The sequence below is a fragment of the Trachurus trachurus genome, assembly GCF_905171665.1.
Source record: "Trachurus trachurus genome assembly, chromosome: 16".
Taxonomy (NCBI): domain Eukaryota; kingdom Metazoa; phylum Chordata; class Actinopteri; order Carangiformes; family Carangidae; genus Trachurus; species Trachurus trachurus.
Genome location: NC_139902.1, coordinates 12,248,398 through 12,385,388, shown reverse-complemented (window position 1 = coordinate 12,385,388; position 136,991 = coordinate 12,248,398). Strand labels below are relative to the sequence as shown.

The 136,991-nt window shown below is 43.5% G+C and overlaps 10 protein-coding genes across 17 annotated transcripts; 5 read left to right on the top strand and 5 right to left on the bottom strand.

The window, feature by feature from the left end:
• The first annotated feature begins 1,954 nt into the window (after positions 1–1,954).
• crabp2a (cellular retinoic acid binding protein 2, a) lies at positions 1,955–8,375 on the top strand. The gene is made up of 4 exons (XM_083989583.1): positions 1,955–2,292; positions 5,977–6,155; positions 6,722–6,838; positions 7,975–8,375. Exons 1-4 carry the CDS (start codon positions 2,211–2,213, stop codon positions 8,023–8,025), a joined length of 429 nt encoding a protein of 142 aa, XP_083845709.1. The 5' UTR covers positions 1,955–2,210; the 3' UTR covers positions 8,026–8,375.
• Positions 8,376–20,885: 12,510 nt separating this feature from the next.
• On the top strand, positions 20,886–49,139 carry itga10 (integrin, alpha 10; the record flags this gene model as incomplete). Its single annotated transcript, XM_083989152.1, has 30 exons — positions 20,886–20,937; positions 28,237–28,348; positions 28,468–28,577; positions 28,695–28,783; positions 30,659–30,773; positions 30,883–31,010; positions 31,654–31,802; positions 38,301–38,451; positions 41,027–41,192; positions 42,248–42,321; positions 42,593–42,737; positions 44,280–44,428; positions 44,581–44,724; positions 44,895–45,101; positions 45,205–45,335; positions 45,578–45,744; positions 45,880–46,022; positions 46,124–46,234; positions 46,328–46,413; positions 46,498–46,639; positions 46,751–46,843; positions 46,957–47,033; positions 47,208–47,297; positions 47,376–47,460; positions 47,583–47,696; positions 47,780–47,887; positions 47,978–48,091; positions 48,242–48,337; positions 48,437–48,550; positions 48,887–49,139. The coding sequence occupies 30 exons, from the start codon at positions 20,886–20,888 to the stop codon at positions 48,938–48,940; spliced, it is 3,516 nt and encodes a 1,171-aa protein (XP_083845278.1). The 3' UTR covers positions 48,941–49,139.
• Positions 49,140–49,379: 240 nt separating this feature from the next.
• On the bottom strand, positions 49,380–55,756 carry polr3c (polymerase (RNA) III (DNA directed) polypeptide C). 3 transcript variants are annotated; one of them, XM_083989012.1, is made up of 13 exons: positions 55,624–55,756; positions 54,679–54,825; positions 53,976–54,240; positions 52,951–53,252; positions 52,735–52,839; positions 51,386–51,559; positions 51,231–51,282; positions 51,064–51,124; positions 50,819–50,969; positions 50,125–50,226; positions 49,974–50,023; positions 49,689–49,838; positions 49,380–49,581 (listed from the first exon to the last, which is right to left on the bottom strand). In XM_083989012.1, exons 2-13 carry the CDS (start codon positions 54,823–54,825, stop codon positions 49,500–49,502), a joined length of 1,641 nt encoding a protein of 546 aa, XP_083845138.1. In that variant the 5' UTR covers positions 55,624–55,756; the 3' UTR covers positions 49,380–49,499. The 3 variants fall into 3 exon arrangements, with proteins under 3 accessions (XP_083845138.1, XP_083845137.1, XP_083845139.1); XM_083989011.1 differs by having other exon boundaries at positions 55,603–55,738; XM_083989013.1 differs by lacking the exon at positions 50,125–50,226 and having other exon boundaries at positions 55,603–55,738.
• A 64-nt stretch (positions 55,757–55,820) lies between these two features.
• Positions 55,821–63,865, top strand: rnf115a (ring finger protein 115a). Its single transcript, XM_083989234.1, has 9 exons — positions 55,821–55,938; positions 59,227–59,285; positions 59,574–59,628; positions 59,833–60,116; positions 60,284–60,352; positions 60,449–60,521; positions 60,609–60,702; positions 61,572–61,687; positions 62,550–63,865. The coding sequence occupies exons 1-9, from the start codon at positions 55,861–55,863 to the stop codon at positions 62,667–62,669; spliced, it is 948 nt and encodes a 315-aa protein (XP_083845360.1). The 5' UTR covers positions 55,821–55,860; the 3' UTR covers positions 62,670–63,865.
• gba1 (glucosylceramidase beta 1) lies at positions 62,794–69,539 on the bottom strand. The gene is made up of 12 exons (XM_083989233.1): positions 69,392–69,539; positions 69,163–69,240; positions 68,871–69,062; positions 68,237–68,383; positions 67,349–67,482; positions 67,090–67,262; positions 66,917–67,006; positions 66,668–66,815; positions 65,322–65,546; positions 64,702–64,865; positions 64,469–64,585; positions 62,794–64,386 (listed from the first exon to the last, which is right to left on the bottom strand). The coding sequence occupies exons 2-12, from the start codon at positions 69,233–69,235 to the stop codon at positions 64,281–64,283; spliced, it is 1,569 nt and encodes a 522-aa protein (XP_083845359.1). The 5' UTR covers positions 69,236–69,240; positions 69,392–69,539; the 3' UTR covers positions 62,794–64,280.
• An 813-nt stretch (positions 69,540–70,352) lies between these two features.
• Positions 70,353–77,875, bottom strand: dap3 (death associated protein 3). Its single transcript, XM_083988850.1, has 14 exons — positions 77,823–77,875; positions 75,826–76,056; positions 75,615–75,656; positions 74,622–74,735; positions 74,425–74,526; positions 74,188–74,296; positions 73,992–74,084; positions 73,758–73,888; positions 72,957–73,037; positions 72,057–72,221; positions 71,890–71,949; positions 71,706–71,795; positions 70,694–70,811; positions 70,353–70,601 (listed from the first exon to the last, which is right to left on the bottom strand). Exons 2-14 carry the CDS (start codon positions 75,838–75,840, stop codon positions 70,516–70,518), a joined length of 1,206 nt encoding a protein of 401 aa, XP_083844976.1. The 5' UTR covers positions 75,841–76,056; positions 77,823–77,875; the 3' UTR covers positions 70,353–70,515.
• A 152-nt stretch (positions 77,876–78,027) lies between these two features.
• LOC310999074 (uncharacterized protein) lies at positions 78,028–94,052 on the top strand. Of its 5 annotated transcripts, none has more exons than XM_083989385.1 (14): positions 78,028–78,474; positions 81,466–82,359; positions 83,208–87,384; positions 88,913–89,261; positions 89,459–89,632; positions 89,718–89,812; positions 89,898–89,971; positions 90,059–90,104; positions 90,208–90,248; positions 90,353–90,423; positions 90,512–90,693; positions 91,278–91,369; positions 91,489–91,631; positions 91,724–94,052. In XM_083989385.1, exons 2-13 carry the CDS (start codon positions 81,673–81,675, stop codon positions 91,615–91,617), a joined length of 6,117 nt encoding a protein of 2,038 aa, XP_083845511.1. In that variant the 5' UTR covers positions 78,028–78,474; positions 81,466–81,672; the 3' UTR covers positions 91,618–91,631; positions 91,724–94,052. The 5 variants fall into 5 exon arrangements, 3 of the variants coding, with proteins under 3 accessions (XP_083845511.1, XP_083845513.1, XP_083845512.1); XM_083989386.1 differs by lacking the exon at positions 78,028–78,474 and adding an exon at positions 80,944–81,165; XR_014596029.1 differs by lacking the exon at positions 91,724–94,052 and having other exon boundaries at positions 90,512–90,702; positions 91,489–91,617.
• Positions 94,053–110,939: 16,887 nt separating this feature from the next.
• On the bottom strand, positions 110,940–115,068 carry fdps (farnesyl diphosphate synthase (farnesyl pyrophosphate synthetase, dimethylallyltranstransferase, geranyltranstransferase)). 2 transcript variants are annotated; one of them, XM_083989578.1, is made up of 10 exons: positions 114,933–115,068; positions 114,320–114,472; positions 114,079–114,219; positions 113,088–113,168; positions 112,880–113,002; positions 112,714–112,802; positions 112,549–112,621; positions 112,364–112,441; positions 112,150–112,284; positions 110,940–111,679 (listed from the first exon to the last, which is right to left on the bottom strand). In XM_083989578.1, exons 1-10 carry the CDS (start codon positions 114,933–114,935, stop codon positions 111,479–111,481), a joined length of 1,077 nt encoding a protein of 358 aa, XP_083845704.1. In that variant the 5' UTR covers positions 114,936–115,068; the 3' UTR covers positions 110,940–111,478. The 2 variants fall into 2 exon arrangements, with proteins under 2 accessions (XP_083845704.1, XP_083845703.1); XM_083989577.1 differs by lacking the exon at positions 114,933–115,068 and having other exon boundaries at positions 114,320–114,923.
• Positions 115,069–116,998: 1,930 nt separating this feature from the next.
• On the bottom strand, positions 116,999–129,887 carry fam189b (family with sequence similarity 189 member B). Its single transcript, XM_083990099.1, has 20 exons — positions 129,325–129,887; positions 128,533–128,593; positions 128,073–128,133; positions 127,870–127,947; positions 127,009–127,098; positions 126,623–126,688; positions 126,435–126,485; positions 122,044–122,100; positions 121,542–121,649; positions 121,262–121,378; positions 121,012–121,119; positions 120,648–120,808; positions 120,453–120,552; positions 120,289–120,361; positions 119,376–119,673; positions 118,879–119,240; positions 118,759–118,800; positions 117,883–118,058; positions 117,615–117,761; positions 116,999–117,526 (listed from the first exon to the last, which is right to left on the bottom strand). The coding sequence occupies exons 1-20, from the start codon at positions 129,446–129,448 to the stop codon at positions 117,269–117,271; spliced, it is 2,538 nt and encodes an 845-aa protein (XP_083846225.1). The 5' UTR covers positions 129,449–129,887; the 3' UTR covers positions 116,999–117,268.
• A 1,121-nt stretch (positions 129,888–131,008) lies between these two features.
• Positions 131,009–135,936, top strand: rps27.2 (ribosomal protein S27 isoform 2). Its single transcript, XM_083990142.1, has 4 exons — positions 131,009–131,064; positions 131,616–131,724; positions 132,904–133,014; positions 134,736–135,936. Exons 1-4 carry the CDS (start codon positions 131,059–131,061, stop codon positions 134,762–134,764), a joined length of 255 nt encoding a protein of 84 aa, XP_083846268.1. The 5' UTR covers positions 131,009–131,058; the 3' UTR covers positions 134,765–135,936.
• The last annotated feature ends 1,055 nt before the right edge of the window (positions 135,937–136,991 follow it).

Genomic DNA, 136,991 nt, shown 5'->3' with positions numbered 1-136,991 from the left:
GGTGCTTTGTCATCACGTGCTGACATACAGCATCACACACATTTCAGAGCTCTTTATCAAGCGCTCCCTCTGCACAGCACGCACACAAGATGGGTGAGGCTGTCAGCGTGCTATACGGATGCCTGTTTGATTCAGTGGCCTTTGATGCATTTCTTGTTATTTCATGGTATTATGCTAAAGGCCTGCAGCGAGGCCGAAGATGAATTTTCCCCCCAACACTAGACAGCTCTCTATTGTAACCTTTGTGTTTGCATCAGTCACTTTCAAACTGGGGGCATGATCAATTCCCTTCTTTCTGAACAGACCATGTTCGTCCAACCACCACAGCAGCAGTGAGTCAGCCTCATGCTGCACTTTAACATTTAGACTGAATCAGATCTGGATTCTGGACCCATCTGGTGTGTAAATTATATATTTTTTCTGTTTTAATCTGATGGATTGTTTTGTTTCTGTACCCTATACTGTCTGAGTAAACCCTTAAAGGGTTAACAGATACAAGACTGGGACAAAAAGTGACTGATGGGAAATAAAGACATAATGGGAAAAAAATTATAGCTCTGAAATGGCTGAGATCACCTCTGCTGTTTGGACCACGAAGAACTTGTGAGGACATGCTGCTGACTGTGTCACGGTGTGTGGCCAGACATGTGTGTGTTTGTGCCTGTAGGAAACAATGTGAACAAGCTTTGTTCACATCAAACAGATCCGCCCGTCGATGCAAACCGCTGGATTTGGATACAGGTATGTGCGTAAAAGCGCATATCACGTTACCATATATCAACCTGAGACCATTATCCACTTTTGTTCGTCAGTGTGTCTTTGTTATAAGCCTGACACTGAGCCGGTGTACTAGTCTGTGAGTGTGCGTGTATCCTACATGGTTTGAGGGATCCTATGCTGACCCCCCCACCCCGCCCTTCCTTCAAGTCGCCCGGGTTACCTCGCGCTAATTCGCCGTGCAGTGTAGCGGATGGGATCATCCATCAAGAGTCAATAGTTAACGTCGGCTTTGTCCCGTAACCATCCATCATCAGCGCGTGCGTGCGTGTGCGCATGCATAGAGTGCGTGAGTGAGCGTGTGTGTGTTCTTTATAGGGCTACCTCCGACCCCGCGGGCCCCTGACCCTGGCCCGTCTGACGCGCTGTCCCAAATGCCCCCGCGTCTCCCCTCTCTTCCGTCCGAGCAGCGGGAGGCCAACAGCTCTGAGGAGACGCCGCCGACCTGCGCCCAGCCCCACCTCTTATTTTAATCTCCTTCTTCTTGTCCCCCACCCCCCCGGGTGCGTGGTCTTTTTTTCCTCTGACGCAGTCCCCGTTAAATGGATAGTCCACCGGTCGAGGCCAGAAGCTGTATCCAATTACCACCGCTTTTATTTTTATGACACAGCGCGGTGGCGCACAGGAGGCTGGGGGGGTGAACTTGGCCTCTCTCTCTTCTCACAAGTGCGCGCGCACACACGCACACTCACACTACACACTATACACACACACACCGCTCTGCCATCCACTCAGTCTGCCAGTTGACCGGTTCTTCCTTCGCACCGCCCTGCCAAGACGACATGTTCTGTCAACAGACCGGCCCGGCTACATCCTCCCTCTTCTGCACAAGTAACGTTCACCGCACTGAAGTAACTCATTCAACCAAGGCATGACTGACTTTATCACAACAGCAAAACACACCACACATCTAGATATTTTACACATCCGCCCTGCAGCGGCTTCTCCAAAGCGCGCGGGACCCCCAGAGCGCGGTCACTGCCGTTGATTCAATCTACGCGCTCGGATGAGAGGGGGCAGCTCCGCGGCGCACATGCTGCCTGCAGAGGCGTGGTCAGGTCGGGGTCCGCGCCTGTAGTCTGTTGGCCACCGGGGCGTGCCCGGATCGAAAGGGGGCGTGAGCATCCATACACAAGTACCTTTGCTTTCCGTGCCATTCATTTGGAGCGCAGTCGCTTATAACGTGCACCGGCACATAGATGAGAAAAGAGCTCTGACAGTCGTCCACTCATCCCAGGACAAAGGCACAAGTAACTGGACAGACAGAGTCGGACCAACCGGAGCGCGCCCACACACACACACACACACACCCAGACCAGACGGGACAAGTGAAGCTTTTGACGCACAGACGCGCACAGGCAGCAGCAGCGCAGGGGCCAGACGTGGACCTGACAGTTCACCCACATTCATCTGAGAACTTCCCACAGCCAAACATGGAGCGCAAAATCCCCGATTTCTCCGGCACCTGGGAGATGAAGAGCTCTGAAAACTTCGAGGATCTCTTGAAAGCACTGAGTAAGTGATGGAAGTTATGATTAAGAGAAAAAAACAACAACCGTGGCCAAAATGTAGCAGCTTGACTCATTTGTTTTTGCGCAAGACTGGTTTCTTGTGAAGCTTTTATTTCTGGGCATGATGACACAGATCAGATGTGTCAGCTCAAACCGCGGCGTTCTCAGCACATTGTAGGTCAAATCTTTCTGTGTCCGTGCACCGGCCAGAATCACCCTCTGTATAGCATGGGTGGGTGGGTGGTGGAGGGGGGGGGTCTTTGTCATTCTGCACAACCCAAAACTCTGTGCTTGGCCCCTTGCCAGCCTCACCCCTCTTTTTCTCTCCTCTCCCCCGTTGGCCTCCCCACGCTCACACAATAGAGACAAACGGCGGCACATCTGTCTGTGTCACAGTCTCAGATTGTGAGTGTGTGCGTGCCTGTGTACGCCAGTGTGTGTGTGTGTGTGTGTGTGTGTGTGTGTGCGTTGAAGAGGGCCGTTATGACACGATGTGCGGGGCAGAGTCGCATCCTTATTTAAAGTGACAGTCGGGGCTAAGAACAAACACCTGCTGCTGAGATTCAGTGTTTGGTCTGCGTCTGTGCTGCATCACTGCTCCAACTGTAGTCTGGGCAGGCGTCAGGGTGTGTGTGTGTGTGTGTGTGTGTGTGTGTGTGTGTGTGTGTGTGTGTGTGTGTGTGTGTGTGTGTGTGTGTGTGTGTGTGTGTGTGTGTGTGTGTGTGTGCCTGTGCTTGTGCGTCTGTCATTAGTAGCCAATTGCCATTGGATGACTTGCCAGTGCACACCTGGAATTCATATCAATATGTCTGTCTCCGTCTCTCCCACACCCACGCAAGCAGATTTATCGGCTGCTGCATATGGAGGTTAATAAATAGCTGTCAAATGACATGGTTGTTCTGGATATAGACACATCACCGCTGAGCCAGAACAGGAATTCCAATTGTTCTGTTTGACAGATGCACCAATTAACATTTAAGGTGTCTGTCATTCTTTCTGTCCATTGCCATCTCATCTGACTCGGCTGAGACTGGAAATGAGTCAGTGAGTGTGCATGTGTCTGTGAGGTTTGTGTGTGTGTGTGTCCTTGAGGTGATTATAAAGCGTGTGAAGAAAACAAATAATGGAGGAGAAACTGGAAAAGAAAAGCACTATAAACTTGACTGTGCTGCACCCCAGCCAATACTCTCTCTCGCTCTCCTCATACACACACAGCCAAAGTAATGCATGTGTGCCTATAACGTCCCTCTGCATTGGTATATGACTGACAGAGAGGAATGGCCCCTGGTTGGGGGGCAGAGCACAGCTGGACACAGCCTGTCAGCGCTCACCCTCCTCCTTCCCTCCATCCTCTCTTCCTTTCCTCACTCCTCCTGCTCTCCTCCCCTCTTCCCCTCGTCTCCCCGTGTCCCAAATGCTTCCTCTGCCCTCTGGTCTTTGACCTCTGACCCTGACCCTGACCGTCTGTCTATCTGTGTTAGTGTGTGTCCTCGTGTGGGCAGGTCTGAATTTACTGCATTTTGGTCACAGGTTGGCCAAAGCCTCTACAGGTAATTTCTAACTTCTAACAACTGGCAGTTATTTGAGAAGCGTCGTCAGCCCCCTCTGTGGCTCCCAAATGGTCCAGAGGCCAGCAATTTACTCCTGCGTTCAAGCCAACAGACTGAGGTCAGTTACTGTCTGCAGGTCGGCCTGTTGCCTGAAATAATCTAAACCTTCAGTAAGGAGACTTTACACATGCAGAGTTACATTTTCAACAAAAGTTTGTGTAGCAACACACTGCACTTAAATACAGATCCATATAGACATTGTGTATATCAAATCCATAAATAAACTGATTGTTTTATTTCATATTTTGTTGTTACTCAACAAACATTACCAAATGGAATCCCACCTATAAGTCTTAACCAATTTCCATTATCAATGGATATGTTAATTGTGCTGGCATCTCAGAATTGATCAACTCTATTTACAGCTATGTCTAAGAGAAAATCTGGAACAAGCAAATGTGTGACATTTTGAGTTTTAACTTGAGTTAAAGTGTGTGGAAATTCATTTTACATGCCGTACTATGCAGAATGGCTAATATTTGGATACTATATGAACATACAACCGTTGTATATTGTAGTCTTAGTTATATTTTTCATTTGAAATATAGAGAAAAAGTAGAAATTCCTAATAATAATAACAACAAAAACCTAGTATGTGCCAAATGTTTCCTGCAGTGATCCTCCAACACTTTCACTTTGCACAATGCAATTTGCATGAAAACACTAGACAATGACGATGCACATGCACACTGTTCTGTACTGTACAGCAGTGTGTACGCTGTGCTGGATGTCCTGATGTATGCTGAATGACTGTGCATTTCTGAGTGTGTATATATTTACCCTTGGTGACAGGTGGGAATGTGTGAGAGGTGAGAAGTGCGAAACCCAAGTCGATGGCAGATACATGCTGGACGACGTACACACACTTCCCCTCACACTTGGACAGAGATCTTCACACACCACACACAGACCACTACTACCTTGTCTGTCTGCCTCCCCTCCCTCCTTCCTTCCACACTGATCTGTTCTTTGCTCCTCTCTTTTCCCACGCTGTATCATCAGTTTCCCTCCTTCCCCTTTTCAAACGTACAGTATCTGGCCAGGGTTTCCCCTCCTCTATTTTCTCTCAAAATATTTATTCTCATTCTTATCATATTCTTTTTGGATGAAATGGTTTGAATCATAATTTATCATCCAATGGAAACAAAAAAGAGTATTAGTACATTTTTAAAAAATGAGGGGTTTTCCATTTGTTATATAACATGTTTATATAAAGTATTAACAAGTGTAGTATGTCTGCAACACCTGAACTGGGAGCTGGAAGTTGTGCAAAAAAAATCATCAAGGCTTATCCTGTAAATCCCAGTTTTCTCTCTGTTTCCTATGTGTTAGATGTGTTTATAACATATATACATCAACACACACACACCAAATTGAGAGCTAGTCTGTATCTTTGTCTTGCCGGACAGCTCCATCACTGTGTGTTTGTGGTTAGAGATGTAATTTAACTACAAATGTATTCAAACTAAAACCACAGACCAGAGAGTACCAATCATTAGTCTGTCAGTCTGAGTCACAAATCACAGTTGTAAGTGTGTGTGTGTGTGTGTGTGTGTGTGTGTGTGTGTGTGTGTGTGTGTGTGTGTGTGTGTGTGTGTGTGTGTGTGTGTGTGTGTGTGTGTGTGTGTGTGTGTGATGATCAAGTCTGGGGGGAACGCAGATGTGCTGGGCATGCTTTGTCATATGACCTCATTGTTTCCTCTGTCATCATTACTGGACAGAGCTGTGCAATGCAGCGCTGCTCCTTTTACCCTGAGTATGCCGGGGAACACTGAACAAACAGCCACTAAAACACTCACACACACACGGCCCAAGGCCAGTGGTTTTGCATAATGTGGTACAAACAGGTTTAGTTTGCCTTGCTCCTTAAGGCTATCCTATAAACGAATTCTGCAAAGACAAAAAAGTTCAGTCCTCTTGAACTGAGTTCACCTCTGGTAGGTGTGTACTGCCTGCATGGGAATATTCATTCAAAGGAATGACAACACGTGGGTTTGTGTGTGTTGTCTTCTGGATCAGCTCCACCTCTCTTCGAGGAACTTTCCCTCTAGCGTCATCACTGTCCCCTTGTCTTTCAGACGTGAACGTGATGCTGCGCAAGATCGCGGTGGCGGCAGCCTCCAAGCCGCTGGTGGAGATCACGCAGGACAAAGAGACCCTATCTATTAAAACCTCCACCACGGTCCGCACCACCAACATCACCTTCACCGTGGGGAAGGAGTTCAACGAGAGCACGGTGGACGGACGTCCCTGCACGGTATGGACACATGGACTCGCTCCTAAATGTTCTTTTACTTTCTGTGCACATACTGTACACACAGCAGTAATAATAATGGGGAGGGAACTGTCCAGATTACATCAATCTGTTTCATTTGGCTTTTCATCATATTTGGACTGATAGCATATCTTTACCCCTCCTGGTCTCTGAAGGCCTATCATGCTACACTACGCTCCCTCACACTCTTTATGACCCCTTTCAACTTCCCGTCTTCCCTCCATTCCCCCTTCTTGCCCTTCCTGCCCTCTGTCCCTCCCTAATTCTCCACGTTGCTCTCCCCGCTTTTCCCATAGACGGCCTCTGTTTGGCCGTCTCCAAAGCAAACACATGCAACCGGCCAGCGCTTTGCTGTACTAACGATGAGCGCATCACAAGTTATCACCTCTCAGTGATCGTCCTGCTCCACCTAACTTGTTTTCTCTACAGCTCCCACAGTATCCCCTCTTCCCTCTGAATGACACTCTGCAAGTGTGCATCCATTCATCCATACATCCCACAATTAACGTGCCTCTACTGTTTCTCCTACTCTCTTTGTCTGTGCTCAGAGTTCTCCACGTTGGGAAACAGACAGTAAGATCAGCTGTGAGCAGATTCTGCAGAAAGGAGAGGGGCCTAAGACGTCCTGGACCCGAGAGCTCACCAATGACGGCAAGCTGATCCTGGTAAGACGCACAAACCATCCACTGAGCCAAAGTTTAGCACTGTAGTTATAAACCCCAAATTACAGTGCATCTGTCTGTACAGTTTTGGACTCGGGTCACATGACTTAGATTTTTTGGATTTCAAATAATCTGACTCCTCCCTGGGAAAAAAAGTAAAAACAAATCCTTGGTCTTGTTCATTCTTGACCATGAAAAGAAAAGCTTGAGAACACGACAAAAGAAAAACATAAACTGACTAATGTTAAATAAATAAAACTTCATGAGTTGACACCAACATATTTTTGTATCTTGAATCAACAACCAAAAAGTACCTTGCAGTAATACTTGCAGGGGTTATGGTCCAATATTAAAATGTATTGTTTATTTTCACCAACTGCTGGTCCCTCCCTTTTGTATCGACATTCTTTTATCGTAAAAACTGCCACTAAGTATTTTATTGGTTCCCCCATTTGTAAAACATGATTACACTCTAAGTTACAGGCTATAGTAAAGTTGTTGCTTTTGAATATATAATGACATAATTGTTGTTAAAGCACGATAACGGCAATCTAATTACTCTCCTGGCAGAGGATAAGAGGACATTTCTTGCGATTACAAAAAGCATTCAGGCTCCAGCTTGAAGTCTGGAAAGTGGGTGTGCAGACGGCATCTATGCTGTTCGTGTCAATGTCACCAATAATTACGTTCCTGATGTTTACCACCCAGCAACAGACCTGTATTTAATTAGAAACTCCCCTTAGCTTCGACTTCATGTTGACTAAAACAACCTTTATGAGGTATTGGTGAACCAGTCCGACCAGGTAAGCCAGAGAAGACACAAGGCATCATTCACAATCATCTCTGGAGTAAATTGTTTTTGAATTGAACAAACCGCAACAAATATTTACGAGGAAATGTTTGCTGGAGGTTCGGAGAATCCTGACAGGCTTTCAAGCTCACAGTGAGATATTAGTCTCAACTGCTGCAGACATCACAAATATCTCCATTTGGATTAGTAGGGAGTATCAACAGTGTTTCACAATATCTATATTTAGTCTGAATTCACAATGAATGATAGATAACTGTCAGTATATTTGTTACAGTGCCTGAAAACATCCACAGTGAAACATCCGCATTCTCCTCTTTCTTTTTTTCAGACCATGAGAGCTGACGATGTGGTTTGCACCAGAGTCTACGAACGACAATGAACAAGAGCACTTCTCACTTTTCCTCCTTCCAGCCCCCCTCCTCCTTCATCACTACTTGTGTCACCACTCCCCTTTGCCAAGGCAGCGCTGAGAGATAGCAGTCTTTAGTTTTATTCCACTATTTTTGTTAGCTTCACTTCATAATAAGTGTAGTAATTGTATCTAGTACGTCACCTATCTACACAATAGTCTTAGCTTCTGAGTTATCTGTCCGTCTTTCCGTCTCACTCAAATGTGACCAGCTGGATTTTAAACAGGAAAATTATGCATTGCATTTGTATTGCATTGTATGTTGGATTTGCTTAGAGGAAGCTCATGTAGATGGCATTGTGTGTGCGTGTGTGTGTGTGTGTGTGTGTGTGTGTGTGTGTGTGTGTGTGTGTGTGTGTGTGTGTGTGTGTGTGTGTGTGTGTGTGTGAGAGAGTGTGTGAGAGAGAGAGAGAGAGAGAGAGAGAGAGAGAGAGAGAGAGAGAGAGAGAGAGAGAGAGAGAGAGAGAGAGAGAGAGAGGTGTGAAACTATATTTGTAGATGTGTAAACCAATCTATGAGCTCTCCCAGTTTCAGGTCAGTTTTGATGTGTCCCCCCTGTTCCTTGATCCCTGTCCCACAACTTTAACCTTTTGTATCTCATGATGACATTTTGTATTTATTACTACACCACAGTCTGATACAGTACTGCTAAGGTTTTTACTTTGTGTCTCTTTTATATGAAATGTGATCATAGGAAACAACACTTTCTATGGGAAAACAATAAAGCATGATATTAACTCAGTTCCCCTCTTGACTGTAACCATTAAGCCTTTAACAGTACACATGTTTTATGGTTTGTGAGTGTAGCTGCAGAATATGGGCACATTAGATGGCTCCATCTTATTTTAGGCTTTCTGTCAGCTGTCTGTAACTAGAATAACTCGTCTGTCCCCTCCCTACCAGCCTCCCTCTCGGTTTTTCTCTCTTCCCATCCCTGCCTTCCTTCTCTCTCTGTCAATCATCTCCGTGCCACATGCCCTCGTTCATCTTCCAACACTATGCGTCACTTTTGTCTCGGCTCACTTTTATCACACATTTCATGTGGCTCTGCTTATCCATGTAAAGCAACACACCGAGAGCCAGCCACAGCAACGCCACTACGAGGCCCTGCTCTGTTTGCATTTAACTTGAAAGTTGGTTTCAGTGTTTAAAAGCTGTCTGACTGAAACATGCTTTCGTGTGAAATAGTTCGCAGGGAAAAAAAGATATCAATCAACCAGCACCTGCAGTCTGCACAGAAAGCAGATATGAGTGCAGTATCAATGTCAAGTTACTCCCTCAAACATCCTCCTATGGGGAACATCTGTTGTTATGGCAACCAAGGAGGGGGGGTGAGACAAACAGAGGTCAGTCTGGGACCTTTTAGTGTCAGACAGTGAACTGTCTGACCAATGACCAAATGGTCGGACACCGAGGATCAGTGGGCGTGTCCCCAACAGCAGGAAATGCCAATTGGATTACAGGGTACAGCTGATTGACAGCAGATGTGCTTAACAAGGAGTGGGCTGTTAAGGGACCTGGAAACTGAAAAGGGGCTGGGGAGAAAGATGGATGACCTGAGGTTCACATGTATACAGTTATACAACAAGTAAAAACTCGATAGGGATGGATTCCTGAGATAGGAATTTAGTGATGCTAAAACCTTTTTTTTCCCACAAACTATCTTTTTTTAATTTCTCTTCTTGCCCTGCAGCTGTGTGTAGTTACAGTGTGACCCCAATAAAGTATCCTCCTCTGCCTCCTGCCCTAATAAAAGGGGTAAATAACTACCCCTCCCTCTCTGTTTATTACCCCCTGGGGCAGTAAAAGGCAGCTGTCTGGCCCCCTTCAAACCCCCTATAGCCTGTACCGGACCTCTGTTAAAAAAAAAAGAACAACAAAAAAAACACACACATACATACACACACACACATTCACATACCAAACTAAAAACACACATTCTGGGAACTCTTCACACATCCCATCAAACACTCACACGTACGCACAGCTCATAAAACACTTTTGAGGCTCACCCGAAAGGTGATCAGACAAACTGCATGGTGCACGAAAAAAACCCTGTGAAAACTCCTCAAACATGCAGCACTACGAGAAGGACTGAAAAAACAAGAACAACACTGAGCATGCCATCTCTGCTGTGACATCCTGACAGCTCTGGTACGGCTGCAGGTCGTTACAAAACGTAATAAGGAACAGAAGACGCGTAAACAAATACACTCCACCCATACGCTCGGTAAGCCAAGAACCAAACAGGGGTATACTGTAAGTGTAAACACACACGCGCGCATACCAACAAAATAAAAAACACCTGCATGACAAATGAATAAATACACATGATCCACCAGGACTAAGCTGAAATTCGATATCCTTTGACATATCGAACAAGATAACTGAAGGCAATCAGCAGATATCTGAGAAACCCAACATTTGTGTGACAGCAGGTTAGTTTAGGTGCCCCGGGGACACGGCTGAGTCAGGAGCAGCTTGAAGACTTATGTGCAGGTAGGAGAGGAGTGTACTCGAGTCGACTGCATTCTTGAGCATTTGTCACAAAAGGAAAGACGGGTGATTTGTGACCTGGTTGAAGCAATTATTGCCATGTGGGTCAAGTACATTCTGGGCTAGATAGTAAAGAAGTGGGAGGCCTTGGAACGAAAATGCCCTGCAGGTGGCAACGCGGGAAAGCATGATGAGTAAAAAGAGGCACAAGCCCCCATTTCTTCCTCATAGTCAACTGTTGCACGCACACACAGATAGAAAGAACATGCATGTGACAGTGTGATGACAGGTGAACGTCATTAAAACACCCTCACATACTGTACTGTCTCTGCTCAGGATGATGATTTACACTCACACACACCTGCAAGCCTGCTCCAACTGATGCACGCAGCAGTCATACACACTTCACAGTGGTAAAAGTGCACCAATCTCCTGTGGCAAACACAATTAGACCACCCAGGAACCTTGGAGGCCTCTTGTAAAACATTGGTCAAGGATAGTATACATGAGGGCATATCCCACACACACACACAGCCACTCTTACATGGTTACAGTTTGAGTGTTTACAGGAAAAAATAGAGGAAAAGAAGTTACTGAAACCACACTGGCCCTCTGGACATGAACATAAACCAACAATTTCATACACAGTCACATGCTCACACACATGATTTTTTAAAATTCCCCCGTTTTCTCTGTAAAGATGCAGAGCTAATAAGACACAGGAAAGACATGAGAGAGCGGGGAAGGCATGCAGTTACAGTAAGGCTTGTTTTGGCACCTTGGCCCATTTCAGCCACGCAGGACATTAAAAGCAACAACCTTCAAAAGCTCTTCTCTTTAATGTGTGGGCAGAGAATCCTTCCATTAGGGGAAATAAAACCAAAGAGGAGTGCAAGGGACAGACATGGAGAGGTTGAGTCAGAAAGTCAAGAAGGGGTGAGGTAAGGGCGAAAGTTTCCCACTAACATCTTCATCTAATTTCATAGAATATGATTACATACAATCTAAAGTAAAGTCATGTATTTTGCTCATCTAATATCAGCTCAGTGGGGAGAATCCCTCATCACTGGCGCGAGCATCCTCCTCCTGCTCCTGCTCCACTATCAGTGGGACAATGGTCTTACAGTATAGCAGAGGTAGGCTGAATGAAGTCTTTGTAGAGATAAAGAATGTAATAACAAATCTGATTACAGACTCAAACGCTGACCTCTGGGTAAACAGGGGGAGATAAGGAAGATGGAAGACACAGTTTGGAGATAAAGTATAGACGAGGTCCACAAACTGATCCTATAGTGGAAGCTCCCAAAAATGTAAGGATACAAATAGAGGAACAAAGTCCTTTTCATGCAAAGATTAATAAATGATAAAACTACATGAAAACACATATAATAATGTCCGAAAAAGCTGTAGCCAAAAAAGGATAACGTATGTACAGTAGTGCACATTTCTACAATACATATTTTTTATAATGGCGGGAAATATACGCACATTCCACACATTGTTCTTGTATTTTTCCTGCCATATTTCAAGCTGTCAGTTCTGTTATACACCCAGTGGGCACTTTACTCATTACACCTGTAAAATTCAAAACAGCAGCTCTGTCATAACAACTATCTATCTATACAAGTATAATGTTCAGAAATGTGTAGAGGTTAGAATACTATTATTAAGGTCTCAGCCAAAGGTGGTGTTGCATTACATGGATTACATGATGGAGGAATGGTAGAACGGTGTATTAGGTTACAAAGGTATACCTACCTAACAAAGAGACAACTGTGTGAGCTATCTGTAGCTGTCATCTTTTTGTTACAACCTGCCTTTTGTTCATTTACATGTGTTAAATAAAGCTAGATGGTTGAATCACTGCACCTGTACTTGAATGCTGAACACCCCAGCATTTAAACTACTCAAGCAGCAACCGCAACATTTTGTGAACTGGTTGGAGGGGTTTAATCCAAATCGGCCAAAAAAGCATCAGAAGGTCAGGGTCTAACATATGACTGTTTTATACACTCACAGGTTGCCTTTATAACATGTATACAATATGAGAGAAGGAGAAAGTAGGAAGGGAGGCGCCTGGGAGGATCATCAGGCATTACAGGGTGATCAACTGTCATAACTCCATGACTCATAGCTTTTTATTTTTTTTATAGTACCAGCTCATTGTAAAGATACACACACACCAGCAATGCACAAGGGAACACAAACTCAGGTGCACACACACGCATGCCTGTTCCCATTTCACACAGGACTTGTTTTGTTAGTATAAATATATCCTCCACAGCAACTGTGGAGTGGATGGATCAACTGATTCTTTACTCAGAACAAGCTAACCTATTAAGCCCCGAGTGATTCCTGAGAGGCTCTAGGGATCAAAGAGAAGGTCTAAAGAGGTAAAAGATTTAGAAAACTTAAAAGGGAAAAGGAAAAGCAGGAGTTACTCTCACTTTTCCTCTTTCCTTCTCTTTCCTCTTTTGACCAGCTCCAGACGGCAGCCAAGCCAAAGCATACCGGAGACCAGCATGTCATAGCTGGACAGAGTGTAGCACTGGCTGAGATGTGTTGTGGTGTCGTTTGATTGGTTGCAGAGGACTGAGATTTGAGAAACAGGGTGGAGGAAGCACACCTTGTAAAACTGAAAAAAAAAATAAAAAAATTGCAAACTCTTTCTCACACACACACACACACACATGCACACACACTGAAAACATATGTCTGCCTGAAAACCCCCTTAAGCTGCTACCCACAAATTTCTGTATGTGCAACAGAGGAGTGTTAAATGTTGGCACGGCTCCTGCCAAACCCGATAGGAGTGACGGCTCAGGATCACCTGATGACAGACAGAAAACAGGCTCGTCTACTAACACCACATTGTCACTACCGTCTATCTTACCCACAAATCACAACCACTGTACTGCACTGATAATATGTAACACGCTGGTGCTATGGTCTCCCACTGCCCTCCATCTATCCATCTACGCAGCCGAGCTCTGTGTCTGACGATGATTTACTGATCATCCAGCAGGCAAAATATCCCACAGACATGCCAACTAATGTAGTACGCCCAGTGGACATTCCTTTTGCTGCTCATCTAGAAATGTGCACTTCCCTTGAAAGGAAAAGGTGGGCACACTGAGCATTGGCTTTCACCATCAATTCCCTGCTGCGGTTTCATCCAGCTTGAATGGAGTTGTACAACATTTTCTAAATGATTGTGCACACTAAAACAACTGCACAATCGGGAGCAGTTACATGTATCATAGGTATTGTATAAAAAACAAATGAATGTACACTTTTTAATCAAGTTTATCTAGTCTGCATTGAACTGTTGTGTTGTTACAGCAGTGTAACTTATTAATAGATATGCCACAAAGCTCCCCCAGTGTCAAACAGACTGTTTTGGCTTTGACAGGGGTTCCACTTCAGTGAAGCAATCTGTGGTTGTGTACACCGAGGTTTGGTTGCATGTGAGCTTGCATATCTGACTTTACAGATGCCATTCAGCATATGTTCCTAGTTGAGTTGCCTCCTGTCAGAAAATGACAATGAGGATCAGCAAATATTTAAAGATTCTACCTCTTTGTGAACTATATTCCTCAAATCATGGTAGATTGTTATCAAATGCTGTTCATGAATTTTCTGGGGTTACGATGAACTGAAATATCCAAGAGAAGGGAAGGCAGATACATCAGAGAGAGGCAGAGAAAGAAGAGGATGAAGGCAGCAAGGACACTGATGTAGACCAATGTCAATCAGGCAGTTACTGTAGAGCAATGATGGAGAGACCGAGGTCAATTATCCTGTGATCATCATCCCCCCCCCACTACTGGATTCATAAATTAAAGCTAATGAAGTTCTTCCCATTTCAAGATGTGATGGCCACTTACAACTGTACTCTCTAAACTCATTGCCCTCTCTGTCCCAGGCCTGGCTGAAATCCATCACCACATGATGAGCCTCAAGTGGGAAAGACGATTTACAAGAGACAGAAAAAGACTTTCAGCAACATAACGACTAATGTGAAAGGAGGAATTCAGCATAATATGGATCTGACATAAGTTGATCATATTAGTCACAAATTGGTCTTGGATGATCTTAGCAATCAGCGGTAAAAGCAGCTGATACAATATTCAATACTGATGCTGCTCAGGCAGGCTTGGCCAATACATTACTTGAAACAGAGCGGCACCAAGTGGTGACACTTGAAAATGACTTTACCAGCAGTCAACCGTAAAAACTGCAGGCATAACATAGGCTATAAAACCATCTTTCACTAACACTCAAACATAAACAATTACATGAAACACTGAGACAAAACATGCAGACTACAGTAAAAGTTATCAATAAACCAGTGACAATATGCCTTTACACAACATTTCTAGACCTAGAATATAGTCTGCCACAGTGTAGGCTACACAGGTTGAATATTTGACAGTGCCATAAAACATTGTTTTCTGTATTTAAATTTTGTGTATCTTCATTTTCAATACAGGCCTAAATAATTTGCCTTAAGTGATAACACCACTTTTTTCTATGAAACATTTTAAGAAACAACATACCGTAATTTTCCAGAAGGCCATTCCTGTTCCACTTGGCCATTCCTGTTCCACTTGATCGTTTCCCTAAATACAGATCCATTCCCACATTCCTGTATTCAGATAGAAGCACAATTTGAACAGGATTAAGGGGCCCTAACCTTCACATTATTGTAATTCTTGACTTGTAGGCTACAAATGACAAGGAATTCATATCTGTATCAGAAAGGATCATGTAGCAAAATAAGGGGTAAACGTGTGGCTTTTTGGGCCCTTGGGGATCTGCATTTTGCCCATTTGTTCAGTAACAAATTTGAGGACATATGAGCCCTGCAGTAAGGTGGACTACACCAGTGGTTCTCAACTGGTGGGTCGGGACCCAAAAGTGGGTCGCGGACCCGTTCTGGATGGGTCGCGGACAGCTGGTCAAAAAAGTAAATAATATTTAATGCACATCTGATGTTGGCCATGTCTTTTATTTTGAAAAATAACTTATTTTGAAAGGCATACGAGACACGTGAACACATGCAGTTGTAATGGTCCTCCTCAGTTTCTTATTACCGTATCTGCTCCATTTGCTCTGAATGCAAAGATATCAGTTTCTTATTAATGTGGCCTGAATGCAGTGAAAATACCTTGTTTTGTTTTGTGGGTCTTTATTTTGTGCAATTTGATATTTATTCACTTTTGTGAATATGCTCTGAATGCAGAGATGCATTAGAAGTCAAATATATCATTTTGTTGGTCTCCATTTTGTGCAGTTTGATATTTTTTTATTAACTTCCGTACACAGTTGTCATGGTCCTCCTCAGTTTCATTCATGTGCTCTGAAATGCACTTTGCTCAATAAAGAGCAAAATGAGTTTTTAAATGCTTTAAAAAAAAATGATTCGCGACTGAATGACCATGGGAAAATGTGGAGCCCAGAGTGAGACTAGTTGAGAACCCCTGCCCCTGGACTACACTACCTTTGTCATGATTTTCTTAAAGGAATATGTCCACATCTAGGAGACACTTTTGTGCCTTTGTGTCAAGGTTGATCCCACTTACAGATCATATCAACTAACTGTAATGGTGGGTTATGCCAGAGGTGGCACTAACAGCCCACTGAGTAAACTAGACCTACATCACAACTTTGTTTTGCCATATAAACCAAGGCATTTCATCACAGAATCACCAATGGCATAGGCCTACTCATAAATCCTCACTCAAGGTCAGCTACAGTGGCCTACTGTATATTCATATAGCTATAGGCTACCTACTTTGTACCTGGGCGCACATCCTGCCAAGTTATTGTAGGCATTATTTTTTCGGTGGGAGCACTGAAGTATGGGGAAAAGCCTGCGACTATCTGTATTTCCTTAACCGGGAAAATCAATGCGTCTGATCAAAGTTTGAAGGAACAGTTGGTAGCTGCTGCTTTAATATCTTATGGCCACTAGGGATCAGAAGAACAAACAACAAACAGTATCGTTCATCCAGCAGCGACAAGATGCAGCAACAAGTCTCTATTCCAGTGGCCGGAGAAATGTAAGTCCAAAATAGGCTACTTAACTCAAATAGCCTAATAATTTGCCCTCGTTTGGTGGGCCTTATGTACGGAAGCGCATTGCATTCACTTGATAAAATAAAATTTAGACACCTTATCTCGTAATTACGAGATCTTTTCTCGTAATTACGAGATCCTGATGTCGTAATTACGAGATCCTGATCTCGTAATTATGAGATCCTGATGTCGTAATTACGAGAAAAGATCTCGTAATTATGAGATAAAGAAAAAGGAAATGTCTATAGGCCTAAATCCGCTCTTGTTGTCTCAATAAATGAATGCTACGGTGGTGCAGTGGTTAGAGCAATTGCTAACTATGCAGGAGACTGAGGATCGAATCCTTGGTGGGGCATATCGTTCTTGTTTTGTATATTAGGTCACTGTAGCCTACATTATTAGCCGGCGGGGGACACACCGGCCCACGTTAACCGATTGTGCCGTTCATACACACCAGACTGTATAAAAGACCCCGGTGCCTGGCCGCCGCCGCCGCCGCTGCTCTAGTGGCGGCGGCGGCGGCGGCGGCCAGGCACCGGGGTCTGTGGAGCGGGTTCATGAAGCCTGGTTGTCCCGACATGACTCACTCACAACACTGCAGCTGTAACGTTATGTTGTGTGTCTTGTAGCCTACTTTTCGGCTACAAGACACACAACATAACGTTACAGTGTTGTGAGTTGAGTCATGTCGGGACAACCAGGCTTCATGAACCTGCTTCACAGACCCCGGTGCCCGGCCGCCGCTGCTGCTGCTGCTGCTGCTCCGGACGGGAAGGCGAAGCTCACTGCCAGGATCACCGCCGGAGCAGCGGCGGCGGCCGGGCTCACACCCGGGGAAGGCGATCCTGGCAGTGAGGGTGTGTGAGCCCGCCGCCGCCGCCGCCGCCGCTGGGGGCGGCCAGGCGGGGGAGGCGATCAGTGAGCTTCGCCTTCCCCACCCAGGGAAGGCCATCCTGGCAGTTAAGAGGAGAAACTTTCTGCTTCTAAGTTGTTACGTTCAGGAGCGGAGCGGCTGCAGCTCAGTTCACTTCACACACTGAGAATGGAGTTTGTTTTCTTCCGGTAGACGTAAATACGTAACACGTGTACCCCCTGTCCAATCAGAACGCTTCCCGACCCCCAGACGTTAAGCAGAATGAAATAAAGGCGATTTAATGTGTTTTCCATGTTAACCCCAATTCTGAATTATTATTTCCATGTAAACTCGAAGGAGAATATTTTGATTCCAAACTATTTAATTCAGAATAATTAATTCCGAATTAAAAAACATCATGCAAATGATTAACCCCACCACGGGACTCGATCCTCAGTCTCCCGTGTGAGAGGTAACTGCTCTATCCACTGTACTACCACGGACGGTTAATTCTGGTCGAGACAAGAACGGACTTATAGACATTCCTTTTTCTTTATCTCATAATTACGAGATCAGGATCTCATAATTACGAGAAAAGATCTCGTAATTACGACATCAGGATCTCGTAATTACGAGAAAAGATCTCGTAATTACGAGATAAGGTGTCTAAATTTTATTTTATCAAGTGAATGCAATGCGCTTCCGTACTTATGATATCACATCACAAATAAAATGTCATAAAATGTTCAACCTTGTCCACCTGTCACTCACCTGGTGCTAACGTTACTAGCCGACCCTGCTAGCCAACATCCGATGGTGGATCTCAACGAAACTAGGCATTTCTGTCAGTTTAGGTATTAATTTGTTTGAAATAATTTGCAACTTGTGGTCCGCCGAAAGTAAGTCTGTATTCTTGGTGACTGAACGGGTGAGGGAAAGTCGACATGAGGTGGGTTAAACTTCGACTGAAGGAAAGATGTTTTTCCTGCGTTAAATCCAAGATGGCGTACACTTTCTTCCTCGTTAATGTGCTGATGTGTGTAGCTAGCCTACTGCCACCGGTGGATAGAAGTTTAATTTGCGACAGCAATTTAGCTGTGCCACGGTTGTATTCGTCTTGTCAACATGAAAACAGCCAAAACGTTTCTGGTTTATGCGGAGTAGCCTTTAGGCCCAGGGTTTAGCATGGATAATGTAATTTTCCATTGGTTACATGCTGACTTGCATGATAATTAAAGTGAGATTAAAAAAACAAAACAAAAATAGCTTAAAAGTATAGCCTATTTTAATGCAAAACAACTTACATCGAGTTCACACCTTTTAACATTGGGTATTATGACTTTATTAGCCTATTATGTAGGCTACGTCATGTTGTGACATCAAGCTGATTTCACCTCACTGATGACTGGATGTTTTTAATGCTCCTCTAAAATGTAGTTTTACTGTCTCAGTGAATTTAAAATTATGGTCCAGCAAAAATAGCATCACTGAAGCAACTGACCATAATCACTCCCTTGTAGTAGGCTATAATGTGTGTCTTTGTGGAGGAGTAACACATGAGGCCTGAGAGTGGCGCCCAAGAGCTTTACAAGAATAGACAGTAAGCATCACAGATGAAGCCAGGGAAACTCATTCTCCATTTATCACAATGATGTTGAATAGTCTAATGCTTCTTATGTTGCACATCATAGCATTTATTCCTCTATCAATTTTGATAATGAAATATCACAATAGGCATATATATGTTCACAATTAATATGTTGACAGGACTTTCTAAGAGACTGCTCCAAAATCTCCCATTTGTGTTTATCTTATTCTTGCTGGTCAACCATACAGTGACCTCTCATCACGTTTAAATAATCTGAGCACACCACTCTCAGTGTAAAAGTAACATTTACCTCAAACAACTGTTTTACACAGAAAAAGACAGAAAGTTATCCTCCTGTATTGACATTAAACTTGTGAGTAAAGTGTTTTACTTAGCCTACCTGAATCTCAGCATCAGGGCATCATTCATCATTCACTGGTTCAAACATTTTCTTTACATCACGCGTTTGACTTTTATCACAGCTGGATTGTATCATATTAACGATTGCTCTCTTTTAGCAAGTGACAATCATGTTTCCACCTGTGTTTCACAACTCAGTGGACATAATACCATCATCAACCAACATATAACGGAGCCATCTGGATCAAGCATTAAAGCCTTTACTCTTTTTCTTTATTTGACAAATTTAAAAGTATTTTGACACCTCTTAATGAAAATGAACAAAGTTGCCATGTTGTAGCAAGTATTTATTTCTCTGTCTTTTTGGACTGTTTAATTGAGGGCAGTTGTGTAGGTGAACTGAAATCAGACATGGATTGTTGTCAAGAACTTGGAAAGAGAAAACTCGAGTTTGAAAAAGAAAGAGAGAGAAATGGAGAGAGATGTGGGTTTGAGGTTTTGTCAATGTGAACCAGTTGCTCAGAGAGAAGTCTGGTTGATGGAGGAGGACGGCTGGAGGGAAGGAGGGAGGGAGGGGAGGGGAGCTCTGAGGATAAATGCGCTCTTTCATTTCAAAGTGAGAGAAATCCGTTACTGGAGGCACATATTTACATCGTCAGGGACGCACGGGCGAGAGGTGGTTTGGAGTTAATATGTGAAAGCCATTACACAGGATCACGGATTATACGTTATAAGAGGAACTGCGCACAGAAACTCACCTTAATTTTTTTTTGGCTTGCTGGACGGAGTTTGTGTCCACGGGAGAGTTTGATCTTCAAAGACGCGCACCGGAGTCCAGGGGATAAGGCGCGCTGCTGACGGACTGTTTGGGAAGGTGTTGCGCGTTAGTAATGGTTTAATGACTCTGAACTGTGGCCTCTTCTTTGATGGGGCAGGTACAATGATTTTCACGCCCAAAAACATGGGTCACTGAAATGTCAATTAAGTTTTTTTGCTTTGTTTTTTAAGCCAATCTCTGGGAACCACGGTTACCTACCTGCCCGGCGCGGTGCCACTCGGGAACTTTAACCGTAAACGCCAAAAAATCACGGACAACAATAACCCTGGAATAGTTTTATTTTATTTTGACAACCTGTTTCTGTTTTACGGACCAGTCCTGAAGTGAGCCTCACGCACGCACAGCAGACATGCCACTGCAGCACCGTTTGACTGGATTTTACGCATCTCTGGGGGAAAGAGAGGGCTGAAAGAGCGCGCGTGTCTATGCGTTTCTAAGTGTGTGTGTGTGCGTGTGTGCGTGCGTGCGTGCGCGTGTGTTTGTGTGTATGTGTGTGTGCGTGTGGTGGTGGTGGACGCCAATGTACTGCATTTCCACCAGCTCAGGGGAGACCACTTTGTAAACAGACGGAAAAGGAAGAAAATAGTAGACACTGCTTTCATTCTGTTTCATAAATGGAGTGGCGTAAATACCTGTTGTGCCTGGGGTTCATCCTCCTTTTCAAAGGTAAGAACTACTTTTCATTCCATTATTTCAGTGGCGTTTATGATTTTTTTTTCCATATATTTTTTTTTAAAGTAATTTGAGTCTGAACAGGTAGGCAAATACTTAAGTCACTACTCTTACAGTTGCTTAAACTCTATGAAAAGTCGAACTCTTGCCCATGATTGATGCTTGTTCCCTGTCCAGTTGCTCTCCTCTCCTCTAGTGCTGTCCAACTGGATGATATGGTCATTAACCTCCACAACTTTTCGTCTTTAACAGACAACATATGTGAATAACAGCGTCACACGTGCCTCCCCAATTCCCAAAGAGCTTTGTTCTTTGTGACAGTAAATGACTGACCTTGAAGACATTCCTAACATGACTGTGCAATAGAGCAGAAAGGCAAGCGCATTAAAACATATGGCCTCACTCTATTTGCCAGACAGATCAAACGTATAGGAAGTTACGCATGAATCCAGCAAAGTGATGGTTCCCCGTTCAGAGTCTCATCCTTTAGTAAATCAATCAGCGATGTCCATGCTGAGGAAGTATTTCATTCTCTTTGGAGGCCTTCAGCTACCAGGAGATGTCTGGAGCCATCAGAGGTATTTGCATGTATCCTCTGCCAAAAGGTTACTGGTTCATCTCCGCTTTCAGCTGACACCTTCTAACCCTGGCAGCTGTGTAAGAGGACCTCACAGGTCATATCACCCATTTGCATTTCTTGGACTTGATGTCTAACGTGCCCTTAATAAGGCGTCCCTGCCCTGCGTCTTTTCTCCATGAAACGTGAACATCAGTTCCCCTCCACTACTCATGTTCGCTGTGGCAGACTGGCCCCACACACCTCATTGAGCCATTCCTGCTCACCAGGAAGAAACTGAAGAAAAAGACCATTGTTGTCTACCTAAACTGAATGGTTATGCAGCCGATAAGCCGTGGTTGGACTGCTGCATTACAGCATGCAGCCATTAAGCAAAATTAGATCAACAGAGTGATATGTTGTACAAGGCATGTTAAGTTCATATCTGCCAGGAATCGCACACAAAGTGTCTGAAGTTGATCTATAGATTGTTGGCATTTGTGCCAAATTTGAACCTTAGCCTAAAAGGCCTGCTAATCCGTGAGGCTATGGTTTTTTTTGCTCTTTGTAAGGTGCCTCTTATTCAGAAGTTGAGTAATTAAGAAGGAATGCATATAGCATTGAAGCAGCCGAATGTTCCCTGTGGTATGGTTTTACACATTACCCTCCATTAGCTGTTTAAATCAAGCATGTACAGGGCAATTTAACCACCTAACCTATGCCTTAATTTGTGCTTTAGTTTATGTGATTGTAGTCTCTGTCTGTGTGTGTGCATGTGTATGTGTGTGCTCTTGCATGTGTGTGATGTTTTTAGCTTGTGCATGTGTCATACACAGCAGCATGTATTCGAGGGGAGTATGTGTGTAATGTTAATGGTTTTAGCAGAGCTCCCCTGATGTGGGCAGCAGGCATCCCATGTCTGTTACACGTTGTTATGCTTTACTGATATGTCGAACACAGGTGTGTATGTGCTTGTGTGTGTTTAGCTCCATTTACAGTACAGCGGCCATTCATAAATTCTAGCTATTATTCTCCCCCAGCTATCTCCTTGTGTTTTTTTACTCTGCTATCATTTGCTGACTTCCATTCCTATACTCCCCCTCTTCCTCTTCTTCCACCCCCATTCCCCACGAGAGGGTGACAGAGATGAGAACAGAACACATTTGGGATAATGGAGAGAAAATCTGTGAAAGAGTGAGAGGAGGTGAAGAGTGGGGGGTGGGGGGCTTGCATGGGAAACATTATTAGTTGAATGAAGATGATAGAAACAGACAAACAAGCAGACATCTATACTGCTGGACCTTTCACAGAGGAGGCATTAGGGACTTCAATATCTCAGTCTAATTAAAACATTATACATCAACGTCTTTGCATCCCTCTATACTATAGTTTCTGTTCTTTTCCTAAACATGTACACTCACATTTATATATAGCCACAACCATACACGTTTGAGAAGTTGTGCCCAGAGCTGAATGTGTGGTTGCGAGAATCTGGACTCAGTTTGGCCTGATAAATGTTTGCCGCCAGTTGTCATGGCGATGGGTGGTCAGACAGCCTGCGGTACAGTGTCATATATAAACCCCAATGAAAATGAAACCAGAGGGAGGGAGGACAGGACAGGGAAAACAGGGAATGATGGTACTGTTTAGTGGGAGTCTGAGGGGTTGGCAAGAGAGAGGGGGGCCTTGTGGTAGAGTTACAGTGTGTGTCTGTGTGTGTTATAGGAGAGAGGGTAAAAAAGAGAGAGCAATTTATGGTTTATGAGAGAATGAGTGAACCAGTGGGATGAAGGAGAAAATCAGTAGCAGAGGTTGTTATCAGAGGCCTGGTTTGTTGTGGAGAGAAATTTGGAACGGGGGACGGTGGGTGATGTAGCCACAAGAAAAGACAGAAAAGTTTCACAAAGCTGCGTGTAAAAAGGGTGGTGGTAGAATGAGACGGAATAACGTGATACAGGGACTTTGGATAGAGATTTTTTTATTTATTCAAGCCATGAAAACGAGAGATTTAGTGTTAAGGAATTACTGTATCCTTGCCTACGCATATTCCCATTGGTGGAGTGTATTAAACATCTGTGTAGAATCAGGGAGATGGCTGAATCTCAAAGTCACTGGGGGTTTGGACGTTGAAATATTGGAAGCTCACACACATCTAGAAAATGAACGGAAACAAGACTGAGATTACAGCTGCAGTAGCAACTCTGTGAGGCTGTTTTTAGGCACAGAGGTGCAAAATGCGAATGTTGGCACTTTACCATCCTGATACTTAGCGGATGCAAGGTCACCATTTTAGTTTGGCATTAAACTGAGCTTTAGGCTACAGTGGGATGGTAGAAATATTTTTTGTTTTGTAGATATATAGTTCAAAGGATTTGAACTTTGACCCAATGGTGGCGTTAAATGAAAGTTACCAAAGTTATTACAGTTTAACTTGAAGAGGACCAAAGTTCATGGCAAACCATGGCAAAGTTGATGAGACATTAAAAAAGGTAGAGAAAACAGTAGGCCTAAGCAGTGCTGGATTAAGACTGTTGCCATTCAAACTCAACAGCAACCTTTTGACTTTCACCTGTTTGAGGTCGTGACCATCACGACCACTGGGACAAATACCAGTTGGTTGGGCTGGTATCAAATGCGGCACCACATCAGTTTGCTGTTAAAACATCCGTAAAGTTTTAACCAGTCCAGTCAGTCTCTTTCATTTGGAGTGTGGGCCAGTCACAGCAGATGAGTCCAAGTCTGAATTTCTTATGGCCTGTCTGACCACCATGGAGTCCTCACTGACTGAGAGCTTCACCAGTGTTACAAATGTTGTTACGCTTGTCTGATCATAGCACTTCATTTTCAATTTGACCCTCTCAACTTTGGCTGTTTCTTGGCCCTCTCCTCATCTTGACAATGCAAATTATGTTGTTATATGCTGTCATGCTGCCACTGGTAAAAATGTCTTCTGGGAGCTTCTTTCTAAATGTTTCTCAACCGCAATCCCCCTAAAAACTCAACATGCATGAGCACTGGCACAAGTGTTGAATGCTACCTCTCCTTTCCCATTCTTTAATTAGCAGTATCTGTTCGCAAGTGGCAGATTTACCTCTCCCCCCTCTGCCCCTGTCTTTCCCTCACACACAACAAGAGCCTCTAATTTTTTTTATTTAGTACACACACACACAGCTAACAAACCGTGATGAGATATTAACTTTACTTGATAAAAAAAAGAAGAAGATTATAATGGCTTACTTCACCTTTAAGTCAAAACCACAAAGCTATGAACCCCATTGTGGTGCTAGACGAGAGGTCAGGGCATCTCCAGCGTTTTAGGCTTCATTATCTAGGAAATGAACACGATTAAGCTTATACAAAATTTCATAGCAATCAATGTAATAGATGTTGAGATGTTTCAATCAAGACTAACTGAGGCCCCAACGTTGCCATCCTTAAAGCCATACGAGCATAGCCAAAAACCCACATCCTTGTAGTTTTAGATGTCCAGTGAGTAAATCTGCGAACAATAAAGAGCAGACCGAAAATGTAATGACATTACAAGAAAAACATCTGTAAGAATGAGAAAGTGAAAGAACAAGTTGAAGAAATTACAGCATGTGCATGCAGGAGATGGAAGAGAAACGGTGAACGTATCCAGTTTCTCGCTCAAAAACCAAGTGGAATCCCCCCTCTGATTGGCCTGGCTGAGGTAACTGTCTGTGTGTGTCGGTGTGTATTTGTGGGAAAGTATCTGTATACAAGTGTGTTTCGAAAATGATGTATAACCACAGCAGCAATGTTCTGGTCCTGGACTACTTTTCTCCAGTTGAATAACTGAGTTGTGTACAGTGGGGGAGTTACTGTACCCCTTGATGCTGCAAAATTACATGTACAGTCAAATTTATTTAGAAATTCCTTCTAACGAAACACACCCTGCTTTTCATGGCTACAAATGACACGCAGTAGATACACACAGATAGTTAAATACTTACTGTAGAGAACGTCATGGAGTGTCTCAGACTGACAGAGGTGGAAGGAACTGTCCATTTATAAGAAATGTTTTTATAGTCAAGTTTGGCCAAAAAGGCTCCTCTTTTCTTAGGTAGGCTACTAGTGCTTGAATGTTCTATCAGCTTGAAGAACAACCCCCCAAATATTACATTTATATTAAGACTTTGCTGAATTAACAGTAACAAGAATATAGCAGAAGGTAAAGGGTGATAGAGGGAGCTATGGATAGTTTGACATTTTGGAAAATTTACCCTTTGACAGTACCTGAAGCCAATGGTCTGTCTCAAACTGTGATAGTTAAACTAATGATATTTACCTGTTAGTGAGATTTTAAGGTGCTGGTAGGTTGATTGTGTTACTTTTGAGCAAAGACATATGAGCTGTTTCCCCAATGTCACCAGTCTTTATTCTAAGCCAGTTGATATAAAGTAACTGCTGGCTGTGGCTTCATATTTAGGGGAGACCGGGGACAGTTGCAACACTTTTTGCATTTGGCTCTCTTACTCAGAGACGGTTTGGATTAGACAAACCAAATGTTTATACAATAAACTTACATTTGTCTGTTAATAGTCAACACAATTAATAGATGATTACAGAATCCACATTCTTCACAATTTGCATTTGAGTGTAAGGAGTCAGATGTTGCAACTGACCCCGGGCCCGGGGACAGTTGCAACATGTTAGAAATACAATATATTTCATGTCTAGTAAAAGGATTATTATCAAAAATGTAAGTTCTATAGTGTTATTTATTCATCAGCTTTGATCAGATGGCAATTACAGTATAGATTTGTCTAGATGAGGAGGAATTACTGAAATTGAAAAAAAAAAGACTTTCAGTATATAGGATGAATGGAATAATTTGTGAGGGAATAACTTTTATATTGCCATTGTCATTTATTCTCTCATCATTTTAATATTAGCAATACAACAGTAAAAAAAAAAATCATGTCAAAATACTGTTTTGTGGTCTGTTTTTATATATCATATAGCCTATTGCACGGGGACTGTTGCAACTGTCCCCGTCCGGTCAGCCATGATTAAACCCCATGTGCTAGCTAAACAAAGTGCTCTTGATACATGCTAATCATATCACCTTAAAGTTAACATGTCAACATAAGTTTGAGCAGAATCACAAAAAGAGTGACAGTTTTAACAAAAACAAAACTCAAGAAAAAAATACTTTCATACCTCAAAAACGTTTTTTTTTGCAATAAAACCTGGAGCATCTTTTGAATTCAACTGATTTTTCTCTGCAAGGGGGGGAATCCAACTAAGCATGTGTAGTGTGAGTATCATCACTCTAGCTTGTTCATGATTGGAGAAAAATGACATGTTGCAACCATCCCCTGTTGCTACTGTCCCCGGTCTCCCCCTACCAGTCAGTTTTTTTTTTTTTTTTTTTAGAATAACGTGACAGACTGATTGAGTTCATATAATGAAACTAGGAACAACCTCAAAAGGCAAGATGACTGCAAGATTCTGATATTCCTAACAGGAAGCATTTGATTGATTGTACATTCATGTCCCTGGTATTTAGTATTTCCCTTCAGACTGTGAAAAAATAAATTGTTTGACAGTTAGAACTAGTTTTCATGCATCATTTTACACCTAAATGTCCACAAGTCAGTGAACTGTCTCACAACCATCTTGCTGCTCTCCGTGTCTTCTGTCTCCCTCACCTCTCTCTCACTATGCATGAAGGGCAGGCTTGTGTGTCATAACAGGGGTCTTACTATACTCCATAGTTTTTCTAACCCACACCCTTCTCTGCTTTGCCTCTTCTCTTCTCTCCCTCTTTCCCCTCAGACTGAACTCCCTTTTTCCTCAGAGTTGCCTTTGGTCACTCTGTTTATCCATATTTTCACCCCCCACCCCCCTTTTCTCTCCCAGCCCACTCTCCAAGGCCAAAAGAGAAAATGATAATCTGACGCTTCACTGTAAATATAACTTGTTGTGGACAATTTACAGACCCATGTTTTGCATGTTTTTAAGTAATGTTTTACAATTTTCTTGCTGGTTTGCAAGGAAAAATTAGAAATGTTGGGGAAATATGGTTATTCTTTTTTTTTTTTCCCTACGAGAGAGATGATAGGATTAATACCATTCATGTCTGGGAACTAAATTTGAAGTTATTAAGGAATAGTGTGACCGAGAAAAACCCTGGGAAATATTAATTTCACACTCTGGCTTTTAAATGTATCAAACAAGCAAGATTTAAAATCTTAATCTGAGATATGTTTGAGGTATATTTTGGTATCTTCAGACAAAGGTGGCTGTTGCCCTGTTTTCATTCTTTGTTATAAACAAAATTAGCCATCTGCTGGCCACATTTGCATAAATGTAAAAAAGATCTAATTCCACACTGACAGTTTGACCGTGCCGCCTCATTGATATATTTCACCCAGTAATAACTTATTTTACTTCAAATAGTTATTTCCACTGATTGAAATATTCAAACTCGGGATTCAGTGTTTTCTGCATATGCTGCACAAATGGAAATATTATTGATGTCCTATGAGTCATTTTATGTACATGTTCTCTGGATTATGCCATATTTGATGTTTTTGAAAAGTTTGGCATCTACATCTGAATTTACAACAAAGTTCTGGGTGAGAGGGGTCCGTGGCTACGTTTGGCTGCACAGTGAGAGTTTGCAGTGGGATTTTAAAAACCTGTGGGAATGTCAGCTAACATAGTAAAACGCGTTATCTGTGTAATAATATTTTTGTTATGTCTTCCAGGGTTTTGTCAGTGTTTCAACATAGATGTAAAGCACCCGCGCATATTCACCGGGCCAGCGGACGCTCTGTTTGGCTTTTCTGTTTTACAGCATGATATGGATGGAGAGAAGTCGTAAGTGTTTGTGAGGCTGTGTGAGAGAAAGAAAGAAACAATTAAACTGTCATAATGTGTACTCAAAGAGGATGCATGATGGTGTTCTGGCGATAATGGGCTTTGTCATTATGTTGAAGAATGCTGGTTGGCGCTCCCTGGGATGGGCCTCCCAACAACAGGAAAGGAGATGTGTATAAGTGCATCGTGGGAGAGGAGAGAAACTCAAACTGCATGAAAGTGAATCTAGGTGAGAAAACAGATCATCTGAATAAAATCAGCTCTCTAAGAACACATTTACGTATATCAAGTTTAGATACAAAGAGTATGTCACCTCATGCTAATCTGGTCTGTCCTTCCATCTCAGGTGAGACTGCTCTGCAGAACGTCTCCAAAAACCTGAGGAACTCTCACCTGGGAATGACCCTCACTCCGGACTCACCTGATGGCTTCCTGGTATGGAGTCTAAACAGTGGCAAAGAGGGCTATTTATTTCTGCTACGTGGGCATTGTGAAACTTATGTGGGAGACTGAAGGGATGTGGTGAGAGCAGATTGTTTGTTTGACAAAATCAGAGTGAATCATTTCTTCTAGTCTATTTTTATTTGACTCCAGATGCCACAAAGTGTAGTTCACTGATCCCTCAGGTCCATTTAAAAGTCGAGAAATAGTGAAACTCCGACCAAACTCCCAGCGCCAAGAGGTGCCATCTTCAAATTTTGTTTTTCATTTATTTCCAAATATATTAAGTACACAGTGATGTATGGTAAACATATCAAACAGATGTTCACGTTTGAGAATTGAACCACAGAATGTTTGGCATTCTTTAAATCATATAACATAAGCTCCACCTCCATCAAGACATCCACCTGTAAACTCTACTGTCCACTGTCCTGTAATGGAGATGTTATGGTCGGCACTCACTGCTGGTGTTTTGCTCATTGGGAGTCATGATAAAAAATCCAGTGACTTTATTCTGATTCACATCTGAGTCTCACATCTCAAATCCACAGCTCTGACACACATCTTGTTGTTGCACGCCAACCCTGATTTCTTCAGCTCTGAGGCTTCTGGTTTTCTTATGAATACACTTCTAGAACTGTGTGTGTGCGTACAGTAGTATGTGTGTGTGCATTTGCGTCAATGGATAAACGCATATATACAGTTATATGTGTGTTAGGCATTCGTGCTTGTGCGTTTTCATGTCTGCCAGGTTTATTCTGCTGCTACTTCGGGTGTGGAGTCGTGCACAGTTCATGAATGCTAGCCAACGTAGCCGACTTTAATGTGTGTGTGTGTGTGTGTGTGTGTGTGTGTGTGTGTGTGTGTGTGTGTGTGTGTGTGTGTGTGTCTTAACCCCAGCGGTCAGGTCTATAACAGGATCGGAATGCGTCTCCGGCCCTTTGTTAATGACAGACCTACCAAAAGCCATAGCACCTCTCTTGCTTTTCTCCATCTTCCTCCCTTTCTCCCTTCCTTCTCTCCATCCCTTCTTCCTTCCCTCGCCTGTCTGTGCTCCTGAGGAGAAACCCATCCATAATGACAGGGCGAGCAAAACCAGGATGTTTCTCCTTCTCTTATTCTACCCCCATTTCACCCCACTTTCGGTCTACCTCCTTTGTCTCTCAGCTGAGTGCGTGAGTTTCTCTTTTATCTCCTCTCTCCACACTCTCTACATATTCTCTCCTCTTAGTATGAAAGCCAAATAAACGGCATGCTTTGAAGACAGAAATATTTGAAATGTAATACCCCCCCCCCTCCTCAACCCCACTCTCACCCCCTTACATTAAGCACAATCAGATTTAAATTGCTCCACCGGTCTGGTGTTCCAGCTCTGTTAAACCGCTCATGACAACAGTGGCTGCCAACATGTCAACAATAGTCTCTCTGCCTCTCCCTCATTCTTCTGTGACCTAAACCACACCATTGTAGTTTTTCCATGACTTATTCCCTTTTATGACTTGTTTTCTTTTTTTTCTCTCCTCTCTACCCTCCTTGAGTGTTTTTTCTGTGTTTATACTTGGGTCACCCGATGACACAAGTCCATGTGTTTAAACCCTTTGATAACAACCAAATAACCACCTACACATCTTGAGAACGCAACACAAATGCTTATAAATGTTAACTGCTCAAATTGACTATAAATGCTGATGCTCCTGTAATTGTTTCACCTGTAAAACAGATGCTGTGTGTGTGTGTGTGTGTGTGTGTGTGTGTGTGTGTGTGTGTGTGTGTGTGTGTGTGTGTGTGTGTGTGTGTGTGTGTGTGTGTGTGTGTGTGTGTGTGTGTGTGTGTGTGTGTGTGTGTGTGTGTGTGCTTGTGGCTTGGCAGGCATGTGCCCCTCTGTGGTCTCAGGAGTGTGGTACATCTATGTTCAGCACTGGTATCTGTGCCTCTGTCAGCGATGACCTACAACCAAGAGAGACCATCGCTCCAACAGCGCAAAGTAACCACATATTTGCTCACACACACACTCACACACTCTGAAGCAAAGAAACAAGCTGCACTGGCCTGCCTTAGCTAACCAAATATTTTTGAACTCCCACATGTGGTAGGGTGCTCCACATACATGGACATCGTGATCGTGCTGGACGGCTCCAACAGTATCTACCCCTGGTACGAGGTGCAGAACTTCCTCAGCAACATCCTCAGCAAGTTCCACATCAGCTCAGACCAGATGCAGGTAAAAGTGCAAATGAACACTTGCAATTTGCTCAGCCTATACATTTGTAATGGAAGATTTGTGGGTTAGAGTTTTGGTTTACACTTAAATCTGTGAAGTCCCATGGCTGTTGCCCAGAACATTAAGACAAGCTAGTCCCTTGAGTCAAAACATGCACAGTGTGTGACACATACAAAGAACCAGTTTGGCAAATATGACCATAATGAATTGCAGTAGTAACGTAAAGGGACATGAGCTGAGCTAGCTTGAGGTTGAGGAGGAATGGAAGCTGGCAGGGGGGGATCTGGGGACATTATACTGAGCCAAACAACGAGGGGAGCGAGAGGGGGTTTGGGTTTTGAAAGAGGAGGATGGGGAGGGGGGGGGCAATGTGAGGTGAAGAGGAAATACCTCTGGTTTTTGAATGAATTCAAAAATTCCCCAAGTGCACTGTTTGCTTTAAGAACAGGATTGGTACTTAAAGAGATAGTCCGCCCCAGAAACATGCGCCTCAGATGTTGCTTTCCACAGCTCTGTGCCAGCACAACCATGAACATGTGGCATTGTTGAAATGCTTGTGTGTTTGTGTGTGCGTGTGTGTGTGTGTGTGTGTTTGTTCTGTGTGTGTGTACGTGTGTGCGTGTATGTGTGTGTGTACATTTAGGTTGGTATACTGCAGTATGGTGAGGTAGCGGTCCATGAGTGGTCTCTGAAGGACTACCAGACCACACAGGAGGTGGTCGAGGCTGCCAAGAACATCAGCCGTCAGGAGGGACGAGAGACACGCACTGCATACGCCATCCACATGGCCTGGTAGGCCCGTCAATCACCCTTACTCTGCTCTTACTGGCTGATCCTTCTCATATTAGAGCATACTGTAAATTTGGCTGGCTAACTGGAAACTGTCTGACTGTTTACATTTTCATGTCACATTCTTAGGGGTTTTCTTCAAACCTATCTCTATATAATTTGTAGTTATAATGATAATCAGGCCTATTTTCTTCTAGTCTGTTCTTCTTTCCAGTAATATGCTGCACAATAATCTCAACAGGCTGCTTTTGGTTTATGGTTTCCCAGGCTATCAGAAGAATTAGATTAAACATCATGGAATACTTAGTTCTATAAGCAATATTTTGGTACCACTAGTATTAGTGTTAGTATATTAGTATTAGTATTGAACATATTATATACAAACTATGTGATCAGGAGCAGTTACAACAGACATTACCCCAATGGACTAAAATAATTAAATCTACACACTCTACACCAGGGGTGTCAAACTTTTTAGTTCAGGGGCCTGAGCATGATAACCTATAAATAAAAGAACTCTGAATTTTTCCATTTGTTTTAGTACATTAATGAGCTATCATTTTACAAAACATATTATTATTTCTTGATAAAAAAAATATGTGCAATTTCAACAATATTATGCCTCTTCTGTTTTCTATGTAATTTTCACACTTGGCAAATTCATCCTGAGGGCCGGATTGGACCCTCTTGCCGGGCCGGTTTTGGCCCGCGGGCCACACATTTGACACCCTTTCTCTACACATTTATGTACAGTATAACTACTGAAAATCTAATCATGTATAATCATTTACTATAAAGCACTCACTGTGCAGTTTTTCTGTATGATGAATACTTACTTCGATACTTTAGCTCAAAAAGTTTGCGAATCTACTTTATACCTGTTTTTAAGGTAATAAACAAACAGACAAAAGGTTCCTGACACATAAACTTGGGTAACAAATTTTAATAATGATCATTTTCTGGAGGTTTAAATTGCTGCAGTCAAATTGACCCCAAGGATAAAAGGTGTTAGGATGTTTGAAGGTAACAGGAGGATTTGACAAATTATTCTCAATCAGAGTAGGCTACTTCTTATACCACCAACTATAAATTCTCCTCTTTTTCATTACTCTGGGCTGTATTGTTAGCTGGTCTGTTATCACCTTCATGGCCTCTCTTCATAGAAGTATGTTGGGGGTGTTTAAGTTTGTAACCTAAGTCTAAAGAAACAGCGCTATAGGTTGAGGTGCAGTGGAAACCTCTAAGTCTTAAAATATCCCTTTTTTTTCAAAATAAAATTCCTGCTTTATTAAAGTCATACCCACGTAGAGCACCACTCCCAGACCTGATGTGTGGCCACGACTTCCATTTTGGGATGTGAGTCTTGGAGAGGTGTGGTGACTTTTCTACTCTCTCTCTCTCTCTCTCGCACACACACACACACACACACACACACACACACACACACACACACACACAGACTCAGGTAATTGGAGAGTTCCTGTTTTCTGGTACATTTAAAGGTAGAAGTTGGAGAGGTTTAGGAGGAACATTTAAAAGGTAGTTGAAAAGCAGTGACTGGAAAATGGAGCCATTAAAATTGTGTAACTGTGGCCTTTAAACGCCAGCGACGGGAAAATCAGACAACACTACTACACACTCCACTCTCTGCCTCTTACTGTTGCTAATTTTCTCCCACTGACCGAGTGTGAAAACACTATCAGTAGACACATCAGGGCCCATTACTAAAAAATAACTATCGCACTTAACTACTGAAAGTTCCTCATCTACGTGTGTGTGTGTGCCAGGGTAAAGAAATCAAACCTGCTTTACAGTTTGTAAAAATAATTTTGGATTAATTTGATATCAAGCGGAGACCATATCAAAATATAACAATTTACATTAAGACTTATTCAAACATATGTACTCCTTCTCACACACGCAGATGTACAGATGGACGGATAGCAGCATAGCAGGGCCGGTACCGGGCAGTTTTTCTACAGGGTAGAAAAACAGTGAGATTAGCTGAGCTGGACTGGCTGGCTGCTGGCTCAGCATGGCTGCAGGTGTGGCACGGCCTGACCCAGCCTGGTCAGCCAAGTAGTGCTGCTACAGCTGTAAAAATACACACACAGACATGCACGGTACACACATGCGTGGATGAATACCCCCGCACACATCAGGGACTCACACCACACACTCCAAAATCTCATACATACAGTTTTAATTTTTTATGCTCATCAAAGGCATTGACTGCATTCACACCTCGGCCCCTTAACCTCAACTTTAACAGCATGTTTGACTTTTAACCTTTACCCCTAACCCTGTCCTTATTATAAACTTCACACTGAACCCGAGCACTTAGCTAAAATAGCTCTTAAAAGAATATGCAAACTGGTCCCTGTCTCCTCTCTCTCTTTTTTTTTTTTTGGAGGTGTTTTTCATATCTATATTTTAATCAAGATGATAAGTTTACATTTATATAGATCTTAAACTTTAATCTCAAACTTTATTTGGACTAAAGTTAAAAAAAAAAAAAAAGATAAAATTAGACTTAAGAGTGTCAGCTTAGATGCCTGACTTAATTGAGACGACGTTGAGACATCGTCTAGGGAGATGACAGGACAAATGTTTGTTTGATTGTTGACTGACTTGTTGCTCATGTCAGTAGAAATAAAATCACTCATCACACAACCAATCATATCATGTATATATGCTTCACTAGATGTAACTTCGTTCACAAAAGCTTAAAAGCTCTTCTGATGACTTGGAAAAACTAGTAAAAAGTATAATGATAAATCAAAAACACAAAAATTAAAGCAGATATCAGTGGAATGTTTTTGTTAATATAATTCCTAAATAGTCCTATTTTCCGTCAGCAATCACTTACATGAAGTATTTCAGCCTAAACACGAGTCTCTCCGTCACTCTGCTCTGCTGTAACCCGAGGAGAAAATTTTCCTTGTGGGATACAAGTGTTATCCAATGAGGAGAGAGAACGGCATGAAGGGCTGTGTGTGCAGCCAAGGGATGCGCGTGAATGTGGTGACGTAGCACGAGGACCAATTGATGCCTGACAAGGGCGGGGGCTGCTAACTCATGGTGCGTTCAAAGAAACTCGTACTTTGTGTTTTTCCTTCCTGTGAAGTCATACCAGTTCGATCTGGTACGAGTTCACGGGTCGGAAGTTACGAGTGGCCGTTATAGGGAACTTTCACAGACAACAGGATGGTAAAAACACGAGCTACGGGTTACCTGGAACGCTACCAAGTCGTAGTTGTGACTTGAAGCTGTAACTTACGGTTTCAAAAGCCTGCCTTGAACGCAGCATTAGCCGAAACGGCCGTGAAGCTGATATCTGCTTTAATAACTTAAGGGGAAAATTAGACCGTATAAAGCCACCATGAGCAAGGTCAACTGAAAGGTGCAGAAAAGATCTCAAACAAGAATAAGTTGACTACTGCAGTGACAAACTTGCTACTAAAACACAACAAAACAATTACAGTGAAGTTGTACAAAGTAATAGTTTAAAGAGACTGGCCTCACTTGACTCACAACTTTCAGTTTTGGTGGGAAGGTCAATAACACTTTAACCCCGGTACAGAAAATATGAAGCTTTGTTTAGCATACTGGTCAGAAACATGCAGAAACAGCTGAGCAGGCTCCGTCCACAGTGAACAAAATCTGCCCCCCTCTAAAACTCAGTAATTAACATGGATTACGCTTTCAACCTTTCTGAAGTCTTGTCATTGTCCTGAGATACATTCAAGGAGTTACTGTTTGCTTCCAAGAAATAGTCCAGCACAAAACCCACACTGATGGACCAGTGTGTCACTATTAAAGTTCAGTTTTATACAGATTAAGAATACAATACATCACGTGTTAAATGTCGAGCTTTCAAGGTGCTGGTATGCAGATTTCATTACAGTTGAACAAAACTTTTCCAGTTTCCAGTCTTGAAGCAAAGCTAAGCTAGAAGCTGCTGATTGATTGTCGAGAGAGGTGTTACTCTTCTTCTCCAACTTAAAGGTTGAATATGGAGAATGAGCAGAATCCCACCATTGATCAGAGATGGGAAATGCAGTCGGTTGCCAGACCGTTTCTAAATAACAGACCGTTGCGATAGGGACGCTGCTCTGATCAGAGGACACAGAGGAGAAGAACTATGCAGGATATTTACCTCATGTTTAATTTTTACCTTCATTAAACAGCTTCGGACTAATTGTGATGTTAGATAAATGACGTGTGGACTAGGGAGAGTGGAGGCTCGCTTCCACATTGTGGCTGAAAACCAAACCTGCTGATCAGAGCCTCCGACCCGGTATCACAGCTCTCGACTCAGTGAAAAAAAAAGAAAAAAAAAGCTCTCGTCTTGGTGGCACCGCGAGTCTGCAACATACCACGCCCGTAAACCATAATCTCTTATTTATGACAGATAAGACTACATTAATAAACACATCGTAACATGTACGTATATCCATCGATCCACTGATTGATTATCAAAGGCTTCGCAGAAAACAAATGCACACGACCGGGAGGAGGCTTAGTAAAACAGCAGAGAGGTGAGCCCCCATGCTGGCTATGAGGTAAACAGGAAGTCAAAATCCCGTCAAAATTTCTTAAATTAATTAATTCAGACTAAATATAATTTTTTATGGAAAAGCCATACTTGTATTCTGAACCCCTCTAAACGCCCTGTGGATGTGTTATTTTTGAAAAAATAAAGCTTTTAATAAGCATTCTCCTTTATATATATATATATTTGAGAACTTTTAAGAAAGCAATTAAATTACTTCCCAAATTGTCATTAAAAGAAAAGTCAAAGAAAAGTAGAACTGAGCTTGCTGCTCTGTGGTCACAGACCCACTTAACACCACAAACACTTGAGGCATTTTAGATCTCCTTACATTGCGCCGTACACACAGTTACCAAAAATAGCACCTATGTTTTGACACTTGTCTTCCTGTGCAGTAGGGCATCAGGGCACAGTGTAATGTTGACATGCAAGGACGGTAATGGACGGTAGATTGTACGGTCTCAAGGCAGAGTAGATGACAGACTCGTGCATGAACATCAAACAGCCCTCTACAATTGGATTAGCCACTGAATTTTATATTGCTCCACCCGTCTGAGACACTCTCAGTCACCCACATACATACACATGAAAGTACACACACAGACCGCTGGGCTGTGTCATTACCATACTACTGTGACTCCATAAAATGTCTAGTAAATACAACCAGGCCTCCCAATTAGCTCTACTCACTTTCTCTCCTCTTTCATCCCCCCTTCCCTCTTCCCCATCCCCTTGTTTCTTCCAGCCTACTTCTTTTTGGTTTTAATGCTACCTTCTTTTCTTACCTGTTTATGTCTGTCTTGTCTCATGGTTTATTCCTTCATTTCCTCTACAGCTCTGCTCTCTCTTTGGTTTCTCCCTCTCTCCTACCATCTTTATATTTCACACGAACTTCACACCACATCAAAGCATCCCGCACTTCTCAGTTTTTACTATTTGGCTTCATTGTACCGTCTTTTATCATTCTTTCAGTTCTTTTTATATTGTTTCACATGCCCATTTTATTCCTTTTAGTTACCTTTTTATGATCCCCTTTCCCTCTATGTATCTTTTTCATTCCCTCTGGGTTTGCAAGTTTGCCTGTTTTTTGATCATCTTTCCCATTCTTTTAGTCTTTCTGTCATGTATTTGTTTCTCTCCTTTCTCTTACTTCCACTCCTCTGTTCTGTTTTCCTTCCTCTCCCTTCCCTTTTCTGCACCCTATGTAATTTGCAGGAGTTGCATAGGGGAAGCAGTTGTTTTTAACTCTGAGTTTCTTGCGGCTGACCACAATGTTATATTTAGGCAGCGGCTGGAGTTAGGCCTGAAAATGACTGAGTTCACCAGAAGTGACTACGCTTCCCATTTGTGTGTGCGTGTTGGTCTGAGGCTAACCAACCCTATTCAACACTTGAAGCAGGTCCTGCTGAGAACAGGTTTCCTGCAGACAAACAGGGTGCGGCCTGGGTTGGTGTGTGTTTGTCATTAAGGTTTCCTCTCTATCATGGCACAACCGGATGGGAATGCACAGATGCGGTCACTGTCTGCAGTGACACATGCACATTGCAGTGACCGATTTGAGTCAACTGGCAGCTAATGTATGTGTATCAAGCATGACTAATATAGTTGTGGAAAAGCCCAGTTGTGTTTTGAACCACGTATATATGATGGGAAGGGACTCAAATCCCACGTCTCACCATACAAGCTATTCATTTTCTCAGAGAAGCACTTTAAATTGTATGTTATCTTATGGAGGACGTTTATTTGAGATTTTAGGAAACGTACTGTCTGGGTACTCCCTGGTGTCCTCTGTCTCCATTTGGCCCTTTCAGTCCTTTAACATTATACTTTTCTTCCATTCTGGCTCTCTTTTTCTTTCAAATTAAATTAAATTAATCTAGAATTGTATAATTGGCATGACAGAGTTGTATTTTTTGACCTGTCTCACTTTCTTTCTGTCCTTATAGCACAGAGGCGTTCAGTGCTGAACGTGGAGCAAGAGACGGCGCCACCAAGGTGATGATCGTAGTGACAGATGGAGAGTCACATGATGGGGAGGAGCTACCAGACGCTCTGGCGGAGTGCGAGAATAGAAACATCACGAGATACGCCATTGCTGTGAGTATCTCATCAAGTTTTGATGGATCATTTGGAGCTGCTGCCCTAAAAAAAAATAATTTCTGGGTTTTATTTGAGAGCTCTAGTGTTTTAATGATGCTAAAAATGTTCATCCTTGATGTTCCACGCGGATTGTATGAAAGCTGTATGCTGAGTATATACCCCGCATCCTCAGACAACTGCACAATACCACCACCACTCCCCCAAAAATAACATCTCCAAATTACCAAATGAACCCTTTGGGTCTACTAAAATAGCCGAGTGGGAACAAAAACTCTTCCTTTCCAGCCCCACCCGACCCCCTCTACACACAGAAACACGCTGAGTGGTTGTATGGTTTCAGACTTAGAGGAGCAGACAGACTCTTGTGGCAGCACTACTTGCAGACCCCTCCCTATCCCACAAGAGGAACTGGGGAGGTTGCCACCATAGAAATATGTGTAGATGGTGACAATCAGATAGAGCACGGCTTATGTTCAAAATGGATAACAACGTGCTCTCTGACTGTATTCAGAAGATGTTCAAAAAAAGACAAAGTTATTACAACCTCAGAGGAATATGTATGTTTACAAAGACCAAAATCAGAACAAATACAAAACAAAGATGGATAACAGTAACAGCGGTTAATCTATGTAATAATCTTGAAAACGATTTGAAAAAATGCAGCACATTAAATAATAATTTTAAAAAAAGCAGAATGATTAATTCATACAACTCAGAACTATGAACAGTGGTGCCTTTTATGTTGAAGAGCTTTCTTACTGACGCTTTCTTATTAATAGCCTGTATATGTATGTGAATTAACCTGTCTTGAGTGTTATCATTTCTATTGTGCAATTGTTGAGTTTCTAAACTTGACTTAAACCAAGTGACCTATGGAAGCTCAGTTACAGCTCTTTGTTTGTGCTGATGTTTGGTTACCTTGTGCTTTGTTGGCAATGTCTCTGTAAGATTTGGGATAAAAACATAAAACTGATGGTTTGCCACAGTGTTATAAACAATTTTTGTGTTTTGTTCTCTGGCCTCACTAAAGTAATACGCCTTGAGAAATCCAATGTCTTAAGCATTTGTCCACCCGACGCATGTTAGACAAAAACAAAAACACTTCAGCCATTCCTCAAGACCATGCAATGATTAGGACAAAATTGAATTTGTGTAATATTTTATATGAGCCGGGACAAACATATTTCATACATCCTGAGAGACAGAGACACACTCTAATTCTATTGTTTTTTCTATTATGAGTCAACCTATCATTTAAGGTGTTTATCTTTGTCTAATGTCTAAATCCTGACCATCCAGTAGCACAGGAAGAGGCTAAAGGTTAACTGTTTTAAAACGTGCTGTTATGTCCATATCAGTGAGAGCTAGGATATAACTACTACTTGTCTGGAGCTATTTGACATTGCGTTTCAGAAGAATTCAGACGGCCAGAAACAAAATAGTCTTAAGAGAAACAAACAAAAATGGATACTGCTGCTTTTTCTTCTCTGTGTTCACCTGAGAAGTTAGAGTGATGACAGGTAAGTAGTGCTTATAGCAGCCATGTTTTGATGCTGCTCTCAGTGCTACTGCCCCCGCGCGTGTGTGTGTGTGCAGTGAAAATTGCTCCCAAGGGAGGACTGAGCTTTCAGAAGCATGGGTAATGCAAACTGTTTTATACATCAGCGCAGGCCAGGGGCTAGAAATGTGTGTTTGTGGAGGAGCGGTTTATGTTGAACCGTGTCAAACTATGTATCAACACTTTTATCACATCAGAAAATCCTCCACATGTCCACGTTTTCTTCTTGATTCCTCTGTGTTCATGACCAGGCTATATAAAAACCAGCAGCAGTTTGACGCCTGAGTGGAATTTTTTGGCCTCTATAAGATCTTAATGTACATATTTATAAGTCGAGGCTCTTCACGTTACACACCTCACCCCTCGCCACCAGCTATCCTTTGAAAACAGAGGATTTCCTTAGTTTGCTTGGCAGCTGGAGTCACAGGGGGAGATTCTGGGGTTTGGTTTCTCTTATGGAATTTTCTCATTTGTACTTCAGGCGTTAAGCCATAGGCCACTGCTGCCACAGTATATCTTGTGCATCCGTCATCTCTTCACCTCTCTGCTAGGCCTGTGCACCTCATTTACAAATCTCTGGTGGCCCCCATTTCCTTCTGTCTTGTGTTTTGCGAGTCAGTTTGTGGCCTTTAGGTATTGCTTAATTACTGGTAAATTACACAGGCAATGACACAGCTAAGACGTGTGATTATTTTCATGTAAGAGAGTTAAATCCTGCAGCTCCAGGTTACTTGTGTGCTACTTCAGAGTTCTGGGGGCGGTGTTGGCTCTCTACTCTCTTTTCTCAAACTACAGGCTCTGATATCTCTCTTTGCTGCCTTCAACGTTCCTCTAAAACATGGAGAAGCAATTGCTCTGATGCATGCCAAACGATCTGTTTTTTCTCACTTTCTCTACTTTTCTCTTTTTCCAGCACAATCTCTCAATGTTTTATTGAACCCGTGTTGTCTGTTGATTCATTCTCTTACAGTTGTTTCTCTCTCTCTGTCTTTTTTTTCCCACGCTGCACTCCAGGTTCTGGGTCATTATATCCGCCGGCAACAGGACCCTGAAACATTCATTAATGAGATCAAATATATCGCCAGCAATCCCGATGAAAAATACTTTTTCAATGTGACTGATGAAGCTGCGCTCAATGACATTGTGGATGCCCTGGGAGACCGTATCTTCACCCTGGAAGGTGTGTCCAATAAGAAAGCAGCAGTGTAAAATTAACACTTTGAGCCATTAGCACTGAAGATCACTGGTGTTTCAGTATAATTTTACAATCCGTTTCACACAACAGCATGTTCTATTTGTTAGTCACAAGCAAAAACATAAAGATACAGATATTTACTATATAATGTATAAAGGTAGGATTTTTTTTCATTCTACCATGCAAAATGACCAAATCCATATACAAACTATTACTCATATGATCAACTTCAACCACACATTATCTGCATTAAAGTATAGATTTATTTATGTCAACCAGAAAAAAGTAAAGTGTAAAGTCAAAAAGTCGAAGAACAGCTTTAGTTGGTCATATATGCAAATAACTTAAAATAATAATAAATAAAATATTGGATTAATTTACACAAAATGATATGTGGCAGCAACATACATATTTGCAGTTTATGATGATGATCACATGAATAAACTTTTACCCACTTTTTAAGTAGATATTTAAATAACATCTTTTCCTGCTGTGACATTATAGATAATTTGATTCTCATTTTCACTTTTATGTTCTCTGGGTTTAAGATGTGTACCCACAGTTTTCACAGTTTTTCCTTCTGCACTATTGGCTTAATCAGATTAATGATTATTGAAGAAACAAAACTGAGAAATGAGAAGAAATGAAATTACAAGAATGTGAGGTAGAGGTGGAAAAGGATCAGTGCAGAGAATGGAAGGGAGGGAAAAATGTGAAAAAATAAACAGTAGCCCTGAAGAAAAAGCAAGAAAGGGAAAAGAAGACAGAGGGAGTGTCCAGCTATCACAGTAGTCGTGGGAATATGAGAGGAAGGCTGAGGAAAGTTGATGCCATCCTGTAAACGTTCAAGGAAACCAGAGAGGAAAGGACAGGAGGAAAGGAAAGGGCGAGGCACGTCTGCCACCTGTGGTCTTCAGGGTGAGAGTGTTAATGATGCCATCTAGATCAGATGCTGGGGAGAAGAGGAAGGAAGGGAGGGAGAGGGGTGTGTAAAGAAACACGATGATGGAGAGCGCTGACTCGTCTCTGTCCACCTGCAGGCACACTGGGCTACAACGAGAGCTCGTTCCACATGGAGATGTCTCAGATCGGCTTCTCCACACACAGACTGGATGTGAGTCTGACCTTTCATTTCATTTTCATTTCTTTATTTATTGAATTGGGACAGTGCACATTCATCAACACTGACGCATTAAGCATCAGTGTAAATGTGCCGGACATAGCACAACTGCTAAATTTCAGCCGCAGTCCCAAGGCAGGTTTCTAAAAAAACATAAACACAGAAGACTTTACCTGTTAGACCTGTAGTTTTTTCACCTGTTTGTGAAGTGAATGAGTTTTACCCGTGTATCTCACCCACTTGCTCACCTACTTCCATTCTTCAGGATGGCATTTTGTTTGGGATGGTCGGTGCCTATGACTGGGACGGTGGAGTGCTGAAGGAGGGGACCAATGGACGCATCATGCCGCCCAGAGAGGCTTTTGAGAGCGAGTTCCCGCTGGAGCTCAAAAATCATGCTGCTTATCTAGGTCAGTGGTTCCCAACCTGGGGGGCGGGACCCCCCAAGGGGGTCGCCAAAGATCCAGGGGGGGTCGCGAAGCCCTCTTGATTTTAAGGGGTTTAATAATTTTAATGTAATTCAAATGTTAAATAAATGAGTAGGCTAAGCATTTAATTCATATATGTGACAAAATCAACTAAATTCAAGGGCCACATTAAACATTTATTCATGTATTTAAATAGATAAACAAATAAATGATAGGCCTATATCAATAGATGACTGAATATCAACAGTTTTAACACATTAAATACATGGCAATATCAGTCATAACAAATACTACTGATAATAGTATTTTTGGTTACAGAAGTTAATACATTTATTATTGATCAAAAAGCTAAGGTAGCAGCAAAAAAAAGAATAAAACTGCTGATCTTCCTATTAAGTTATGCAGGGAATGTCATCATCTGTAGCGAGTATGAGCTGAGTGATTGGATTAATAAAAAATACAAACACAATATTTCAGTTTAGCATTGGCTGATACATCAACTTGTTTTATCAAATAGGCCTACTGGCTAGCATGCTACATTATGTTCAGCATGCTTCTTTACAAGTTACCAAAACCAGCATCTCACTCATCAACCCAAACACTTAAGTTATGTTACATGAATATAACTTCACTGTGAGGTCAAAGTGAAGAATGTCCTGAAAGCTCATCAACTCCGATAGGCCAATATCAATAGGTGATTGAATATCAACTGTTTTAAAACATTAAACAAGTATTTCATGTAAAAGAAGTTATGATGTTCCTTATTTTATTTTATTTTACTTTACATCGGCGGGGGGGGGGGGGGGGGGGGGGTCACCAAAGTTTTCAATGGTAAAAATATGGGTCCCTTAAGAAAAAGGTTGGGAACCACTGATCTAGGTAACAACATATCATGCCACTGAACACACCATTACTGGTGTTTTTCATCTGTTGGTGCATTACTATCACAGATAGAAAGTATATTTAAGAATATGTACGCCTGTAAGTCTAAGATCAGCCAAAATATTAGAGTTGTGAAACAAAATCTTTTGACCCACTGTTGCAGACTAGCCAAGTTAATTATCACAAATAAACTGCCAAACAGTGAACCAGGGGTTTTCTGGGGCTCCTGAGTGTCTGGTGCTCCAGCGAACTGGCTTTAGCTGTGTGCAAAACAGAAACTTCTTTCTTTGTAATAATCTCCAAAATACACATGATCCTATTCAAAACATCCTTGTGTTTTCATAAAGTTACGTTGAAAGACAAACAATGTGCAAACAACCTGTGAATGCACTCCTGTTCGCCAGCTCACCCTCAAAACACAAATGACAGAGCTTTTTCCGCGTGCACCTAAACACAACACCCCAGTGGGATTTCCCAAACTACATTTCAGACTGCCCAAACACGTAACATGATATAAACATTGACAGAAAATAAAAACAACATGATACAGATCACCTACCGAGAGTTATTTTACAAGCACTTAACCAGAGGCCAAAGTTTGAGCAGCAGTGTGTAATGACGTGTATGTAAACGTGTTTTCAGGTTACACAGTGTCATCTGTGATAGTTGGGGACTGGAGGAGACTGTATGTAGCCGGGGCTCCCCGCTTCAAACACAAAGGCAAAGTCATCTTGTTTGAACTCAGCAATGAAGGCGATGTCAACATTGTACAGGCTCTCAATGGAGAACAGGTAACACTCTCTGCTCAGGTCTCTCATTCTTCCTCCTCATTTTCATTCGTTCATGTATTGGAGCAGAAAACTGCAGGAATCTCGTGTCAGAGATTTAAATCGACGGCTCCATCTATTGGCAGTGAGATGTAATTACATGTTCCTGTTTGCAGATTGGATCCTACTATGGCAGCGAGGTGTGTGGGCTGGATATCGACCAGGATGGCATTACTGATGTCCTTCTGGTCGCTGCTCCCATGTACCTCGGCTCAGGGAACAAAGAGGCTGGTCGAGTCTACATCTACACCCTCAGTGGGGTAAGACAATAGTGACATTGATCTCCCTTCTTCTCTCTATAGTGATGATTACACTATCATCACTACCATCAAAAACACACAACTTTTATCAAATTCTTGTGAGGCTTTTATAACAAGTTACCACCTCTAACTCTTCCACCTCTCTTCCCTCTTCTTTTTTTGTCTTTCAGGAAGAGGTTTTTGTTTCTAATGGTACTCTGAAGTCGGATGAAAAGTCTCAGGATGCCAGGTTTGGTTATGCAATGGCAGCCGCTCCTGACCTCAACCACGACGGCTACACTGACCTGCTGGTGGGAGCCCCATTGGAGGATGAGCACAGAGGAGCCATCTATGTCTACCATGGAGATGGAATTTACATCAACCACAATTATAAACAGGTACCCGCCGTTTAACCACCACAACCACAAACACACCCGCACTTCTCAGGAATAAACTAACAACTGACTTGTGATTTTGGCTCTGCCTCTCTCATCCTCACAGCGTATTCCAGGGTCATCGATTTCTCCCTCCCTGCAGTATTTTGGCCGCAGTGTGAGCGCTCGGCTCGACTTGGATGGAGATGAGCTAATAGACTTGGCAGTAGGAGCTCAGGGCAGTGCTGTCCTGCTCAGGTGGGTCGACAGTCGACACAGAGGGAGAAGGGCACAGAGGGAAGGGAAAGTCATTGCCAGTGCTGATTTTATTATATAGCTGCAAGCACTGGGATAAAATGAATCTAGCCAGATTGTTTCCACATCTGAAATAAACAATATAATAGACTTTTATCAGGTAGATTAAAATCATCTACTGGCTAAAAAATAGCTCCTAAGTCAAAAACTGAAGTTTTTTCAATGACTGCTTCTCTTGTCTGCAGCTCACGAAGCATAGTACAGATCGATGTGAGTCTGTCCTTCCAGCCGCACTCCATCAATGTCATTCAGAAGACCTGCCAGAGGGGTGGCAGAGAATCAGCTTGTCTGAATGCAACCGCCTGCTTCACAGCTGTCTCCCGCTCCCCTGGACCACACAGCAACAGCTTCGGTATTTTTCATAAATCCCATATTCACTTATAACAAGAAATATAAGTGTTGTAAATCGGGCAGGCACTCAAATTATTGTCAAAAAGTGAATTTTCCAACACTCGCCATCTGTCTCAATTACTGGCTCTCTCCTCAGATCTGTGGGTGTCAGCGATGTTGGATGACAGGAAGTTGTCAGCGCGGGCCCTGTTTGACGACAGCTCCCACAGACAGACTCAGCTGGCCGTCGCAGTTCACACAGGACAAACTCTCTGCCACAAACTGCCTTTCCATGTCTACGTGAGCGTCTGCACACACACCAGCTACATTAAAACGCCATCCCAGCTTCTAGATACATGTATCAGGACAGACAAAATGACACCCGTGACCTTTTTTCACAGGACACAGCAGATTACATCCGTCCAATCAGCTTCTCACTGCGGTTTAAGATAAATGACACCGAGAGCGGTCCTGTGTTGGACGAGGGCTGGCCAACCACTGTCAAGAAAACTGTGAGTGGCACAATATTGACTCATACTGTGGCACATTTTCTTCATTTTTCTTCTCCATTAAACATGCTATGCTCTCAACTTTTCCCTCTCTAGATCCCGTTCTTTAAAGACTGCGGTGAGGATGACGTGTGCACAACCGACCTGGTGCTACAGGCTCATATGGACATCTCTGGGACGAGGTACAGATATGAGACATTCCTCTCTTCGCTGTATCCTCTCAGATGTTTGGTTTTCAGCTAGTTTCCATTGTGTTGTCTCCACAGACAGAAGCCTTATGTGATTCGCAGCCCTCGTAGGCGTCTGGCGGTGGAGGTGCAGCTCCAGAACAGACTGGAGAACGCCTACAACACCAGCCTGACGCTGCACTATTCACGCAACCTGCACTTCTCCAGCCTCAGCATTCGGGTAGACGACACTCATATCACACACCCAGCACTGTGTGTAATTAACCATAAGCATGTATCAACATACACTACCTAACACAGCCTCTTCTTCTTCATCTCTCTTTTATCGTAGGAGGATGCCCACTTCAAGATTGAGTGCACAGCTCTTGGTACCAACAGCCACTTGTGTAATGTCAGCTATCCAGTATTTCGCTCCCAGTCAAAGGTACGTCCATGCCAAGGAAAAGGCTCCATCACTCTCAGCTCGTCCCACTCACACTTCACTCCTTCCAGCTGAAATGTGTCACTCCATCAGCCTCTACTCCTCTGTGTTTTCAGGTTAACTTCATGTTGGAATTTGAGTTCAGTTGCACGTCTTTGCACAATCGAGTGCAGATGAAGCTGAATGCTGCCAGGTAGCCCACTAAAGCAGTATGTTCTGGGGACCCCATGCATGTTTTAGAGACACTGAAGACTTCAATAAACATTAAATTTTTACATTTTCAGTTCCACAAAAACACACTGGTGATGTTTCCTCTTGTTTGTTTGAAAGGCACTATAGTTTGTGTAACCATATGGTTGTTTTACAGTGACAGTGTGGAAAGAGAGGACACTCTGGGGGACAACAGTGTTCAGCTGCAGAGTTTTGTTCAGTATGAGCCAGACCTTTTCATCAGCAGGTGTGTGTGTGCCACAGAAAGATATTTTAGCTTGTCTTTGGTTTAATGCACAAATTAACGGCCTGTATTTCTGTGCAGTGACTCCAATTTGAACCGATACGAGGTTCATCCCACTCGTACAGTGTCAGAGGCAATTGGACCAGAGTTCTACACACACCTCAGGGTATGTCTCATTATATGCTCATTACAAAACATGAAATTAAAGACATGGCTTTAGGTTGTGTGAAACATCCATTAAGAAAAATTGGGCAAACTCTGAGCATTATTTGTTTGTTCTGTTTGTAGGTGCAGAACCTCGGCTGTTACTCTGTGAGTAATTTGGAGTTGAGGCTGCATCTGCCCTCTGTGGCTGCAGGAGACAGTGTCTTCATGACTATCACTGATGTCTTCTCATCCAACGTGAGTAGTGCTTCTGCGAGTAAGTAGTGCGAATTCGTATCTCTCTTTTAGATCATATCTGACATATTTAAATTGCCCCACAGGCTACAGGGGTGAACTGCAGTGTGCTGAGTGATCTGACCCAGCTGAAGGCCAGACAGAGAGACGTACGCCCCCTTCACCCTGAAGACATGTTGCAGAATGACATACTGGTGAGACCACCGGCAGCACAGCAGCTATTGAACCGTGTGCAGCAACAGCATGCATGTTATCAACTGATGTATTTGTATCTGTTTATCTAGAACTGTAGCAGGTCATGGTGCACAGAGGTTGTGTGTCAAGTCCAGCAACTTCTGAAAGGGCAGGCTGCTGTCATTCGTGTCAGCCGCAGAGTCCATGATGACTTTTTCAGAAAAGTGAGATTCTCACACACACACACACACACACACACACACACACACACACACACACACACACACACACACACACACACACGCTTCTTTCAGCCCAAATCTTCTGTCCTATGACACACACACTGGTCATCACCTCTGTGTCTCTTTTTGTAGGCCAAATATAAGTCAGTGAAGATAATAGGTGCCTATCGCCTCTCAGCTCAGGAGACTAACCTCATCACTCTGGACACAGGAACAGCCTGGAGGGAGGTAAGACAGCCATGGTGGGACTTTGAGTGGTACAATCAAAAAATCATTCACAGAGCATTTTACCTTTTCTTAACTCTCCCTTCTTTGTTTTATCTCTAGACTGTACTGGAAGTATTGAAGGGCCGAGCTATTCCCATCTCACTCTGGATTCTGATCGGCAGCATCGTTGGAGGTTTGCTGCTCCTGGCCCTTATCATTTTCGCTCTGTGGAAGGTACGCGTTACGTTTCAGTTATACTTTTGTTAAGCAATTTACAGCGTTATTGAATTTATAGGTGGGATCGATGACATGCTTCATGGGTGCGAATTGTACATAGGGTTAGTCACAGACGGGTGCACTTTATGGTTGCTCTGATGAATAGTACTAATATTAGAGAGGCACTGTTGTATTCGTCAGATTTTCATATAATAAACAATTCGCTTGCACCTACTGATAGGTACCTAGAAAGAATTTCATAATCTGAACCAATTTCTTAATCCATTAAATTAAAAGAAAATACCAGAATGTGCTTTAAACAGAGTATCAATCCTCCATCTGACTTCCCAACAGCTGGGGTTCTTCACACGCAAACAGAGAGGAGAGGATGAAAACCACGAGGACTGAGCCCAACTCTTGCTGCCATGACAACAGTCATTTACTATGACAACTACCACATGATCTGAGTCCACCTCCCACCAGGAACACAGATAATCCTGGGACTGGACTCATGACACAGATGCAACAGGGACCTTCAGGACCAAAGAGAGCATCATGACGGTCAAAGAGAAAATGCACTACCCACTATTTCCAGGGTTGGGAGCACTTGTGTAAATAATCTTTTTTTTCTAATTTCTAAGGAAAACCAAAGTGTATTAAACCACAATACTTCTATTTAATATACAGACATTTTCATGGTTTTATATTTCAAGCAATCACTTTGTCCTATGTCTGTCCTACAGTTTTGTGTTTGTTCTTTAAGGGAATTAAAAGTGTTGTTAAGTTTTCTTGGTCTCGCTTTATTCATTTACTGATGCAAGCAGTAAAAACAAGTACTTTATTCCAAACTGAAACAATCCAGCTATAAACTTCAAAGCAGTCAAACTTGACAGCGTTTATACACAAAAACTAAATGGCAAATTTTTCGGAAGTACTACCGGTGAGTTGCTGTGCTCGTACATATGACTCAATTTGATGTGGCGGTGGAGTTGACGTAGGACTCTAGAAGAAAGATGGTTTCATCCACCTGGTTCTCTGCTGAATCTAACCTGGAAGAAAAAAAGAAAAATTATGAGAGTCACAGTCATAGTGACAAACCACAGAGGTGACTGACCTCTTTGTTCAAGGGAATGGTTGTTTTGTGTCACATTCGTACTTATTGATATGGACCCGTAAAGAATCCAGCTGCTGCCTTTCGGGAGCAGTGATCATCTCCTCAACCTCGGTCAGTTGTTCCGGCTCAGCCCCACTGGCCTGCAGAGACGCCAGGATGGCTTCGATTCGCTGGGATTTCTCCAGCAGACGCCTGTTGATCAAACACAAAACCGAGCAGCCCATTCATTTATGGCACAATGCGCAAGCCGAACTGCTTTTAAAAGCTGGTCATGTTAAATTATCTGGCTAAGATACATAAAACATGACAACATAATGAGACACTCACTTGCTCTCTTTGGACTCGAACAGGCGTCTCTCTATGAGGTTGGCCACTGTCTGCACAGAGAAAATTGTCAAACCCAAAAAACCCAAATATAGATAGAAAAAAGCAGAAACCTGTGTGAACTGAACAGAACAACTTATGTTCATGATTTTACCTTGTAGCAGTTCTGAAGCAGCATTCTTGCAGTTGCGAGTTGGTTGACGGTGTAAAGATAAAAGGTACGAGAGGGAGCATAATCAGGAGTCTTTGGGATTTCCTGAAGAATTAAAAATATAACAGTAATGATGTGTAGGATGATTAAATGAACAGCGGCTGCTCCCTTGAATTTGATGACTCAAATCATCTAAGTGTGTCTCTTCCAACTGTCGGTCAGTGAAACAGACAGATGGCCACTTTGTTTAAGTCTTCCTGCATCTTTGAAAAGATTACACTCCTGTGTGGTTTTAAAATATCTCATTCACTTAGTGCATCTTAAAAATGTGGGCCAAATCATTTTCAAAGTAGGTTTTTGGATCAGATATATTTTGGATTATTTCTGTCCAGGCAGCAGGAAATTAACTTGAAGAGATCTGAAACTTGACTCACATATTGAAAGAGATCAGTAAGTCCCCTTATTTTATTTTTTAATAAAAGTAACAAATCATGTGTGTGTTCAAATTCTTTTAGGGACAAGGGGGAAACGCATTTATCAATCCCAAACCTACAGTATGCTAAGGAAATAATCCAAAACTCGTCATCTGCTCTGATGTCAAACTGCTTCATCAGAGTCTGAGGTCGAGTACCAGCTCAGTAATGACTGGATGCAACAAAAGGAACCGTGAAAGCGTCTTCATGTGTGAGGCACCTACCTGTAGCTGGACCAGGTTCTGTGAAAGCAGCGTGTAGAGCATGTCTTTAGCCTCCTTGGCAGGTATCATGGCAAAATCCTCCACCTGCTTCTGTTCCAGGTGACGTTTCCTCAGCAACAGACGGAAGATGCGTGCTGACCGGGAACCAAACCTGACAACAGAGTAAAAGTGAAAGAATGAATGTGGTTTTAATGACAGAATAATCACAAGTACACACAGTTAAAACCTCACCCACACACACACACCTCTCTTGTACTGCAGACTCTAGTGTGGCCCGTGCCAGATTGGCCAGTGCTCTGTGCATATCTGAGAGATGAGTTAGGAGAAGTGAACACACCTTTTTCATGAATTCAATAGTAAGAACCAGCTTGACAACTCTTGAAAACACTCTTACATTTTTAAAAAAGGATACTGACAACGTACATCCCTCCTCCACTCTCACCAGCCTTCCCCACAAACTCCATCTAGGAAATGGGAAAAAAGGATGAGTGGATGAAAAAAAAAAAAAACGTCCTTGTGAAAATTGTAAAATTGATCAACACATCAAGTGCCTTGAGGATGTCGTACCGGGTCGTCCACCAGCAGAGTGAGGTACTGGTCGAGAATGGGTCTGGGGATATTGTAGCTGCTCGGGAGAGATCGAAAGATCTCGTTGGCTGAGAGCGGCTTTGTGCAGGTGGCTCTGGGCAAAGTCGTCACCTCGCTCATCCTCAGCATTGTTCGCACTATCTCACTGCTTGTCTGAGATGTAAAAATGAAAATATTTAGAAAGATGAGAAAGTATTAGAGACGAAGAAGTTTTAATTAAAGCTCAGAGTTTGGATGCACTGTAGCTGTACTCGCTGTGATGTTTTCTCCTCTTCCTCAACACTATATGGCTGAAGCATCTGTTCCTCTTTCAAGATTGTATAACCCATCAACATTAAATTAATCAGTCTAACTTGCAATGGCTTGAACCAGCTAATTAAATGCAGCAAGGTTTTGCGTGATTTACAGTGTTTTGGTGCTAAGATGAGTTGTGGCAAGGTTGGATTGGACAGGTGCAGTATATCTCTGTCTTTTCTAGCCGATCAGGAGGGGTTACTATTGCCTCTCATATAAATCTATCTCTTTGGTCCATGCTAAAACTATCTGGTAGATTTATTATTATTATTGGGCCAATTTATCCTGGCTTTTTTCATTGTTATCGAATTAATCTTCACACCAGTTAGTCTTAGATGGAGATTGTAACCGCTGGCTGAATCCTTACTTGGATCCATCCTCGGCTATCCCAAGCGCTCAGTCTAAATCTGCTAAAATAATCCAAACTAATATGGAGGAGGTAAATGTTTCTGAACCCTGGCAGTTGGTTTATCTGTCTAAAAGGAATCCCCCAAGTCCACTACACCTTCAAAAACACTGATGTCTTTTTGGTTCACAACAGACCGACTGCATCTGTTTTTGGTTGTAAAAATGACCCAATTGTTTTATCAGACCATGTCTGTTTTCAAAGAATGTTTTTTAAGTCAACAATACTCCAGATGTTGGAGCTTCCATGCTGTGGGAAACCATGGATGTGTTCATCAGGGGTGAGATAATCTCTTAGGCCAGAACAACATAGAATATGTCTCGTTTAGACTCTCTCCTACATTTCCTTTTATGCGTTCTCTGTCCAAATTTTATGTACACCATGATTTTCTGGCAGCTTTACACTGAATCTTAGTAAACGTGAGGTGTTTTCTGTCAATAAGTCTCCCTGAAAATATCTGTCACAATCAGCCCCTTAAAACTGCCAACTTTAGTTTTGTTTATCTTGGTAAATATGTGCAGATACACTAGCCAATGTTTTCAAGGGACATTTATTGTTGCTGCTGGAATTTCTCAGCGATTTTCTACTTCTTAGAAATTCATTTCAAACCTCCAAGTTTAAAACTGACCTGGTCCAGTTTGTTGGCTACGGCGCTGATGATGGCCTGGTCTCTGAAGTGGAGATGGAACCTCTCAAAGTTCACCTGCCAGTAAATCCCCTCATCACCATGAGTCTGAACAAGAGAGTCAGAGAGCATGTGAAACAGGCAGAGAAAACACAACCTATACAATATGTAAGGTGAAGGAGAATGACAGGATAACAAAAAAAATGTCAAAGCACTCACATCTGTATCTAACTTAGGCTTCTTTGCATTCCTTTGGTCCTCTCCCTCCTCACTGGAGAGCTGCCGTTTGCCTCGCCCGTGGAGTGTGACATGTGGCACCTTGTAGCAGTCGGGGAAGCTCTCTGGTGTGGGCTGTGGGGTGATAACGGGGGTAGCAGGAGCAGCTGGGGTGGCAGGGGTAGCTGGAGAAGTGCTCTTTGTTGCTCCTGCTGCACCTTGCGGCGGACAGCGCTGAAGGAAATGAGTCTCCACCAGTTTGGAGAAGGCAGAAGACACTTCACTGTAATCCATGCTGTGCCCCTCTACAACAAGAAATACAAGAAGAACACAGCAACTTTCCCTCATTACATTCTACACAAATCCCATGTAAGACATTAAGTCATTGTATTTAACACCACACTTTAATATCAAGGTCACAAGTTACTCTAAAGAAACATCAATGTCACAAGTCCCATAGTCATTATCACCTCTCATATAGGTGTTGGTTGTGACCGTTGTTCAAGACTTTTGAGGAGTTGTTGATTGACAGGTGTCATGGCCCATTACAGTCATCTATGGTGGTTGCCACTTGCTTGTTTCCAACCCAACTTGTCCACCCTTTTGACCAAATTTGGATTTACCTGTAACTACCGTAGTGTTTTTCAACCTTGGGGTCTGGACCCCACGTGGGGTCGCCTGAAATGTCTAGTAATTGATAAAAAAAAATGACTGATAAAAATATATTATTATTATTTTTTTTAATTATCATTAAAAACACCACCATCTTAAACAACTGTATTTTTTCAATTTCTCGAATATAAATCAAGTTCAAATAAAATGCAGCATATAAAAATATCTGAGCTGGCACATTTTGATTGATGACCGCATTAACGTGACTGCACATGATCGTGGGGTCACCAGAAATTTGTGATGTCAAAATGGGGTCACGAGCCAAAGAAGGTTGGGAACTACCATGAGCAGTAAAGCCTCAATCCAGGTTTCAAAACCTTCCATTCATTGTTTGATACAGACGTCAAGATACTGACCCTCCATGTTCTGCGTGAGGCGGTCGGCGACGGTCTTAACAGTGCCGCTCATGGTCATGTGACCTCTCTGTAGTAACTCCTCTATGATGAGCTCTCCGGTGTCACCGTACAGTGTCTTTGCGGTGTAGATGTAACGTGGGTAACGCAGGATTCTCAGTATTAGATGACAGCTGGTCAGATACTCTGTGGGACTCCCCGGTCCTTTACGGCCTGAGCTGAAAATACAGACCCCATGCTGCACAAGGACACACAGAGACTTCTTTACCTGCATTGAGACAGAAAATAAAAAGCACTCTCTTTACAAGCACATAAACAGTTCACTTATCAAATTAAGGCAGAGAATGTTGCATATTAGCTGTAATGTGTTGGGGTGTATTGTGCTGCCTCCATTGCTCTAAGAGTCCCGTCAAAACAGCAGCATTGTCAGTAATCATATAAATCTACCACAGCAAAGGTTATGAGCTTGTAAACAGGTTTTTGGTGCAGGGTCCTGGATCTGATTCTGGCCCTTTGCTGCATGTCCATGTAGCATAATTATGTAACGACAGTGCATGTAAACACAATGATATTACATCTAGCGTGGAGCAATTGACTGATGGTCAATCTACAATGGTCACCTAGTGTTGAACACAGTAATGTTTCCATGGTGTGAGATTGATCAGCATGGTAAAAAGTCTAGACACAGTAAGAAGAGGAGTGTTACCAGGTCCAGTGAGATGCCAGTCTCATGAATAATTATTCTTAAAGCCTGTGCTCCACTTCTGAGCAGGTGTGTTCCCACTTTTTCCACCACTTCTCCAAAGTGCTCCCGCAGCAGGAGGCCACACAGACGCACTTCCTGGGCAGTCATCTGGAAAAACACACACACACATAGAAATACACAATCACAGGACTCAGGTTAAGGCTCATTACAAGTTTTCCAACAGCCTGTATCAACACAATAATCAGTATAACACAGCTGTGCTTTTAATTTGCAGTATACTGCAGAACACCTGAAATTAATAAAGCACTGATTAAAAGCATTTAATCATCTCTGGGACCTGTGAGTCAGTGTGCACTGAGCTGTCAGGTTTTAAAAAGAAATCGATGCATTTTGCACAATATGTGAAATGTTTTATGTCTATTGCGTTGAAAGAAATCACTGGGGTACTCCTTTAGAGCTTCAACCATGGTTAAGAGACGTATTTGGGCTAAGTGACCTGAATCAAACTTATTCAGACTGAAATCAGTGCCTTTCTCATCTGTCATATATTCACAATGCAGCATAAAAACAGACCAAAACATCCAGAGACATGAAGAATAATCACCAGAGACAAGAAAAACAAAGAGCCCTGTACTTAAAAAAAAAAAACTAAATACATTTTGCTGTGGCAATATTTCATCACTTCACTTTTGGTGCCTAAAACTTATTTAGGCTATTAACAAGTGCACAGCTCAGAGAGTTGTGTAATGTCAGCGCTTGTTATATATTAGGTGATTTTAAAAACAGAGGTCTACACATGAAAAAACAGCAATAACGGTTAGAAAAGAAGAGTCAGAACGAGATTACGCAGTTTGTATTAGCAGTCACAGACCAACTCTCCGAGCGCGAGCAAACGGCGAACACAAAGAGAACGTGGTCTGTTACCATGGAGAAATCTTCACAAACCTTTGAGGGCAGCGGTTATGGTCCTTTTTTCTTTTCTTTTTTTAAAGCATCCCACAGATAAGACTAAACCATGGATGTATTAGGACCAAACACATGCGGCTTCTCGCTGTCAACAACACACGGGTACTTCCGCTCTCCGGCGGCGGCGGCGGCGCGGTGCATGCCGGGCTGGCGGCGGACAGCTGTCCTCCGTCTGTGGAGGACCGACGTCAGTGTTTGTGTGCTGGTCTGGGGAAGATGGCGGAGGCTGCGGCTGTTCCCCCGCATCGGTTTTTCTGTCACTGTTGTAAAGGAGAAGTAAACCCCAAACTCCCGGTAAGGCAGGCGGTTTTCTCTCTCTACGTGCGACCCTCTCCTGTGTAATATGTCCGGTTGACAAGTCAGCATTTGTCCGAAATACCGTTTGTTTTCGCCCGGTTGCTACAGCTAAACCCTGGCTAGCCTGTTAGCAGTTAGCGGCATTTGTTGTTGTTACTCACTAAATAAACTCGTGACACTCGCAGATGTCTTCGTCAAAAATAGGAAATAAAAGGCGAATATCGACTGGTTCTATTAGTTTATATGTTTGCGACAGTTTGGTCAGAAAAGTCGACACTTGGCACATGAGCTTGGGGTTGTTGTGTTTGTGCACAAAACAACACAAACAGCTGAGAGAAAGAGGGTCTTGGCATTGAATTTTTACATACTATTTGTTTCAAATAAGATTATCCTTGTCTTCAGGTGCAGTTTCTGGTAAAACATACCAGACAGGAGGAGTCGGGGAATTTTCGGGAACACAAATGTGTTTGCTTTCAGTTTTAAAAGTCAAAAGTGAGAACAACATAATGTTTGGACCTTGGCCTGACATACTATTTCTACAGACTTTATCAACTTTTAGATGTTTTAAATCATTTTCAACATCCTAGAGAGTTGTGAAAGTTTCATATCTCATTAGCCAGTTTACTAGGTAGGCCTACACTCACTTAACCTCAATCTGGACTCAACAGCCCTGCAGTAGGCTAAATCCCAGACACATAAAGGTTACAAGGTTAAGGTTTGTTTAAATAGTTTGAGAGAAGTGAGGATTCAACGTTATGGTCGTTTTGGAAACTGTTTGTGGAGCTGTATACTTGTATTGCCTTGTGCTGACTAGAGACAAAATGATAAGTTAATTAATTAGTTAGTAAACTGTCAGAAAATTAATCAGCTACGTGGATCATTGGTTAATTGTTAAAACTTAAATGTAAGATATTTATATATTTTTTATATTATTTTTATTTTTATTTTCGTTTTCTTTCTCTTTATTTCCAGATACTCACACTTGATGGTGCTTATACAGTATTCTTGCAACATAGTAGACATGATATCTTTGGTTCCAGTCTAATAACGAGGACAACAAGCAATCTGAGCACATCAACCTGCATGCCAGGAGATAACTGTGATAAGCATCTTATTAAAGTTTGACCAAATGATTAATCCATTAAGCAACCATCAAATGACTGGCAGATTAACCCAATGTGAAAATAAAGATTAGAAGCTGCCTAATATGTATATTTAGTCTTCTGTCAGTCCTCCTGATGAACTTCTTGACTGCAGACTCAGTCTTTATTTTTATGGTACGGTTCAGGGTACTTTCCGTCTGCGTTGTCATGGACTCTAAACAGGCCTGCTTGTCTCAATCCTGTGGCATGTCTTCACTGAGCCAAGTGACTGCAACACCCGCGTTTATCACTTCGCACTTTCATAGTATATCCCCAGGACCACCTAGTTCTGTGTCCATTTATACAACAGTAAATACAACTACTGAGCAAATGATACACAATTGTCATTAGCTGTTTAGGATGAGATTTCTCAACCATTTTTGTTGTGAGTGACTTTGAGAACGGTACAAATATGTTTTCTCATTTCAAAGGCACACCGTCAGCTCCAAGCAGAATATCATACAAAAGTATAAAATAATATGAGAGGTTGCAATTTTTGTGACCTACTTTTTTTTCATTAAAGCAAGCAAATATATTGGTCTAAGCTCTCATAACCCTGTTTGAATATTAAATAATAGGGGTGGGGGAAAAAATCGATTCATGTAAGAATCGAGATTCTTATTCTCTAAGATTCTGAATCGATTCATAATCTTCAAAAATCGATTTTTTATTAATTTTCCTCCGTCTCAATATGCGCCCTCACAGCGCCGTATACACAGCGCTGCAGCACGCCATGGCGCTAAAAGACACTCGTTAACCACCTACAACGTTAACTGATCTGATTTAAATGCTCTATTGAATGTCTGTGACTAGGCTTGTGCCCATCAGCAACCCGACCCTCTATTGAGGAGAGAGGACGATCGCTGTTTTTTTTTTTTTTTTTGCCGTTAAACACACGCGCGCTCCAGCTGAGCAGCCACATCCACTGCGCTCTGGATCAGCTGATCGGTGCTCAGGTGACGTTAGATCTTCACTTTTTTAAACTCATACAAAGTGCAGCCAAACAGCAGGCTGAAGAGAGAGGACCAGCAGCAGCTCCTCTGACAGCTCCTCTGTGGCGCTGCAGAGTCAGACAGGCTGCAGGTGAGCTGGCGTGAGAGCGGAGTGCCGTCTTTTTTTTTTTTTTTTTAGCAGCGCCTTTGTTACAGGTGATACATGTCTATGTGCATGTGCATGAGAACTGATTTTGAATCGAATAGAGACACCCAAATATTCACATCCCTTCAGTCCAGGCTTTTGAAAGAGAGTAGCCTATAAAATCAGCTTCATGTAGCAGTTTACTTTAAAATGGTTCAAATATATTGCTGCTGAGTAAATATGAAACATGTGATGTGCATTTTTGGGGGGGAAATATGGCTTCTGATATAATAGTCTGTAGATATCATCATCATTCAACTTTTTCACATGGTCTGGTGTTAATAAAGCAAACTAAAAATCGCAAAAATAAAATCAAGAATCGGTTGAATCGAAAATCGATTTTGAATCGAATCGTGACCCTCAAAATCGGAATCGAATCGAATCGTGAGCCACCCAAAGATTCACACCCCTATTAAATAACCCTATGTTGAAAACCCCAGGCTTCCGGTGAGTGGACAACACGTGACCCAGCTGTGCTAGGTGGCAGTGGAGTGTTTTCCTCATTCTGTTACAGTAGCTTCTTTTAAACTCTGCACGCTCTACTGTAGGTGTGGTTGGCAGACCAGCTCTACCTCCTGGGTTGCATTCATCAAACACAGGCCGCCATACAAATCCTGCTGATAGTATCCTCTCAAAGACAAGTTGACAAAGTGTCCTTTTCTTGACAAAGCCAGGCAGCACAAGGTCCTTACAATGATTTCATGATTTTCCCTGTAAGGCTGAGTGAATATAGAAGAATATTTTCAAGACGTTACATCAGATTAAACTTTTTTACATCTGCAAGACAAGAAATGCAACCTTGAAGTTTATTGTTGTTTTAACTGCAACTTTGAATTCATATGAGAAACTTGTATTGAGTACAATAAGACCATGTCATTCGTTTGAGCATTCCCTGCTCCTAACTATTTCATATCATTGTCAACTGAATGCCCTCAGGTTTAAGACATTTGAATGTGTCACCTCGGTTTCTAGGGAATGACTCAGACTTTGTTTTTATTCTCTCCAGGAGTACATCTGTCCAAGATGTGATTCAGGGTTCATAGAGGAAGTAACAGAAGACTCCAGGTGAGACACTTTTTATTCTTATCTACCGCACGGCTCATCTACAGACAGACAGCATGAGATGTTAAGGCTTGTTAGTGTCAGGAAACAAAAGTGGGCTGACAGACCTTTTACATATTTTCTGAAGCGTCTTTACAAACAAACCTACATGTTATGCTGTTAAACTTGTAGTCTCACCGTGCAGTTTTGTCCCAAGCTGACACTGAACTTGAACATGCATGTAGAGACGTTCAGTGAATGTTGCTAATAATGTGTCTTTTTGTCCCCCGTTCCGTGTGCTGTTTCTCTCAGTCTCCTAGAGGGCGGTGCAAATGGTATAGATGACACAGCCACACAGTTCGCAGAGGTACGGGTTGATCTGAGGGTTTCTGGGTGGGGAAGGGGGGCAAAGAGGATTGGTTGCAATAATTTCATGTGTTTTGATTAATTCTTATTTCTCTTTCTCCTTTCATCTTTCCTTTCGCCCCTGTTTTTTTTTTATCTCGCTCCCTTTTTTTCCCTCCATAAAACTACTTTCTATCCAAAATATCATATTGCGACAACCCTGTAGCTATGGCACTTATTGTTACTGGAGCGGCCATTTACAACAGACAGCGACACCCCCGACTCAGAACCTCGGCTCCCTGGAGGACGCCTGGGAAGTCTCAGCGACCTGGGGGGGTTGGGTGGAGGACCAATCGGGGGGTCAGTCCCAGCAGGCTTAGGGGGGCCTATGGGTGGTCTACTAGGAGCTGGGGAACACTGGGGACCAGGACGCCCTCCTCGCCTGCACAGCCAGAGGAGATACCGGTCCAGAGGCAGCAGCAGGCCAGACCGCTCGCCTGCCGTGGAAGGGTGAGTAACCGTCTCCCGTCTCGATCACCGTCCTCTTGGCTCTCCTCTCTGACTCGCATCCTCCCACATCTGATAATGACAGTGCTATTTATGCTGTTACAATCCTAACTGTTCTTGTTTTTTTGGCAGTGACATTAACTGTACTGTATTTTTTCTCTGCGTGCTAGGATTGTGCAACAGTTTCTTGCTGGCCTCTTTGCTAGCTCTGCAGTCCCTGGGTCGCCCCCGCTCTCATGGTAAGATGACATTAGAGTAGCTGCACAGTGGTACTACTAGTGTCACAGGGTAGCGCTATTTCTCGTTAGCTTGAGCCATTTATGTGCCTCTTTCAGGACGGGGATGCTGCACTCTAACCCAGGGGATTACGCCTGGGGACAGGGAGGGTTAGACGCCGTGATAACGCAGGTAAACCAAACTTAACAGAACTTCTTGCCAATTTTAAAAGTGTCACCTTTTAATTTCTCTTTAGCTTACCTGTGTGTGTTTGTGTAGTTACTAGGTCAGCTGGAAAACACAGGGCCTCCTCCAGCAGAGAAAGAGAAGATCTCTTCTCTCCCAACTGTCAATATCTCTCAGGAACAAGCAGGTGAGACACCCTTCGTAGTTTTCTCTCTAAATTCATCTGTGTTTATGATGTTTGTTGTGCAAATTTCAGTTAGAGCTAGACAACTGGTTGAATACACGCCTGGAGCTAAGTCTTTGTTTAAAGTCACTCAGTCGTAGTAAAAAAAAAAAAGTGGCTAATTTCCGAGTAGAAAATGAAATTGGGTTGCACCACTAAAATACCCATTATGATGTGCTGTACAATCACAAAGCAATCAGCGATGTCAAGACAGAAGTCACCGCAGCATGACGTGCATACATACGTATCCTTAATGTCTATCATCATCCATATATGGCTAAAAACACATTTGTCACTATGTAAACGACACTCGATGTCTCTGCAGCAGTAGCATCAACGGGCACTTCTGTTATATGTCGCTGCCAAGAGATGCCTCTGAAGCTGTGTCTGTTTGGTACAGAGTGTTTGTTAACCTTGAGAGTATCAACAGTTCATTGCATAAATTATATCATTTGGCTCACCGGTCTTTCACCACCAGTCTTTCCTTTATCCCAGTGTACTTTTCTGACTTCTCTTCTGTATATGCTGTACTGTTTTTCCACTGAGTTGTAAGTGTGTGGTTAGCTCGGCATAAGTCTGATAGATTGATTGGTATAATGAAGGTCTGAGTGCTTTTTTTTAAAGCTCTTATTTCAGTCAGTAGTCAGAGCATCCTCAGCACCATTATATTGTCTTTGTCTTGATCCCCTGTTAAGGAATTTGATGACGGAAACTTGTTTTGGTTGGGATTTGGTGGATGTCTACCGCAGAAAATGACTGATGATCTTCACTAGGAATCAGTGAATGATGAAAAACAAACAAACAAACTAACAGGTTTGTCTTTTCCGCTGCAGACTGCTGTATGGAATGTCCGGTGTGCAAAGAGGACTTCTCAGTCGGAGAGCCAGTCAGACAGCTGCCCTGTAACCACTTCTTTCATTCAGACTGTATAGTACCATGGCTGGAAATGGTGAGTCAAAACAAAGAAAGCAAAACTTAATGGAATGAACTAACGAGCTAGATCCACAATGACATGTCGTAGTGTACAGCATGTGAGATATTTAAAGTGCTTGTACTTTACTTGAACAAAACATTGACTGTGGCTAGCTGGCAATAGGCATAAACTTCAGAGCAAAAGGTTGAGCCTGCTTTATATTTCTATCGTTAGTAAATCCTGTGTGTTTGACATTGAAGACACAAACCTTAAAGAATGTCTCCTAAATAATTATATTTTCATTTAAAAAGCATAGTAATTTTCCTATGGAGCTGCGTCCTGTAGGTTTTAGCAAATGCTACAAAGTGGAGCAGCTGCGGATTCATTTGGTGCCCAGTATTTACAGCAGCAGGACCATGTATGTGGGATTAACTCAAATAAACATTTCCCTTGTTTATGGTTATCAAGGAACATGTTGCCCAGTGTGGCTGTGTGGCCATGACACAGAGGAATAAGCTTGGCCTTGTTAGTTTTTTGGATCAAGTCATTGTGGGTTTCAAACCTCTCATGAGATTTGTCGACAGTACGTAAGAAAATGTGTAGACTTTTACTAGCCAAAACCTTTAAAATAGCTTCTGTTGGAAAAATATTTAATATATTATCCCTGATTCAGATTATGTAAATTCACTAATACATTTGTTTAATGCTAAATCCTGGATTAGCTTGCTGAACTTGCCCCTGTTCCACCGTTCATTTGACATTGATGTATATTTGACTGAGCAGACAGGAGGACCATGCAACCAAAGTATCATGTAATAGGAAGCCCGCTTGTTACAGCTCTTATGAGAAAAACTGCCCAAAGCTAACGTTATGTACATTCTGTTCTGTGGCCACGCAGCATGACACATGTCCAGTGTGTAGGAAGAGCTTGAACGGAGAAGACAGCAGCAGCGAGCCCCCATCACAGTCCCCCTCCCTCTCTATGGACCCTCGTCCACAGGAGAGATGGTCCTTCTGAGACACCCACCTGTCTCATCCCTCAGTTCTCCACGCCTACATTCTACAACACACGGAGAAGACAAAAAAACGCTTCTCACTTTCCTCTGTTCATCTCTGTTGCAGTCATAATCATCTCAGTCTGATTTTTTTTTTTTTGTATTTTTATTTTCTATTTCAATGCCTTTCTCCTCAACCATGTACACAGACACCCAAACAGACGTCTTAACAGTCCGTTGAGGTCCACTAGATCTCTCTCGTTTTTTGTTATTTTTGCCTCATAACAAACCAGCCTAGTTTGATGGTGATCAAGCCCATGTCTTCTCTACTTCCACCTCTTCAGCAAACTCCTTTTCCATCTTTCTTGAAATGCACTGCTGCAATACACTCTTGTGGGGAAATGCCAGACTTTATATCACACACTATTCCTTCCTTACTCACCCGATGATTCGCTGAAACCTGCAACTGAGCCCTGTACGGCATATGGGAATACAGTAGGGGTTACTTTAATTGTGGGCATTGACAGAGCCTGGATGTAACAACATGAACACCTATATCCCTGCAGTAACTGTTCTGTCTACGAAGGCTTTAATGTTCCTTTCTTCTTGAGGTTGAATCAGAAAGATGCTGATTGAACTGCGGTTATTTATTCTGGTGGTGTTTTTTTTGGATCACATTGTTAAGGGTGTTCATGTTGTTGTGTCCATCCTCTGTAGTGCTACTATTCACTTAAGATCACAAGACTATTCTGTAGGAATCATGTGGAGTAGCTGTTGTCTAATGGCAACAAATGGAAGCTTTGACATCAAATGGAAGCAAGGGATTCCTCACATCTTTTGGGACTTTTCTTCATCTGAAAAGAATAATTGAAAATGTTGTACCAGTAAGGGAATGAAATTAAAAGTCTACGGCTCTTGGCCCATTATCTAATGCTTTATGATAATGATTTCAACATATTCCTCCTGGTGTATATATTATAAACAAATGGCACCCCTCTGTCATTTTATTCCTGTTTATGACCGTCTATTGTTTCACATTTTTAATCACATTTCTTTTTTTTGATGTAAATAATTTTAGTCCAACTACCTATGGTTTGCAAAGAAAAAAAAAACATTGAGAATGGAGACACAAATGTGAAATACCTGGTTATTGAAACTGTATATTATATATATGAAAAAAAAATGTCTATGAGGTATTAATAAATTGACAAAAAAACTGTCATGGTTTAATCTTCATTGCTCACAATCCTACATTGTTTTACATCATCTCTGCACCAAATTATACATATAACATTAGATGCGACAGGGAGGATTTCAGAACAACATGTGGATTATTTAAAATTCAAAATTAAATAGCAACAACACAAGGCATTTACAAACATTGTACATTTATACGGTTTCTTCTGAGATTTGACATTGTGAGGACACAAAGCATCTTATTAGCTGCAAATCAAGGCACGCTTCACATTCATTACTTCCAGGTATCATCCCTGATAAGAACTGGTGCATTTAAAAAAAAGGCAATATTAAGATTTTGGTTGCATGTGAAATGAGTCAGGGTTATTTTAAGTCCATCTGTTTTGCTGAAAAGCAGGGCTGATGACAGAAAGACACCTATGCCCTCATGTTTACGGTCAGTGTGTGTTCCAAGCAAGTGTGAGCACTGAATGAGCCGAAGCAGTGGAGGTGATGTAGCCCACAGCCGGGTCCCACACTTCAAACGGGACCACTGACGATGACCTACAAACCAAACACATGCACACATGGTTCAGTTAAAGCCATAATCATTTACACACACACCAACATATTTCATGTACAGTACCTGTTGAGTATGATGAGCACAACTGAGCCATCTGGTCTGATGAAGGCACTGTAATCTAGGTCTGTTTTGTGACTGGCGGACACACCCACTCTCTGTGACCCCTCCCACAGGAATTTACTGTGTAAAAAAAAGAAAAAAAAGTAGGTTTATGTGATGTCATATTGGACTGACACCTTGTGATGATGGAACAGGTGCAACCGGACACAACAGTGCAAACAAACATTATGAACTACCTGAAATGGGCCAAGCTATAGAAAGTCGGCTGCTTGTAGAAGACGTCACGCTTTGCGTCCACTATAACGGGGCTGTCCACAAAGTTTTTAACCCAGTTTGGCCCACCGGTCTGATCCAACGCCAGGTTCCAGTCAGTCCAACCCACCACATAGTGATTTAAGTCCTGCCATGGAGAAAACACCCACAGCTTAGCATCGAGTTGAAGCTGTGTAACTTTGGAGTGAGGTGTGTTGTTTAAATGACTCCATCAGTGAGGAGCCTGGTGTTTTGTTTAGACGTCACAAGGACAGCACTTCTACATAAACAAAACCCTCCTGACTCTCCAGACGTCTAGAGGTTGAATGCGCCCCATGCAAAATGGATGGAATGGATGGAGTCCAATTTCCTTTGAGAGTGAAGACAGAAGAAACAGGATGCCAGTTCCAGCTTGCTTTGATGGCCTGCAGGCAGTTTCTGTAGAGTATGTGCAGCAGCGTGCAACTTGTAAACCTGCACTGCAGCATCAGGGGAGGTGACTCACCTTTTCAGGAACAACTCACAGCTTGTCAAATCTCACATCTGTTACCGTGGATCTGACTGAACAAGCACAACCCTCATGCATAAGATAAAACGATCATACCTCTATAATGTCATGTGCGTATTGTTCGGCCCTGTCCCAGCTGCCCAGCTTCACCCCTCGGTCCAGTGGGTTCCACCCGGCGCAGGCCTCCGTGCCGAACAGGTAATACTCTGGATAGAGATGATGGGTGACTCCCAGGCTGATCTCAGCTGGGACGAGCCTGTCCATGTACCAGTGAACTGCCACACCATGAATGTACCGTCCTGCATGAACATCATTTAGGACCTGCAGGGATTAGAGAAGGAGTAGCTAGAGTGAAAACTGAGTTTCTACTTTAAAATGCAGGTGAAAGGGGTCTTATCAGGAAGTTGGTGGTTTCATTCCCAGCTCCTCCTGTCTGTTTGTCAAAGTGTTCTTGGGCAAGATATTGAACCCCAAATTTGAAGGGTGAAAGTGCACTGAATGGTCTCAAAGAGCACAGAGCATTTAGCATTTATTTATGTGAAAAGTCCTTAAAAAGGTCTTATAAGTTATTAAAAACTCTTCACTTTCATTTATAATAACCCCACATATTTCTCCTGCTTTCTATAAGCAGAAGTATTTGTTTAAAATATATTTGCAGCTTTATTGCAGGCTATCACCTTTACAGACCGATAAACTAAAACTGAGATTATTGTAGATTATTCATGCAGGATGCTTTGTGTAAATCCATTTTATGATTGTGTCAACTACCTTTAGACCTGTGGCTAACACTGCTAGCTGCAGTAGCTGAGTTGATTTTGGCAAAACCTTAAAATAAATGAATAATTTTTTATCCCGGACACATTAATATAACTGATTATATCATCTGGAATTATTGCTATACACTGCTGGGAAGTTCAGTGGTGTGACAATAAATAATCTTAAGTAAAATTGCTCCTACTGGTTTTCCATCATACTTTAGTTCTTCGGGTGGCATGACTGTGAAACAAGGTATTAAATTGTGCCGTAATAAAATGGTTTTGAAAAAAAAAAAAGCCTTAAGTTTAACTTGGCGAATTCAGCAGACATCTGTTGTGTGGACAGAGCCATGTTCAGTCTTTAGTCCTGTCTCTTGTAGAATGGTTTAGGATGTTTCCTTCCTAGATTATTTCGTCTTGACAACCAGTTGGATCCAAAAGATGAGACCCCTTTATTCCAACAGCTACATCACCATAGAGTGAGTATTTTTCCTCTCCACCAGCGTTTAACCACTGTGACCTTATATCCTCTATAATATGTTGCTATTCTGATCTGAAGATGATCTGGTTATCTTGTATCAAAAACTCTACACTGATGAGTCCTGTCTTGGTTTCCGCAGCACCAGTGTAGCCTCAGGTATAATAAAGTTTCCTGTGGCCTTTCCCTGTCTCTGTCCTTGGACTCACCACTTTGGCCCAGTGAGGCAGCAGCAGGCGGTTGTCATCCAGTATGAGGACGTGTGTGTGGGGGTATGATGAAGCATGCAGAGCAGGGCCCAGGTCCAGAGCCACCCAGTCCCGCTGCTCCTCAGGCGTGAAGCCCAGAGCCTGGAAACTGCAGTGAGACAAAGATACCTCTCAGCCGGTTGTGAAGCCGTGAGGATGGTTAATATCGCTTTGTATAAAAATCAGCTGCAAAACGAACTGAGGTGAGACCTGTAGTTTGTCATCTGTCCTGCAGAGGGCTCATTCCCTGTAGTCAAAGCCCAGAAGGTCAAGTTATATTTAGCATATTCCTCGAGGAATCTAAGAGGAGAGAGGAGAGCAACCATCAGAATAAATTTCATTGTACCTGAACGTTATAAACATGTGACATCACACTAAGTCACCTGATGTAGTACTGAGCCCATGTTTTATGCTCTTTGCCACCAGGCTTCCCATTCAGGGAGCCCTTTCCTATGAGTGCACCATTGGTTTTCATCCAGGCGGGGGCGCTCCAAGCACTGGCCAGCAGGGACAGGGGACGAGGAGACAAGGCCTGAGCTCGCTGCAGAAGAGGGATCTGAGGGGAGGAGGAGGTGAGATAAGAGGATGCACTGTTGGATGTGTGTGTGTGTGTGTGACAGAGACAGAGACAGAGAGACAGACCTTCATGTTGATGTCCTCATGGGCCAGTGTGAAGTTGTCCAGGTTGTAGTCTCCAGGTGTGTCAGCGTAGGTGTAAAGACGGGTGGAGAAGTCACAGCTGGCCATGGGGACTCGCACCACGCTGTAGCCAATACCTGCCACAGACACAGCAGCAGCTGGGTGATTAATATGGGTGCCAATATTATCACTACTGAAGTGATAAAAGGGAAATCATTTTGGTGATACAGCCTACATAAGTACGTTTTATGCAGTATTTTGGCATGGGTATTTCATAATTCATAAAAATATTTATGCTGTCCAAATTAATCTGAGGTACACAGGTAAACTTATCACCCACTATTATTTGGTATTCATAACAATACGTTAATTTATAATGAATCATTATATCTTATCTGTAATATAGTTGTAAGCAGATGTAAGTGTATTTGTCAACTATACATAAAATACCTTATATCTGCTTACAATGACATAGTGTCTAATAAAGCACTTATATTGTTTCTATACATGTTAGGCTAAGATTTTGATGCTAAAGCTTTTGATTTACACATTCATGAGTGAATATTTTGTAAATGGGTCTTCATGCATTCTCCATTGTATGATATCTATGTATCTATGTGCCAGACATACAGCTCAGTCATAAAAACACTTGATGTGACTCGTACAGAAGAATGAGAATTCTTACATCTCTTCATACAGCTCTCACTGATGGTGTGAAGTGTCATTTTCTTTATGTTGGAGCTCATTTCTACATATTTATGTATGCAAAATGATATTTAATTCTTGAATATGTGTAATTCCTGAATATTCCTGGAAAAAACATGAACATCGTGCTCCTCTGGTGCATTACCCAGGTACTACAAAGCAGCCAGCAGTGGCCACATGGAGTACCTTCACTGGAGAAATACTGTCGCAGCAGCTGGTCCTGTGCTCCAGCGGACAGGGACAGGATGTTGATGGCTGCCGCGTCCGTCATGGCTCCACCAAACCCTCTGATCTTCTGGTACTTCTGGTAGGGAACGATGGTCAACCTGAGGCCTGACGAGGAGAGACAGAAACAGAAGAGATCCTCTGAGTCAGAGGTCTTCAACGGGGGTCTGTGACCCCTAGGGGGGTCCGCAGAAACATACACTTTTTTGGTTGATTATACAATTTAGTATATTTTTTCATTACCACATACCGGTATGCTTAAAATAAAAACATATGATTATCATGCAATTGACAGACATAGTTGATAAAACATAGTTGATATAACAAAGTGTGTTTATAAATGACTGTATGAATGGCCAGCCTACTTCACTGTACCTTTAAAATAAAAACATGAATATATGAACCTGTGTATTATTTGAATAGCTTAGTACTGAATTAAGGGGATACTAGGCCCAGTTTAACTTAATACAAAATAGCAGGGGTCCCTGCTCCATCTCTCCAGTAGTTTGGGGGTCCTTGGCCTGAAAGACCCCTGCTCTAAGTTACCTGCCCCAACATCACTGACAGCCCAGTAACAGCCCCGTCCATCACTCACCTGCCCCAGTGCTGTTCACCTGGACCTGCCCCTGGCCCGGCTCCAGCCTGCTGCCCGCCATGCTGCTCAGGTAGGAGGAGTACTGACCCCGTGGGGGCAGGGGGACCGACCCCACACTGTCACAGTAGGTGGCATTACACTCACACACCACTGAGCCATGGCCGAAGTTTCTGCCAACACATGTATTGCTTCCTGGTGAAGAAGACATAGGACACATTGAATTGGTGAAGGACACATTTAGACAACTGTAATACGTCATGGTGTTGTGTTGTGTTTTATTGTGTTGTGTTACCTGTTGAGAGGGCCACTTGTGCTGTCAGGAAAACAAGGGTCAAACACACAGCTGACGGCAAAGACAACGCCATTTTCTCTAGAAACACAATTAAATCCAGGTGTCATTGAACTAAACACGAGTTCAAATCTGCGTCAGACTACAAAACACACGTTGACAATGACCCAGCTGCTGTTTATTTAGCTGACACACACACATTTCATTGTTACTTACAGCAAAACACACTCACCTCAGAGGCTCCTGAGTCCTGACAGACACTCTGCCCTGCCCGGTCAAATATCTTCACCCCGCCGTCACCTCACGTTAGTCCAGGCTGCCATACCGGGATCTGGATCTATTTCCCTGAGAAGTTTGAGGAAATACGACTTTCACCGGTCATGTGACTTTGTAAACTGTCACGTGAACACCCCTGCAGTAACCTCCACCTGCAGCCAGGGGGCACCGGACATTCAAAGAGGTTACGTTACAGTAAAAAAAAGAAAAAAAGAAAGAAAATAATAGCTGCTCTTTATTGACCATCTGGACTACTCTGACCACTCTGATTTTTAATTATTTATTTATTTTTAGGCTTTTACAACATTTTGCATCTGAGCTGCCGAGATAAAACTGGCTTTGGGAAATACTTCAATGTGATTTCGCACCATAACTGCCTCACTTTTCCCCTTCTGATCTGAACAGTTTCATTTACAGAAAAATAAATGGTCATGATTTACATGTCAGATAATACCACTGTATTTTAAAGTTGTTCAACATGGTGATGAATGCTTTTCCATCTGACTTACAGTACAAATGTGCTAGGGCATAGTACAGTGTTTTCTTTTCTTTATCCATTTTTTTAGTCACCTGAATAATTTAATACAATTCAGCCTTAAATCTGTAAAGGTAAAGGTACTTTATTTGTCACATATATAGCTTGTACAGTGAGGTTCTTTCTCTGCATTTAACCCATCACTGAGGAGCAGTGGGCAGCCACGGTGCAGCACGGGACCAACTCCTGATCTTGAGCCAGTGCAATGTATTTAATTTTTGTGGGGTGGCTGCTGTGATTGAAATTTCACTATGGGATTAATATGATCTATATATCTTGCAATTAATGACTGCATAATAAAGTTAAGGGGGAAAAAAAGACTTACATTTATTCTAAAGTGGATCCCGTTTAACTTTGCTTTCACAGTTAAAAACAGACAGTCTTTAGTTTGTTCAACATTTTATTATCAAAGACACACATGCATCATAATTTACATATTATAGACATGGACGTTTGTATATTGATGTATTTTCAGGACACTGATATTGTTTCTGTGATATTTGTGTTTGTGTGTGTGTGTGCGTGGTTTAAGTCGGTCTGTGACTTCATAGGGAGGCACAAATTCGCTCCAACATGGTTGGATTTCTGTTGCTCAAAAAGATGAGTTCCTTCTTCCCATCCTCTGTTCGGCCTGATGAAGTAAAAACAATCCAAGTTAGTAAAATGGTGTCATTGCATGTTATAAGTGTATCATGGCAGAGCATCGGCATTAGTGTTATTTACTCTGTGGGTGCTGCAGCCACTGACGGTCCATATAATACAGGTAACAGCTCTCAAACTCCTTCTCACTGTAGTTGGACACGGACACTGGGACAAATGGGTCCATGCTGTCAAAACCTCTCTGATGAGCAGAACACACAGGAAGTCAGAACACAAGAAACCAAACCAGTCATCTTCAGGTGTATTTGACAGAGATGTTCACCAACAATGTCAGTATCATTATGCATGATCACAAAGTTCCTGCACGCCACAAGTTCTGTAATAACATTCAAACAAGAACAGATATCAGTATCCATATAATTCAGAGGCACTGTGGGAAGAAATCAATAATGCATATTTTTGGGTGTGTATAAACCCACTGAAAAATACAAGATAAAGTCAAGAAGTCGTGGTGGTGCCCAGAGGTCTAAATGATTCATTTTTATCCACTTTTAACATCTTAAGCTTTTTATTTGCTGAGACAAGTTCTGGTATATGACCCTACTTTGAGTTTTACAGTTCAATCACTGTCCGGCATAAATGGAGGAGGCGAGTGACGGTGATGGATTTACTTATGCATTAGGAAATTGATCTTGTGACATGCAGCAGATGGCAGATAAATACGACTGCAATAAATAATATAATAATCCACTATGACCACACAAGGCTACCAACAGGTACAGCTTGCAGCAACAACACAAGCTGAACAAACCAGACAGGGTGGAAACACATTCAAGGATTGATTCTGTTTATGTTAATGTTTCACCACGCTTCTCTGATATATTGAATACCAGTTTGTACTGAGACTCTGTTATGTAACAAACCATTCTGCCAGCACTATACTGGCTGTTTTAAATTGAGATATTCACCGGAACCACAGCAAAGCATATGACAGCCTTGGCCCCCCACCCTCAAGACTGGAGTGACACAGTCTTGAGGTCAGAATAGCAACTTTCTCACTAATGACCAAAGTTAGAGAAAGTGAAGAAAATACTAGAAGTTGAAAGCAAAGTGGTACAATAAAATGACCTCTCACCTCTCCAAGCAGCTCTTGAGGCAAGTATGCAGATTTTGAAGTGTAGAGAGACCCCGTCTGAGACAAAGTGGTGATGATGGCGCCTCCAGTCTGAGACAAGACAGTGAGTGTTAATGAGAAGAGAAAAAAAACATACAATATTCTCATGTAGCTGCGGTTAGCGCCTTTGGTGTGTTCTTCTCACCCAGTCGTTCTTCATCATCTTTCTCAGGTTGTAAACCAGAGTGAGCTCTTCTGGATCCACCTGATGGTGAGAGAGAGACACACATGAGACGTCTTGTCAGCGGAAAGGGAAACAGAAACATGACGACAAGTACGAGGCATGGCAGGATCGTGAATATGTCTCCTCACAGCGCTATGATCCTCCTTCTTGATGGTGGATCTTCCCCACAGGGCGTTGACACCATCCACAGTCACGGCCAAGCGGAAGTTTGACTCCGGCTGGCCGCTTTGCAGCCTCAGTTCCTTCATCAACGCCCCCACCACATCGCTGCTGCTCTTCACACGAGATATACCCTACAGCAGAGGAAACTCCATCATCAAAGTCTGTTGTATATGTAGTGTCAGTCATAACAGTAGGGAAATCTTAAAGACTGAAATTGTAACATTAGCAACAATAAATCCAAGCAACTGAGTTATGGTCAAGTAGCACAATTTCTCTCAATCCTGTCAGAATTCTTCAAATTCAGTGGGAAACAAAACACAGCATCTGTTTGTCTAACCTACTTTGTCAAATTATGTCTTGTCAGACATCTGGTTATCAGTATAAGATCTAACCACATTAATAAACCACAAAAAACTCACAGTATCACCAGAAATCTCCTAAAAATAGTCTCACTGACAAGCCAGGCCCAATACGACAGCACTAATGTCCTTGAAGTTTCCCTTGTCTTAGAGCAAACGAGATGCTAAACAGCAGCAGAGCAAAATGACTTGACTGCAAAGAGTGAGAATTTCACAGGCTGCATATAAATCCAGCTTGTTTTGGCCTTTGTCCGTGTGTGGCACGAAAATATTGTGCTGATCCATCACCGCGCTTAGTTCATTGACTATTGATCACCACTAAGCACAGGCAAGGCAATAGATGAAACTTTAATGATCCCTGTGGGGAAATAATCAGTCTGGCAGAGGGAAAGAATAGGTAACAGATAAAAATATGAAAATGTCTTGGAGGATGAGATAAACCACATCTCCAAGGAAGAGAAATATCACAAGCAAAAAAAAAAAACAGTCCAGTGTGAGAGGACTCACCTGATCCACCAGCTGTCCGAGTAAACTTCCCTCCTCAGTGAACTCCCTCTTTGTCCACATGTATCGCTGCTTTGTCTTTATCTGGGAAGGAAACAACACAGGGTCACTGACCATCTCTACACCGACTACATTCTCATTTGAGTTTGTGCACCAGGTTTCCAGTGCCTCTTTCCACGTGCAGGAAAAGTGGAAAAGGAGGTTTGTGGTTCATATAAAGGTTAAATGTCTCAGTTAGTTTGGCAATAATTATGTCCACTAATACTCTAAAAAAAAAGAATATTTAAGCTGCTCAGTGTTTCCTTGTTATTGAAGTTACTTGCAAGCATGTCATTATGTTGCTTTTTGAGGGATTTGTGTACTTGTAATAAGGTAGTTTTGACAGGCAATACAACAATACAGCAATACAGATCTGACTTTGGACTGTTTACAATAAAATGTCTGACTTTTCCATCAAATAACAAACTTAAAACTCAGTCGTGCTGCTTTGTTGCTACTGTGCTATGCAGAGAAGCTTAAATCCAAACGCCTTCTTTCTAAAGTTGCACACATGGGTAGACTCAGGTGGTATCATCAAGCTGTTTAACTGCTTTACATATATCAGCAACTGCTGTGAAGATGCAGCGGCGGCTCATTTAATGCCCATTAATGCCTAAGCGCTTGTTAATAATCTGACAAATTTTTGTTAAACTCCACAGGCCTCCTACATATATTCTGAATCATTAAATTGATAAATATGCAATGTAAATATGAACTGAGACCGAGGTCCGTAAACTAGACTGCCGCGTCGACTAAAAGACTTACTGTTGAAAGGAATTTCTCATTGGTGGTCTTGAAGCAGCGCAACCACTCAGCAGCTTGTAATGGTTGGTCAAAGCGAGAGGAGTTATAAGATGAGGGCAGCAGCTCTCTACAGTTCTTCACCCAGAGGTGGGCTGTGGGTGTAATAAAAACATAAAGAAGGTGTACAGGGGTTAACTATTGAAGCATTCTGGTTACTATTAAGCCATCAGTTGTGCGTGACTCTGTTTGTCTCACCGTCAGGAATATGCAACACCAGCCATCCCTGTGCATAGCAGAACTGGGCCGCGTGACACAGAGACATCGTCTTCCCACTGCCCTGCAGTCCGTCTGAACAGCTTGATAAGGTCAACGACAATCAACAAGTCAGGATCTTTGACAGTGTGGTCACTTTACTGTCTGTGTGAACGCCGCTGTGCCTTTCAAAGGATACAGAATAAATATCGCTGCACAGGTTTGCTGTAGTCTGTTTTCTTCAGGTAGGAGATGACCTCAAGAGCTGGCTGCCTCACCATTACACAGGCCTCATTGAACGTCTTTATCTAGAAAACCACACATGAAAAAAATGTCAGTAGAAAGTAAAGTAAAAGTAAGTAAAGTAAACTAAAGTATTATCTATGATCTAGTAAAACAAATACAAATTGTGCATGTTATACAAAAAAGACCCCACCTGCTGCTGATAGCGCCAGGGGAGGCCCCGAGGGAACAGAGTGCGGACGTGTGCGGCGGGAACAGTGTAATACTGTCCTATGTGTTTGTCAGACTGACATGCCTGGAGAAACACAAACAGTGAGTTCACTAGTTTAAAACCATAGATCACCAATCGCTCCATGTTGAGGACAGTAGTCGTCTGAACACTTGACTCACCGGATCATTCTCCTGCGTTCTGAAAACTGAGAAAGGCTCGGGCTCTGACTCTACAGCCACGGCCTCCTGCTGCTGCACACATCCACTGGTATGGAGGGTCCGCACATGGGACACCTGCAAAGGTTTAATAGAAGGATTATTTTTATTCAAGTGTCATAGAAGCTGCAAAATGCACAATGTATACATGCAAATAGAGCATGGCTGTGTTGATACAGGACAAAATAAAGTGAAGATATAAACCTGGAAATTGACTTGATACTAAGGTTGAATGTAAACATGGACTGTAATCTACTTTATCTGTCTGTCAAACAGACTTAAGATACTCAACTGGTATTTTCATAAAAACCTTAAGCTCAAATATCATAAATAACTTTTAAGTCAATTACAAACTCAGATGAACTCAGGTGAATCTTTTTGCAGTTTCTGTGGGACTGAATGGGCAAACAGAGTGTCCAAAAGAAGGAAGCACAATAAGGAAGCATAAATATTTCTGTTCTGATCACCATCAACTGAACAATTTCATGATTCAATATATTCTAATCATCAATTAATCAGTAGACTGCTTTGATTAAACATGTTATCCATTAAAAGTCAAGTCTTTTCTACAATTTAGGAGAAAAGCAAGATTAAATTCAACTTGAGAGAAAATAAGAAACCAAATGACATTTTTGCTTGAAAAGGAAAAAGAAATAGTTGCCGATTACTTTTCTGTCGATTGACTATTGATGTATGAACTAATAATAACATGGTCTTTCTGCATAACATATTTAACCAGTTATCAAACGACTGTCTATCTGAGGCAGTATATTTCGATGTAAACAGTGAAAACCGAACTTTGACAGTAACACCAGCTGCCTGACCCATGGTTACAGCTGTATGGCAGGTTTATTGACAGGCATTTGAATAAACCGATGCACAGAGATTATTGCACAGCACAGCTTATGTGTCTGTCTGCAGCTTCTCGTTTAAATCTCTTATTGGTAGTGACCTCACCGTTTGCCGTAGTCTGAAGGACAGTCTGTGAAGCGCCATGATCTGAAACACGGAGAAGGACAGTGTTATAAGTCACATTACCGGGACCAGAGGCTCCAAACCAGCAGGTAATGCCCACATCCACACCACGGTGCTGTAACCTTGTGTAAACTCTGAGCTAACAGCTAACACCGGCGCTGCGGAGCCGTGTGGCCACGTGAGGCCGTTTTACCTCCGTCCAGCTCATTGAACGTCGCCGGTGAAGTCTTCGGCTGTTGTCATGCAGAGACAAACGGGGTGGCTGTCGGGTTAGGTAGTCTGTAAACCGCACACCTCCAGGCCAAGTCAATGTGCCAGGGCCGTCATGGGCACCGCCATCATGCAGCACTGAGCAGGAAGTGACGTCACGCCATCACAAACGCGTTTGGCCAATCAGGTGTCAGGAACCAGGCGACAACAACAACTGAGGAAAATGGAGTTTATCAGACTTTGACATGTTTCACCTGTAAAAACAAACCCGTGCAGGTAGACTTCAGAGAGCTGCACACGCAGCGTGGAGGTGTTCAGTGTTTAATAAGCGGTTTAAAAGCTCTTAACGTGGCTGTTCTGACAAGAGTCCTGGGGGATTTGCCCACTTTGTATTCTTTAAACCAATAGTAAGGCCCAGTGGGGCAGCTACAGTACCTTCAATGTAATAATCCTAATTACCTATAGTGGCTCCAGAGAGATAAAAAAAAAAAAAAAAAAAAAAAAGACATTCCCCTTTTATAATATTCTAAAATATATAGGTTACAGTAGGCTATAATATTTGTCATATCCTCTACAAATATTTTTATTTTATTTACTAAATTCTTATATTCTACCAACTCCATAACATAGGCTACTTGCTTTCCTTGTATTCCACCTCAATTTGATCTTGATAATATTCTTACATATTGTATCTTTAATTTGATCTTTTTTTCTCTATTACATGCACTAGTCTGTGAATATTGTAACTAAACTGAACTGTGTATGTGTGTGAAAACCCCATATTTTAGTCTTTCTTTTCATTTAAAAAAACATAATGTTTGCTTGAAAGCTACAAACACAGTCTACAGCAATTCTTACAAATAATTTCCTGTATGTGAATGTCAAGTGAGGGCTGGACCCTGATGAGAGAGCAGCCCAAAGGGCTAAATTCATTCTAGTTAGGTCAAGAATATACACTGCTAAAAAAAAAAGTAGCCTACCTCTGTCGCTTTACCTGAGTCTGCTGAGGCTTCAAGGTGTCTTGACTTGTTTGAGCCATGGTGACCAGTGACAGCTGATGATAGGATGTCATCTTAAAGTACAGCATCAGACAACTGTACAGGCACCATGAGGGTGTGTCCTACAGAGGGACCCTTAATAATACAGTTTTGAAAACCATTTAGGTAGGTGATATTAGGCCTACCTCTAATAATCTTAACATAAAATGGTATGTTTGATTTCGTTGCAGACTAATGGAAATAGAACAAACCTAGTTGCTCACTGGGTATGGGAGAAGTTTGTGTGTAGTAGGCTACTTACTAGGAATAAGGATCACAGTGTAGCCACATCCACTGTGAAGAAGACAGGGGGGTAAGGGGGCAAATAACAACAAAACGGCAGTTTCGGTACTGCTGGTGTGACTATAGCCTACTACTTTTGCATTTTACTGCTATCTACTAGGAATTTAATATCACTATTGTTTATTAACTAATTACTAATTACTAATAAAAACATAAACATTCAAATCAAGTTAATTAATCTAAAACAATAGGCTATTAATTCATTGTTTGTAAAACACTGTTAATTAATTGTTTGTAAAACAATATTAATATTGTTTTAGGTTAGCTGATTTGAATGTTTAGCCTATATTAAAATGTAAAACGTGACGTTTGTTGTGTATTATGTAGATTTTGTGTTGCTCCCACTGCATGGAAACAACACTGCTCACAGTTTTGGATCAGTATTTTTTTTTTCTGGTGCGTCCTGCTAAAACAATCTCACAAATTAACTTTTTTTAATAAGTGCGCGGTTCAGCCTGCTCTGCTTTCCTATGTAAACTAAATCCGCTATTACATTACACGGCTCAACTTTTCAGCTGCTCCTCGGCTCCCACCAACCAACAGCCTATTTTAGCCAAGTCGTCGCCATTTTATTAAGCGTCTAAATAGCCCTCCCCAATCGCCTATTATGAACCGCAATGAGATCCTGTGCTGTATTCACCGTTTTATCCCCTCCTCTGGCCACATGAAAATGGCCACGCAGTTGCATTCCCGCACATCCACCAACCCCTCTGCTCCGTCAGCCTGTAACCACTGTAGCGCGCGCACACGCACACACACACTCACACACACACACACACACACACACACACACACACACACACACACACACACACACACACACACACACACACACACACACACACACACACACACACACAGTGCTGCAGCCTTCAGCTTTCAGCCCTGACACGTTAACAGCCTGTGCGCATATACGGAGAGAGCACGATCCGAGCCATTATCACAGGCGGGAGCGATGTAACTTTCCCCGAGAGAAGTGGCGAAATAGCAGCTCCGGCAGCGTAACCAGTCCGCCACCTAGCTGCGGAGACGCGCCGACGGAGATCTGTCGACTGTATGATTATGAAAACACCCGCGCCAATGTTGTTGCACAGCAGGCTCCGCGCTCCGCTGGCACCGAAACTCGGTTTTAGGAGGTGTTTTAACCTCCGCTGGCCTTAGTTATGTAATCAAAGCAACATCTAATGCACCAAAAGCTGTGGATCGCTGTCGGTGCGAAGAGGAGAGCAGGACAGCAACACCTTAACCTCCTGGCTGCCTGAAACGCAGTTGGCTCCGGGACGCGCTCTCGGGTAAGTAGCCTACGTAGCCTTATTAGAGATTGTCATGGCAGTCTGTATTAATGTGTGCAGGCCTGTCATCATCGGGCCAGCTCAAAGCGCACAGTTAGGTTATACGGGGAATTTGTGCATCCGCTTTGCGCTAATTTTATCCCTTGTTGCTGAGTGTGTTTGCCCCTGTGTTCTCCGTGCATGGTGATATTTCTTATTTCAGTGTTGCTGACACCAGCAGAAGGGCTAGCAGAGGACAGACAGGAGAGAGAAGGGGGGGAGAAAAAAAAAGAAAAAAAAGAAGGTGGCTCGGGACTAATCCACAAGCACATTCGTGCTACGTAGCCCCTCTCCCTCCCCTCCCACCCCCACCGACACCACTTCCATGTTGAGTTTCAGTGTGCAGCTGTGCATGTTTTTATTTTCACTGATTGTTATTAAATGTGCGATTCATTTCTATTCCCCGAGACGCGGGAGTGACGACAACAACAGCACGTGCATGTGTGTATCATTTGTAAGTGCGACAGCAGCAGGCGGAGAGTGATTTTCAAGAGGTGCGCAAAGTCATTATGGAAGAAGGAAGCTCCTGTTGACGTCCTCAGTAAAGCAGCGATAGGTTGCTCCAGTGCGGTAACACCCCCACTGCCCGTACTGTATCTACAGTAGCAACATCAGTCAGCCTACGCAGCTGCGACCTGGGTACACAATGTACGACCAACACACTTCTAATACACTAACTAATGTGTGTGTGTGTGTGTGTGTGTGTGTGTGTGTGTGTGTGTGTGTGTGTGTGTGTGTGTGTGTGTGTGTGTGTGTGTGTGTGTGAGAGGGAGAGGAGGAGGAGGAGGGAGTCTCACGTGAGAAACTTCCCCCTGTGAGAAGTTGAGGCTGCACCTATAGGCTGTGTGAGCCTCCATGGTGCTCAGTGTGTGTGTGTGTGTGTGTGTGTGTGTGTGTGTGTGTGTGTGTGTGTGTGTGTGTGTGTGTGAGATGCCATCACAACAGCACCCTAATTTCCTAAGGGAGGTGGGGGGGTTGGGGGTGGGGGGCAGGGCTGCTGTTGCTCCCGCTGTTGTCAGGCAGATGATGACAGTGGTGTTGTAGTTATTGATGATCACACCGTCATGGGATGGTGATGATGATGATGGCTTTGGAAATATGGTGGGCCATTATCTTGATTTAATCGTCGCCTCAGCGCTGCCGAGGAACCACACCGACTCCGGTGTCAAGTCCACCCATCATCCTGTCACTGGGAATAGCTTCTGGTCTAATGTTAGAATAATTTTGAGTTATGTTTGAGAGGTATAGCTCGGTAGAGTATAAAAAGCTATTAGTATGCACTTTGACTGGTGTTGAATGGATTTGCCCTTTTAAGTTTGAAAACCTGCCACTCATAGTCTCCTCTTATAGTCTCTTTTGCACAACACGATTGTGACCTGGAGGACTCCGGCTCCTCCTCCACACCTGGATCCTCTTCACTTTGCTCTCTCCTCAGGCTTCTGGACTTGAGGTTTCAGTAAAAAAAAAAAAAAAAAGTGGCTGCTGTTATTTAAGAAGACCACTGTCCATCTCTGCGCTCATTTTATTTTATTGTAAGGAGGTTTGGCCTTGGAAATGCTTTCCAATACGGTTACATAAGAGCAGTTACTGGAACAGATGTTGATTTGAGCTCAGTATGATTCAAGGAAAGGGTTTGGGTGTGGAGGGAACGAGAGGCACGAGAGATAGCCCACTGAGCTCTTAAATGAAAACATTATCTGAGATGCTCTTGTAAGTTTAAGAGGGCAGCTCAGTGTGTTGAGGGACAGACAAGCTATTTCATAAGAGGCTCTCAGGAGAGATCTGCAAGAATGCTTGGCAGGGTGTGTTTTATTAGAAAATGGATGAGTGTCTCCCTTAATGAGAGACTGTAATGAAGGAAGCGTGACAGAAGATGCTGCTTCCCTTTGAAACGTCAGGCTAGAAAACTGGGCGCGAGTGAGGGTGAAAGTTTCCCTGGTGGAGAGGGGAATGTTATTTTAGGGTGTGTTACTTTGCTGTAATGTCACATTAAAAGTCCATTTACAATGGGGTCAATGAAAAGCTTACTTGACTTAGAGGAAGCAATGGGAGGAGGAGGAATTTGCACTCCTTTCCAAAAATAAGTTTTACCCTTTCCTACGGATTTGTGTTACCACTACTGAAAGGGGAGGAGGGGAACGGTCGGACCGTGAATGGAGGGATTTAAGTTGGAGAGGAGAAAAAGAACGAAGTGGAGGAGGAAATATGGTTCTGATTAACATGGATACAGTGTATGAGTTGACCATTTTACTGTGTGGTCTACACACACAGAGGGAGAGGGAGAGAGCGAGAGAGGGAGAGAGAGTGGATGGGACTAATAGAGAATGCATGCAAAAGCTTTCTGCCAAACATGAAAAGGGGAGTTTCGGAGAGAAAAGAAAGTACAGCAGAGGGAAGGGTGGGAGGAGAAGTGCTTGTGGGAGTAGCTGAGAACAGAAGGCGCAAAGACAGTGGGGAGAGGAGGGGAGGAGACTGGATCAAGTGTTTGAATTAGTCAGGAGCTGATTGATTGATATATTGATTTTGGGGAAGCGGAGGCCGAGTAAGGATTAGGGCTCGAGTAGAACTGTAGAGGCTTAAGGAGTCTGTCGGCGTCTGCTGTTATTTACAGATTTGTTTGGAGAAAACTAGCTGATGGCGTCTTTGAAGAACGTGAGTACGTCTTTTCTTCCCGTCAGTGCCGACATTCTGGGAATCAGCAGCGTCGATTGGCCCCATGGGCTTTCTGTAGGATGAGATCATCTCTGTGGACACAGAGTTTAGCACCTCTCTACAGCTGCCTGCAGGAAGGGGACTTTCCCCCTCAATTCCTGTACTGCTACTATTCAACATCTGAGCTCACTGAAATGACTAATCACAGCTCTCTCTATCTTTCTGTCTGTCTGTCTGTCTTTCCCTTCCCTCTCTCTCTTTTTCTCTCTCTCTCTCTGCCTCAATCTTCCTCCCTCTCAGTTCGAGCCTGAAAGAGAAGAGAGAGACCTTCGCTGGATGAAGGCACCCAGCTGTGCTTGGACTGTTAGAGGATATTCTTTTGGAAATCTCCTGACCTACACCTGCATTCGTCTCTTTGCCCTTGACCGCGCTAACCCCACTGGGAACACTGGGAAGTGTTGAGACTGGGAACCCCACAGCATCCTGCTCCTCCCCCTGACTCCTCTGATGGACCAGAGAGTGAAGGGGGGAACCCCTCCGGCCACAAACTCCACTCTGGACCCCACCTCTGCACCCGAGGACTCTGAGCAGGACCAAGTGACAGAGAAAAAGAGAAGAGGTGAGGGGGAGAATGGAGACGTAGGGAAAAAGGAGGAGGAGAAAAGAGGAGCCGGGAGGAAGAGGGAAGGAGACAAGGGGGCAGTGCTGGAGCTGCTCATCGAGGGGCGCTGTGGAAGCGCAGGGCAGCAGCAGCTTCAGATCTCTGGCAGAGAGACCAGCTGCCCCGAGGGGAATGTACGACTCCGGATTGGTCTCCAGGCCAAACGCACCAAGAAGCCGCCCAAGATTTTGGAGAGCTACGTCTGCAAGCCCACCATCAGGACCTATCAGAGGCAGGGCAGGGGTGGGGGGCAGCCGAAGGGGGATGGTGACGGAGGAGCGGGGCAGCAGAGTAAAACCAGCGCTACCCCAGAGGAGACAACCAGAGAGCAACGCTCAGGCTTGGATGGTGTCCAGACCACATCCAAACAAACTGCATCTGCTGCCTCACCGCCACTTGCATCATCATCATTATCATCGTCATCATCGTCTTCGTCATCGCAGCCACTGTCGCTATCATCAACATTTACTCCAGCTTCCACCCCAGCCCCAGTCCCTGCCATTCCCAGCCAGGGGACGAAGTCTGCCAAACAGGTAAGGACAAGGGCCACTGTCCTTCTCACACATGCACAGATTCCCTTGATATGCCACCTGCTAGTTGAATTCAGCATGAAATGATAAACAATAAGGCGGCCAGTGCCTGAAGACGTTTGGTTTTTACAGTTTACCACTAGGCAAGCTTAAGTGGCGCATAATCGGCCAACTTTGTGCTCAGTTGTAATAAGGTCAAATGAGCTATTGTCTCAATGCTGAGGCTTAAGCAGCACATTTAAATAAACAGACCTATAAATAGGACAACAGCACAGCAACCACTTGGAGCTATTACAGACATTGGTCCATCAGTCCTTATGACAATCACCCAAGGGGAAGCTTATTGCTATAGCTGCACAAACGCCACTCGGGCTGCAGCATACCAAAATTACAGGACAAGTATGAAATGTCAAGCCTTCTCATCTGTATTAGTGGCAATTTATAGCTACCAATAGCACAGCTTTCTCTCTCTCTCTTTCTGTCTCTGCCAGGCTCTCTATATCTGTCCCTCTCTTCTATTTTTACATCCCCTCTTTTCTCTACCTGCTCTCATTTATCTTTCACTCCCCCTCTGTCCCTGTCCCACTCCCTTCCTCCCTGTTTCTCTGCCTTTGTATTTCTCCTTTCTGTGTCAACCCCATTCCTGTTTCCATCACCTCACCCTCTCCTTCTCCTCAGTATGCCCTCCTTTCTCTGCCTGATTGAGTCATTTTGTCCTCACTCTCTCTTTTAATGGGCAGACAAAAACAAAAGCATTTCAGTTATTGTCCTTCAGTGTTTTCTACAGCAAACTAATGGATGTCGCAGCCTTTGCTGTCTATGACAAGAGATTGCATGTTTGCATTCCTCAGGTTCCTATCAAACTGGCCGATAAGACAGAGGTGAACTCAAATGGCTCATCTGAGAGAGTGAAGAAAGAGAAGCTTCCTAATGTCAATGGCCAGCCTGTTCCTGCAGGACACAAACCCTGCTCATCCACACCAGACCAGACTCCCTCCGCTGCTCCCGCCACACCATGCATCCAGACACTCTCTGCATCAGAGACCAGAAATGAAGGAAACGCCTCCAAGAAACATAATGGTTTGGTCCAGACAGCGAGGCAGAAGGGACTGTCGAATGGGAAAGGCTCTGCTGACGTCCTTGGCACTTCCACCTCCTCAAAAATCAAAGCTGGGAAACACAGCAGTTCCTCCTCTGTTTCATCCGTGGACTCCTCGAGAAGACCTCAAGTCTCCACCAGCTCCCACAAAGAACTTAGCCAGTCCAACAAGAGTAGGTCGGCCTCTCCCTCTTCTCCCTCAGTCACCCCTAAACCACAGTCCTCCCCCTCCGCCGATCGCTCCTCTGCCCAGTCCCAGGATCAGGATCCCTCAATGCAGCCCTCACTAGAGAAAGACAGAGAGAAAGAGAGGAAAGCAAAGAAAGAGAAACGCAAAGACAAAAAGTCAAAGCGAGATAGACTGGAAGCTGAAAGAGTAAAGAGTGAGAGCAAAAAGGAGACAGGCAAGAAGAAGAAAAAGGAGAAAGGGAAGGATGGGAAATCAAAGCATGGTAAAGAAAAGGTTGAAAGACATAGAGCTGATGATATTTGGGGGGATGAATTAAAGACTGAAAGAGGAAAGGCTGAGAAAAGGAGGGACAAGCTTAGTCCCGATAGACAAAGAACAGAAGATAATAATGTCAAATGTAGTGAAACAGTTGATAGTGGCAAACTAGATAAAATCTGTAAAGTAGCGAGTACAGGCCGAGCAGAGGAGAAAGACAAGACCGAGGACAGTTGCAAGCCAGTTAAACAAGCTGAGCCAGCAACAACAACAGGTGATACCAGTAAATCAAAAGAACAAGACGTCTCGAAACATTCAACTGTGCCTCCAAGCCACCCCTCCTCTTTTGCCCCTCCCTCTGTGCCCACTCCCTCTGCCCGTGCCCCTGTTTCTCCCCCTTCTTCCCCCCTAGAGCAAGACAGCCGACCGCTCAAGAAACGTAAAGCCAGACGGCCCAGCTGGACCAAGCTGGTGCACCGGGCTCAGAGGGTGGAAAATCAGGAAGCCCCTTCAGATTCCCAACATAATCCTTTACTGAGTTTCCCCCAGAACCCCAAGACGTCCCTTCCTGCCAAGGCCACTGCTCAGCTGACCGATGAGTCACACCCAACTCCGTCTAGCTCCTTAACCAGCAGCTCTTCTCCTCACTCTTCTGCAGGCAAACCTCAGTCCCCAAAGCAGAGTCACCCAACAATAGACCCGAGCCCCCCTGCATCCAGATGCCCCGTCACCCCTGCCCGAAAGAGGGGCCGTCCTAAATCCCACAGCTCTAGCTTAGAAGAGCCTCCCTCAAGACTTTCACCGAAGGCTATACCAGCTGAGGTGCCTCCTCTGGGGTGTAACGGGATTCAGAAAGCCCCTGTATTGGAGCCAAGTCCAATACTGCAGTGTGCCGCTCCATCTAAATCCAGCCCCAAGAAGCGTGGCCGTCCTCCCAAACGACCCCTCCCCGAGGACCAGAGTGGAGATGCACTGAATCACAATGATGATACAGACAGGAGTAAAGATTTTCACCCTCCTGAAAAGGGGAACAGGCAGCTAAAGATCAGGCGGCTGATTAATGAGATGAAGAAAAGAAAGAAGAGGAGACTTCACAAGGTAATGCTGTCTGGGTATGTCGGAGAGGAGGCAAGGGGAGGCGAGGCAGCAGATGGCGAGACCTCTCTGAGAATGTGTAAATCAATAGAGGCTACAACAGTACACACACTCTCAGCCCTGTCCTCGTCCTTTGGGAGTAAGCTGGGCCCTCAGATCAATGTGAGTAAGAGAGGCACCATCTACATGGGGAAGAGGCGAGGACGCAAGCCTAAAGTCCAAACGGCTAACCTGAATTCCAACTCCCAGAACCCCACTCAGTCGTCGTCTCTGTTCACCAATCCCTCTGAAACTTCTCTCTTCTTGTCCGCTCAGCCCCAGCCTCCTCCCTCTCACCCCTTTCCCTCTCCGTCTCTTACCCACTCCAGTGGGGCCCAGAGCCCTTACAGTGAGGGCAGCCTCACAGAACCACAGTCATCGTCCTCCTTACTTTTCCCTCACCCCTTCTCCCTCCCTTCGCCGTCATCCTCCTGTACCTCCCCTCGTCCTCCCTCCTCATCCTCCCTCTCTCCCTTTGTGAAGAAGAGTTGTCCATGTCAGGGGAGGCATCACTTCCCATTTCACCAGTCGTCATGTAAGCTCGCCTGTCCCACCCCTCCGCTGCATCACACGCCTGGCTCCCCTGGCCACTTGAAAGAGGCCACCCCCTCCCCGAGGAGTGAGTCTCACAGCGAAGAAACGCTGCCCAGCGACAGTGGCATTGGAACGGATAACAACAGCGTTTCGGAGAGAGGGGAGATGAGGGGAGCTCGAGGCATTCTCAGGTTGGGTCAGGGGTCGGGGATGATGCACGGGGGTCAAAGACACCCCTCCTCTCTTGTGGACCGTCCCTCTCCTGTCTCCTCACCCCCCTCTCATATTCCCAGACACGCTAACCCAATCAGCAAGTCAAGTCCTGTGGAGCGGCACCGAGACAGACACCGGCACAGGCGGAGGGATTACGACTGCTCGTCTTCATGCACTTGCCTGTGCCCCTGCCCCTGCCCGGGACACAATACGTGCACTCATTCGGACTATTATCCGTGCCTTGGGCACAATGCACTGAAGAGACAGAAAAATAAACATAAGAAGAAGCACCAGCAGCTGCACATGCAGGATCCAGAGTTCCTGGCCGAACTAGAAGATCTGATCGGCCAGTTCAGCGAGGTCCATATCGGGCGGCGAAGTTGGGTGAGGACTGGACTGGGACAGGGCTTTGACGGGAGTGGGAATGCTCCTGGAGGAAGGCGCCATCACCCCTCCTCCCATTCTCTCCGCTCTAATATCTTCAGGATCAACCTGAATGGGTTCTACTCGCCTCACCCTTCGTCTTACCCCGCTAATCCCTCCTTCTCCCCCCAGCCTTTCTACCCCTGCCAGCCAGTGCATTGTAACAGGAAGCCGGACCGCAGACAGTGTGGCTGCCCGTCAAAGTTCCAAGAGACCATTGAAAATATGGGCTTTTACAGCAGCTATCCCCCAGCCACAACACTTTACCACCACCTCCCCAGCTCCTACCCCCTTCCATCTCCTCACCAGTATGCGCCCCATCAGCCCCACCATGCCCACTTCCTCCTCAACCCTGCCAGATTCCACAGGCGCAGGAGCAGGTTGCTGAGAGAGGGCACTTTGGGAGGAGAGGTGGAGGGAGATATGGGAGGAGGCAGCGGAGGAGGCCCACATCTCAGCTCAGGGTTCACATCCAGCCTCTCCTGTGGCTGTGGGAGGAGCGAACACAAACACAAACATAAACACCGGCACCGGCACTGCGAGAGGGACATGGATGACGAGGAGGAGCTGCACGAGGACGAGGACGAAGACGGCATGGAGAGAGAGGGGTTGGCCGGTTCAAAGCCGAGGACTGGGTTCATTCTGGGGCAAGGAGAAGGAGGAAGGAAGGGGACAAGAGGAATGGGGAGCATGCTGTCCAAAGAATCGCCTTGGTTATGTGAGAACGGAAACGATTCCTTCTCGTCCGCAGCTGCCGCGGCATCGTCATCCTCGGCGGAGAGGTACAAACACTCCTCTCTCACCTCTGTGGGGCTGGGCTCCTCTCACCTGTCGTCATTCGGAGGAGGCTGGGGAGGCCTGGGCCAGAGCTGGATGAAATTCGGGGGTCTCGGGGGGTCAGGATTTGGAAACTCAAACTCCAGCTGGAGAAGCTTCAGCGGGGAGCAACGTGCAGGCAGGCTGATCGCGTCAGACGGAGAGGACGAAGACGGCGAGGACGATCAAGAGTCACACCTGTACAGGGCGTCTCCCTCCCCGACACACACCAACCTGTTCACATCCGCTGCCATGGCAACAGGTGGGAGGGGTTCAAGGAGCGGATTGGCCAGTAGGAACTCAGGAAGTGAAGAGAGGTCATGGAGGAGAGATGAGCCGGCTTGGAGAGAGAGGAGAGAAGCAGGTGAGGATGCTCCAAACTATTTCATTAATAGATATGTGAATGAATAGATCAGTGACATGTCTGTGCTTCTGTTTGATGACTCACAATGAGGTAATGTTAGCATTAGAGCTAAAGCTGGTGCAGATACTTGGACAGAGAAGCAGTGTTTGTGTTTCACTGACTGGAAGTGAATGAGCTGTGAATGCACTGTTGAATTCTGCTTTTTTTTTCATCTCCAGAAATTATCAACATGTCGAATACTGACAGTAATCTAGACACTATGGGAAATCTAACATCAACCGCAATAGAAATACAACAGTAGCAACCAAATAATGACAGCAAGCTGAGTGAGGAGGTTTTATGCCAAGAGCCTCTTTTCACTCGCTGCGTATGACAGATTTTTTATATTTGCACAATGTGGAGACGAGGCTGTGGCACTAAGACTTTGCCCGCTATAGTGAGTGGCAGCGTTGCTTTTTCTCAGGTGTTGTTGAGCCACACATCAAAGCCTGGAGGGTGTCTGAGAGGAAATCAGACTCCGTTCTTTTTATAGCCAATTTCAGACTCCCTGTGCTGTGCAGTGGACGTGCCTGACACACACGCACAAATGCAACCGCTCAGCAACCACTCTCAGTTGGAATTTTTTAAAAAGTGTTATAGCAGGAGGGCATCATCTTGATGGGAATCTGCCAGAAAAATCTTTGAAACCTTTCCCCGTCTGCAGCAAACCACACACTGTTGCAGCCCGGGGCTACCCAGTGAACACAGTCATTAGTTAACCACCAGATTGGCTATTTAAAGCCTGGCCTATCCCTCACTGCTCGCCAACAGGGCCTATTTGACTTGGAAAAATCCAATAAGGAAAGAGTGGTCAGTCTTGTCAGGGACTGTGGAAAATGGAACAAAAAGATAGATGACCTCAGGAGTGATTGATGAAGGAATAGCACTGGGGTCAGGATGGGGGCAAAGAGAACTCATGAGGGGAAAATTTTTGTTTTTGCAAGAAGTGGAATACATTTGCCATCAGTTCATCGTCTAACTAAACACACATGTGTTTTAAAGTACAGCATACTTACAGGGGCAGACACACACATACACACACACACTTTTCTCTCTCTCTATCTCTGTCTGCTCAGCTCTTCGAGATCATGAGCCACATTAACTGAATGTGCAAAAACAATTTGTGCAAAAGAGTGCATACGTGTGCACGCTCGCATTAAAAACTATGCATGGCACACAGTGTTTTTGTCCATTCTTGTGGGTTTTTTTCTGCTGCGTGTGTGAGCGCGTACATAAATCACTTGTTAATGCATTTCCCAGAAGTGATCTGGTCAGAGGAAATGTGTCGTGACTCACCTAATCTGTGGGCCATCTGCATGACTCAGCCTAGACTGGCCTCACCTCACACCTCCTGCCGCCTCGATTGCTGATCCACATCTGTCTCATTTCCCCTCCGCCACTTAAACACCCCCACCCCACACCCCCCACCCCCTCCGTCCCCCTCAAACCCCCGTCCCACCCCTCCCTCTTTTTATTCCAATGACTGCAGGTTTACAAGGTGACTCAAGGAGCCGGGGGCTGCAGAAAAGTGTGCCAGCACCAGACAGCGTGGTGGTCAAAAACAAAAGAAGGCCAGGACGGCCCAGGAAGCACCCACTGCCCTTCGCTGCATCCTCCCCCACACACTCATCCGCAGCTCCTTCCATGTCATCGCTCGACCTCTTGCCAGGACGCAGCCAAAGCAGAGAGGGAAGAGAAGTGGGAGGGAGGAAAGACGAGCGAGCGCCAGAGAGAGACGGAGGGGGCGACACAGTGCAGCAGGTGACGGAGCTGGAGCTGCAGGCCAGGAGGAAGAGAGGACGGAAGAGAAAACATGGTGACTCCCCCTGTCATCAGAGGTAAACAAGCACAACTGCATTAAAAAAAAAACAACTAAAAAAACACCTGAGCTGGTTGATTTGAAAATTCAATACAACCACTCACTATTGCTATATTAACCTATTGTTTTCAGCACTGTGTGCTAAACCAGTGCCTTTTCTTTCTTTCTCTTTTTCCTCTCTATCATTCTATCTCTCTCTTCATGCTTTCCTTTTAGTGTCGCCGTGGATAAACCTGACAGTGACACCCCCCCTGAATGCTTTAGCCAATCGGATGTGGACCAGGCTTCGTCCCAGCCAGTAACCATCCAAAGAGAGGAGAGAGCAGATAGTCCTCCCAGGAAGAAGTTTCTGATGGCCGGTCTTTACTCAGACGATTACAAGACTACAGAGTGAGTTGATAGAGTTCATTAACATTTCACAACATTTTTTTCAGTTATTGGGTTTTGTGTTTATTTATGTACGTATGTCTTCCAGCCCTCCATCTAATGGCCAGCAGGTTTGCAAAGAGAGTTTGGAGTACACTCCAGGGGAGCACGAGTACAGCCTGTTACCTGCTCCCCTACATGTTGGTGAGTATGTCGGAAAACGCAAACACTGCTGCTCACTGCTGTTACAGCTGTGTCTGTCCAGCTAAACTGCCTGTGTGTCCTCTAGGGAAATACCTGAGGCTGAAGCGGATTCATTTCCAGTTACCATATGACGTTATGTGGCTGTGGCAGAACAACCAGGTATTGTTTTTGCCCCTTGACACAGACGTAGCTTTGTGGAGTATTACAAATATACATGGATGTAATTCTCGCGTTGTTTGATGGCAGCTTCACAGTCAGCCTGCTGTCCCACTGAAGAGGAAGCGGCGTTACTGTGAGTTGCCACTATCAGACGTGTTATCTTCCGCTCTACTTGATGGGTCAAATCAATACCCTCGTACTACATCTAACTGTTTTTCTTTCTCTGTTTCACGCAGGCCGGATGAAGGAGAGGATGGTTTCCTCTCATAAGATAACGGTAAGTTCACGTTGTTTTATGTCTGTCAAGATTGTAACTTTAATAGATAATTATCTGAAACTGTGAAACAAACTTCCTCCGTTTGTTTTTGTTTTATCGTACAGGAAGAGAGCTCTAGTGACATCACCAGCCTGTTCCCTCACCTCGACATGGAGCCTCTGACCAGCAGTGAGAGGTATGGAAAGAATTCACATTTCGAGTCATTGCTGAACTAATGTCACCTAACATTTCTCTCCCCCCCCCCTCCCTGTGTGCTGGGCCAGGAGCTTTGTGGTGAAACACCACGTGTTCCTCGTGAGGAACTGGGAGCTCGTGAGAGACAGACAGATCCGACTGAGGATAGAGAGGGAGAGGGAGAGGGAAAGAGACGCAGAGGGGGAGGAGACGGACTCACAACATCTGTCCTATGATGGAGCCAATGGGGACGACAGCCACATCAAGTCAGGTCCATGAAGCAAGTGTGTGTGTTAGTTTTTGTTTCTGTAGGTGTTTGTGTATGTATACGTGTATGTGGTTGAGCTCTACTCTACATTTTTCTTTTTCTTTTTTTTTTTTACTATACATCTGTACAGACTTCCTTTTGTGTCCCGTGTTGGTGTCTTTTACTATATGTCTGCATGCATGTGTGTGTGTGTGTGTGTGTGTGTGTGTGTGTGTGTGTGTGTGTGTGTGTGTGCCTGTGATCTGCTCACAGCCCGTCATACTCATATTTGGCTTGTCTCTCTATATCATATTCAGCAGCACAAACTAAGCAGTTTTCCAACCACAGAATTTCAGCCTGCAGAAATGTTTCCCCATTTCTGTCATCCACTGCTGGTGTCCAACAACTCAGCAGGCATCAACTTTCCCCATTAGCAGTGAAACCACACAGTTTCCATCAAAGGCTCCCTGACTGATTGCGGCTAGGAATCAAGGAGAAATAAGGACATTGGCATAATTACAGCTATATCTGTAAAAGAGATGATGTGCTGTTTTTTCCCTCTTCCACTCACGCCTTCGCTAACATACAGTTTGCCCTCTGACCCTCAGATCAGCATGTGGGGGTGGAGGTGACGGTTATCAGCAGTGACCCCCACCATCAGAGTCAGGACACCTCCAGCTCGCTCACTGCCAGCCCCTGTGTGAGTTAACAGCACTGCCCACGTTGAAAAAACAAACAAAAATCCTTTAATGAATGCAAATTTCAACAAGGATACAAAATCTGCTTCTGCAATTAGTTGTACATACTTGTTGACCACAGCACACCAAAACCCAGAGCAGAGAAGAGGAGGAGGGAGAGGAAGAAAAACGAGGGGAGGAAGAGGTCTGCAGCAGAGAACAGAGGAGGAGACGGCTCAATGATTTACTTTTGACCCTGCAGCATTCATAAGCTAACAGAGGGAGGTAAGTAGCGCATCGGATACAGAGAGAGGGTTGACACAGTATTGGTAAAGTAATATGCATTGTTTTACTGATAGTATCTTGCCTTTATGTAGGTGGGACCACTCTGACAAAGGGACCAGGCCCACCACTGGACAGATGGACACAAACTGATGTCTCAGCCACTGCTATCGACAGCAGTTAGTGCCGCAAAGAAGGAAGCAGAGGATGGAGAAGGGATATGGGGAGAATTATTGAGACTGAAAAATGCAAGAAAGACATCTCACACACTGACAGATGAGTGTGTTGAACCTAGCGCTCTGAAGGGCATCACACCAAGGATGGAACCATGGCAACGCATCTTTTGTCCAAGCGGCGAGGGATGAGAGAGGCAGAGACAGACTGTCCCGGATAAGAGAGAGAGAGAAACAGACCAGCTGAAATGAATTTGCACTAGTGCTGGATGAACAAGCACACTAAAGACTGTATGTATGCTGAGTGGACACACTATAAACGCACACACATACACTTTGATCGCTCTGACTTCAGCACCTTAAGCAAACTGGGAAAGACAGACATCGCGCGGAGATTGAAAGTGGACATATATAGTACTCAGCATTTCGGCTCTGAAGTTTCCGAGAGACAAGGAGCTCACAAGCTGCCCAGGGGAACAAAAAATGTAGCCTGGGCCCCTAAGTAGGTCAAAATTGAACCCTCATTTACTCGTTAGGGTTTCAAAGTCATATTGCACCTTTGGGAAATGACACAAGGAGAAGTGAGCTGGTTAAACTCTGTTGAGACAGTGTTAGGGTTTTTTTTTCTTCACTTTACCAAGACAGTGTCTGCTATGTACCAGTGAATAGGCAGGGGAGGGGGTGGGCTTAGTGATAGGAATTTTGGCATCGCTGCAAGAGAATTTCTAATGAGGTTTTAAGAAAGAAGTTATTTTTGAAAAAAAAGAGAAAAAAGAGCTTGAGAAATGTCTGCTAAAGAAATGGACAAAATATATTCATGATAGGAATGTTTATTGTTGACTATTTTCAGTATTGCTTCCTGGGGAAGGGAGAGAGGGGTAAAAAAAAGTGTTTCTGTTTACTTCAGACTGCCTTTGAGAATGTTTAGCTCTTTGCTTCAGAGCATTGACAATCAGAATGTCCTCGGGGGGAGAAAGGAGAGAGGAAAGGCAATGAAAACTAGAATTGATTCGCCCCAAATGCTCTGTAGAAGTGCCATGTTGTCTTGTGTACGTACCTAAGCGAACTCATGCAGTCTTTAAAAGCAATATCTCTGATAAGGACTATATAAGGACTTCTTTTGTTATGTTGTTGTGTTTTTTTGTTTTTTTTTAAGTTGTGAATATTTGAGGATTGGAGGTCATTTTTTCTGTACAGATGCATCGTAGATTGTTCTCATCTTAGGAACATTGGGCTAATCCACCTAGTGGAAGTAACCATAAGCGTTTAGTTTCATGTGAATGTACATAGAGAGAGACCTGTTTTCCTTCTATCAGCAGTAGCGTGTAAAATTAGTACTATACATTACAATATTATTGGGATTATACATAAAGGTTAATAATCAAATCTTTCATTTTACTAAGACGTTTTTAACCAGTTATACAGCTGACCAATATATCAGACATTTCTCCTTAAAATTGACTATGATTGTATATGATTTTTTTCTTTTTTTTGTAGGATTGCATAATTTGTCTTTTTTTTTTAGCTGAGTGTACTTTTTTTAATTGGTCAGACAATCAGTGACGGTGAGTTAGTTTTTCCAGTGTTAAATTTCTGCTCTCTTTCAGTAGTGTGGCTTCTAATAACAAGCCAAGAAAGTGCAATTTCTTTGACTGTTTACATACTGTATGTATATTTTTCCTCTTTCCTTTTTTAACTAAGAGCACTACATTATTGCCAGTGGATGATTAACTTTATAGCAAAGGTACATATAAAGAGTTATTTATCTAGTTTGCATGACATGTAACCTTTGCCTGTTGCCTCTGATAATGTGCATCTGTAAAACAAAACATCAAAAACAGTTATAACTCAACGCCATAGAATGTCAGCTCAGACCTTTTGCCTATCCATAATAATAAAAGCATTTTATGTCTACTAGTACTAAATCCTGCAGAGTCTGTGTATCAGTCCACACAACAAGGCCTCCCTCTTGTTGTGTGTGTTTTTACTGCAGTGACGTTAATCAGCTTGAGCTAACAGTGCTATCTAGTGGTGTTAGATTGTATATCTCGCACCGTGTTGTCCTCCATAATGACCCACAATGGAGGACACTATCAAAGAAACACGGTTACAAGATGGGGGAGGGCTGCAGCTCGCTCTGGAGATTTACTCTCCTCTTCCTGTCCTTCACGACGGTCCGAGGGCATCCTTGAATCGTTTTGATCTGAGCAAAGAAAGCGAGAGGAGTCTCCTGAAGTATTCCCTCAGCTCTAGCTCAAAAGGGGCCGAATGTTTCATTCGATATCTAGTGTTTTACAGAGAGCTCAATCACCAGTCTTCACTTCCTTTGCAATCTGATACATGCAGGTAGCTTCCTGTCACATTTCAGTCAACAACACATACAGGACGTCTCATTTATGTCAGATATTTTCAGAATTGAATCACCCCTTACTTTTGTTTTTCAGTGGCATCGTATAAACTGCTTATTAAAACTTTATTCCAACAATTATAGGGCAAAAATATGACTCAAACAGTTGAGCGAGACTGGTTTATAATGATGATTTTATTTGGTGTATTTACAAACAAGCACATGCAGGAGGAGGACAGTGACTGACACTAGAGGGGCACTCAACTAAATGCAATAGTAAGACACAGGGGGGAGGTCTACAGGCTACATGACACCAGTGAGAGAAAGAGAGGAGGAGAGGGAGGTACAGTACCCATTGTTACACACACACACATGCAAGTGAAAGTGCAGGAGGTGCAGACACGCGGATGTGCTCACACTCTTCCCTGCTTTCACTGCCTCATATGCTGCCATGTGCACGCTCGTACGCACACACACACACACACACACACACACACACACACACACACACACACACACACACACACACACACACACACACCTACACACACACACACACACACACACACACACACACACACACACACACACACACACACACACACACACACACACACACACACACAAAACCCTAACCCAGATAGATAGAGAGACACTAGATGGGTGAGATAGAGCTATTCCTTTCATAAAACCTCAAGATCAATAAATACTACATCCAATAAATTAACAGCTTTCAAACAAACCCATTTAGAGTTATAATCTCACATTTGGAAAAAAAAAAATCCACAAACAAACAAAAAGGCATTAACACAACAGCATGTGTCAACTCATATATTCTGTTTATCTAGACCATATTTCTTGTAAACACCTAGGTATCCATTTGATGGAATTTTATTGTGATCACAAGTTACAAGTCATGAGCACTGGTTTTAACATAATGCTACTGGACTGTTGCCATAGTGACAGTAAGATCATGCTACATGGCATTGACACAATAACATGAAGAAGCTTTGAAGGATGAGCTTTCCCTGATCAATAGCACTGAAAGGTTCCTGCTGAATTCAATGGAGGCTTTTTAGTATCAGGCCTTTTTTTTTTCAGACTCTTATTTTCACTTTGAACTACACTGCCCTTCCAAAAGAAAAAAGTCACACACTCTAATATTTCGTTGGACCGCCTTTAGCTTTGATTACGACACGCATTTGCTGTGGCATCGTTTCGATAAGCTTCTGCAATGTCACAACATTTATTTCTGTCCAGAGTTGCATTAATGTTTCAAAGATTCTCATTGGGGTTAAGGTCTGGACTCTGTGGTCACACTGGATCACATGTCTTCCTTGAAGATGATGGTTCCCCACTATCCTTCCAGTTTGTAATAATGCATTGGATAGTTCCTAACTCAATTTAGTAGTCTCAGAAATCTCCTTAGATGTTTTATTTGCTTGATTCATGCCAATAATTTGACCCTTCTGAAACAGATCAACATCTTTTCCACGACCACAAGATGTGTCTTCTGACATGGTTGTTTAAGAAATGAGACTACATCAGTTACGGTTAAATAAGTTGTTGCCAGCTGAAACATAATCATCCATGCAGTAATTAGGCCTTTCCAATGGGAGGCTCTTACCTATTAGCTTAGCTGAATCCAAGTGGTGACTTTTTTTTTTTTGGACGGGCAGTAATTTTAGGCCTTTAGGTGGCAACTTGCATGAGAACATAAAAATATAATCATGACTTTGTGTAAAATAAACAAAAAGAGGATTTCAGTTGAACATTTAACCATATGCATAGTCATAAATACAGAATCTACAGAATAACTAATAAACTTATGACACAAAACAACATATTTCATATGCGCAACATTAGAGTCAACATATCACTTCCACCACTACCACTTCGACTACCACTATCATAATATCAATGATTATGATCAGCAAACATGGCGGGAAGGGGTCAAAGTTAAATACAAAAGCTGAGGTACGAGGTGAAGACCAGCCACCAAACCTACAGACTTTACAGTAGCAGTTATGAATTACATACATTATGGATTTTCTCATATAATTTCAATAAAGTTCAGATAGTGTTGAACAAGAGCTGAGCATAGTTTGGTGACCCACGTTGGCCCTGTGAGGTTCTGGACGAGTGGAGGGCTTAGCTACAGATTGCTGTTGTCTGATACTATCCTCTTATAACTGTTTGGAACAGATAGATATTTGATGGCATTAATTCAAAGCATTCATGGCACATTGCAATGCATACAGTGTTTAACGGTATGAATAACACTATGTCTAGTTATTTGATGAATATGATGTCAAGACAATGGCAATACATAAAGCACACAAGAGGGAAGATACTGGATTTCATACTTAAAACAAACACATACGCGTCTCTTTTTGCATGTATGACAACCACTTAACGTGTGTGGAAAGCTGCAGATGTGAAGATAAAGATTTAATCCATTCATTATTAATCATCCACTTCCTCGGTGTGGCCACAGTATTAAGCTGCTGCGTGTGTTTCACTACCTGCTTTCTCTTGCTCATCTATCTTTCTATCTATCTTGGTATTAACAATCTCAATTTATGTATCTATATTTATATATATATATTTTTTATGTATATTTATACAGTCAAATATAGTAGCAGAAACATGTCCAACACACATGAACCAGGCGATAAAAGGTGAGACGTCAAGAGGGGTGGAAGGTCAATAGAACACAGATCTACACAGCTACAATTCACTACATTACTACGCAGTATGCAACAGGAGCTATGGCCCCACACCCTGACATGCTCCCTCTCCCCTCGACAGCCCGCCAAGATGTTACTACCAGGCTGTCAACTGTCGCCGCTGATCTGACACCACTTGAATCTGATCGGTGGTTGATTGCACAGAATTACCCCCTGTGATCGTTTTCTCAGATCAGTGGCTAAAGGCGAGGAGGGCCGATATTGAGAAAAGGGCATCTAAAGGGATATTTCACAAAGGTCTTCCAGCGTGAAATGGTCTGAATTTGACTTGAGTCATTATTTCACACCATCTGCTGCATTCCTGCTGCTAAAATCCATTAGTTGAATGCTACCAGACTGGATGGATTGTGATGGGTGGGAAAAAAAACCTCCCATATGTTCATAAAAGGGAGAGAGTGCTGCAGACTGCTCTTGATGAACGTAAAGCACAACAGATGGCGTTATGAACTCAACTCAAACTCCAACCAAGCAAGTGTGAAATATCCCTTTCAGAGTAGAGGAGCCTCACCATCACCTCTCAATACTCGCCTAAAATATATATATATATTTCTTTTTTTTTATTTCTTTTTTTTTATTGATTGAGTGCAGCATTTATGGTGCCGAAGTCACATGATGAGGGACGTGTAGCCAATCGGTACCAGCCCCTCTTTGTCTCCCTGACGACAGCGAATCCAGTCTTGATCGACGCCTCCTAACACCACCAGTTCCTCTCCTCTGCAGAAGCTGAGCTCCGAGCCCGTTCCGGTGTGGTCACACAGCGTTCGTACTGACCTGAGAACAGACAGTAAAGACCCATTTAGGCAAAATAGTCTACATTATACACCAGCTGTCATCCTCAGCTTGGGATGTAGTCCAGTCTGTGAGCCGCAGAGCAGGATCACTCAAAATCAGACTGGCGTCAACAATTATAGTCTTTTAAAAAGCAAAAATTATCACCAGTCCCTAGCGTCATACCAGCTGGTGACGGGACACAGAAGTCATTTTCACATGGACAAATCATGACTCAACAAGAAACCCAGAGGACGGCATGATGGACCCGGCCTAATCTATTACTTTCCAATCCAATTTCATTCTATCTCAGCCAATTAAAATGCAAAGCTCCATCCTTCAAATTACCATGTCCATCATTTGACTTCTCCTTTACCTGAGTGGTCTGGGTCTGTCCTTCATCTCCAGTGTCTCGACCTCTTTCTCTGACTCTGGCTCACTGTCTCCCTGAGGCTCCCCGGCCCTCCTCATCATCGGGGTGGAGCTGCTGCTCACCATTCTGGTCAGGGCCGTAACACCGGGGGCCAACCACTGAGAGGGACGCCTGGAGAGGAGAGGAGAGGAGAGGAGAGGGGTGGAACATGAAAATCAGATTTCGCTGCTGTAATGCACTGTATATCACAGCAGGTCAGCATATTACACATTCACCGACTAACCTGGTTGGAGGTGTGTGACCTGTTGGGCTGTTGGGGCTTTTGGTGGCTCCAAACAGCCGACCCAGACCCCAGGGAACCTGACCACCGCTGCTGACCGGAGCGTAGTCACTTCCTGTCTGGGTCTGGAGGTCCGGCAAATCTGTCTTCATTTCCTCCCTCTTCCCTGCAGACAGGCTCAGCTCAGACAGGTTGTGGCTCAGTCGGCCTCCCCAGCGAATCACAGCCCCCCACCCCTGCTGGATCGCCTATGATAAAAAACAAAGCATGTAAAATCTGCAGGAGGACACAATCATAAATAATTAAAACACTGCATAGTCAAATAAAAGTGGCTACCTGTCCTGCCTGCTGAGCCAGGCTGTCCTCCTCAACATCAGGAGGAGGTAAAGCTCCAATTTCCTTCTCCTGCACCCACAACAGCTGAGGACTCGTCTCACTGAGAGAGACTGAAGCCTTTATGGGTGCAGCACTGACTTGAGTCGACTCCCATGATCCTCCGTTCTTTGGATCAGCCAGTGGTGACTGATGTTCTGGGCTTCCAAAGTCCACCTCTGAGAGGCTTTCAATGTATCTGCTGCCTGTGACTTTGGGCTGGGGGCCTTTGGTTGACTTGCCTGCATCTTGACAGGGTGGACTGGGGATCTCCGGGCCGTGGCTGTCCGGCTCCAGGTGGTGGTGCTGGAAAAGCAGGTCGAGGTTGAAGGTCAACAGGCTGAGAGGCTGCAGCACGAGCAGCAGCTCCTCGAACAGAGACTGGTAGGTGGTCAGGGACAGGCGTATGAAGGAAGTGGGGCGGTAGTATGCCTCCAGCACATCTGAGAAAAGAAGAAACCACTGTTACACATCTGTATGCTCAAAACAGTCATAACATGGAAGTGAAGGAAACTTACCACTGCAGGACTGGAGGTGAGACAGCCAGAAGTCAAGAGACTTGATACTAGAAAAAACAGAGACGAGAAAACTTAGAACTCAAATTGAACATCTGCAGTGAAATAAATGTAATTTATTTTCCGGAATACCTACTTCAGTAGGCCGAGGAGGAACGCATTGAATCTGTGTTTGCTCTGTCTGAGCTGGGGAAGATCCCCCACTCGAACTTGTAGACTGAACAACGCTTGTGTTTTAGGACCTTAAAATTGGGTGGAGGGATAGAAGAGAAAATACACATGTAGAGTCAATAGAGGAACTTACAGAGGCTAGGGAAAAATTGCAGTGAGGCTTGGCACTAAGAGGCCAATCGATATCTGCAGCTGCTGTTCACTTTATTCAGCATTTTAGGCATTAAAATCAACAAGTATTGACTGATGTGTAGACGACCACACAAAGTCCAGAGCTCATTATTATCTACCAAGAAATAAATCCACCAGAAATAAGGGCTTAATATCCAAATCTGAATATCCACATCTAAACAAGTTAATTTTTCTGTGATCCTCGCTATGCTACCTGGCCTGGTGGAGGCCTGGACCAGGCCCCAGGCAGAGTTTGGCCTCCTGCCTGCAATCAGGTCACTCTGGTGGGGTTTCAATCCATCGGTCAGCAAGCTGTGCAGGGCGGGGCAGAGGCACTGCAGCACCAGACGGCCCAGAGATGGATTTATAGTGCTGTCTCCTGATAACGCCTGCGAGGAGAGGAGAGGAGAGGAGAGGAGAGGAGAGGAGAGGAGAGGAGAGGAGAGGAGAGGAGAGGAGAGGAGAGGAGAGGAGAGGAGAGGAGAGGAGAGGAGAGGAGAGGAGAGGAATGAGGAGCATGGGAGGAACGCATGGTGGGGGTGAAGTGGGATGGGATATGGGAAAAGATGTGCAGTGATGTGGAGAGACAGGAGAAGAGATCAGAAAGGATGACCCAAGACAGGGAGGGAAGGAAAATGGGACACATACATTGGGGGTTGAGAGAAACGGAGCGGAGGATCGGTATGATGTGATGAGAGGTGATTTGGGAAGGGAGTTTGGAGTTAGTTTACATAGAAATTATTGCATCTACGGGACTGGGTTATCTAAAGATATTCTAGTACCTTGTTAACTGAGAGAGACTGAAGAGAGACGGAACAAAACATGTGGAGTCAGAACAAGAAGAAAAGGGAGGGAGATCATTTTCAGAGATGCACAAGACATTCATCACAACATGACATTTTCTCTACATACAAAGACATTGATAACATATAATTAGAATGAAATCTGCCTGGAGGACAAGCCTCTTGACGTGAAACAAACAAAAACAACTCAATTCAGTCATTCAACACCGACTGACCTTCTGAACGACAGTCCGAGAAGAGCTGAACTGGGCCAAAATGGCTTCCACTGCCACACTGACCGCACTGACCAGAGCTGGAAGAAGAACAATGGTGTACAGTTACACACAGAAAGGATGAGTCGGGTCAAAGACAGCGATGCACAGCTGGGCAGGCGACAACCCACACCTTTCTTCTCCTGCAGACACAGAGAGGACAGGCCCAGACCTCTCATTGGAAACTTCACATCTTCGCCCATCCAGGACGTCTCTGCCCTCTGTACGGAGCCGGCGAATGAGACACTGCGAACAGCTGACAGCGACAGTGAGAGAGTGATTACTCGGTGTACAAATTATAAGGGAAAAAAATCCAACATAAGCAAAATTAATCACCACAGACAGAAATGCCGTAACTAAAATATATCAATGTTATTAGTAAAAGCAATTAAGCAGTGGAGAAGCATTGGATAAAAGGCAGATAGAAGCAGATGGTGCTACTGACAACAAACAGAGAGTGAACACATTCTTGTTGACTGTGGTGAGCGTTCAACATCTGGATCTGTGAAGACAACTTCTTGTCTGCATCAGGAATAAACAAGATCCCATGCATTAACCTCCACTCCCACAAATACACTCCCACAAACACTCGCACGTACTTGATAAAAGCATAAGCATACACAGGAGAAACTGCTGAGCAAGAAGGGAAACAACTGAGCTACCACAAGAATCGGGTAAGATAAAATAACACATGTGCAAAAGGTGGGTTTTGTATATACATACTCATGTTTATATAAAAAGGAGTTATATAAACCAGTTACGTAAATGCAAACATTCATCTCATGAATGGGATGCGGTGAGTCACATTTATTTAACACTCCAGCACCAGCAACCAGCTATTTGGGTTGTGCTTTGCATGAAATGCATGTGTCAATTTCAACACAGCGTGCAACAACACAGAAACAGACAAGACAAGATGGACACAAAGACAGACAGATAGCAGAGACAAAGACAGAGAGAGAGAGAGTGATGAGTGTGACTCTAGACAACCTCCAACAAGAACAGCTGTTACCCTTCTGAAGGCCTTTTGCAAATTTGAAAGGACAGCGTAGATAAGATGTATCAGATGACCTGCGGGGAGCTGGCTTCTGATGCATAAAGCAGCTAGTTTCCCCCGTTCTTTCAAATCTGCAAATCCCCCAGGTTGACAAAAGTGACAAAAAGTGTGAGGGAAACCATACCCAGAGCAGAAAACAAAGACTGAAACAGATGGTAAGAGAGACAGAGAGACAGAGAGATGGACAGACAGACGGACAGACGGACAGGCAGGCAGACAGACAGACGGACTGACAGACAGGCAGACAGACTGACAGACAGACAGACAGACTGACATGCATGCAAGCTAGGTGTCAGACAAAGAGAGAGAATGTAAGATGTAGGGAGGCAGAAGAGAGAGAGAGAGAAATCTTACTCGCCACGCGTGACTGCGGAGGAGCCTGGTTGAGTTTTGGGGGTAGGGGGGGCGCCCTGGGCGGTATAGGAGGGTAGAGGTTTGGATAGTAGAGGGGAGCAGCGAGGGCAGGCAAGGTGTGCGAGCGGGGGAAAAGCGGTGAGCTGAGGCAGGAGCCTGCTGAGCCTGGGGGGGGCGCTCCGGGACGGTGGGGAGGGGAGAGGGCTCCGATGGGGGAGAGACGAGGAGGAGCGCCCCTGTGCAGGGGGCAGTTCTTAGGGTGGTACAGGTAATAGGTGGGGAGAGGAGGGAGCTCTTTGGATGTCCTGGCCTTGTTAGTGTTGTGGGTTTTGTGTGAGCGTGAGCCCTTTTCTGAATACAGGGAATCCTTAGCACTGATCCTGTTTGAATGCGTCATCATGACATCTATGTTCTTGTATGGAGTGGTGCAGCCTGGTGGCTCAGAGGTGCCACAGACAGGTGTATCTGTTTCAGTGTGTGTGTCATGCTTCTGCTCTGAGTCACTGCAGTAGAGAGAGTCCAAATTACTAATAGAGTCAGACACAAACTCCCTTTCATTAGTTTTGGAATCGCTGATGGATTGGTTTGCCGAGAGTGTGTTTTGCTTCTCATAATCATGAGCCAGGGAATCGCAGTTAAACCCAGGGCTTATATCAGTGCTGGAATCATCTCCGTGGATACGAGTTGAGCTGGCAGCGGGGGTCCACTGTGTGCTGCAGTGTTTGTCTGTCGACTCCCTGCCTACGTGGCTGTGGGGCCTGGGATCTGCAATGGGTTGAGAGTTACAGTAGCCTCGGCGATAGGGAGGGAGGGCATTGTGGAGGAAGTAGGGTTGGGAGGACTGGGCGAGGGACAGTGGGGGTGAGGAAACTGCTTATAGGGGAAAGGTCAAAAGGCCAGAAATTGTAAGGTGCAGCAGTTTAAATGGGGAGGGCAGGCGCACAAGCAAAGTGATATGAGGGAGTGAAGCAGAACCATGGACAAACAATGGAAACAACAGAATGGGATGGAGAGGCGAGGGAAATTAACCAGAGTAAAGTAAAAAAAAAAATGTGGCAACGAAATGGGAAGGAGAGAGAGATGCAGAAAATGTTAGTGTCAGTCGAGAGAAAAATGCACATTCATGAATGTATTCCAGCAGAAATCGTCATCATGTAAACATCATGCAGTAATGCGGTATCTTGACGAGTCAAATAGTTGATTGACATTTACAAATTGACAGTGTATGACAGTCAATGGAGTTGACTCATGAACAGCAATAACGACAGTCTCTTCGCCCAGAGGGGCTAGAACACAAAAGGAAATGATACCACTGCAATAAAGGAACATTTTCCAGCTGGATAGTAGAAAAAAATAGAAACACTCAATCAGCCACTCTATTCATTCACCATAATGAAAATGCCACTATCAATCAAAGATGTAACATACTTCATTATACAAGTCTTCTTCACGGCATCTGCTTTCACTTTCTATTTCTACACACATGCATTTTAAGTTTTGAATACTAGGTATAAGACACCACAGTGAGTTAAGTACCGGTCCTTATGATAAATGGCTCATACTTTACTGCAGTGCTTGCCATCATCACCTCTGGATCACCTTCTCTTTCGCTTCCTGTTCTCTGCCTTTGTTTCTCTCTCTCTCTCTGTCTGTCTCTCCCTCTCCTAGCCCGCCACCCCTCCCCTCTGCACCGGTACAGCATACAGTGTAATGCTGAGTCAGTCAACAGATAACGGAGTTCTGCCTGTTCCTGCTCAATCACCGTGACTGTCTCTGTGGCGCTCCAGAGACTGTGGCAACACAGTTTTCATTACACACTATTTATTGCCTGTGACGGACTGCTACGCTGTGGGCTACAAAATGAGCTAGAAAGCAACCATACCTTGGTTAGACTTGGGCTGTCTTTGAACTGTGAGCAACACATGATACTTCCTATTTTTCCCCTACACTGGCTCTCAGCCATTGGTCCATGTACTAAGATCCACCCCTTGGGCTCTTAAAGGTGTACACATCTGCTGCTGCCATGGCCACCACACCTCAATGCAGTGATTTGGGGGAAATTTCTCCAGTATTTAAGTCGGTCATTATCATAATCATTAAGACTACACAGGCAAATGAGAAATAATGTTTAAGTACAGACACAACTGGCACAGAAATAGTTACCTTAACAAAATCAACAGCCAGTTGTTACTGGGAGAGGTCAGACAGTTTTTTAAAATGACCACATCCTGCTGTATGTAGACATTGCCAATCTAATCTTTAATTTCTATGTGGCCTACTGCAGCACTGCCTGGGATGGGTAACTTGATCTGAGCTATCTGTGCCACCCTAGGGAGCAAGTGGGGGGTGGGTGAGGAGGCAGGATAGACAGCAAGGGAAAAACATGTAAACAACCTGAGCTGATGAGATTTAAAACGAGCCTACTACAACTGGGAAAGAGAAGGCGAATGTAAATTTACGAACTTAAAGAAAACAAAATAGATATGAGCTATGTGTTGGATGGAGAAAAGAGAAAGAGAAAGGTGGTGAGCTCAGTGGGGCCTCCATTATCCCCCTCCCCTCGGCCTGAAGTGGATGAATAATTGAATAAGGCAGTGGTGACATCACACTCTGATAACCAGTACAGGAAATACTGGCTGGAAAGTTTCCAACCTCTTCGTTCTCCTCAAATTACCTTCACTCCACTCCCTGTCTTCATCCCTCCATCTCACTCCTCTTGTTCTGCTTCTTCTCCAGCTTCGATTGTCCCGTTTATCCCTCACCATCATTTATCCATCACATCATCATCACCATTATGCATCATCCCTTTCTGACTCATGCTCATCCTCCATCTCTTTGCTCTCGTTCCATGAATCAGCTCCATAAATGTCTCTACATTTTCATCTCGCATTATTTTCTATTTCTTTCTATTGTCCCGTCCAAGGATGTTATTTGTGCACCACTGAGAATGTGAACAAGCTGACCATCTTCCTCCATCTGTTTGTCAGTATCTGCCCATATCAGAGTTGTCATGGTGTCCACTAAGTTACACAAGCTTATTCTGATTATTATTTTCTCACATTCACACACAAAAGTGTACACCCATGCACGCACACACACGCACACACACACACACACACACACACACACACACACACACACACACACACACACACACACACACACACACACACACACACCAGATAACATTATTATCATCATCATCATATAATTCATACTGACCTGTAGTTCTTGAATGGAAGGACCTTTCTCCATCGGCACATCCTCTCACCTCCACCTCCACCTCCACCTCCTCTTTTTCTTCTTCCTTCTCTTCCTTCAACTCCCTCTTAACTTCCTCACCCTCCCACTCTCTGCCCATGGTCCACAGGCTGCTGTCACTGACTGAGCAACCAATTTTCTGCGAAGGGCACAGCTCCAGTTGACCGCCCTCCTCGTCAGCCCTCTGGAGCATTTCCTTCAGAGCAGCCATTGAGGTGAGAGCTGGCGGCGGCTGCATGAACAGGGCCTGAGCCTGAGAGGTGTATTCCCATGGGATGCCATCACAGCTTGCCTTCTCTCTTCTCCACTTCAAGTTGTACAGTATATCTGGATCTGGGGTGATGACTGTCGGGTCGGGGTCTGGATCAGTGATCACCTTTGTTGGCGGGGAACTGTTCTTGTTGCGGAAACGCAGCTCTTTGAAGGTTGTGGTGACCTTTGGAGCCGACCCTGGAGATGACCCTGACGAACTGAGCTTCTTTTGGGTTTCCATAATAGATTTTCTCATGTCCGTGGCCGGGGGCTGTGGCGGGGCGTCACAATCTGGTGTGAATGCTATGAGCCAATCAAATCGTTCGGGTTGTGCAGAGTTGGCAGAGAGAGTGCTGACTTTGGGGTGTGGCAGAGACGGGGGGATTGGGGGCAAGGGGCGAGGAGGAGGTGGAGGGGGAGGTGAATCTGGTAACTCAGGAGGATAGTGGAAAGTCTCAAAGCTCATGTTCTTCACTTTACCCTCTTGTGTATTGCTAAAACCGGTGCTGTAGTAATGGTCGGAAGTCATGCCGCTGTTCCTCTTCCTTCTTCTTGCCATCTCTGTGAAGGAGGTGGTCCTGTGTGCGTCCTTGCTCTCCTCTTTCTTTTTGCCTTCTTCGACTATATCTACTCTTTGATCCCCATCCAACTTGGCTCTCCTGCTGCATACATCTTGATCCATGAATTCAGTGTCACCTTCCTTCTCCTCCCTGTCTTTTAGTCTGAACTCATGACGTGACTCCAAAGATCTAGAAGAAAGGTGATTATCTCCGTCTCCCTCGTCCTCTAACCCTCCCACACAGACACCGAGCTCTGGGCTGAGTTTGAGGAGCTCGGCTTGGGTCAGTCCTGCAAGCATCAACAACTTCCGAATCTCTACATCCAGGGCGTGGAAGGAGGGGGGAGGAGGCAGGGCGGGTGGAGGTGGTATGGCCGGGGGAGATGTAGAGGAGACTGAGATAACAGGTGGAGGAGGAAGAGGTGGTGGCCGAGTGGTGGGGGGCGGTAGGGACAGCGGGGTCTTTTCCTGTTCGGCTTGAAGAGCAGCAAGCCGCTGTGCCTCCTTCCTGGCAAGGTGGCGCTTCCGAGGCGGGGGTATGGGGGGAGTTGGGGTTGGGATCGCTGGAGGTGGAGAAGGAGTGGTGTATAAGGTGAGGTAAGGTACTGGCTTAGAGGCAGGAAGAGGAGGAACTGATGGTGGAGATGGAGGAAGGGGTTTCTCGCACCTAAAAGTGGTGAATGTGGGGGATGACGAGTTCGGAGAGAAAGTAGATAATGTTGGAGAGGTGGAGACGGCCATGGAGGTGGTCTCCCTGCTGATATTGATGTAGGTGTGGAGGTACGAGCTCACGCTAGCATGACGTGCGGGAGGTTTAGGGGGTCTCGGTGGAGGCTCGACGGGGGAAGGGGTGAGGGAATCTGGAGCGAGAGGATCTTCGCAGTCTGACGGAGCAGTCAGGTCGACCCCGGCATCTGAGAACTCCTGGGACTCTCCCATCATTCCCCCAGGATTTTTATACAACTTCCAGGGAATGTCGATGTTGCCCATTTCATCCATGACATCGGAGAGGTCCTGTTCCTCCAGATCAGCGAGATCAAATCCCTTCTCATGGAGTTTGGCGATGTAGGCCAGTTTTACCTCTCTGTTCACCTTCTCCAAGCGATCCAGGTGATCTAACCGATCTCTGAGAACATCCCAGTGCTGTTCCCCCTCCAGATCCCAACGAGCCACTTGGATCACCTGACTGAAGCGCTCCATTTTCCCAAACTCCCCTACTGACTCTAGAAAGTCAAGCAAACCTAGTTTGGTGGCTTCAGAATCCCCTACGACTCCTATATAATCAGGAGATGGGGAGTCCAGGGCTGAGGGGTAGCCCTCATCTGGGGAGCAAGGGGGAATTGGGGAATGAGACGCTAAGGTGAAGGGGTTGCGTCCAAGAGGAAGGGATGGGGGTGAACGTGCAGGAGGCTGGCACTCGGGGGCTTCACGATGAGAACGGTCTTTGGGGGACAGAGCAACAGAAAGATTATCTTGGTCATGGGAAGAGCAGATGGAGGCGGATTGATCTGCACAGTCAGACTCCAGATCAGAGCAGGAGCTGATGGAAGTGGAGGAGGAGGAGGTAGAGGAGGTGAGCGAGAACTCCAGGAGGGAGGGGGGACAGTCACAGCATGAGGGCACCAGAGTGTCATCATCATCGTCATCGTCATCATTGTCATCATCAATATCAATGTCCCCACTGCTCTCTTCCTCGTCATCTTCTTCCTCCACCTTTACATTTTTCTTGTTGTCCAGGTTTTCGCTTTCATCTGCATTTTTGTCTTCGTTTTCCAGACCGGCAGCGGGGCAGGGCTCCAGCTGTGCCTGCGCTTGGGATGGAGGCTGACGCTGCTCCTTGGCCCCTGTCCCATCCTGCCCCTGGGGCAACAGGGCCGGAGGAGGAGGAAGCTGTAGTTGCTGTCTGATGGAGATGGTGTTGTTGTTATTGTGGTTATGGTTGAACATACTGTTGTTGTCTTGTGGGGAGCGGCCATCGCAGCACAGACACGGGAGGCTCGGCTCGTTGCAATTTGGGTCAAGAGGGAGAGCGGCTGGAAGCGGAGGGGGCGGAGCAGCTGCAGGTGCAATTTTGGTTGCTGCTGATGCTCGAGAATTCTTGGGTTTGGGTTTAGCTGCCTTGGAGATGGTGGTACCCTGTTTCTGAGAGCTAAACCTGGACTGGGTTACCGGAGCTCGAGGCTGCACGCCTACCCTGGTCCTGGTGGGCGTAGCAGCGGGGCCTTTGGTGGCTCGGCGTGGGGAGGATGTGGTGATTGTGTTCATGTTTTTATCCTCCCTCTGAAATCCAGGGCCATGAGACTTTGGTCCGGCCAAGGTATTGGTTCGTCTGCTGACGTCAAAGCGCCGTGGCTTTGGAGGCTGAGAGGAACTGCTAGAGGACTGCATTGTGGGAATTAGAGTTTTTTAGGATGCTCTGATATTTCTGTTGCTATAGAAACTAGTGTTGTAAAGACTGGAGGGATCCAAACAATGACGCGCCGTGACGGTCACATCTTGGCTTCACTCCCAAGATCCTGTAACATCAAAGGAGACACACAGTGAATAACGACTACGAGCAAACTCTGCTCATCAAAGACCATTTTCTTGCTCTACGATGTTTTCATATTAGACTAAGACTTTGAAGTAAAAACCCATCGTCTGGACTATTCATTAAATCCCAATTGCTTTTAGGCTTTTTATAATTACCACGGCCCAAGTCCTGTGAGGACACATCGGTGATACGAACACACACAATCCAATAAGAACAAAAACACATCATGAAGCATCAGCACTCATGGTTAATAATTAGACCCGAGTCAACTCATAAATTAACAGAAAATATAATCAACCACTATTACGATGAAGACTTGTTAGTCCCAGCTTCTCAAATCATGGCATTTTAAGATGAATGCTTTGAACATTTGAACTGAATATCATGAGACTGTTGTTCAGACATCTGAAAATGATTTAAAAAATATATGTAGCCGAATAGCATTACATTTTTGAAGCATCTTTTTGATGACAACATCAAGCTGCTACAAAATAATTGTTTTTTTGCTGTATTTCAGTAAATAAATACTTAAATATGTACATAACAGAAGTGCTGCTTCATCCGTGAGCTGTTTTTTCAGTGTATGCGTCCACAGTGTTATGCTCCTTGGTTTTTCAGGTATTATCTATGCAAAATCAAACACCCACCCACACACACATCACATAAAATGGTCCTCTATGAAAATAATCATCAGCTAATTTGTAGCTTAATAAATGTCACACGTCGCCTTCATCTGTTCTGCTCAGCTTCACTGAGCTCTGGTATTCATGAGTTTACAGTAGTCAAGCTGTCTCCATCTGTGCCATGTCCATTTTTACAAGCAGGCAAGAGGCAGCAAGATCTAGATCAAAAGAAATGACGTACAGTATAGGCTATACTATATCAAAAACACCATACCTGGGGCAATGACTGAACATTAGGCACATTTAACTGGAGCATGAAATAATCAGACAGCAGCACTGAACATCACCAAGTCTGTCTTTTTTTTTTTAAAGCCCATCCACCGAAGGCTATTGCTCACATATTCCTCCACAGTGCCCTTCACATCAGTGAGGAATACAAATCGCTCAAGTGCTTGCTTACACGGGGCCTTCGTCTGAATGGCCATTACGGACAATACAGCCTTGAAATAAAACAAAAACACAACGGATCATCATATGTAATCTAACCTGTCCCGAGCACAGTATTCACCCCTGCATTTATTGATCCCACAGACAGGGCTGATGGAGACAGGGAGGAGAGGAGGAGGAGGAGGGCGAGGGGGGAGGGGGAGGAGGGAGGAGGGGGTACCTCCAACCGCATCGCCCTGATACACCTAGGCCCATCCACCCTGATCATAACTCAAATAATGCTCCTATGTTCAGATGCGCATCGAAATGCATAATAACATCTAACGCATTCACGCATAAAGAGCGTTAAAGACACATCAGTGTTGAGAGCTGAATTGCATGTTTCCAGATCTACGCAGCCTCTGTGTGGGAACAGGAGGCTAAATAGCTCAGACCCGAGGCAGCCGCGCAGCCTCATTTTAAAATATAACATAAAATGACCTAAATACATAGCAGAAAATAAGATGGCACTCGACTCACGATCAGATTCAGGTAAAGATGGATGAAGGTCTCCATCTCGTCGGGCTCTCTCGCATCCCAGTCCGTGAGAATGTGAGGCTCTCTGTCGACGCTCACAGCCTCAGCATCCGTCTTCTCGCGAGCATCCAACAAACCAACTACCCCCCCCCCCCCCCGCCCACCCCCTACGCCGACCAAACCACACCCCTTCCTTGCCTTATCATCATATCCAATTTATCTTCAGTCATTTTCAGTTTAACCTCCTTTCAAGAACTAATTTTTGAGACCAAGTGTTAAGTGGGAGACGCTCATTTCCTTTCTTTAAAAAAATAAAATAATAATAATCACACCATCTCCCATTCACTCATGCATTCATTAGTTTGCCTTTACGGAAATTAACTTACAGCCAGCTACCATTCATTTTAGTCACTGATCAGATCTGTCGATAACATTCTTCATAATACACAAATTTAGTTCATTTGAAAAAGTCAAATCTCAGAGTCAGTAACCCAAACATATTCAGTTTATTTTCAGGCATGAAATTAAAGGGATAAAATCATTATGTATCAGGATCCTAAACCAGAGAACTTCATCTTTGTTGAAGAAATTGTTGCATTAAAAATGTTGATCATCTTTTTAATAATTGATTGATTGACAACCCACACAAAAAAACAAAACAAAACAAAACAAACAAAAAACCACCAGGATGAAAAAGACTGAATAATGCTGGGCATATATTATTTATTTAAAACAATGACATCCAGAATCAATATAAAAAAATATAGAATTAACACAGCTGATCAGCTGATCAGGCTCGAACCTCTGTCCACAATCAGGACACGTCTACTGTCCTGTCTGTGTTGTCCCTCTTCGTTCATTACCAATTAATACATCTATTATTCTATCACCAAAACTGTTTCACTATAGCATTTTATTTGTATCTTTATCTTGTCAAGCATTCCTCGAGGTAGATAAATGGGAAAGCTTGCTTAATCCATGTGACACTGCCCACTAGTCATCCTCATGTCAGTGACTGGTTACAATGCACATTATGCACTACAGTAGGTTCAACAAATAGAACTGAAGAGAGAGGCTGTTTGATGACAGCAACATCCAAATATCTACAAACCACTGAAAATCTAAGAAACTTTCTGCAGGATTTCAAAACACAATAGTCCTGTTTGGAAACCTTGTCTCATCTGAGAGGAGCTCATTTGTCCACCATGATGAGTCAAAGGTGAACCTGGCCGATTCTCGACACAACGTTTAGGCTAGCTTTCAGTCATTCCCTTTCACTTGTTCCTCTTGTAGATTTTCTTGGCAAAGTTGAGGAAGACTGAGTGAGGAAGGTTCTGAGCGTGACAGGCGATGAGTTTCTGTAGCCGCTGGTAGCTCTCATCTTCATATTTGTGGTACAGTGTCGGCATTTGCAGGGTGTTGTACAGTGCTTTGACCTTTTCTACACTGGCTTCATCGTGGCGTGCGTAAGATGCCTGAGGAGAAGATAAAGATGAAGTCAACTTTTGCCTGTGTTTCAAAACATACCAAATACTTGGGGAGTTCAAATTTAAAAACAAAGGCAGTACCACTCTGCAAATAGTTTGACTGTAATCATCTATTTCACAACTAATAATGACAAAAATTACTATTTTTGTTTGTACTGCTTGGATTAGATTGTTAACCTCCGTATTTCTATGGATGGCATTTGTTATAGGTACACGGTTTCATTTAGAATAAGCAACAGTGCTATTAGAGTCATTTACAATTGGCTGATTGAGACTCATTTCACAACAGTGGAAGCGAGTAATGAGCATCGACATAATTTTTTAAGATGGATAACCACACTTCCTTAGTTTAATCTGAATATATTTGAGTCACAATATTTGAGTCTTTGCACACAACTCAATTACATTATATCAAAGCCTATCTTAAGTGTTTAAATAGAAAGGGCTGTTAGTCTGACCTCCAGCTCTGCTCTCTGTGCAGGAGTCATAATTTCCAGGGCAGTCACCACCAGCCAGCTGCATTTGTTATCTTGGATGTCTGTACCAATCTTTCCTGTCACCGCAGGGTCACCATAACAGTCCAGGTAGTCGTCCTGTAAATGACATACTAATGGTTATTGCATATTATCCAATATGTGGTGTGAAAGAGAGACAATGTGCAAAAGTAATTACCTGTATCTGAAAAAACTCTCCCATCTCAAGCAAGATGTGTTTGGCATTATTGTGTTCCTCTTCGCTACTGATTCCTGCCTACATCGGGATGGCAAGATAGTTTACTCAAAGGTTTGTAACATCAATATCATCACCACCATGACCATGACTTTGTTGTCATGTGTTTACAGGATAAACACACTTACCATGTACATTGCAGCTGCCACTGGGAGGTAAAAAGAGTAAAAGGCAGTCTTGTACTTTACGATAGCTTTGTACCTGAAAGACAAGGAGAGAAATCTTTAGATTTATTTGCTATGGTAAACAATATTCTTCTGTCTAAATTTACCTAACTGTTTTCACTTCATTACCTTTCCATTGTGAACCTGTTGAGATCAATCTGACCAGGAGGGGCTGTCATGAGGTCCAGAGCTTGGCCGAGCTCCGTCTGGAAAGATGTCTGAAGCACACGGAAATATAGTCAGCATCCTGTGTTTGTATGCGTGTGCCCATGTAATCAATCAGAGCTTTTAATACCTCTGTAAACAGCTCCAACAGGTGGACATAGTATGGCTGGTCCCGGCAATGTCTGCGTAGTAGTCTGTAGATTGACGCCTCCAGAAGAAATGAATCATTGATGGCATCCAGACCAATTCCATCCTTCAAAATAAGCAAAGCAGGATTGACATGAGAAACTGAGCAGACCATTAATAGAGAAATATAAATCATTACACACTAGTCTGACCTTCTTATACCAGCAGGGCTGTCCCCTCCGAGTCACAGATGCATCCATGATATCATCTGCCACAAGGAAAAATGCCTGAAGCTGCAAGAAAAAAAGAGACACAGCTGCAACACTTAATGACTTACAGGAGGTAACACCCATTACAAAGTGTTATTACAACAGTCAGCCTGACTCTGTGCTTAAGAGATGAAGTTTTAGTGACACTTTAGGCAGCACTTGAGAATAGACAAAAAAAAAACAATGCAAACAAAAATATGGATCTATAAGGCCAGAGTCTGAAGAAAGTAAATACATCAGCAATGTTAAAATGGGAAGTAGACAAATAGATTGTGTAAATTAAGTGGTTTGAAGAACTCTCAGAGCTCGACTCTGCTCACCCAGTGTATCACAGTTGTTTTTTTGATGATCTATATTCATGATTTTGTAACATAAGATATGTTTAGACATATATAAGGAGAGGGGGTGGGAGTTTATAAGTTTTACTTCTTCTCACTCCTTTTCGAATATGTATTCTATTTTTTTCATGTTTAAATGTTTTGTCTTATTCTCTTTTTTTATTACTTTATTTTCATATTCGAAATAAACATTTCAATCAATCAATCAATCAATCAATCAATCAATCAATCAATCAATCAATCAATCAATTGATTGATTATAAACTTAAGACTGAGGTATGGCCATAAAAATATACTGAGATTGTACTACAGACTGACTAACAGAACTGATGTTATACTATATTTCATTATTGTACAATATCAAATTATATTTAAGACCTATTTGTCGTTACAAAAGACACAAATCTTTAACCGTAAAATAAAGGAAGGACCTATAAGGATTTTGTGCATATTTAAAGCAGTGGGACAAAGCATGTGGAAAATTCATGTGAGGGCACTTGTCATTCAAGACAACAGCACACCTTTTGACGACAGTGCACCTGCAATGAAGCAATGTGATCTATTTATCACTTTAACATACAGTAACATACACTTACCAACTCTATGCACCAGCCAACCAACAGGGCCCGCTGCACAGTGTCCTGGGTGAGCTCAGTGGGTGGGAGAAGCTGCCTCAGTGAGCCAATCACAGACAGGCCTCGGTTCCTCTTTCCTCCGGGGGAATTGTACACCAAGACCTATGGGCAAAACGTGCAGGGAAAGGGGGGGTTACGCGAGGGGCAGTAGTGTTTAGCACTTGACAGACAAGAGAGGAGTCATCATCATAACCTAACTTACCTCTCTCAACCTGTTCAGAGCGTCCGACAGCGCGGGATCAGCGAGGTCCCTCTGTGTGAGCTCAGTGACCAGCTCATCAAACTGGTCCTCAAACAGCTGAGTGTCCGACAGCAGCGCTTTCTTGGTGTGCGTCCCGTTGCAAGTGCCGTCTCCCTGGAAAGACGAGGTGTACAGCAGAAGAGACGTGTGTTGTTTTAACCTGAGCGGTGACACAGCTAGCCACATTTTTGTGGTGTTAATGACCACGCTGAGCAGTCGTCTCATTCCCGACCAGCCGACGAAGTGTCCTACTACCAACCAGCGGTAAATAAGCTGCGGTCTGTCAGACTGTACCAACTGGTCCTCCAGACATCACACCGCGTTACAAACTTGTTGTTCCGGGTGAGGAAAAACACTGAGTTAGCCCCATGGCCTCATATCCCTAATACCAGTTAGCAAGAGCACGGATTATGTGAAGAGAGTTACTATTATTAGCTAGCAAGTTCCGTTGTCAGGAGAAGAAACGTTAGCTGGCGTTAAGTCTACATTTTCATCCTGCATCCAGGCGTTAACTAAATTAGCAATAGCATACCGAATCAACACAGTTTTTGTTCGTACACATGCCTCTACATACCATGATGATACAATCCTGTTATCCCGAACTGTTCGCTGAAATGTAGAAGAAAAGCTTCTCTTGAGTTTTTTAGTCTTGATGTACACCTGAAGCCTGTGAACGTCTCCTGAAACCAGGATGTGTAAACTGTAGTTCGCTGTCCCGCCACCGTCCGTTTTATTATAAAGCGACAGAACTAGGTTTCCCAGGATTCCTTGCGAGTAGTGCGTGGGGCGTGGACTTCGAAGGCTCCATTTGACATTGAGCGTTTTCATTGGCTGATGGTATCGAACCAGGATGGGCTTTCACGTAGCCTGGCCAATAGGATTTGAAGAGAGGCGGGGTTTAAGTGGAGTGGTCTGCTTCAAGTATTGTCATCAGAGTTTTACTGACTGAAGAGAAAAACTTCAATAAAAAAAGGGGGACAAAATAATTTTTGGGATTTTCCCTTAAAAATGTATAAAACATAAACATTGGTATTTTATTTTATGTCTATTATTTATTTCATATGTTGAAATACATAACTTGCATTGGAAGTTTTGTCATTTAAAATCTGGAATAGGTGTCATATTTAGATACATTTATTATTCAGGTTTCAAGGCTCTTTCCTCTTAAGCCTGCCATACAGATATACATCTCTTCAAATAAATAATGTTTTATGCAAGACAGGAGGTAGAAACACAGTTCAGTGCCTTTATAATGTTGTGTATGTGTGTGCCTGTGTTTGTGTGTGTATGTGTGTGTGTGTATATGTATATGGGTGTACATTTTTAAAATTAGTTACATACATATGAGTGTCTTCAAAATGTGCCTTTACTGATATGGAGTCAATATCATCACTTAGTGAACACACCAAAAAGACTTTCCAAAGATAAAAACTCCAATCTGACACACATATATTGATTGAGCTGCCAGACCCAACACATGTTCAATGTCACTGGAGTGTCAGCAGCCCCAGGTGGCTTCTTTTTTCCCTTTTTGTTCATCTAACCACCCACTCACAACCCCCTGCAAGTGTAAAAGGGAACCGTGCCAATAGTGTGAAGCTTGACCTTGTAACAAAAAATGTCTACATTTATTGCAAGAGACTCTTCATTTCATCAGAGTCACAGTGCAATTGACACCCCTTTTTCTTACAGGACTGGGGTGTGTTAGCTAGTGTCACAGATGTGCATGTGCACTTGAACCATCCTCAAACCCTATCAAAATCAAATTAGGATGCAGAGGCCTGTTTGGGGCCATCTGGCAGTAAACTATGGGAACACTTCACATCTTTGACTCTGACCTCTCCCTTCAGCTATTTATTTAACACAAACACATTTCAAATGGCTACTATCATAGGTCTTGGGTGCAAGAGGAGAAAAAGTAATAAGCATTTTCAAAACATGCAGATAAAGACATTCTGAGGACATGTTACTTAGTTACACAGACGGTCAGGATCTAATGCATAAGGTTCCTGCTGTAGTCGGGAGGCTGTAGCAAAACATGCACATACGCAAATCAAACCATGTCCATGGGACCATCCACAGAGAATACATTGCAAAGGCTGAACATATGCCTGTGGCGTGCAGTATTGTCAGTGTTAGAAATGCTGGCTGCCTCTCCTTGAAGGCCAGTGTGGAGGTGTGAAAGTGTGAAAAGTGGGGATCTGAATTGCAAAAGAAAAAGAAAAGGTAGCAAAATTAGCAACTTAGTCGAGGGATTTTAACATATAAGCATTTGATTTGTCCTTGAGTGCAACCTCATCTGTTTATCTTACATTGTACTCAGCTAACTATATGTTTATTGAGATGCATTTTTTTTTTATCAATGGAAGACAAAATAAGGGTTTCCATGATCGCTTCACCTGAGCGATCCTGTGGATATATAGCAATGTACAAAAGGGCCAGATGCATATTGCAACCCATTATTATGTAATAGATTGAATATACATGTGAGTAAGTGTTGCTGTAGCATGAAGATCTGGTTGAGTTCTGTCTCCAGTCTTGAGGAGAAGATGTGTCCAGATGACTCCTGAGAGGGAGGAGGTGGAGGATACAGCAGAGAAGATGCCTCTGGTAGGATGCTCTCAGCCGATAATGGAAAGACCACAGCCAGGAATAAGCATCAAATGACTGTTTCACTCATGTTCTGCAGTGAATATAGTGTGAGCTCGGGGTTGATGTTCCAAGTGATAAAGAGCACCACTGAATAAGGCCATTTGCACAGTTGGCTTTAGGAAAGGGGAGGACTTTTAAGATATCAATACTAGATGTTTTCCCTTGACTAAATCCTTCTTTAACCCTTTTCCCCTGCTGCAACCATCTTGTATTCCTCTTGTTTTCCTCCCCAATCCCTCCTTTGCCCCCCTCCTCTCCTCACAGTGCAGACTCTGAGTAGAGAGCTCCCGATGACCCATGCGGTGGATAAGGTGTCACCAAACGACGTAGTGATGCCGTGGAGGAGGAGCTTAAATCCCCACAGCTGCGCAGGTGGATCCCCTCTGGTGCTCGGCTGCTGTAGTGCCGGTTGTGTCGACTGTCACTATGGGAATGGTGGTGTCCACGATGATGAGGAGGATGATGGGTGTGCTGGTTGGGCTGTCCTCGTCCAGAGCTCCATGGATTCCGCAACACCTGGAAATAATTGAATTAAGCAAACATCAAGGAAAAAGCTATAATAGTCCATAAATAAAACTGGCTTGATCCCAGTTTGGTGTCATACTTGTTCCAGGGGTAGGTGGTTGGTGGCAGCACCCTCAGCTCCACTCCGCCTCTTAGGCCCCTGCCCTGTGTTCCCAGCATGCTCGGAGGACGGAGCAAGGTTGCGTTTGGATCGCTGCAGGAAACGAGCCACCAGAACACGAGTCACCTGAGGGAAAAGAGAAAACATCAGTGTAGGGGAAGCTGAAATAAGGCAAGAAAACAAAAACAAATACGAAAAACAATATGACAAGGGGAGGGACCTTTGACCTTGTCTTTTCAAGACTTGCCTTAAGGTCTCCAAGTGAACGGTGGCAGTCTTTAGGTAAACGCAGTGGCGATGTGGGTGGAGGTTTTGCGGGGACCTCCACCCCTGTGGCTGTTGATTTCATGCTGCCTTTCCTGGGCAAAGCTACAGCAGGAGGCAAAGATGTGCGGGGCAACAGACATGCCTCAGAGGATGGACCTTAGGGGATAGAAAAAGAAAAAAAAATGGAGAAAGCTTTTTACCCCCAGCAGACAATATTTACCATCTCCATATCTGTCATAGTTGTGGGTGTCCTGTGTATTTGGACAATGTTTGGAAACATACATGACATGCCCGATTGTTATCATGCACTGCAACAAATAATAAGAGCAATATCATATTTTTCAATTTGTGCAATTAAATATTCAGCAGGATAAAATGTATTCTTATGAATCCAGGCCACTTAAAATCCTGATGTCGAGTAAGAAGCCCAATAACCACGGCTTATCTTCAGCTTTGTTTTAATAGGAAAAGTGTCGACAAACCTTCATTAATCAGAAAGCATATAAATGTTAACGAAGAACTGCTGTGGCAAATTGTTTCCACAGCAGAATCAAATTTATCAATCTGTTATCAAATCACCGTTGTTCTAGATGTTTGCGGAGGAGTTTCATAAGTCACATCCACAAGGGGACAGCTTTCTACATTTCCGATGCTTAAATCCACATTAGACTCTGACTGTGTTTGATAAATGACGGCCATTAGCTGTTGAGATGTGTCTCATCAAAACAATTTGGAACAATGTGTTTTCTTTCTTTAATTCTATGGTGAATGTGGACAATATAATGCCAGATTTTAGACCAGTCAAACTCCTGTAGGATATATCACATCTTGAAGCCATTACGATAAAAGCTTTTACCTGTATCTATAGATGCCTTGCTGTCTCCAGAACCATAGTCAACTAGAGAAGAAAAAGGACAAGTTATGGAAACTTAGAGACTTAGGTGAAGACATGTCCTTATGTTGGTGTCTGACTCACCTGTATCAGTCGAGGAGCCGAGCCCTGGCTCACTGTGTGACCTCACCAGACGTAGCAGCCCCTCACCATCCCCTCTTACGCTCTCTCCATCCTTCTCACTCTTCCCTGCCCTTCGTCGAAGGTACAGAGGTTGGTGAGGAACAGACGCTGCGCTGCCCTGAACGCCCCCCTGCTCACTGGTAGCTGAGGAGGACGAAGTGGGAGGAGCAGAGGAGGTTGGAGCAGCTCCTTGGCGTGAGGGGGTGGAGGGGCGAACCCGAATCTCTGGGATGGAGGATCGCTGTTGAGATGTGGCTCCCCCTATTGCTTCCAGTTGGGAACAGCTACTAGCCAGCATGGCCTGACGACGCAGCACTGGAGACCTGGAGGACAACACAGGAGAACTCAGAGTATGTGCACACTAGTTATGAGCTTAATTATAATCAGTTTATATCCCAGCAACTTTTGCACGGTGATGAGAATAATGACACCGTACACCATGGTGTGTCTGTCCTCACCTGTATGTGGTGGTGGCTGTGCTGGGAGAAGAGCAGGAGTTGGATCTCTCTCCTCTGAGGAAGCGCCTGGCTCTCGGCCCTCCCGCCAGAGGACTTTCTGGTGTTTGACATGGAGGGCCGCGGAAGCTGAAGTACTCCCCTCCATCTCCCCCATCTCCCCCCTCACCAGCAGTCCTGTTGCCCCTCTCTCCCTGGGGCCTTAGCCCAACCTCCATCAGGCAGGAGTCCTCTGATGGGGAGGAATCGTCAGGGATGTCCACAATCTCTGACATCAAGAGAGATCCACTGTCCATGGACACTAAAAATGATAATAATAATAATAAACTTTATTCATAGAGCACTAATCAAACACATATACAAAGTGCTTAACAGAGAAAATTAGGAAACTAGTAAAGTAAAATTGGAATCTGTTATCATCAAGCTCTGTATGTAGAGCTGTGTAATCTGAAACATGTACCTCTGTGTGACAGGTAAAGTTCTTTTGCATACTCCCTTAAAGTAAACAAGTTGTTCTGATCACGCTGTGGTTTTTTTTTCTGGATTTATGAATTAATTGTTTTTTAATAATAACATTTTGTGTGTGACTTTTTAGTCTTTTAGGAATTCAAATATGAACATTTTGTCCCATAATTGCATATTAATTGAATCAGGGCTGCGATTAACATTAATTGTCATTAGCAGCTGTTACGCTATAATGAATTGATCATTTAATCTATAAAATTTCTGAAAATGTGAAAAAAATATTGATTTTACAAAGATGTTTCTTTAAAAAGACTTCAATTGTCAATGAAATACTGAGTTGGCAACAACTTAAAATGGTGTGTTTAAAGTGTCAAATCTAAAAGAAACATCACAAAGAAAGCTCCTCCTCCTTTTAACTATTGTTAAGTGAAACTGTCAGATGTTTTCTCACCTTCTCCACTGAAGGCAGTGGAAGTTCCTCTCTCTCCCGACAGCTCAGTGCCGTGGGGATCAAACATTGTCGCCTTAACAGTCACAACAGAGAAACATCAGCATGATCACACGGAACAGAAACACAGAGAGAGAGAGATAGCAGATACACAAACACATGCTCACCTGGCTGGCAGCTCTCTGTCCCATCACTGCTTCATAAGGAGGAGGGCAGTCAGTGGGGTACAGGGGAACGGGGCTCTCCATGGAGCCATTATAGGTGATGCTGGACATTAACAGAAAAATTATTTTCTTACGCACTGTAATCCAGGATGCAGATGTACATAAAAACACTGACAGCGCATGTTCTATGTTTCTTACCTCTGAGCATCTGTCTCAGAGCTGCAGGTGTACTCAGGAGGGTAGTAGGGAGGTGGAGGGATGGGTGGGACAAACTCCTCAAAGTCCATGATGTTGGTCAGGAAGGCATCCTGAGGAGTGGTGCATTCTGGGTTAACTGACCGAGAGCGATGGGGAGCCAGCTAGGCAGGGAGTAGAGGAAGCACAGCATCATCCAACAAATTGGTAGTTATAGACTGTAATATTTATACAAAGTATTTTTAAACTGTTAACTCTGATTTCTTAAGCAGTATAGCTGAGTTGCACAATACCTGTCGATGTAAAAAAAAAAAAAAAAAAAAACTGCCAGTGTAGTCAATGTAAAATGTGCTGTGTCTGTACTCACCAGGTGCACAAGGTCTAGGGAGAAAATGTGAATACTGCAGGTCACGGTGGACAAAGTGCAGATGATGGTGGAGAGAATGCTGAGACCACAAGCACTGAACAAAAGGTCCTGCAGAGAAATATGCATTCAGAAAAATCCCAGCTCCACTTTAAATGAGCAATTTATTAGCAGCACAGGATACGGTGTGTCATATTCAATAGTTAACTTGGGCAGTAAAATGAGTTCATGTCTAAATACACACTGTACCCACCTTAAGCTGATGTCGGACTGAGTGGCAGTCAGGATTAAGGTAGAGGACCAGGTTCTCCTCCTCTGTGATGGAGCAGGTGTGAGGGGGCACGCAGCACACACACAGACCGTCCTCCACCTACACACATTGTCATACACAGAGGATTGGTGTGAAGCACACTAAAAACATATCCACTCGATACAAAAAAAACAACTACTATTTCTGGCATGCTCCCCGTGCATCAGGCTGTAAGTGCATTCCAGCATGAGGCAGCAGATAACACTTGCACAATGTTGTGTACCTGGCAGGTGAGCATTGATTTGACCATCTGCGCGTTCTGACAGGAGAGCATCGAGCCGGCCAGACTGAGGATCACACACACTGCAGACAGCAGCATGAACAGTGACACCTGTGGAGGAGCAGGGAGCATTGGTCTACAGCGGGGTGCTAAACCTGTGCCATACAGTCCCATACAAGTGTTGTGTTCTTCCAACCACAGATTGTATTGATTGTATAAACAGACAGGTCTTCATCATAAGTTCATATTGGTGTTCAAGTCCCCATAAATATTGAACATTTACAACTGGGCAAACGCAATTTGCAATGAATCAAGCTTCAGTTCTTATTATTGTTTCATATCACATGCATCTAAACAATCTCACCACAACCTGGTTGAAACGCAGTGAACCTGGATTGGGGCCATGAGGAACTCTTTGCCAAGTTGGTATAGTCCAGCCTTCCTAAATCTAAATCTTAAGAGACTTGAACGCTCCTTGTATCAGATGGAGATGTAGCCTACATACCACCAGTGTCAAAGGTCTCCTCCATGAGATGATCCCCACTATTCCTGATGCGACGACCTGGTAACAGACACCACATAGACAAGAAAACACACTCTGACATCTCTGGTTTCATTCTTAATGCTAAGTGTTGATGCCAGATTTACACTTACAAAGAATCCAGCCCAAAATGGACAAGACTGCCTCACGCGAGCTGAGGAGGTGAAGGCCATGCTGGTGAAAGAGAAGGCCAGGACCATGGCCCCTAGGCCCAGGTGGCAGAGCCCCAGGTACAAGAGCAGCCGTGCACCACCGGGCCCCCGGCCTGACATGCCCCTGCGGCTGTCCGACCAGCCTCGAGACCCCGAGGCGGAGGCCACGCTGCTGGAGTCGGACGGTGAAGGCATGATGGAGCTTGTGTGTGAGCGAAGGAGGCTGGGAGAGGTCTCACACTCACTCCGGGTTCATAAAACCAAGTTCAGTTGTGTGGATAGAAGCACGGGACAGCAGAAGAGGGAGGACATAAATGCTGGCTTCAGAGCTCCACTCTGTCACAATTATGCACCAAGCTCTCCACTGGCAGGTGCCATAGGTGCTGCGCAGTGCTCCATTGTGTATGCACTATAAACCAGTCAGTGAGCCCAAGAACTTTGTCAGCAGAAAGTTGAGAAATGAGCAGTGGCTACACACTCGCAGCCACCTTACTCTCCTCATTTGACGTTTTAGCTCTGATACTAATGTTGCTTCAGTCAATACAGAGTCTCTTACACCCCATGCAGTTCACAGGCCATTACAGCCTATAGAGTACAATCTATATCATTCTCCTCTGATTATATCACAGTCACACAAACTGGGCTATTAGTGTTTTGCAATCCTCACATCATTGTTATACTCATTTGCTTTTTGCTGCCCTCTCTCCTCTCCGTCTCGTGCCTTCCACCTCTCCCTCCTCTCGCCAGTGGCATTGCGGTAACTGGAGAACTGAGCAGGCCGCAAATTTGAAGCATCCCAAAGAAGAGCCAGCTGATCAGCAGCGATGACATGAGCCGGTGGCTCCGTCCGTGGTCTGTGCATCCAGTCAGGAGGAGCAAATGCGCGCTCCCCTCACGCGACCTTATGTTCGCTCCTCATCCTGTCACCGACCAGAAAAAAAGAACAGAAGAAAAAGAGAGATCAAAAGCCCCAAGATCACATCGGGTTCGTGCGGGAAACGGGACTAATTATTACCTCGACATGAACAGGAAATAAATATCTTCCATCGATTTCCAAACTGCACCAAAAATAGCAGCAGGGGGCTGAGGATGAATCTTTCCCCGCAGGTTTCGATCTTTGACAGCTCCACCTCGGGGGTTTTGCGGTGGTCCACACATACACACGCACCTAGACCCCCCCGCCCCCCTCCTCCTCTTGCCCCCGCTCCTCCTCTTTCTCCTCCTCCGCGGCCTCGTTCCTCCCTGCAGTCACGCGGGCATCCCGTTCAAGCCCGTGTGTTTGTGTCTGTGTGTAGCTCTCGTATCCCGGACGTTTACCTCGCTGCCTCCCACCAGACGTCACATGGACACAACAACACAACCAGTAGCCCACCTATGTCCGGCATAACATGTCTGAAATCCTTCCACGATGATCCGTTAATTGTTCTTTCCACTTGCCCCTCCCTCCGCTGCCCTCGCGCCTCTCCTCTGTTCCTCGGAGCAGCTCTGACACTGGATGAGGAATGTATCGTGTTTGCAAACCGAAACCAGCCCGACGTGATGACAAGGCACGCAGAACGTGCAGGCAACTTGAAGATGCGGCAGAGCGCGCGCACACCGTTGTGGTGCTGATGCTGGGAAGGAGGGGCGGTTGCCTAGCGACGTACTCCAGCTCCGGCTCCGGGTGCTGCAGCAACCAGGGGGGCGGGGGTGGGGGGCGTCACCGTACTGGGAGGACAGTAGTTAGACAGAAGGTGACTGAGGGTTCAGTGTCCTATCGGTGTCTGGTCTGTTGGAACCACAAAGGGAGTCCGTAGTTATATTTCTGGTGAATAGACATCACTGCCATAGAGATTCATTTTAAACCTGAAAGAGAACGACTTATAGATTGCCAGGTTATGAAAAATCCCCCTACAGCATGACACATTTGCCTTTTTACTAAATAAAGTGTAAGGCAAGGCAATTTTATTTGTATAGCCCGTTTTTACAAACAGCTGGTCTCAAAGGGCTTCACATGGCATCATAACAACATCCTCTGCCCTTAGACCCTCACATCGACTGAGGAAAAACTCCATGGAAAACCCTTTTAACAGGGAAAAATCTGAGAAACCTCAGGGTGAGCAACAGAGGAGGGATCCCTTACCCAGGACGGACAGACGTGCAAATGTTGTTACAGACAAGAAAACCGTTTACAACAGAGAATGTGAGAAACATGGAAATGTTAACAACAGCTGAAGAAGGAAGCTTCTGGTAGGCAAGGGAGACAGTCTCCTTCGGTTGACAGTTACTACTTCTTTTCTGACAAACTGCTTGACTTGACTCCATACATGGAAATAAAATACAAAATGTATCACTAGACATATAAACCACAACACACCCATGTTTACAGTTTTGCACTTTTATTCAGCAAGTGACAAAGTCTTGTGGCAGGACTAAACAGACACAGAATGTGAAAGAAACTTGGTACAGGGGAAAGTATCTCTGGGCAGACAAAACTGTCAGGACCAGATGAGCGCCTGTAATCAGAGTCATTGTGAATGATCTGAAAATTTCCTGAAGAGGAGGACTGTCAAATCTGATGTAGCTAATGTGTGGTTGTGTTTAGTAAGAGATTTACCAGGCACTTCAGATAAAAGGCAAGATCCACTAAATCAATTCCAAATGAGGGACAGATGAGCACCACTGCTTCCCAGCCTCTCACATCCTGTCCATCCACGTGCTTTATCCATCATTCTCTTAATTCTCTCTTCTCCTCTCATATTGCACTTATCTCACTTTCCATCTTCTATATTCTCAATCCATTCATAAAGTCTTTTCTTCGGCTCCAACAATTAACCAACATCAACATATTTAATTCATTAATGCAAAGAAAATGTTTTCAATTTCTTAGGGGATGTAACCATGAAATCCACTATCCACTCAGTGTGCTCAGAGTCATCTGGCACTGTAGGGATGTAGTGTAGGATCATAACAGCATTAAGTGATAATGCAGTGCACTACTGAATATCAAGGGGTATTCACAAAATAAGGATAATAAAATGTGGATATAACTTGAGCCAACATTTAAAACTCAATCTCCAGATAATGACTCTCTGCAATGTATTTATGTACAACAAAAAGGATGTCCTTTGTCTCTTATATGGCACTTCCACATATATGATGTCTACTTCTCTATTCTCATGTAGTATTATCCAAACCATCGGAATTTCAAAGTTAACCGACAAAAGTGAAATTGCATTACTTATTATTCAATCATTTACCATCTAATTGAGTCACTGAGGTGCCCATGGCCCTTGAATTACTGGCATCTTCAGTCAAACACAACAACCAAGGACCTGCTGTGAACTGAGTCAAAACATTTTAAAACAAACTCCTCCTCCTCCTCTGCCACTGAACTACTAAAAGCTATTTATTACTGCACATGCTCACACTAATGCCATGCCATCCATTAAGCTGAAGTGTGATTTCCTTTTTACTACAGAGCTCAGTCCAGAATAGACTTTTAAAACACAGCTGAGGTTCTTCCAAGACATTACACAGTGCTATTGCAGGGTTCATAATGTGGTGATAAGCTAGAGAAATACAGAGTGAAAACAGAAATGTACAGCTGTAATAGACATGGTGGGGACTGGTTGTTGAACTTCCATCAGGGCTCAGTTTAGGGTCTAATGTAAGACTCCACTTCACTGACTTCATGACTTTTACACACAGTAGATGCTGCAGAATAATATGTCCCATGTGAAATACAGGCACTGTCTCAAATGAGTAATTCATAAATATTCTATGACAAATTCTTTTGGTAGAAAGGTACAAACTCTTGTAAATGGAATATCAATTGTTTAGTTATAAAAACACTTTTTTTTTGGCACCTCTGTGTAAATGACGTTTAAGCCCACAAGATGGAGACAGAAATTGTGTTGCACTCTACCCCCAGTTGTACTGCTGTGATCTGTAGATCTGTATTTGTATGGCACTTTCTTGTGTGTGTGCTCGCCGCTTCATCTAGAGAAGAGCACACTTGGAGGATCTTTTCTCTGTGCTGCTGGTGATCTTCACCTCTCGCCCGGTGGGGCCCTGTCAAATGAGGAAAAAAAAAACAAAGAAAAAGAAATTACATACACATGCATCAGCGTATATCATGGCTACATCACTAATCCCATGCTCATGGAGGAACACAAGCTTCATTTAGGTGTTGTTTTGTGTAACAATTAAGCTCTGACTCACTGGTTTCTTGTTGGATTTCTGTAGTATGTCACGTGCCAAAGCCAGAAAAGACTAAAGAAACCAAAATGAGAAAGAAAAATTAAAATCGAGGTCAGTAGCATTTGTGTTCTACCGTAACAAAACCAAGTTAATGTTCAATGATTGACAAGACAGTGTTTTTGTTCATCAGTGTTTATTTTCCAACTCACCTCCTCAACGTTAATGCTGGACTTTGCACTCGTCTCAAAGATCCTGATGCCATGATCCTTCGCCAGCTGTCAACAACAGACACAGAGCTGGTTATAGTAGGGCGTGGTGGTATCAGTAATCACATCCCACGTCTTATCTAAAGGCAGTTCAAAGCTTGCACATTAAATATATTTCATACTCTGTCCCTTCCTTCAGTAAGGGGACTCCTCTATTTAGTAATCTATTTTTTTCATTTCAACTGTTTCTCACTGTTAAACGTTTGACTTGTTTTACTCGATGATCCAGCAGCTCAACAGCAGCACTTTCTCTACAGTTACGCTTCAAAATTACACTTACATCTAACAACACTTTGGCTGTAATTATATCCCTGTGAAGGTCATCTCACCTTCTCTCCTGTCTCCTTGGAAACTTTCCGCTTTGCCTCGATGTCGCACTTATTACCTAGCAACATCCGACTGACCCCAGCTGATGCATTCTGGGAAAGAGGGGATGCAATTAATTGATTAGGGGCAAGTTGAGTTGGGTGCACTTAGCAGACACAGATCAAAAGAATAAAGGGATTGGAGATCAGAAGTCTGGACATGAAAGTCTGACGTGAGCAAAGACAATGATCTGCACTTGAACGACAATAACGGCAGCTGTTTGCAGCGGAGGAGAAGTTTCTGTGGTCATTGAATAAGTATTAAATAAGATGAAACAAAAGTAAATGTAGGGTATATGTGTGTGGGCTCTGACTGTCTGTATTTACAGTAATCAAAAGTTGTTGATTTTCATATCACGAATGTGACCGTGTATTTGTGCCAATTTTATGAGACTGTGTGAGGGTGTGCATTCTTTATATGCACGCTTTCATATTTTCCTTACATTATGATAGAGTGTCTGACAAATTATATAAGGAATGAGGTACTACACTGTCACAAAACAGGATACACTAAAAACCTTTGCAGTAACAGTTTTATAATTTTCTGGCAGAAAAGTTGGAGTCAGCTAACTCTTGTATTTTTAACAATGTTTTGGTCCTCAGACAATTATCATGTAAAAAATAATGTTGCATGTTTTTAGTTGTTATGGTCCTAAACCTTCAGTCGAAACATGTTTAAGGGATACAATTGCACAAGACCTTTGCTTTGCTGTTGCAGTGAGAAACGGCTCACAGTCATGACTAATGTAGTTCCCACTGACTATGCACTATTTTTTTAAGTGTTTCCTGCTTGTCTTTGTCATGGATAAGTGGAAACAGTCTCACCTCTTTGATGCTCTTCATCCAGTTCTGAATGTTTTCGAAGGACTTCTCGTCTGTGATGTCGTACACCAGGATGATGCCCTGACACACAGAGACGACAGAGGGGGAGAGTGGAGAGTCAGTCAAAGGTACAGAGCCAACACAAAGGGCCAGTGATGTCAGCCTGATTATCCAGTCTGCTTGTTCTGCAAGCGTCCTGTGCTCACCATGGCCCCTCTGTAGTAGGCTGTTGTAATGGTCTTGAACCTCTCCTGCCCAGCTGTGTCCCTGCACAAAGCAACACACATTGAAAGTAAAAAAAAAAAAAAAAGAAAGAAAGAAAAAGTGCACTGATTGCATGTTAAAAATACAACAGACAGTTTTGAGGGCCATACTGTAGCAAAAAATACCAGAGTGGTGCATTTAATGTGCATTTTACACTGAATTTAAACGCTGCTGTAACAACACCCTCACATGACACGAAGTGGCACTCTGTGGCAGCCATGTGTGATGGATAGTTGGACAATAAACCCTGTCATAAAGTCCTGATTTGGCGAACAAGAGGGAGGTTCCTCTTTCCTCTCAGAGGATAGAGAAGCAGAGCAGAAAACAGAGGAACTCTGCTTGATCTTCACCAAAACAAAATCACAAAACAACTCCAGAAAGTAACCAACTGCCACCTCTTACCAGACTTGTAGTTTCACTTTCTTTCCATCCACTTCGATGGTTTTTACTTTAAAGTCGATGCCTGAGAGATAATGAGAGGACAGGAAGGAGTGTAAAGTAGGAGGAGGGGGCAGAGAATGAGTTAAATACCTCAGATATGAACTAAAAACACACCCACCCAGGCACACACACACACATTGCAGAATATAGGTCACCCTCACTTGGGTGGAGACTGATTCACGGTCATTTCCACAGTGAATTTGACCCCTCAGCGCAGTCCCCGTCCACAGACAGACGTGAGGGAAAGATGTACAGGCCTGAAGGACACACACTTGTCTGTGAGTTTCCTGCTGCTGCATGGACAGGCTGACAGACAGAAAGACAGCAATGGGATAGGGGAGGGGGCTACCCTGAGCATGTTAGAAAGCCAACCATTCTCCTGGGAACGTTGAGATGGTAAAAGAGATAGGAATGAGGGTGGGTGGACCTTCTGAGAGCCAAGTGAGAGGAATGAGATCTGAGAGAGAGATCAGGGAGAGAGGGTCAAGGAAGAGACAGCACACATATTCAGCAAGGAGGAGGAAAAAAGATAAAGGACAGAATGAAAATAAGAACAAATAAGAGAGCACAGACTAGTTGAGACATGAAAGCACGTCTGGTCTGACAAACCAGTTTGAGCGGTGCCTGGGCATCATATAGAGGAATAGTGAAATGTCAGCAAACAATGGTCCTGCTCTCATGCCAGTTTGCACACAGCTGGTGCAGAAATGTGGTGTAGGTTATAAGGAAAACATTAGACTGAAACAAACATACCGATGGTTGAAATGTACGTGGAGTTGAAATTGTCCTCAGCAAAACGAATGATCAGACATGTTTTTCCCACTCCGCTGTCCCCGATGAGTAACAATTTGAAAAGGAAATCATACTTTTTCGCCATGGTTGGAGCTGTTCGTCAAATTTAAAGCAGAACTCAAAGGGGATAAGTTGGATAAGTTGGAGTTGTCCCTTTATAAAAGATCCTTTTCATCCACTTGAGGCTTCAAATGTCGATTTCCTTTCTTGTGATTTAAAACAAACAAGTTTTTTTTTTTTTTTTTAACAATGTTGCGCCATGTAGCCTAACGAGTGGATCAACTTTTCCTTTTTTCCTCGCAGACTTGTCACCGGTAAATTCCGATCCCCCTCAGTGCTTCTGGATAGACAGCGCTGGATAAAGAAATAGGCTACACTCCATCCAAAGTTCAACTATCTACTGCAGATCGGCCTTCATCGCGGAAAATCTATCCGAGATGCATTTTACAGTCCTTCGCAAAGTCAGAATCACTCCATTTACAAACATACCGGGGTGGCTACGTGTTTTTTTTCAGCCTCCAAAAAAAAAAAAAAACTTGCTGTCGTCCCGGATCCCAGATCCGCTGAAAGGCTACGTAGTGTGGGAGTGCTTCATGGGCTCTGACCTGCAGGCAGCCAGCGTGCTCACTAGATGGCGCTGTTGGATGTGAAATTTTATGGGCTCTTCTTAAAAAGTTGATGATAAACTACAGGTTAAATCTGCTGACCTTATCACTTCAGCCAGTGCTCTGAAAACAACCCCATGCTCACATAGCCTATAGGCCTATATAAAATAATAATCAAAATAATCAAAAGCTAGCCTACTAAAGCACAATAAATACTAACAAAACAATCATTATTGTTGGAAATGTAATAGAAATTTGTTTTCCTTCTCTTCTTTCCCCTCTCTTCTTAACATAAAATGTATCATGAAGCAGACTGAGTTTTCCTTTGGCTTCATAGGCTACTAATAGTAGAAGATGAATGTGCCATAGCCTATAGGCCCCTGCTCTGGAGGCCTACATTTTCTGTAAATAATTTGGGTTTCCATAATTTCATTAATTCCAGTTTGTGTATAATTTGCACCACTGAAGTGTTATAGCCTACAGCTATAACTATAGGCTACAGTAGCCTATATAACTATAACTTTAATACAGCCTTTGATTCTAGTTTTAAGACTTGCAGTAAAACAAAAACTAAGTTTGTTTGTTTTATGGGTATTTGAGCATGTTTGCGTCCAACGCTGTTATGTAATTATATAACATTGTTTATAATAACAGTGAAACATGTTTTGACATGTCAACCTTCAACTATACCTGTAAAGATCTACTATAAAGCTCAGGCAGAGATAGTCCAAAGTTTAAATGATTAGTTAATTGATCAATATAGATGGTTGACAGCAGCACCTACATTAACTGACAGGTATTTCAATTACAATTTATGAGAGCACAAACTCTCTGATGTTTCCTGACATTTGTTCAATTACAGCCTATTAGAAAAAATAATGTCAAATGAAGCATGAAAATAATTCTTGGTTGGAGCTTTAAAATAGCTTCCTGCATGAAGGGATATTAAAACTTCGCTTGGGGGTTTATTTGTGAGTGTGTAAAACTCGCTGTTGTAGTTTTTTTCTCTCCTCCGGATCTTTGTGCCACAGTTTCCGGTACGTGGAAGAAGAAGTAGTTCTATTTCCGGCGAACGTCCTCACGCGCAGACATGCCTGTAAGTAACGCCACAGTTTCTTTTTGTCGTTATCAACCATTAAAAAGTATTTAGACGGATATAATTTAATATCGTATTAATAAATGACTTGTTTCTGTGCGGGTCCACGTGTCGATGTCGCTGTAACGTAAAGATCTGAAAACAGACGCAATAATGGCGAAACACGTGGACAACAAAGCAGCACGCGCCACTGCGTGTCAGCACACTGCCAACATCCCCTACATCTGATTTTGCTCAGTGATTTAACTCCGGCATCGGGATGATTATAAGTTAAATTGATTTTGTGGTTTGATTTAACAATAACACGGTTGTTAGCGTGAGAAATGTGTGCGATGGTTGGATCTGGTTTGGAGCTGCGCGTTTCCTTTTCGTTCACTTTCTGTTTTCTGTTTAACCTCGTGGTCGCATTTTTTTTTTATAACTGTGATGATATCTCGACCTTTGGCGTCCTGTTAGGGTTATAAAGTTTATAACTGTGACTTACTGGATAAACTTTAAATGTTAGTGCTGATTTTTTGTTCTTATGGTTTGTGTTTGTGGTGTTCTTTCAGCTCGCTAAGGATTTGTTGCACCCAACCCCCGAGGAGGAGAAGAGGAGACATAAGAAAAAACGCCTCGTGCAGAGTCCCAATTCATATTTCATGGATGTAAAATGTCCAGGTCAGTTTGTTTTTGTGGCTGCCTCCGCCCAGACCCGCAGACTGGCATCATAAAGTAGGCCGCACCACGAGATAAACAGGTGTTCAATAACCCAGGACATTCACTCCAATGCTCTGCTTGTTTACAGTTTGGTGTTATCGTGGTACTCCTTTGTAAACGTTTACACTTATTTATACTGTTCTTTTATACCACCCCATTGGAGTAATGGAAAACTAAACACAAAAGCAACTGTTTCAGGGCCTCAGCCAGTAGTTATTATGATTAATTGGTCTGGTGGTTGTATTATTTGATAGTTTGACCTCTCAAGTGTCAGAAAATAGTGATTTATTCATATCCCAACTTCTCTAAAATTTTCAAATGTCTGACAGATCACACGGGAGACATTCAGTTTGAGTAACGGAAAAATGGACAATCTTTACTTTTGTGAATATGAAAGCAGCGTTTCACTTGCACTACTAATGAGTAATGTAGATGGTCTCTCATTTATCTCAGTTGAATAATAGGATGATCATAGCAGGGAAAGGATTTCTAAACAGTACTTTTTCATATCTGTACATACTTACACAGCATACATTTTACCCCAAAATGCAAGACCTGTGTGGTGTTGTGTAATTTAACTATGTTTTCAATATTTTATCTAAAGTAAAATATAGATAGTGACAACTTGGACCACATTTGTGTTATGACTATTTGAAGTCAGACACATTCAGTTCCCTAAATTGATGCCAATACCATCAGCTTGCAGTTGTTTTCAAAATAAGTAGTAATAACTTACAAAAAAGCTGCTTCTCTGTTCATTTGATATATCACTCAACTGATAAAAACAAAAGCAGAATATTGCTCTGCAGGAATACTTGTTTTAGAAGCAAGAAATAAAGTACTTACAATCTAATGGTTATTCAATATTTCCAACTGTTAAAAACTTGCCTTTATGTGTTGCCCTTTCATTGTTTCCCAGTGATCGGGGTGTCAAATAAGGCATACAGTGACACTTGTGGTTGTCTGTGAAATGAGCCTCAAGTGACTCCTTTACACAAACAGCTGCAAGGACACGGCAGCGATCAAGAGTACATTTGATCATGTAAATGTTGCTAAGTGTAACATGCACTCTGATGTTGTTGTTTTTTTGTGTAGCCATTTAATGGTGTCATTATTTGTGTGTTTCTGTGCTGTTTGTAGGCTGTTACAAGATCACCACAGTGTTCAGTCACGCTCAGACTGTAGTGCTGTGTGTCGGCTGCTCCACAGTCCTCTGCCAGCCGACAGGAGGGAAGGCTCGTCTCACAGAAGGTACGGGAAAACTTGTTCATTTTTCATCTTAAATGAGTTGCAATGCACATCTATATATACACAGACTAAATATGCATACAGATGCTGTAAATGCATCACTTACACCATGGAGATATCTATGATATATTTCTGTGGGCACGTGTTAACACATGCTCGAATAATTGATAACTCAGCGATTGTGAGCATGGGGCGCATGTGACACTGTGTGACAGAAGTTGATCACATGCTCTAGTACAGTGGAGTTCTGCACAGACCTAATCATGTCTGTACAATCCCAGACTCCCTGCATGCAACATCTGAGGCCAGATTTGAGACCTGAACCTTACCTCAAATCATATATCAGCTTTGTTTCATCCATTATTGTTGCGTCACCACCAGGCTAATGAAGCATGAGCCCCAGTAACATAACTTAGATTAACAGGTGGATACATCAGACCTAAAAGTTCTCAGGTCTTCTGAACATTTTGAGCTACAAATCTTTTAAGACTTTAAATTACAAAAGTATATAATTGAGTGTAAAGTGGCCCTTAATCAAAATGTTATTGTGAATCCTTAATCACTGTATAAATCTATTGCACACAGCGCATATTCTTAAAAAAAAGGGTGTTGACATCAAACATGCAGGAAACCTGGAGGTCTACAAGCCTGAATAAGGTCTAGCAGTGGGTTTCTGGGTGAAAATTGTTGAATATAACATTTAAAAATAATCGCAGTTGAACTTCAATCAAGCTCAAAACAAACAGCAGATTTTCCCAAAACCCAACATTTTTTCTGGGCTTGTTGGTAAAACTTCACTGTAGGACATCTCTTACACACACCTGCACATTTGCCTTTGTGTTGCCCTCTCATTGCATCGGTCATGAACAGGGTGTCTACTAAGGCATACAGTGACTCTTGTGGTCGTGACAGAAATTCATCATCACTGATCCATTTCTTCACAGTCGGCTGCAAGCACAAACTCTCACATACATGTTTTTTTATTCATAAAGATGTTTCTTCAGACTTCTGGGAACGAGTCGTGAGACAACACGTCTCCTCTGATTGAGGACGATGAGAATTGCTTCACCACTCAAAGTACAGTGGAGAAATGTTCACACGCTGTGTACGGTGTGTCTGTGAATTAGTTGAGCTTTAAGGTCAAGGTTTCTCACTGACGCTCTCATTGTCCCACCCACACTATCCTCTGCTCCGCTGCCGTGGTAACCAGGGGCTTCTCAAAGCGCTCAGCTCTGAGTTACTATGGGTGCAGCTGTAACCCTTGGCACTAAAACCACTTTGGCGGTGATTCAGTCTTTGAAAGGGCAGATAGCAACATGAATTTCAGTGATTTCTGATGTTACGTACTTGTCAGTTCATACACCCTCACTGCTGCATTGACTGGCTCTGCTGCTCTTCATTCTACATTAAAAAAACACTCAGCCATTTTATCATATGATGCACAATTTGTTTATATTCACTTTTCACCCTTTTCCAGAAATTTTCCAGGCTTTAATTTATTCCGCTAGCAAATGTATTCAATAATAAAAACAATTTAGTTACATCTCTAATTGCTTTGGGTTTCACTCAAAGGTTAAGTCTTATCTTTATTCTGTCCTCATTTGCACAAACAGGATGGACAAAATATTAGTCAGAGCCAGAACAGCCAGCAGCACCACCATCTTGTTTTTTTTTTTTTTTTGTGAGTTTTATAATTAATCAGTCTCTCTGCGTCTTTTCCCCAGGCTGCTCATTCAGGAGGAAACAGCACTAGGTTGACCAGACATGGCTGGACACTGTCGAGGACAAAGAGAACTTGCAACTTGCTGGACATCAAGTAACACTGTCGTGGAGTGGATGCGGCGGCATACAGGGAATGGAGAGTGGGAATGCAAATACTAGAAGAAATCTATCTAAAGAAAAGCTTTACCTTGTTAAAATCCCACTACGACATAAATTCTCTTAATAAACATAGGTCGTTTTTTCTCCTGATAACATAATCTTGTATGTTTGTCATCCACTGTTTTGGTTTTAATCTCTTGAAGGTTCTTTGGTGTAATTTGTCTGGTAAAGATCAGGGTGTCTGAGGACACGCTTGTGGCCTCAGTGGGGTTTTTGTAGCAAGTGTTTTGCGTCTCTTTGCATTTCACCCTTCAATGATTAAGCACAAACATTAAAAGAGATGCGAGGGTTTAAGAAGGGCCGTGCAGATGGTGTCTACTAGTCGCTCAGCACTTTTTAAAAAAAAAAAACACTTGACCATTTCCAGGAAAGGAGACATGAGCTGAGATTGCAACTGCCCCCTGATGAATACTGATGTAAGAGCTGGTGATAAATCCAAATAATTTGAGTTGATGCTACAGTGAAGTCAACATTTTATTAAAAAAAAAGGTAAATGATGATTTTTCTCGGTGCCTGCTCCAAAGCCAGCTCCCCCCTCCCCTCCACAACTACCACCACCACTGCCAGGGTTGATTCAGGGGAAAGTCATCTCCGGCTCTTCCTGTGTTTCCTGCTGCTTGTAAAGCAAACACAGCACACAGTGATGCGACGCTAAATGACTGCGGTGAACGTCGTGGATGTGAATTAACACACGCTCAGAAGCTTCCTGTGAAAATGATAATGTGGAATGAATTTTTGCGAAGCTGTGAAAAAGGAAAAAAAAAATCAACTAAAAATAGCTTGAAAAGAGTGGGAAAAGCTCAAGAAATCAAGCTATTGTATGATTGTTGACCCACAGCTTTTTGTTCAGGACTTGTGGGGATGCATGCTATTTGTGTCTGTATGAGACAGCTTGTGAGTTGTACTCTGAATAAATACAAAATTAAATCAGGGGGAGAGAGTGATTCAATGATAGCTTTCTTGTTGCTATGGTGACATTTTTCTTGTGTCTTGCTTGTATATTGGACACAGCTCACAAATAAAATCAAGGGAAATATTACTCTGTATCTGCCTCCTGGTTACTGAATGACTAATATGAAATAATGATAAAAATATCGTTCTACATTCATTGATTTTTTACACCATGATCTGCCATTTTAATCTCATTTACTCCATAGTCTTTAAGTGTTTCAAGGGTTTTACAATTGTGCGCAGCATTTTCATGCATCCATTGCCTGGTAAATAACTTCAAACTCCAGATTTCACAGTTTTCTGTCAAAGTGTTTTAGGACAGCTTTGAAAGCTGATGGATTACAGTACAGGTATGTGTACTAACAAGCAGACATGCGAGTAATTACCTATTTGATGGACAACAATTTCAGTAATCACAATGGGCTGAAAGCTCAGGAACTGAAAACCACAAATTATTATTTGGACACAGTAATAACAAACAGATTGCGTTATCTCCTGTTCCACTGTGAACAGATGATTGCACGAGAAGCTCAGACTCTGACCTGTGGGCGCCCGGCAGCCTGTAAGGTCACTGACTGTGTTGATGTGTGTGCCTCCCTGATATAATTATACAGGTGGAGTGTGGACGGGGTCTGAACCCTGTCCATCGAGGCTGTGACAGACAGCTCTATTTATGAGTCCTACTCCATGTGTCAGGACACACACATTACAGTATCTGTGGGAATATACCCAACTGGAAACATGGCCAATCACATCACATCTTTTCAAAGCAGGTATTTCAAAACTTTAAGGGTAATGGGTAATTACATTTAGTCATTAGAGCATGTTGTAATTGGTTAATTATGTTTAAATTTACATCAATATAAATACTATTTAAATTCTCTTTAGCTAAGGGTAATTTGTTGTCACCTCTCCAATAAAGAAAATCTTAAAACAAAAACAACATTGACTTCATGAATATCTTACTTACCGGTATTTCAACTAATTAACCAATATCTTACTGACATTAAGGTGGTGTATGTGCACTGACACATGAGAAACAGTAAAACTGATAATAATTATACTTAGTTGAGCACTGACTTTAAACCTTCCCTTTCAACTTTCAGAATGACAAGTCTACAGAGAGCTGCAGCTCAGAGCAGGTTGTT

Bases quoted from the DNA above. Each gene is read 5' to 3' on its own strand.
- crabp2a (XM_083989583.1), top strand. From the start codon at position 2,211: ATGGAGCGCAAAATCCCCGATTTCTCCGGCACCTGGGAGATGAAGAGC. The intron at 2,293-5,976 runs GTAAGTGATGGA...CTTGTCTTTCAG, and splicing joins GGATCTCTTGAAAGCACTGA to ACGTGAACGTGATGCTGCGC. The intron at 6,839-7,974 runs GTAAGACGCACA...TCTTTTTTTCAG, and splicing joins ATGACGGCAAGCTGATCCTG to ACCATGAGAGCTGACGATGT.
- polr3c (XM_083989011.1), bottom strand. The intron at 52,840-52,950 runs GTGAGTGCTTTG...TCTCTTGTTCAG, and splicing joins AGCCTAAGTTAGATACAGAT to ACTCATGGTGATGAGGGGAT. The intron at 49,582-49,688 runs GTACGAATGTGA...TTTTTCTTCCAG, and splicing joins TTACGGGTCCATATCAATAA to GTTAGATTCAGCAGAGAACC.
- rnf115a (XM_083989234.1), top strand. From the start codon at position 55,861: ATGGCGGAGGCTGCGGCTGTTCCCCCGCATCGGTTTTTCTGTCACTGT. The intron at 55,939-59,226 runs GTAAGGCAGGCG...TATTCTCTCCAG, and splicing joins AAGTAAACCCCAAACTCCCG to GAGTACATCTGTCCAAGATG. The intron at 60,703-61,571 runs GTGAGACACCCT...TTTCCGCTGCAG, and splicing joins TATCTCTCAGGAACAAGCAG to ACTGCTGTATGGAATGTCCG.
- gba1 (XM_083989233.1), bottom strand. From the start codon at position 69,235: ATGGCGTTGTCTTTGCCGTCAGCTGTGTGTTTGACCCTTGTTTTCCTG. The intron at 66,816-66,916 runs GTCTCACCTCAG...GTCTCACTGCAG, and splicing joins GGACAGATGACAAACTACAG to TTTCCAGGCTCTGGGCTTCA. The intron at 64,586-64,701 runs GTAGTTCATAAT...TTTTTTACACAG, and splicing joins TATAGCTTGGCCCATTTCAG to TAAATTCCTGTGGGAGGGGT.
- dap3 (XM_083988850.1), bottom strand. The intron at 74,297-74,424 runs GTGGGGTCTTTT...GTGGTTTTCTAG, and splicing joins CCTGGCGCTATCAGCAGCAG to ATAAAGACGTTCAATGAGGC. The intron at 70,602-70,693 runs GTAAATAACACT...TTACTTCATCAG, and splicing joins GTGGCTGCAGCACCCACAGA to GCCGAACAGAGGATGGGAAG.
- LOC310999074 (XM_083989385.1), top strand. From the start codon at position 81,673: ATGGACCAGAGAGTGAAGGGGGGAACCCCTCCGGCCACAAACTCCACT. The intron at 87,385-88,912 runs GTGAGGATGCTC...CAATGACTGCAG, and splicing joins GAGAGAGAGGAGAGAAGCAG to GTTTACAAGGTGACTCAAGG. The intron at 89,972-90,058 runs GTATTGTTTTTG...GTTTGATGGCAG, and splicing joins GGCTGTGGCAGAACAACCAG to CTTCACAGTCAGCCTGCTGT.
- fdps (XM_083989577.1), bottom strand. From the start codon at position 114,583: ATGAGACGACTGCTCAGCGTGGTCATTAACACCACAAAAATGTGGCTA. The intron at 113,169-114,078 runs GTAAGTGTATGT...TTTTTCTTGCAG, and splicing joins TTGGCTGGTGCATAGAGTTG to CTTCAGGCATTTTTCCTTGT. The intron at 112,285-112,363 runs GTAATTACTTTT...TGTCATTTACAG, and splicing joins GAGAGTTTTTTCAGATACAG to GACGACTACCTGGACTGTTA.
- fam189b (XM_083990099.1), bottom strand. From the start codon at position 129,448: ATGGCGAAAAAGTATGATTTCCTTTTCAAATTGTTACTCATCGGGGAC. The intron at 121,379-121,541 runs GTACACAACATT...CAATGTGTGTAG, and splicing joins AATCAATGCTCACCTGCCAG to GTGGAGGACGGTCTGTGTGT. The intron at 119,674-120,288 runs GTGAGAAAACAT...TATCATTTTTAG, and splicing joins CACTGCCTTCAGTGGAGAAG to TGTCCATGGACAGTGGATCT.
- rps27.2 (XM_083990142.1), top strand. The intron at 131,725-132,903 runs GTCAGTTTGTTT...TGCTGTTTGTAG, and splicing joins CATGGATGTAAAATGTCCAG to GCTGTTACAAGATCACCACA. The intron at 133,015-134,735 runs GTACGGGAAAAC...TCTTTTCCCCAG, and splicing joins GAAGGCTCGTCTCACAGAAG to GCTGCTCATTCAGGAGGAAA.